The 103,631-nt window shown below is 32.7% G+C and overlaps 11 protein-coding genes and 1 pseudogene across 13 annotated transcripts; 7 read left to right on the forward strand and 5 right to left on the reverse strand.

Moving 5' to 3' along the window:
• Positions 1-1,385: 1,385 nt before the first annotated feature.
• On the reverse strand, positions 1,386-3,949 carry LOC123904193. Its single transcript, XM_045953882.1, has 2 exons — positions 3,769-3,949; positions 1,386-1,975 (listed from the first exon to the last, which is right to left on the reverse strand). Exons 1-2 carry the CDS (start codon positions 3,947-3,949, stop codon positions 1,386-1,388), a joined length of 771 nt encoding a protein of 256 aa, XP_045809838.1.
• A 4,570-nt stretch (positions 3,950-8,519) lies between these two features.
• LOC123910373 (AAA-ATPase At2g18193-like) lies at positions 8,520-10,516 on the forward strand. The gene is made up of 2 exons (XM_045961468.1): positions 8,520-9,609; positions 9,914-10,516. Exons 1-2 carry the CDS (start codon positions 8,632-8,634, stop codon positions 10,310-10,312), a joined length of 1,377 nt encoding a protein of 458 aa, XP_045817424.1. The 5' UTR covers positions 8,520-8,631; the 3' UTR covers positions 10,313-10,516.
• Positions 10,517-11,588: 1,072 nt separating this feature from the next.
• LOC123910372 (AAA-ATPase At3g50940-like) lies at positions 11,589-13,936 on the reverse strand. Its single transcript, XM_045961467.1, has 2 exons — positions 12,453-13,936; positions 11,589-12,265 (listed from the first exon to the last, which is right to left on the reverse strand). The coding sequence occupies exons 1-2, from the start codon at positions 13,473-13,475 to the stop codon at positions 11,726-11,728; spliced, it is 1,563 nt and encodes a 520-aa protein (XP_045817423.1). The 5' UTR covers positions 13,476-13,936; the 3' UTR covers positions 11,589-11,725.
• Positions 13,937-22,413: 8,477 nt separating this feature from the next.
• LOC123904194 lies at positions 22,414-24,169 on the forward strand (annotated as a pseudogene).
• A 1,369-nt stretch (positions 24,170-25,538) lies between these two features.
• On the forward strand, positions 25,539-28,002 carry LOC123904195 (AAA-ATPase At3g50940-like). The gene is made up of 5 exons (XM_045953883.1): positions 25,539-25,545; positions 25,886-26,413; positions 26,449-26,976; positions 27,248-27,341; positions 27,669-28,002. The coding sequence occupies exons 1-5, from the start codon at positions 25,539-25,541 to the stop codon at positions 28,000-28,002; spliced, it is 1,491 nt and encodes a 496-aa protein (XP_045809839.1).
• Positions 28,003-29,721: 1,719 nt separating this feature from the next.
• Positions 29,722-34,905, forward strand: LOC123910375 (phosphatidylinositol/phosphatidylcholine transfer protein SFH12-like). 3 transcript variants are annotated; one of them, XM_045961469.1, is made up of 15 exons: positions 29,722-29,785; positions 30,116-30,271; positions 30,361-30,547; positions 30,636-30,735; positions 31,009-31,275; positions 31,357-31,434; positions 31,550-31,651; positions 31,736-31,785; positions 31,903-32,002; positions 32,108-32,185; positions 32,269-32,376; positions 33,165-33,288; positions 33,480-33,637; positions 33,981-34,058; positions 34,324-34,905. In XM_045961469.1, exons 2-15 carry the CDS (start codon positions 30,238-30,240, stop codon positions 34,336-34,338), a joined length of 1,479 nt encoding a protein of 492 aa, XP_045817425.1. In that variant the 5' UTR covers positions 29,722-29,785; positions 30,116-30,237; the 3' UTR covers positions 34,339-34,905. The 3 variants fall into 3 exon arrangements, with proteins under 3 accessions (XP_045817425.1, XP_045817426.1, XP_045817427.1); XM_045961470.1 differs by lacking the exon at positions 29,722-29,785 and adding an exon at positions 29,805-29,885; XM_045961471.1 differs by lacking the exon at positions 29,722-29,785 and adding an exon at positions 29,813-29,899.
• A 1,704-nt stretch (positions 34,906-36,609) lies between these two features.
• On the forward strand, positions 36,610-38,751 carry LOC123910377 (peroxidase 72). Its single transcript, XM_045961474.1, has 4 exons — positions 36,610-37,148; positions 37,421-37,612; positions 37,701-37,866; positions 38,078-38,751. Exons 1-4 carry the CDS (start codon positions 36,924-36,926, stop codon positions 38,488-38,490), a joined length of 996 nt encoding a protein of 331 aa, XP_045817430.1. The 5' UTR covers positions 36,610-36,923; the 3' UTR covers positions 38,491-38,751.
• A 2,406-nt stretch (positions 38,752-41,157) lies between these two features.
• LOC123910376 (disease resistance RPP8-like protein 3) lies at positions 41,158-44,488 on the reverse strand. The gene is made up of 2 exons (XM_045961473.1): positions 41,553-44,488; positions 41,158-41,448 (listed from the first exon to the last, which is right to left on the reverse strand). The coding sequence occupies exons 1-2, from the start codon at positions 44,287-44,289 to the stop codon at positions 41,444-41,446; spliced, it is 2,742 nt and encodes a 913-aa protein (XP_045817429.1). The 5' UTR covers positions 44,290-44,488; the 3' UTR covers positions 41,158-41,443.
• A 1,876-nt stretch (positions 44,489-46,364) lies between these two features.
• On the forward strand, positions 46,365-51,824 carry LOC123910380 (glutaredoxin-C3). The gene is made up of 4 exons (XM_045961477.1): positions 46,365-46,699; positions 48,337-48,410; positions 49,516-49,614; positions 51,464-51,824. Exons 1-4 carry the CDS (start codon positions 46,521-46,523, stop codon positions 51,517-51,519), a joined length of 408 nt encoding a protein of 135 aa, XP_045817433.1. The 5' UTR covers positions 46,365-46,520; the 3' UTR covers positions 51,520-51,824.
• Positions 51,825-51,908: 84 nt separating this feature from the next.
• LOC123910378 (probable methyltransferase PMT27) lies at positions 51,909-56,145 on the reverse strand. The gene is made up of 8 exons (XM_045961475.1): positions 54,698-56,145; positions 54,453-54,602; positions 53,751-54,021; positions 53,560-53,670; positions 53,308-53,482; positions 52,937-53,203; positions 52,657-52,851; positions 51,909-52,572 (listed from the first exon to the last, which is right to left on the reverse strand). The coding sequence occupies exons 1-8, from the start codon at positions 55,868-55,870 to the stop codon at positions 52,362-52,364; spliced, it is 2,553 nt and encodes an 850-aa protein (XP_045817431.1). The 5' UTR covers positions 55,871-56,145; the 3' UTR covers positions 51,909-52,361.
• Positions 56,146-65,992: 9,847 nt separating this feature from the next.
• LOC123910379 (protein SHI RELATED SEQUENCE 1-like) lies at positions 65,993-68,459 on the forward strand. Its single transcript, XM_045961476.1, has 2 exons — positions 65,993-67,179; positions 67,947-68,459. The coding sequence occupies exons 1-2, from the start codon at positions 66,612-66,614 to the stop codon at positions 68,324-68,326; spliced, it is 948 nt and encodes a 315-aa protein (XP_045817432.1). The 5' UTR covers positions 65,993-66,611; the 3' UTR covers positions 68,327-68,459.
• Positions 68,460-85,220: 16,761 nt separating this feature from the next.
• On the reverse strand, positions 85,221-98,484 carry LOC123910381. Its single transcript, XM_045961478.1, has 13 exons — positions 97,099-98,484; positions 96,860-97,018; positions 96,310-96,558; positions 96,084-96,203; positions 95,614-95,694; positions 94,663-94,758; positions 89,601-89,696; positions 88,856-88,909; positions 88,560-88,763; positions 86,965-87,090; positions 86,634-86,699; positions 86,212-86,511; positions 85,221-86,024 (listed from the first exon to the last, which is right to left on the reverse strand). Exons 1-13 carry the CDS (start codon positions 97,159-97,161, stop codon positions 85,548-85,550), a joined length of 2,091 nt encoding a protein of 696 aa, XP_045817434.1. The 5' UTR covers positions 97,162-98,484; the 3' UTR covers positions 85,221-85,547.
• Between the last annotated feature and the right edge of the window lie 5,147 nt (positions 98,485-103,631).

Consider the following 103,631-nt stretch of genomic DNA (forward strand, 5'->3'; position numbering starts at 1 on the left):
CTTCCTTGAGCCAATTTTGCTCCCAAATACTTATGTTCTCTCCGGTACCAATGCTCCACTTACATCCTCCTTGGACAACTGACTTAGAACTCCATATACTCCTCCAAACATAACTTGGATTATGGCCAATGCTTGAGTCAAAAAAATCACATTTAGGGAAGTATCTAGCTTTGAGAAGTTTAGTGATTAAACTGCTTGGTTTTGTGACTAAATTCCAAGCATGTTTACCTAGCATGGCAATGTTGAATGCTTGAAGGTTTTTGAAGCCCATACCTCCATAATCTTTGCTTACCGAGAGGCGTTCCCAAGAGAGCCAGTGTAATCCGCGGCCATTGTTACCACTATGACCCCACCAAAACGAGTTGAGCATTTTTTCTATTTCATCAATAAGAGTACTTGGAAGAAGAAAGATGCTCATCACATAAGTCGGAATGGATTGTAAAATGGATTTAATCATAATTTTCCTGCCTGCTTGAGAGAGGTGTCGACTACTCCAAGAATTTATCTTCCTCCAAATTCTATCCTTGATAAATTTGAAAGTTGATTTTATACTCCTACCAATCATGGAAGGTAAACCAAGATACTTACCAGTACCAAGCACTTGAGTCACTCCGAGTTGATTAGCAATAGCTTCACGCACTTCAGCGAGGACATTTCTACTGCAATAGAATTCAGACTTCTGGAGGTTGATGGCTTGTCCAGATGCTGCTTCATAAACAGAGAGAATATTCTTTAAAACAGTTGCCTCATTGATAGTTGCTTTGAAGAATAGGAAACAATCATCCGCGAAGAGAAGATGAGATATAACAGGCGCATTTCTACAAATCTTGATACCATGTAAATCCCCTCTATTCTCAGCTTGTCGGATAAGCGCTGACAACCCTTCTGCGCAAATAATGAACAGATACGGCGATAAAGGGTCGCCTTGCCGTAAACCTCTGCCAGGTATAACAGGCCCCACCATGTGGCCATTAACAATGATTGAGTAGTCTACCGTTTCAACACATAGCATAATCCATCCAATCCATTTTTGAGAGAAACCCATCTTTGCCATCATATCTTTCAAGAAGTCCCAGTCGATGCGATCGTAAGCCTTGCTAATATATAATTGCCGCAAAGATCCCAGAAATGTTGGTAAAATCCAGGGTTAAATCCATCCGGACCAGGGCATTTATCCGCTTCCATTGAAAAGACGGCATCCTTAAACTCAGCAACAGTGAAAGGTGTAGTGAGATCATTGTTATTGTCCTCTGAAATGCTTGGACTGACTGCATTAAGAACAGACATGCGTTCTCCTTGTTGCTGCTGGAAGATGTCCATGAAATAATCTTTTGCTATAGCTTTCAGGCCTTCGGTAGAATTGCAAATGTTACCATGGCCGTCCTCTAATTGCACAATTTGGTTTTTTTCTTCCGGGAAGAAGCAGTTGCATGAAAATACCGAGTATTGAGATCACCATCGCGATACCAAAATGTTTTTGCTCTTTGTCTCCAGAAGATATCATCCTTAATAAGTAACAAATCCAGCTTTTTGCGTATCTCATTGAAATGGTGAATATTGGTTTCATCAACTTGGTGTCTTGCCATCTCCAATTTGCGCCTATATTTCTCAATTTCTTTCCGAGTCCTTTGACAGTTTGCTTCGCTCCAGTGAGTCAGCTCTTTTGCACAGTTGTTCATCTTCTGAGTTAATATAGGTTCAGTGAAAGAATTCCACTTTTGGTGCACAAATTGTGTGAAATTCGGTTCTACTAACCAAGAATTTTCAAACTTGAAATGTTTAGGGGGTTTGCTTTGAAATATTCTTTGTTCCCAGCTTAATAATAACGGATAGTGATCTGATGCGGTCGTTATGAGGCACTCTAGCTTGGCATGAACAAACAGATTGCACCATTCAACGTTTGCCAGTGCTCTGTCCAGCTTTTCCTCAATTGCTCTGTTAGTTCCGAGGCTTTTGAACCAAGTAAACGGATAGCCTTGCAGTGTTGGGAAAAACCGGCATAGAGAAAATAAATGAACGCAATCAACAACACAAGAATATAACGTGGAAACTCCAAAACCGGAGAAAAAACCACGGCCGTTGTCAAAACCGACAACCAGAGAATAAACACTATGTGAAAATTGTTACAACACATAGACTACCCTCAACCTTCCCTTGGCCCCCAATACACCCACACTTTCCAAAGCAAATACCTAACTACATCTCTCAACCCTCTAATACAAGAGTACAAGAGAAAAACCAAAAAGTCAGATATAAGCTTAAAGTGTTACTGACTGGTGCAATTACAAACAAAGAACTTAGGTCCATTATATAGCCTTGATTCCCTCCTTGCTTCACAATTCTAAGCGATGTGGGACTTTCAATAGCTATTTTTTAACCTCCTTCTTTTTCTTCATTAGCAATGTGGGACTTACATTGCAATCAATCCCAACAATCTCCACCTTGATTGTAATGGTCTTCAATCTTCATTGTCTATACCAACAATCATTGTCTTCACCGACAATCATAATTCTCATTGTCTATACCAACAAATTAAATTATCATACTCCACCATAAAGAGTACACTCCACTTGGAACTAAACCATCCCAAGAATTTTATTCACTTGGAACTAAACCATCCCAAGATTTTGCTTCACTTGGAACCAAGCCATCCCAAGAATTTCATCTCGAAACTTCGCTGAAAATTTATGGTGCAACTTCCATGTTGGCTTTCTCCGGAAGTTCATCAGCCATCGAGATAACCGCATACCTTGCATCAATGCCAACCAATGCCCGCACGCTATCATCACACACCTTGCATCCATGTCAACCGATGCCAATGTGTCACTTGAACAACTTCACACATCAATGAAACCACCTCAGGCCATTGTTAGGCTCCAACAATTCCAGTTTAGTTACATCACTTAGTAAACCTTGTTTCACTAGTTCAACTAAACTCATGTCACTATCAAGTACCCACCCGAAGATCCACAACTTAACCAAAACATGATAATCACCACTAGTAACAGATGCATAATCAATAATAGTAGAACTATCTAACAAGTATCTAACTAGCACATCCGCATCCTCATAATAAGTTGTTGTTTCTGATGTAACCCGAGTATTCTTAGCACCGCCTCTCCAGACTGTTGTTGAGTATTATTACCACCGCCTCTCCAGGCTGATGTTGAGTATTATTACCACCGCCTCTCCAAGCTGACCTTGTGTAACCCTGATTGCATCAACACATCCTTGACTTGATTTTCTACAAGCCAAACATCAATTTTCTCTAGCCTGAACTTCACAGCGGAACTCCCTCCTCCTGAATCAAACCAAGAGCTCTGATACCAGTTGTTGGGAAAAACCGGCATAGAGAAAATAAATGAACGCAATCAACAACACAAGAATATAACGTGGAAACTCCAAAACCGGAGAAAAAACCACGGCTGTTATCAAAACCGACAACCAGAGAATAAACACTATGTGAAAATTGTTACAACACATAGACTACCCTCAACCTTCCCTTGGCCCCCAATACACCCACACTTTCCAAAGCAAATACCTAACTACATCTCTCAACCCTCTAATACAAGAGTACAAGAGAAAAACCAAAAAGTCAGATATAAGTTTAAAGTGTTACTGACTGGTGCAATTACAAACAAAGAACTTAGGTCCATTATATAGCCTTGATTCCCTCCTTGCTTCACAATTCTAAGCGATGTGGGACTTTCAATAGCTATTTTTTAACCTCCTTCTTTTTCTTCATTAGCAATGTGAGACTTACATTACAATCAATCCCAACATGCAGCTCTATGTCAATTAATCCTGCATCTAAAACAGCTTCTTGAAAACCATGAATTAACCAATCTGGACGTTCATTACGTCCCCGCTTTTCATCTGATGAAAGAATGTCATTGAAGTCGCCGATTATGCACCAAGGTAGTTGAGATATTTGTGATAAATGGCGCATGAAATTCCAAAAGTCTCTTCTCCTACCTCCTTTAGGAAAACCGTAAAAACCGGTTATGACTTGAAAATGTTAGTATTTCAATGCAATGTTGTAAATACCGAATATTAAAATGGGCTTTGAATTAGGTGTTAATTTTGTATTAAATCGGTGGTAAAATTATTTTTGAGCAAAACTTGAATTCAAGTTTCTTGTGGGTATCACCTGTAAATCCACTTATGTAGCTTGTTCTTATTGGTTGATGAGTACATACCCTCAATTTATGAAAGGGTAGAGTAAGTCTCACCTAAAAATAATCATTAAAATATACTGTACTTTCCAAATATCAATAATATTTTAAATATTTTTTATGTGCTGATCCATCAAGAAGTAGTCTATATTAGAGTTTTCCTTATTATATGTAGTATGTAGTCATCATTCAAAAATAATAATGTGTGACCAATAGGTCAAGCTCAACATCTACCAAATTAAAGGTAAAGTTCCGCTATTATTTTTATTTTTTTTGGTAGAAGTTCCGCTATTATTTATTTGCACATAATGTGAAGCTTCTTCGAATTTACCTGCACTGCACACATTATTAAATTGCTAAATTGACTTTAGTTGAGAAAACTTTATAAATAAATAGAAACTTGACATGACTTCATAAAAATAAAAACAACTAGTCTTTCCGAACTTAAATTCAATTAGCAGAAACATCGTATTATATATGTTGGGATTTTAATCTCAAACATTCAATTTATTCGGTGAAATGTTTAGTTACTACACTCGGTGACGGATCCAAGAACCTGGGACAGAGGTGCAAACTTTTTTTACTTCAATAATAATAATAATAATTTTGTATTTTATGTTTTTTTCTTCTTATTTTATTGTTTATTTAAACCGCTAAATTTATATTTTTTGTTATTTGTTTATCGATCAAAGAACTGAAGTTTTTAAAGTAATAGAATAAAATTTTGAAAGATGTTTTCTCTCTCGACCCCCCGCCTTTCTTTTATACCCCCAAAAATCTCATTTTGTCCCTTGCGGTTTGAAAAATTTAGCCAACTTATTTCGGTTTATACAAACCGAAATTTTTAAACATGGAAATAATAATTCGGTTTATATAAACCGAAATAACATAAATGTTAAGAAAAGAAGAAAGATTTATGTAAAAATTCATGTAGAGTTACCTGTGGTAAATTTAGGATATCTCTCTGAATATAAGTCGTATGTTAATGATTTTTAATCTAGTGTAAAGAAGACACACTTTACTACAGGTTTGACACCGGAATTGTTAAATTTCGTTAAGTATAGTATGAGAAAATCTACCTACAAGTTTGAGAAAAGTTTCTGTACCAGTACCCATTATTTGGTCAAACTGAACCAATTAGATAGTTAACCCTCAAAATAAAAATTATATTTGTAATCTTCACACCCTAAGCTTTCCAACGAGTGGTCGTTTACTCAAATCGGACATCGTTTAGTATTTCAAATAAATTGTGGAAGTTGAGGGTCTGATGCTGAATTTATGCAGGAAATCTGGAAAAAAAATTGAAACACAAAATTTCGGTTTTTATTAACCGATTTTTTTTAGCATGAAAAAAAAACTCGGTTCATACAAACCGAAGTACCTCCAAGGGCAAAAACGGAAATTCATGGGATAGAAAAGAAAGACGGGTGGTCGGGAGAGAAAACATCATTTTGAAAAACCACCCCAAACTTTGAGACAAATTATAAATTTAGGTGTGTTGGATTCTGAGAGCTCAACCAGATTAGAACAACCCTTAAACTTCAAAAACCATTAACAATAAATCAATTTATTGAACTTAAGTGGTAAATAAACTCTTTAGTTCGATTAATATTTTTATATTTTTTTTAGAAATAATTTATTACATTAAAACCAACAATAAAAACAAATAATTTAATTTATATGCACAGTCGGTGTAAATTTATATTGTAGTTTTTTAGGCTTTCACAACGGTTTTTTGGCATTGCTATAGAATGAAAATGTTGTAGTGTCAACTTCTAATGTCATTCTTAGAAGGACACACATCAACCTCCAAACTATCAAAGAAGACATCAACCCGACCCATAAAAATATCAGTAACCTTAACTCTGGATCCAATGGATACAAGACTTAGTAGACCGCTGCACCATAGACATCGAAGTTTTTGCATATACCAAATCTATATCAATGATATTGAAATCATATTTGACAAACTAGGCATGTAGGTTATCATTGCACTTGAGACCAAATAATATAGTGTTAGTTGTCATTGAGATTTAAATATATAAAATATTTATATTGTCTTATCATATTGGTTCACTTGAAAATTTGGCATAAATGATAAAGGAGTTTGTATTTTTTAGATAACAAAAAGTGGTTTAAATAGTGTCATAGTTAGAATAATATTAATGTCAACCTGCATAGTTAATTAATGACAAAAGACTATATTATCCCTATTTTCAGTAATATGTTTAAATATAAAAGTAGGCTAATGAAAGATAGAAAAGAAGATACTTTTAACTCATTCTTTAACTTTTTTAAAAAAAATAAAAAAACTCATTCTTTAGAAACACAAAATTAGTTAAACTTTATTCTTTATGAACTTAATTTCTATGTACGGTCAAAATATATTGTCCCAACTAGATCAGGTTCTTTGTGAATGATGTGAAGCTTCTTCGAATGCGCACAATAATGATTAAATTGACTTAGATGACTTCATCATGAAGCTACTTCGGCAACAAGGCATAGATTTTTATTTTTACTTTACTGGAAACAAAAAAAGCATAGATTTTCTTTTGTAGATAGATTTTTTTAAAAGCAAAAGAATACATATAAGTAAAAATTAATTTTGTAGATTTATAAAAAATGAAGATATATTCTAGTTAAAAAAAACTAAAGTAAATTAATTTTTATTTGAAATACTTTATTTTTTTTAATAAATTTAATAAATTAATTTTTATTTATATATATATATAAGACCGAAGGAAACATATTAGTTGAGCAATGATGATCCAAGGTACAAGAAGATCATAGGAAATTTCAACAACAAAAAAGGAATAAATGGCTAAATAAGTCTAAAATAACTTTAATCCAAAAAAAAAGAGTCTAAGATAAGATAACTTGGACGGCCCAAATTGTCTCCGGCAATTTGTACCCGATCCAACTTAGTTCATACCAAAAAAATAATATTGGTTTTTTGAGGTAATAAAATATTGGTTTATGTGATAATTACATATAATGGACACATTAGTATCAATGTTAGGTTTTTATCAAATTTTTTTCTCCAACTTTCTAGCCACTTAAATTATCCCTTGATGGTGCGTAAAAAAAATAAATAAATAATTTATCCCTTGATGGCGGATGAACACTCTACAACATGTATGAGTACGAACAATGTGTTATTTATGAAAGAAATTATTTTTTTCAAGTGATTATAAGTTTGATATCTGATTCCCGTATATGATAAAAATTTGATCGGAGGAGAAAATCAGCTTTATATATTTCACATATTTTCAAAAGAGATTAGTCGTTGTTAAACTATAGTAAAAAATTCATACATATAACAAAAATAACCACATAAAAACTATAGTAGATAGTTGAGTCATATCTCGCAAGAACATGAGTTCAGATTACATTTGTGTGAAAAATCTGATGGTGGGCACACCCTAAACCTAATGAGTTCAAGCAATTTACCTCACTTAATTTTTTTCCATAAAAAAATAATTTTAATTGAATTTTTAACTTTCTATTTTTTTAAAATGGCATTTTTATCCCTTAATTTAAAAATCAATTTTTTCCCGCAATTTTACTATTTTAGTTCCTTTTTTTTTTGTGTCACATTATATATTTATTATTTTAATTTTGTTGTTAAAAGACTAGACTTAAACCAAGTTATTGGCTCAAGTGGTCAATGAGTTTCATCAAAAAGGACGAATTTCGGGAGAACCCGGGTTCGATTCCTGGGTGGAACAATTTATTGGTCAAACTTTACTTACCTCGCGGTCAAACTCTGGACTACTAGGGCCCCTTTCCCCGAGGAACCAGAGGGTTATAAAGAAAAAGAAAAGAAAAAGACTAGACTTACACGTTGTAATTGTATAAAAATGAGAATTCACACTCTTGTCCCACTACTTAAAAAGTTTCACGTTGCGAGATGACCTAAATATATGTTTATAAAGTAGAGATAATCTTCATCTTGTAAACCGATTTTGTAAGGTTGAGTTAGATCCAACTCTCTATTCTAAGATGGTATCAAAGTCTACTACACGATCTACTGGGCCGTCTGCTATCAGGTTTCTGATCGGGTCATCCAACATTTATATTCGTGTCTCAAGCCTAATAGCATTGGGCACGAGCGGGTTGTGTCAAAAGTCTCAGATTAGTTGCCACAGAATATGTGTTTATAAAATAGAGACAATCAGCACCTTACAAACTGATTTTGTATGGTTAAGTTAAATTCAATTTCCAATTTTAAGACCTCAATAAATAATATTCCTGGTAGCTATCAACTAAACTGAAATTCGATTATACACTTATTTTAATATGTGAACTAGTGAAGTAATTTACTCACTTGGTTTTCTAATGGAGGTCTAATAGAAATCAATCACTACATATATAAGAGTGTCAAGTTACAAAGCAAGCAACAAAACCATTCTCAATCTCACTCTTTCATAACACACTGTTCACACACCACCCCACCATGAGAACTCCCATGTTTGGTTCTTTTTCTTCCTCATTTACAAACATTGGTTCATCATCATCATGGTTCGAGCTATATGCTACCTTTTCCACTTTCATGATGCTTTTAAGAACTGCAATCAATGATCTCATACCCTTAAAACTTAGAACTTTCATCATCTCAAAGCTACAATCTTTCTTCACAAATTACCAACCCAACAATCAAGTTTCACTTCAAATTGATCAGTATTGGGATGGAACTACCAACAATCTTTTCTATGCAGCCAAAGAGTATCTCCCTACTAAAATCTCCACAACTTACAAATCCCTCAAAGTTGGAAAATTATCCAAACATAACAACATAGTTATAGCTTTTGATGGAAAACAAACAGTGGTGGATAAGTTTGAAAACATCAAAGTTAAATGGAACCTTGTTGAAAAATCAAACAATGATGAGGAAAATGGGTTTGTGTTAAGTTTTGATGAGAAGCATAGAGATAAAGTAATGGAAAAGTATCTTCCACATGTTTTAAGCACTTATGAAGCTATAAAAGATGGACATAAAACTCTTAAGATACATTCTATGCAAAGTGGGCCATGGAAACAAAGTGATTTAAATCATCCTGCTTCATTTGATTCACTTGCTTTGGAACCTGATTTAAAAAAAGCTATTATTGATGATTTAGATCGGTTTTTGAGAAGGAAAAACTTGTATAAGAAAGTTGGTAAACCTTGGAAACGTGGGTACCTATTGTATGGTCCACCAGGAACAGGAAAATCTAGTCTTATTGCTGCTATGGCAAAGTATTTGAAGTTTGATGTGTATGATTTGGATCTAAGTTCTGTGCATTCTAACTCACAACTTATGAGAGCTATGAGAGAGACATCTAACAGATCTATCATTGTATTTGAAGACATTGATTGCAATTCTGAGGTGCTTGATCGATCAAAACCAGACAAGTTTGCAAATTTGGATTCAGATTCTGACTTAATTGATAAGGTTTGTTGTGTTGCTTACTTTACTTTCAGTCTCACATAAATGTTCTGCTAAAATACATTTTTGTTTCTTATCTTATTTTGTTTGTTTGTTTTTGTCAAGTAGCCTAGTGGCTAGAAAATCAACCTTAAAAGTGAATAGGTGCAGTGTCCGGGGTTCGAACCTTGGCTCCTGTGCGATGTCCCTGGCATCTGAGCTAAGCTCACGAGGACATTTTGTTTGTTTTAATTAGTTTTTTAATCTTAATATGAGACCTTTTTATAAATAAGTAAGTAATTTAGTTTGCTTTCTTGAAATCATGGAATAGGTGACAATGCCTAAAAGGTTTACTCTATCTGGTTTGCTTAACTATATGGATGGATTGTGGTCAAGTTGTGGAGAAGAAAGAATTTTGATATTTACAACAAACCATAAAGACAAAGTAGATTCGGCATTGTTGCGCCCGGGACGTATGGACATGCATATTCACTTGTCTTTTCTTAAAGCCAAGGCATTCAGAATCTTAGCTTCTAATTATTTGGACATTGAAGAACATCATCAGCCTCTCTTAGAACAGATTGATGAGCTATTGGAAAAAGTTGAGGTCACCCCTGCAGTAGTAGCAGAGTATTTGTTGAGAAATGAGGATCCTGATGTTGCTCTTAAAGAAATTGTTAAATTTCTTCAAGAACTTGACATTCCAAAAGTTATTGTGGATGAAGAATGAAGTCAGAAAGTTTAGTGTTTTCTTGCTGGTGAAAAAATGACATTAGAAATGCTTATGTAATTGTAGTTTTTATTTAAGATATGATTTTGTTGCTACTGGTAAAAAGCAAGATTGCAAATTAACTATGGTATTGTAAATATTTGCACTTGTATTTTGAGTTGTCCTAAAACTTCAATGCTAAATGCTGGTAGAATCTAATATCCATTACAATTTCAACAATCTAAAATATGATAGTGTGACTAATCGTTAGTTGGTTCAGTGGTGATTGGCGCTGAATATGGTAGGGTACACCACAGTTCGATCCCTTGCAATTACGATCGGGAGGGACTGGAACCACTTGATACCAGAACTGAGATCCCCCCTGAACCACTTGAAAGCTTACATAGACAATATTTTGTTTCTAGACATAATTAGTAGCTCATCCAATCTTATTTGATCATGCCCAGCTTAATTACAATTACAAACTATAGTCAGTAGCAATGTTATGTTTCTATAGGCCTTCTTTGTGTAACACCAACATTGTTCTTGCTATTTCCACCACCATAAGACATGTGATGAAAGTGTGTGTTTGTGTGTGCATGCACATTCTTCCTGGCCTTAAAGGAGCTAGAACTAATCTTTCTTTGTGGTTGGTTGTAAATATGACAATCAATTCTCTTAGTCTCCACAACTTGACCACAATCCATGTATGAAGCTTAGCTTAGTAATTTAGACAATGTTAACTTCATTCATCCATCAGAATTCAGAACCACCATGAGCCTATCATCACTTTAGTATTCTAATTTAAACAGTAATAGTCTAACAATTGAATTATTTGCCTTCAATGACAAGCATGATTAAGACCAAGATTCCGACAACCATCAATGTCAAGGTCGCCTCCTCATTTGTTCTCACATTGATGGTCGTGACTTCGCGTCTAGGGCCAATGAATACTCATTTCATGCAAAAGGCTCATGTATATATTTTGTCATTCTTAATTCTCTTACTTCAAGTTCAAGCCCTCACTTACTTGAACGTCAGCCGGTATACTCTCCTCAAACAATTGAATGGACAGGGTGTTTCATACCAGCCAAAACCTCCTGATCAGGTAAGATCATCAAAATTCTTTCTTTTGTAAATCGGAGGGTTATGACCATAAAAATTATACATAGCAAATGCAGTTTTTTTAAATCTTTTAGAAGTATACATTTAGCCAATTTATGTGGTCTGAAACTGAAAGTATGCTTCCAAATTTTAGATTGTTGGAATTGTAATTAATATTAAAACCTACCAAGCATTTTGTATTCAAATTTCAAACATTTTGCATTCAACAAGTCCATATACAAGTAGTGCTTATCTTTTAACTAGATGACAAATGTTTTAAAAACTGATACGGACGATTCAGCCGCTCGAACTGTGAATGAATATTATCTATCATTTAGTTTTTTTAGCACTTCGATTGCGTTTTTGTTTTGATTCGAGTAGTTTAAAGCAGTTGAACCATAACTTAGAGGTCTTGCTAGTTCGATGTTCGATTTGGTTCTCAGAACATTGTTGCTGACTATAGTCTTCATCCATAACAACTCTTGAAACATCAATTTCTTGAAGAAATTTAATAACTTCTTCGAGAGCAACATTAGGATCTTCACTTCTCAACAAATGCTCTGCCACTACTGCAGGGGTAACCTCTACTCTTTCCAATAGCTCTTCAATTTGTTCAAGGAGTGGTTGATGATTTCCTTCAATGTCCAAATAATTAGAAGCTAAGATTTTGAATGCCTTGGCTTTAAGAAATGACAAATGAATATGCATGTCCATACGTCCTGGGCGCAACAACGCTGGATCGACTTTGTCTTTATGGTTTGTAGTAAATATCAAAATTCGTTCCTCTCCGCAACTTGACCACAGTCCATCCATATAGTTAAGCAAGCCGGATAGAGTAAACCGCCTAGGCTTGCTCTTAGTCTTAACCACCTATTCCATAATTAAGATTATTAAACTCATTCTACATAAAATACTGTACTACTCTGGTCTTAAATACGAGCAAAAGTCAAAGTATATTTGGTCAAATTAAGACCAAATACAGTTTGACTTTTATTTACATTTAAGAACGAACAGAGGAGTATTTAATACGAGACAATGAAGGAATAAGAAAACAAACCTTAGTGCCAGAGATAGAGTCTGAGTACTTGTCCGGTTTTGATCGATCAAGAACCTCTATGTTGCAGTCGATGTCTTCAATAACAATAATGGATTGGTTAGATGTCTCCCTCATGGCTCTCATGAGTTCTGAGTTAGAATACACAGAACTTAGATCTAAATCATAAACATCAAATTTCAAATACTTTGCCATAGCAGCAATAAGACTAGATTTTCCTGTTCCTGGTGGACCATACAATAAGTAACCACGTTTCCATGGCTTACCAACTTTTTTATACAATGTTTTCCTTTTCAAAAATCTATCTAAATCATCAATAATAGCTTTCTTTAGATCAGGTTCTAAAGCAAGTGAATCAAATGAAGCAGGGTGTGTTAAATCACTCTGTTTCCATGGCCCCGATTGCATCGAATGAATCTTGAGAGTTCTTTGTCCTGCTTTTATAACTTCATGAGTTCTTAAAACATGTGGAAGATACTTCTCCATTACTTTATCTCTATGCTTCTCATCAAAACTTAACACAAACCCATTTTCCTCATAATCTTTTGATGACTTATGCTTATATTCTTTTTTAGGATTGTCAAAAAGATCATCATTGTTAGAATTTTTAACAAGCTTCCATTTAACCTTGATGTCTTCAAATTCATCTACCACTGTTTGTTTTCCATCAAAAGCTAGAACTATGTTGTTATGTTTGGGTAATTTTCCAACTTTGAGGGATTTGTAAGTGTTGGATATTTTAGTAGGGAGATACTCTTTGGCTGCATAGAAAAGATTGTTGGTAGTTCCATCCCAATACTGATCAATTTGAAGTGAAACTTGATTGTTGGGTTGGTAATTTGTGAAGAAAGATTGTAGCTTTGAGATGATGAAAGTTCTAAGCCTTAAAGGTATGAGATCATTGATTGCGGTTCTTAAAAGCATCATGAAAGTGGAGAAGGAAGCATATAGCTCAAACCATGATGATGATGATGAACCAATGTTTGTAAATGAGGAAGAAAAAGAACCAAACATTGAGGATCTCATGGTGTGTGTGTGTGTGTGTGAAGAGTGAATGGAGAATCGTTTATTTGTAGAGTTTTCTATTTGGTTTTGAAACTAGATGTACCTGGATTTGGTTTTACGTTGTAATTTATCTTGGTCACTGATTTCACATCAGACAGTTTAGATTATATAGATTATAGTCATTATACAAACACTAAAATAATGTTGACTATTCATTTGAGATCGGACATTGATGTTGTAGCTGCGTTGACTAGTAAGAAATCTGTTTCTAAATTAGATGCGGTACTACTCTTAAAGAAGTGGTATCTAATTATTCTGCGGCGCAGGCACATTCGAAGAAGCTTCACAATCATTCATTTGGTAGCTTCCGCGCAAGAGATGGAGATTGGAGAACCTTGACAGTTTGACACCCTATTATTGGCAAGAGAAAAGAGATGGGAACATGACCTATTAGTTGGGATATTCCACACTTTCACAAAGTTGCTAAAATGTAGTTAAATACTAAAAATTTATATATGCACCAAAAAAAATTATATAAACTCACCTAAAAATATAGCAAGGTGCATTGCGCTAGACTAATTTCCTTGAGGTAACTAAGATCCATTTAAGGGGTTGACCTCTCCCAACAAATGTTTCTCCATGCACATCGGCCGGGGATCAAATCCGGGACCAAATGATTAAGGGACCCAAGTATAAGTTGCACCTTTTCACTTTGGACAAAGAAACTCATTCATATTTGATTTATGGGTGGAACAATTTCTTAGCCAAACTTTACTTACCTTAAAAAAAAAAACCATGGTGAGCACTCCGGTACACATCTTATGTGGACGTGTACCGGTACACTGTTAAGGTGTATAATTTTAATTGGTTCATATGTAATAATAATTTAACATGTCATTTCAAGACTTCTTTAAATAGAAATTTCCTAAATTACTCTTTTAATTTACAAAAATTTTAAAATGGAAATTAAAGAAATTTCCTAAATTGCCTTTTGTCAAAATAAATAGAGATGTTTTGTAAAAATAAAAATAAAATAAAAAGCGATGAGATGTTTTAGATGAGATTTTTAATTTACAAAAATTTCAAAATGGTTTTTTTTTTTTTTTTGTGAAATTGACAAAAGGGTTTTAATATGCGTGTGTTTTTGCTTTTCATCAATTTCTATTATTTTTTATACTTATAGCACCACCCGTTTTGAAGTATTTCTTTCAATTTATCGTAAAGTTCATATTTTTGTTTCATATATGCAATTTCGAGGTTTTTCAATTTACGGCGGTTTTTTTTTTTTTTTTCGTTTTAGGTTGTGGGTATCATTCTTCTCTTTCAATGTAAAGTTGATGTATCTAGACTATAATGTTATCAATATACATCAATTTTACAATAAATCTAAAAAATAAACTTTTTTTTATATATATGATCGGATGGAGTAACATTTTCCTTTAGGGTATGTTTGTTTCGAAGTAGATGGAGTGAAGGGGAGGTGGGGAAATATTTGTAATAAAGGATAATTTTGGTAGAAACTCTCAAATATCTCAAATGTTATATATTTTTTAAAAAACTCTCTTCAAGTATTATATATACGGTACCTTTTTTTTTTTGGAAAACTCTCAAATATATATATATATTTTTTTGTAGAAACTCTCAAATATATTTTTTTGTGCAATATTTGAGATATTTGAGAGTTTCTACCAAAATTACCCTTTACTAAAAATATTCCTTCAATTTTTTTTTTAATCAAACAAACTTAACGCATTTCATTAACTAGTAAATGTTCAATACATAAGAGAATAATCTCAAACCTACGGAAACTAGCCCAAGAATTGGCCGCCCGAGCAAGTGAATGAGCAACCATAGAAGCCCCCTAATAAGTTTGAGGGCTTTACTTACTTAAGCCGTCAACAAGTTTTATTAGAAAATTGAGGTTTTCATGTAGTGTGTGATTCTTAAAAAAAAAAAATAGAGTAATTCTACCAGCGTTTGATATGCTAAAACCTAAGGGACTTGACAGGACAACTTCAGTTGTATTGTACGTGTTTGATTTTAATTTTTTTCTCAAACAATTCAATACCACCTAATTGGAACGAGACCCATGACATTTAAATTTTTAGCAATATAATATTTCGATGTCAACTAATTGGATTACTTGTGAATCAAAAACCTAGTTATCAGAAAAGGATTATTAAGTTGCTATCAATTCTACCGATAAAAATCAAAGAAATAAATTGACCAAATTGAAATGTAAAACACTTAAGAATTTAAATGTCGACAATGTAACAGTTCAACATCAACTAGTTAGATTAACTATGACTCAAGACACGTAATTCATATGAAATGAGTGTTAAGTCTCAACTAATTTTCTCAATTGTGACATAGGGAATCAATTCATCTCAGTTAATCTGTTCAACTTGACCTAATTGAAATGATAAACACTTAAAAAGTTGAATTTCAACATTCTAGCTAACAGTTCAATCTCATATTGTTGGACGAACTATTACACCTGAAACCTAGTTATTATGAAAGGATTGTTAAGTCACAACCAATTAGACTGAAAGGAACTAAGGAGATCAAACATTCTCAATCTCACTATTCAACTTGACCAAATGAGAATGAGAAACACTTAAGAATTCAAATTATAAAATCAAACAATTCAACCTCAACTAGTTAGATTAACTATGACTTAAAAAAACATAGTTCAAATGAAATGACTATTAAGTCTCGACTAATAATGCCAATTGTGTCAACAGAAATAAAAAAAATTTAGATCAAACTCTTCAACTTGAAACATAGTTCATATGCAAACTTACCTAATTATACTTACTTTATTAAGGAATTCAATTTTTCTCAATCAAGTCGTTCAATATCACTTAATCGGACTAACAATAACTTATGAATTTAAATTTCGATAATTAAGCATGTCTAGAACAATATCAAAAGTTCATTTACAAAACTTTAGTATTTTTTAATATGAGACGAATTAAATATGAATTTTGTAAATTAAAATATCAAGATAAAAGTAACGAATATTTTGACCTAGAAATCAAATTTTGTACTCCTTACTTTTGGACAAACTTTTTATAATGCGCTATACATATTTGCAAAATCAATAGAAATATACATCAACTTTACAACATGACCAAAATTGCATGCATAAACAATTTGGGGGGATCAAAACATGACATTTTCATATGAAGATGAAAAATTAAATTTAGTAATTTTGTATCGATAACAAACTTATTTAACCCTGTAAAATATAACGAATCAGTAAAAATTAGCAATATTACAATAAATATATAAACATATTAAAAAAATTAAGTTTTTTTTACTAAAAATAAATATTTTTTAATAATTATATGCACTAATGATTAGGTGATAAATGAATATTAATCTTTATAAACTAATAATTTTAAAAAAAATTGAAAGGTAATAATATTGAAATATTAAAATCGTAGTTGGATCAATCATATTAATAATTTTAAAAGTTTTTTTTGTTTGAATAATTAAAAAAGTTATTAAAATCATATTTTAATTTTTAAGAAAATACAAAATACTAAAATAATATTATTTATAAGATATTAGAATAATATTAAAATATTTGAATTTGTTGAAAATCATATATAAGTTGAAAGATATGATGCATGGTTTGATTTATTGTGGAAAGATACATTTGCCAATATTAAAAAGTTGTATTTAATATAAAAAACTTAATTCATAAGTACAATTTCAAAATTCAACTAAACTAAGAAAATAGAAAATTAAACTAAAATAGTTCTAACCCTAGCCGTCACATTTTTTCTTCTTCTTACTTTATTAAAGAGGGGTGATTTCAGGTCAAATCTTGACCTAAAATCACCCCTCCAAATTGTTTTTTCTTTCTCGTTATTAAATAAGTGTGATTTTTCACATATTTGTTTGGTTTTGTGTTATTTGTTATCCCGTTCTTGTGCGGTGTATTCTGTTGTGCCGTCTTTGTGCGGTGTATTTTGTTTTCCCGTCTTTGTGCGGTGTTCATTTGTTTCAGGTTGAAGGATTAGATCCGATCAAGTACAAATCTATCCAATGTCGACTTTTGTGTCATCAACGCTGCAGATCTGGGGGCATGGATATTCCAGACACTTCAATATAGTCATATATGTAGGCTTATGTAATTTGCCGTTTCATGCTATTAACATGGATGCTGTGAGTTTGTTTGCAGATTCATCCTTTTTGTTTTTAGCAAATTTGAATTTGTATTACATCGATGTACTCTATCAATTTGAATGAATGAATATCCTTTATTTTTAGTCAAAAAAAAATATAAAAAACTTAATAAAGAAATAAAATCTGCAATAATTTTTTTTTGTTTGACAAATCTGCATTAATTACTATATTACTTGTTAACCACATCAGCGGTGTACTGGTACACATCCACATAATATGTGTACCGAAGAATTCACCAAAAACCATTCATATTTATTGTTTCACTGTGAAATGTGAATCACTTTCACATACTTAAGCTATTATGTTTCGATTGTGTTTGGATTGTATCAAATTTTCTTTTTTTTTTAATTTCCTAGATTGTTTATTTAGGTTGTATATATTTATAATTAAATAGGTGTTAATTAGCAAATGAATGCACAACATTTAATAAAATTTACTCAACCCTCAATTTTCTAGTGTAAAATAACTAAGTGGGTGTATTGGATTGAGATTTTATGAGAACATTTTTGCAAAAAAACTTGGTGTTGAGATTTTGTTGGACTATATTGATTTTGTGAGATTTTAAAGACTTTTTTACAATTAAGATTTTTAACACATGATTTGAATGGATTTAGAGAGATTTTTTCCAAAAGACTTTTTACAATCAAGATTTCATAATATTTTATATATTAGGAAACTTTTGTATATTAGGAAAATTTTAAAAGAATCAATAAATTTTAATAAAAGAAATTATATTTTTTTGGGAATCCAAATATTTTTTTTTAAAAAAAAAAACCTTACATTTTTTTTTACGTATATGTTTCTAATCACAAATAAAAACCACTACAACCATTGATGAGAAAAGAAGCAGATGAATGTAACGAAAAAAAATTTGCTATAAAAAGTTGTAATGATCTTCTCATGACTCGGTTACTTTGGATGCTAGTTATGATCTTATTTGGCACAAACAGGTACCCCTAAAGGTTTCTATTTTAGCTTGGCGTTTATTGAGGGATCGGTTTCCCAATAAAGCCAACCTGGTTACCCGAGGCATCTTATCATCTACAGCTATCTCTTGTGTTTCTAGATGTGGAAGGGTCGAGTCGGCTCATCACTTGTTCCTCTCCTGTAGTTTTTCTGGTTCTCTTTGGGCATTGGTTCGATCGTGGATTGGCGTTCCTATGGTGGACTACATTACTTTGTGTGATCATTTTGTCCAGTTCACTTCTTCAACAGGCGGTTCTCGCCCACGACAGCCTTTTATGCAGCACATTTAGCTGGCTTGTGTTTGGGTTATATGGACGGAAAGAAATCATAGATTATTCAGCGGCTCAACAAGTACTTCTCATCAATTGTTGGATAAGATCAAGTTGTTTTCCTATAGGTGGTTGAAGACGACGAGTGTGACTTTGGTCTCAAACTACCATAGCTGGTGGTCTGATCTTTTACTTTGTTTGAGTCTTGTATGATTGGTTTTATGCTTTTTTTTTCTTTGATCTTTTGTAAATATTTTTAGTCATTCTCGATACACCTTGTGCTGGGGAGACTGTTTAGTAATATTTATCTCATTTTGGCTTGTTAAAAAAAATTACTTTATTTCAAACCTGAATGACGTTAAATAGACTTACAATAGAAATCCTAGTTAAAATAGATTAATAACTAACTTATCATAAATTCATTATCATCTAAATTTAATAGATAATTATCCTAATAATAACAAACTTAAAAAAATATAATAACAAGTAATAATAACAACTTAAAAAAGATAATTATCATAAATTCTCTTTTTAAGTCACTTATATTGTGTTTTGTTCATTATAAAAATAAACTTTTTATTTTAAAAACTTTATCAAAATTGTGTTTGACTCTACTTCTCCTTAAAAGAAGTAGAGAAGTAAAAAATAAGTAAGGCCAAACAGGCACCAAACCTAGTGACTTTGAACAAATCTGATTTAGAATAAAACAGAATCCCACTTTGTTATTATAAAAATAGTTTAAACACTTGTGCATTTGCACGAGTCATTGATTTTTATTCGATATTTAAGTTTGTCATTATATTATGGTAGAAAATTTATTTATAATAAAATATTTACAAATTTGTTATATAATATTGTTAAAACATAAGTGAAACTATTGTGCTATTTTTTGTAAAACTTATTAAATGAATACATTTGATTATAATTATCAATGATAAATTATTCAATTTTTTATGTATCTATCATAAATAATAGTCTTGTATATATTTTTTAATAAAAAATTAGAAATTTGATTAGGAATATTTAGGATGATTTAGTAAATTTGATATTAATTAACTTTATTGTATTATTATTATAATAATAATATTGGTATTATTAATAGTTAATAGTATATTGTTTATTTATTTTTGATGAAAAATATTGTTTATGTTTCTATTTATATATTCCTAATTTTATGCATATTCATCTTATTTTTTCTATATTTTTTTATGGACTATTTTATTCTTTTTTATTTTATGTATAGATTACTCTGTTTTGTTTATTACTAATATATTAAAATCGATTACCACTAAAATTCCTAATTTATCCTTATTACTTTTAACCACTTTGCAAGATTTATATTCTTCATTGTAATTTTACTAAAATAAATATAAAAAAAAATATAGAAAGATGATTTGCTTAAAAATAGGAACAAAATAAATTATAGACAGGAACAAAACATAACAATTTATACATAAAAGTAGGAAAAAAAATTAATAATAATATAATAAAGTTAATTAGTATCAAATTTAATGAATTACCCTAAATATTCCTAATAAAGTTTCTAATTTTTTTATTAAAAATATACATGGGATCATTATTTGTCAATAAAACATAAAAAATTGAATAAATAAGTTTATAAGAAATAATTAACACAATAAATCCATTTATATTTTAACAATATTATATAACAAATTTTTAAATATTTAATTTAAAACAAATTCTCTACATTAATATAGTTGACAAACACAAATATCGAATAAAAATCAATTGACCCGTGCTAATGCACCGATCTTTAAACTAGTTCCAATATATAATCTGTTTTGTTTCTATTTTTAAGCATATAATTTTTTTTTGTATTTACCTTATATTATTTATATATATTTTTAGTGAAATTACAATGAATGATATACCACTTGCAACGCGGTTAAAAGTAATTAGGATAAATTAGTAACTTTGTTGGTACTCGATTTTAATATATTAGTAGTGGAAAACATTAAAAAAAAAATCTCACTTTGTTTGTTTTGAAGCTTATCTATACTTCTATATATTTGTACTATACATAAAGAGGATACAAAAAAAATTTGAGTGGACTTTTCATAATACTATCCTTTAGAGGCCGTTTGTTATAGCTTATTTTAGAAAAAAATTATTTTTTTTTATAAAAATATTCACTTTTAATTGTTTTGCATCTGTTTGTTATAGATTTTTAAAATAATCAGAAATTAAAAATAATCAGAAAACAGCTAAAAATGATAAGCTACTAAGAGTAGCTTATAAAATAATATATTTTTTTAGAGGAGAGAAAAAAAAAGTTAGAAGAAGAAAGTTATTTATAATTAAAGAAATCACTTTTATAAGTTCTATCCAAACAAACTAAAGATTATTTTATTTTAAAAAAGTGATTTTTATTATAATAAACAAACAAATTCAACTTTTCTAAAAATCTCTAAAAATTGATCTCTAAATTATTTTACATCAAAATCACTATTTTTTTTAATCCGTAACAAACGGCCTCTAATCTTTTTTTTTTCAGCAACAAAAATCTTTTATTATCAAATTCACCGTAATATAAGATATTTTGCAAAATAGACAGAGATAGCCGCTAGTGGAATATAAAAACAATCAGAATCTTGGTTTATTAATAAAATCATATAGAATCTTGAACAAAATATCCTCAAAATAACCTAATTTTAAAGCATATCTTCGCAACAGAAACCCTACAAATAGGAGTTTCGATTGGTTTAAAGAGCAAACAAAGCAAAACAACAATTCTCCATCCCTCTCACTTTCACATCACAGTTCACAATCACACACCAACATGAGATCTCCATCGATGAACCCTTTTTCTTCCTTGTTTACAACAAACATTGGTTCATCATCATCAGCAGCGGACCTAGGGGTGGGCTGAGGTGGGCCACGGCCCACCCCCACCTCCAAAAAATAATTTTTTTTATATATAGGGTATTAATTTAAATGTATTATTAATGATTTTAAGTCATCCGGTATATGTATATGTACAAATATTATTGTAAATATTAATTTAGAGTATATTATTGATGATTATAAGTAATTCGGTACACATATTAGTTCAAGTATTAGTGTAAATATTAGTTCATAATTAATTGAATTTATAATAATAGATAAAATTAGCAGTTGAACTAGCATATATAAATATGAAATAACATAAAAAAAATATGTTTAATTAATATTAAAATTTTCAAGTCCCATATTTTCACATTTGTTGCAATTTTAGTCCTATCTCAATATTTTTTTATTACTTTTTTGCTGTAAAATTAGCGAATTTTAATGGGAAAAAATTGTGAATTTTGGTCTCAAATTTGATATTTCATCTTTAGATTCAATATTGGAGACAGTAAATCACCTTTATAGCCAAAAATCACAATTTTTAGAGTAAAAATATAGTTTGTTGGTACCAAAATTATAACATGTGAAAATAGAGGAGCAAAAAATTCAATTTAAAAATAGATTGATTATTTTTCGGCCCACCCACGATATTTTTTCTCGTTCCGCCACTGATCATCATCATGGTTCACATATATGCTTCCTTCTCTTCATTTATGATGATTTTAAGAACCGCAATCAATGATCTCATACCCTTAAGGCTTAGAACTTTCATCATCTCAAAGCTACAATCTTTCTTCATAAATTACCAACCCTACAATCATCAAGTCTCACTTCAAGTCGATCAACTTTGGGATGGATATACCAACAATATTCTTTACAATGCAGCCAAAGAGTATCTTCCTACTAAAATATCCAAAACTTACAAATCCCTCAAAATTGGGAAACTATTCAATCAAAACAACATACTATTAGCTTTTGATGGAAAGCAACCAGTTGTTGATGAATTTGAAGGCATCAAGATTAAATGGATGCTTAATGAAAAAACCAATAATTCTCTAGAAAATCCCAATATTGAACATATGAATAAACCAAGAGAATCTCAGGGAAATGGATTTGTGTTAAGTTTTGATGAGAAACATAGAGATAAAATAATGGAGAAGTATCTTCCGCATGTTTTAAGTACTTATGAAGCTATAATCGCTGAGCGAAGGAGTCTAAAGATACATTTATCTCGAGATGGTGGCTGGAGATCAAGTGATTTTAATCATCCAGCTTCATTTGATTCACTTGCTTTGGATCCTGATCTAAAGAAAACTATCACAGATGATTTAGATAGATTTTTTAGGAGGAAAAAAATCTATAATAAAGTTGGTAAACCTTGGAAACGTGGTTATCTATTGTATGGTCCACCAGGAACAGGAAAATCTAGTCTTATTGTTGCTATAGCAAAATATTTGAAATTTGATGTCTATGACTTGGATCTAAGTTCTGTGCATTCTAACTTTGAACTCACTACAATGTTGAGAGGGACATCTAACCGATCCATCATCGTCATTGAAGACATTGACTGCAACAAAGAGGTGCTCGATCGATCAAAATTTACGGACATGTATCCAGAAGATATGGACATGTATCCATATATGGGGGCTAAGGTTTGTTGTTTTCAGATATATATATATATATATATATATATATATATATATATATATATATATATATATATATATATATATATATATATATATATACACTTGTGTCAAATTATTTTCCACATTATGATATATTAGGATGTATTGCACCGGATCCAGATTATGTGCAGTCGAAGAGAAGTGACTGCCATGTAGTCAGTATATATGGACTGTTTGATTAAGATCAGACTTCCATATGTCTTGACTACTTGCGGTGCGACTGCACATAATCCAATTCCGTATTGCACCTAAGTTCTAACTATTATTTCTGTACATGACCAGTTTAATCTCGCGGACCTGGCAGCTAAGGGTCGTAGAGGTAGATATGCCAATGCTGGAAAGTTTGCTGGAAAGTTTACTCTATCAGGACTTCTTAACTATATGGATGGTTTGTGGGCAAGTTGCGGAGAGGAACGGATTTTTATATTTACTACAAACCATAAGGACAAAGTAGATCCAGCGTTGTTGCGCCCAGGACGTATGGACATCCATATTGAGTTGTCTTATCTTAAAGCCAAGGCATTCAGAATCTTAGCTTCTAATTATTTGGACATTGAAGAACATCATCACCCTCTCTTAGAACAGGTTGATGAACTATTGGATAAAATGGATGTCACCCCTGCATTAGTGGCAGAGCATTTGTTGAGAGGTGAAGATGCTGATGTTGCTCTCAAAACACTTATTAAACTTCTTCAAGGAATGGACATTTCAAGAGGGAATGAATGAAGACTATAGTCAGCAAGTATAGAGTCAAGTCTTCTCATTAGGGTCCTTACTAGTGAAAAACTAACATTTAAATTTCATTATGTCATTTAAAATAAGGGCTAATGCTAAGGTGGATTCTAATATGCATGACAATTCCGATTATATAAAATATGTCATTTCTTTTTTTTTTTGGTAATAAAATATGACATTTCTAGCTATCATGTTGCCTTTATTTTGTTTATTTTATTTTATTTTGCGTGGGTTTCTTATATTTTATTCCATTTATCCCTTTAAATTGATCAAAATTTCTTTCATGTCCCCTCATTTATTGAGAGATATCATCCGGTAATATAAATCTTACCATAAAAATTCTTGAACAAACATTTATGATTTGGGGAAACTACCAAAGTTTTTTTTTTTAAAATAGAAAAATATAATATTATTGATAATAACTGGTCTCCATACAAGACGAACAGAGACCGGAAGGAACAAAATTACAAAAATAGAGGCGCCGTATATAAGTGGAACATCAATGAAGAAAACCAAAACCGACACTACCTAACAGAGGTCAACTTCTAATTCCATACTTAGAAAGACACTCCTCAATCTCCAGACCACAGACCACCAAAGCAGACATCAACTCGACCCATAGAAACGCAGTAGTTGCTATAGTGAGATTGTAACATGCCATGGCATTATCTTCTAACCTTGATTACTTTACTGTATAGGATTTGGTACAAGATTGCATTAAAGTGTTCCATATGTATTAATAGAACAAGAACAATGAGATAACCCAATTTTTAAGAAAAGTAACCCAATTTTCATAATTATCTCTACTATTAAAGATATAAGAGAACAATATAAATTGGTTTAATTCATATCTAAGTTATTCAGGTAAATTCTAAATATTTAGGAGTAGTTGTTGAAATCGTAAAAGATTTATATATTTGGAAAACTAAAGTTTGTTTTTTTTAAGCTTTCAAAAAAAAAATTGTTTTTTTTTTAAAAAAAAATTGGTACATAACATATTAAATTTATTGGAAAAAGTGTGTGCAAAATAAAAAAATATTTATTAGCGAATTAAAATAAGGGTATAATAGGAAAATAAGGTGCAAAAATACATTTTCTTAATTTCTAAAACGACAAGTAATTTGAAACACACGGAGTAGATGACTATTTTATTTTCTTTTTTCTTTTAATAGATTAATGAGTTGATCATATTAATCTGTTTTGTTACTGTTTTGTTTCAATCCATAATTTGTTTTATTTCTATTTTTAAGTGTATCATTTTTTATTTTTTTTATCTTATATTATTTCGATATTCTTTTTTAGTGAAGGATATAAAACTTACAACGTGGTTAATTTATGTCGAGTTTGTTAATAAATTTATGTACAAAAAAATGCCTTAAATTATGGCGAGTTTGTTAATAAAAGACTTTTGCTGCTAAAAAAACATGTCGTATGTTAAATAAGGGTATCGTTAGTATTATGAAAAGTCACATAAATTTTTTTGTATAATCTTTATATATACAGGTATAGAATAAGTATAGATGAACAAATTTGTTTTAAAACAATACAGAATCTCACTTTGTTAAGTTCTATAAAAAAATACATAAAAAAAATCTAACTTTGTTTATTATAAAAAACAAAAATCAATTTGTTTGTTTCGAAGCTTATGCAATTTTAAAACAAACTGAATCTCACAAATACGAGTATCAATCAGTTTAAAGAGCAACCAGTCTCCCTCTTCACATCACAGTTTCACATTCACACATCAACATGATATCTCCATCGATGAACCAGTTTTCTTCCTTGTTTACAACAAACATTGGTTCACCATCATCATGGTTTGCTATATATGCTTCCTTCTCCTCATTTATGATGATTTTAAGAACAGCAATCAATGATCTCGTACCCTTAAGGCTTAGAACTTTCATCATCTCAAAGCTACAATCTTTTTTCATAAATTACCAACCCTACAATCAACAAGTCTCACTTCAAGTCGATCAACTTTGGGATGGATATACCAACAATATTCTTTACAATGCAGCCAAAGAGTATCTTCCTACTAAAATATCCAACACTTACAAATCCCTCAAAATTGGGAAACTATTCGATCAAAACAACATACTAGTAGCTTTTGATGGAAAGCAAGCAGTGGTGGATGAATTTGAAGGTATCGAGATTAAATGGATAATTATCGAAAAAACCAAAAATCGTCCTTTAGAAGATCCCAGTAATGAACTATATTATGATGAAATGTATGAGAATATGCCAAGAGAATATGGTGAAAAATATGGAATGTATACGAATAAACAAGAGAATCTCAGGGGAATAGATTTGTGTTAAGTTTTGATGAGAAGCATAGAGATAAAGTAATGGAGAAGTATATTCCACATGTTTTAAGTACTTATGAAGCTATAATCTCTGAGCGTAGGAGTCTACAGATCCATTCAAGTCAAAGTGGTTGTTGGATGCGAAGTAATTTTAATCATCCAGCTTCATTTGATTCACTTGCTTTGGATCCTGATCTAAGGAAAACTGTAACAGATGATTTAGATAGATTTTTGAGGAGGAAAAAGATCTATAAGAAAGTTGGTAAACCTTGGAAACGTGGTTATCTATTGTATGGTCCACCAGGAACAGGAAAATCTAGTCTTATTGTTGCTATAGCAAAATATTTGAAATTTGATGTCTATGATTTGGATCTAAGTTCTGTGCATTCTAACTTTGAACTCACTACAATGTTGAGAGGGACATCTAACCGATCCATCATCGTCATTGAAGACATTGACTGCAACAAAGAGGTGCTCGATCGATCAAAATTTGCGGACATGTATCCAGACATGGGCATGTATCCAGATATGGGGGCTCAGGTTTGTTGTTTTCAGATATGTATTTAATTGTGTCAAATTATTTTCCACATTATGATACATTTGGTCGTATTGCACCAGATTGAAAAGAGGTGACTGCACTGCAGTCGATCGTATCTAGACCGTTTGATTAAGATCAGAGGTCTATATGTCCTGACTGCATGCAGTGTGACTGCACATAATCCAATCCAATTATAAATATTATTGCACCTAAGTTCTAAATATTATTTTTGTAAATGAGCAGGTTAATTTCCTGGACCGGGTAGCTAAGGGTGGCAACTCTGCCAATTCTGGAAAGTTTACTCTATCAGGACTTCTTAACTATATGGATGGTTTGTGGGCATGTTGTGTAACAGCCCCCGGGCCCCATCTTGGCGATCCCGAAGCTGCCACCTCACGACCTTCTCCACCCCCCTCTCTAGTGGAGTTTTTGCCTTCCGTGGGAATCGAACCACGTACCCTGGGGTTCAAATACGTGTTCAATCCATTCTCACTACCAATTGAGCTACGTAGCCCAATTGGTAGTGGGAATGGATTGAACACGTATTTTGAACCCCAGGGTACGTGGTTCGATTACCACGGAAGGCAAAAACTCCACTAGAGAGGGGGGTGGAGAAGGTCGTGAGGTAAAGCACCGGGATCGCCATGATGGGGCCCGGGGGCTGTTACATGTTGCGGGGAGGAACGAATTTTGATATTTACTACGAACCATAAAGACAAAATAGATCCAGCATTGTTGCGCCCTGGTCGCATGGACATGCATATTGAGTTGTCTTATCTTAAAGCCAAGCCATTCAGAATCTTAGCTTCTAATTATTTGGACATTGAAGAACATCACCACCCTCTCTTAGAACAAGTTGATGAACTATTGGATAAAATGGATGTCACCCCTGCATTAGTGGCAGAGCATTTGTTGAGAGGTGAAGATGCTGATGTTGCTCTCAAAACACTTATTAAACTTCTTCAAGGAATGGACATTGAAGACTATAGTCAGCAAGTATAGAGTCAAGTCTTCTTGAAATTTATGCATTCAATGTTTTAAAATTGTAGAAAATTATCTTCCCAATATAAATTTTCTTTTAATTTCCTTTTTTGTTACACTTAACAAGTTCCCCCACATTCTACTCCTAGAGAATGCCTAAAAATGCAGATTCACTTGCACAGTTAGTTAATTTTTGAACAAACCAACAACTTCACCTTTCTCAAACATGACTTTATCTAAATTTGTCCACTAACTTATAAGTATACATTGCATAAAAAAAACTTATAAGTATACATACACATCTAATTACAGTATAACATATTAATTAACTTTTATAATCAATTAAAATTACTACGCCTAATATGCTTAAGCTTTTGGCATCTTTGATACATTCAAAAAGGAAAAAATCAATAAAATTTGGAACCCTAAGCTATATATATATTGTAATAAATGCACTGATATTCATGATTATAACCGAAGAATATGAAAATCAAATCAAAATTCAATTACCTTAGTTGTTACGTGGCGTAGTAGCTAGCGATTGAGATCGAATCAGGATTGTAACATTGTGCATCAGGATTCAGAGATGAAACATTTTGTGAGGAAGCAATTATGAGATCAATGTGTGAGTAAACAGTGGAGCGATTCCGAGATGAAGCCATATGTGAGGAGTCAGGAAGCGATTCTGAGATTGATTGATTTGTAAGTAAAGAGTGTAGTGATTTATTTATTTTTTTACAGAAAAATGATTTATTAATTAATTAATTAATTAATTAATTAAGCATTAAATAAATGTTTCATAAAGGAGTGGATAAGGAGAAGCCTGATGAGGAGGATACAATGTGTAATTCTTAAATTAATGTGCATGATGATATGCACCGATGAATGAATTTTTATTTTATTTTATAAGAACAACGAATGAGATCCGCCCAATTGCGATCTAGATGAGGTTGAAACTATTTAATGCTAAAATTGATCTCGGATCAGAATAGACAGTTGAACGAGCCGAATACTAGTGATGAAAAAATAAAGGGTCATGCTAACCGGTGCCCTCGGGGCACTAGTTAAGAATACTAAAATAAGTAATTTTTGCATTGAAAAGAACATTTTTTATACTTATAAAAAGTATATTACACAATTTCCAATACATTCATACCTTATTTAGCTCCTTAACCAGTGCCCCAGGGCACTAGTTAGCATTTTCCAAAAATAAAAATAAGAACTATCAATGAAATACTTTTTTTAAGGGAATGAATAGAAAATGCTAAATAGTACCTTGAATTGAAGCATTAGTTAAACTTATTTATTAATAAAGAAACTCTTATTTATCTCTTCTTCTCTCTCGGTTTTGGATCTCGATCCGAGTTCCTCAACCAAGTGACCTCTCGAAAAACAAACTATTAATAAGAAAATTATGTGTTATAACTTGTTCATTCAATACTTAAAAATATAAAAAAAAATATTTTTAATATTAATTTTATCTTTTATTTCCTATTTTGATATGCTTAATAAATTTCTTGTCCAATCTCTTAACTTTTAGGATTAGGACATCAAACCAACATTTTTTTTTGTCTTATTTTGTTGTCAAATAGTGTTGTATAGTATTGTTATCATTGTGTTTGCTAATTATGAATTACAGAGAGATTGACGGCCTTGTTGAGACTTTGTCAATGGTTCTTCACTGTCTCTTACCTCATTTTTTTCTAAATATAGCTATTCTTAGTATAATGATGGTTTTATATAACCTTTTTTTCTTTAACCTCTCTCTCTTTCCTTTTCCCCGCTACCCATTCGCTTTCAAAAGGTAAATATTCTATTTTCATATCCCTTTCTTTTCATTTGGAAATAATCTTTTTCCTTTCATTCATCCTAATTTGCTTTCTTCTTTTTCCACACAATTTAATGTAAGATATCAAATGTATGTCATTTTTTTCCAAATTCTGCTGCAAATTTTGATAAATGTCATCCATGCATGTAGCCACAATTATGATCACAATGTCGTTGCAGAGACTTCTAAAACCTTTATATTGCATTCACAATTGTGGTTGCGTGCCCGGAATTTAAATATATAAACATGTTATGTGTCTGTGTCCGTGTCTGTGTCTCTGTCTAATGAAATATTGGTTTGTTGCAGGCAGGGCATTTGGGAGTGTTTGTAGTTTTTTGCCCTGCATGATATGAGTGCTTGATTCTTCTATTCTTAGCTTCAACTCCTCCACATAACAAGCAGCAAAATCAATCAACCGTAACGATCCCATGTCAGGAGGACCTCCTTCAGCTTCTGGGAATGGTAAATATATGTTTGTTTTAGTGTGATGTTAATTTGACGATTAAATCTATCTATAGTTTTTTTTTTTTAACAATGTGATGTTGTTGTAGGTTCTTTTAAACAAAAACTCAGGAGTTCTTTGTCAAGAAAAGGTAGGCGTAGTAGTAAGGTCATGTCTGTTGAAATCGAGGATGTTCACGATGCTGAGGAGTTGAAAGCCGTTGAAGAGTTTCGTCAAGTTCTTGTAGCGGAAGACCTCCTCCCTGCAAAACATGATGACTATCATATGATGCTTAGGTTACTTTTTCTTGTTGTGTGTTTAGTTTATCATACTATTTACAATGAAGCCGGTATGCTAATATTCGTGTATTTTCTTTTTGTATAGATTCCTAAAGGCTAGGAAATTTGAGATTGATAAATCAAAGCTGATGTGGTCTGATATGTTGAAATGGAGGAAAGAATTTGGTGCTGACACTATTGGGGAGGTAGGTACTTGGTTGTAACTAACAACGATGTTTGTGTCTATGAAGCACAGAAACAGACACCTGACACCAACACGTTAACCGTGATAATAGTTTGAGAAAATGGCATAGTTCAATGTAATCATATGTTGGTGTCGGACACCGCACGTGTCTGACACGGGGACAAGCCTCGTCTGAGGAGTGTGTGTGTTTCATAGGTTTGTGTGAAGCTTGAGGGGATTTAATTTGAACATTTAACTTATAATTTGTATTCTTTTGTGACCTTTATTATACTAGGAATTTGAATTCAATGAAATTGATGAAGTAATGCAATATTATCCACATGGACATCATGGAGTAGACAAAGATGGACGACCTGTGTACATAGAAAGATTAGGACTAGTCGATGCGACTAAGATGATGCAAGTCACAACCATGGATCGCTATATAAAATACCATGTAAAGGAGTTTGAGAGGACATTCGATGTAAAGTTTGCTGCTTGTTCAATTGCTGCCAAGAAGCACATCGATCAAAGTACGACTATCCTGGATGTGGAGGGAGTGGTATGCATGAGAAATAGTTAATAATTAGTTATATATGAAAAAGTTGCTATAACTGAGATAACTATTGTTTAATTGCCATAGGGGCTTAAAAGCTTCAGCAAACATGCTAGGGAACTTGTTACTCGCATTCAAAAGGTCGACGGAGACAACTATCCAGAGGTATTATTATTATTATTTATCTACTTTTGGTCAGAATTACAGGAGGAAAAGTTTTGCTGTGAATAAATATGATGGATTGGTGAGTAATATCATGAAATTGGTTGGTTCACTGCAGACCTTGAATCGCATGTTCATCATCAATGCAGGTTCTGGATTTAGAATATTGTGGAACACTGTAAAATCCTTCCTTGATCCAAAGACCACAGCAAAAATCAATGTGAGCCGATAAACTTTATCCTAATTCTGCTTCTTGTGTTCGGAAAATTGTGTCATTGAAACTTATTAATTTATATATGAGCAGGTTCTTGGCAACAAGTATGATACTAAGTTGCTTGAAATAATTGATGCAAGGTAAGTTCATAAATACATTGAATATCTTAGTATTTGGAATCAATTCTTTATTTTTACATTCCTCGTATTTCTTTGTCCGTCTTAAAGTCTTCATATCCATTTTGTTTTCTTTTTCAGTGAGTTACCCGAGTTTTTAGGAGGTACATGTAAATGTGCTGATGAAGGAGGATGTATGCGTTCGGATAAGGGACCATGGAAAGATGCCGAAATAATGAAGGTCAGGCCTGCCACTATTTTCTTTTACCTCTATTTTCTTCTTACAAGTTACATCTCTATTTTTAATTTCAACTAATAATTTTAAGTCGCGTTTATGGAGTTGCAGTTGGTTCAGATTGGTGCTCACAAATGTTCAAAAAAATCTGCGTCTCAGATTGAGGAAGAAGAGAAAACAAATTCTGAGGTGAGAAAGCTCAATCTAGAAACTTAGTGTCTTTTCGCATCTGTGAACTTCTTAACTGATCGATTGATAAGGATGTACTCTAGGACCCAAAGACTCCAAAGACTCCCAAGACTCCAAAGACTCCAAAGACTCCCAAGACTCCCAAGTTGGAGGCAAATGTCACCGCAGAAGCTTCTCCAGTTTGCGAAGAGGTATGTTAATATCTATTTTTAATCTTGTTAAGAATAGACATATTCCAAACTACATTCGAACAATTCTAATATAGATACAAATGATCAATTCTTATTCCAAACTACATGCGACCGATTCTTATATATCAATTCATCTTTGGCTTGCTTCATAAGCTACATGTTATATTTTGCTATGTGACAAGATTTTGGATATGGCCTTCTTCCTTTGCAAATTCACCGACCATAGGTTTAGACAGATAACATCAGATGGGCTCCCCTCCTAATTCATTGTAGGCTCCCCGCCTCAAAATCAACAATAGGCTCCCCGTCTATAAATAAGTCACGGGCACTAAGGCTAACTCCTACTGTTGTTAGCCGCAGTGTTCTGATTTAGTTCCCCCTAAAACAGTTCAAAAGCCCAAAACCATCAACTGGTGGCATTTATAGAAAATCTATCCATCAACAAGTAAAATATAATATACATATAGTTCCATAGTATTATTCAAATTAAAATAATCAATTTAACCCTCGATTGCTTGTGTGTTTACCGTTCCTATCCCCTCTGTCATATAGTAATGTTAAATTTTTGTGATGCCCCTTTTATATACCAAGAGACTATGTAAAATTCTATTAACCTTTTATTAACTTCATAAGCTAACTTACTTGGATTTTAAAATTATAGTTAAAATTTTGAGGCTATTACATAGTAGGTCTATTGACCTCATCCATTATTATCCTCTTGCTTTTTAGTTTTCTCAATTTCCATTGTTTCTTTAGTTCTAACTGTCTGAAAAATATAAGCCTCACAGGTCCCTGCTGCTAAAGCTTCTAAGCAAGAGGATGTAACCCCGGCGGTGGTTGATAAAAAACCTTCTCATAAAAAAGTTGAGGATAAAAAAGTTGAGGAGAGTGACCCAATGGCAACATCAAAAGGTACATTATGGTCGACAAAATTATACATATCTTTGAAGTTTTGACTTAGTTTGTGTTAAATTGTAGCCGCAATCACAGTCATACCACGATTGTACTTGCAGACTACAATTTAAAACCATGATCCTGTGAACATTTTCATATCTTTGTGAATGGCTTAACATTATTAATCCGAACTTATTTCCATCCTGCAGAGTTTGTGACTGTCATGAAACGCATGGCTGAGTTGGAAGATAAAATGTCAAACATTAATCATCAGCCTGCATTAATGCCACCTGAGAAGGAGGAAATGCTAAATAATACTATCAGTCGAGCTGATTTATTGGAAAAAGAACTCCAGGCCACGAAGAAGGTATTCAATCTGTTAGAACGGCATATTTGGTTGTAAAGAAAACAAATGAAAAAGATGCACACAAGAACACAAATGATCGATCACATATTCACATAGTTTAACTAATTGTGCATACACGTTTCCGACAGCAAAGTGATTGCTATAGTTTTTTTATTATGCAATTCTTAGGATTGCGCAATATAACACAATGTTTAATGACTATGCTCGAGCGACTGACTACTTACCAGTAGTGAATATGAGTCATACTCGACATAATCATTAATCATTGTCTTGTTTTAAAACTTAGGCTCTATTTCTCTCCTTTTTCTTCTGATGTTTCTTGTTCACAATTTTACTTTGTCAGGCTTTAGAGGATTCACTGGCTAAACAAGAGGAGATTTCGGCTTATGTTGAGAATAAAAAGCAGAATAAAAGAACGTGTGTATGTAGACAACCAATACAACATACCTACCCTTTCACTTTACCACTCGTTGGAGTTTAATGGACATGTACTGACAGTGTAAAATAGTTTTACACACTTATCCAATAAGAAACCATCAATCTGTCATGTCATACAACTAATTTCAAAATATCCATGTGATTTGGCGGAATACAAGTTGCTCATTGGATGTTGTAAAACTATTTTACACTATTGGTGCATATCCTATTTTCTCATAATGATAACGCAATTTACTTTCTTAATGCAGTTTTGTCTATGGTAAGTTAAAAATGTGGATGCTCAACAAAGCATATGATGTCCAGAGATTAGCAAGGGATTGACTTCCACATTCTGCCTTTCATGAGACTTCCCAAATGCCCTTTTACATAAATATTCCAACCAACAACATGTTAACTTGTAAACTTACAAAACTTTGACAAGAAGAAAAGGATATGCTCAATATATGATTTATGCAAATCAGAATTTTTGTGTTTATTAGGGTAAGATTAATTGATTTCTATGTAGTATATATAGGAGCTATGCACATTATGCAAAGCAGTTCTATATTATGTACACAGGAATCAATATCTTGTGTACAAAATTAGAGAGTATGTTTTTATTTATGTGAAAATTTTACTCACACAAAAGAGCTATCCTTTTTGTCAAAGAAAAAAAAAGGCATCAGTACTATATGGAGGAATAGTTGAAAAAGACATCATGGTGAACTATTCTCTTGCCCTCTTAATAATGAAAATATAATATTTTAACAACAAAAAAATGTATTTTTAGAATTAATTTTTCTCTTTTTAGTTTTTTTATTAGAATGTTATGGAGATACAAAATAGATGAATAGTTTTATTTCAATTTTTTTTTTGTGCAATTATTTCAATATAGATATAAACATAGTTTGAATGTGGCTTATTTTTAATTCCAAATGTATACAGTAAATTGAAAAGTACTTTTTAAAATATAAGAGTGTGGTTAAAAGATGTGGGGTGATTATGATAACATCCTCTTAAACAATTCATTAATAGCCAAAGATTTTCATGTGATGGTGTGATCTTGTCTTGAGAAAGGGTATACTTGTGGTCCTAGAATATGGAACTTGGTAGACTTTGTACATGTTTGATATTATTGCGAGTTTGTCGAAATTACGGTCGACGTGCTGTGATACTAAACATACACTTAATTGTAAAGTAAAAGTCCCTTGAGTGCATTGAGAATAAAGACTAAGCATTCACTTGTCAAATAAAAGGCTAAGGCTAAGCATGCAACTTTACTTTATAGGTTCTGATTTGAAAAATGTTAGCATGGAATTTTATGCAGTAATCTTTGGTGATCTTTTATACTACTAAAGTTACTTGCCACGTTCCTGTACTCATCATAGTTTATCTTAAAAAAAATTCCTATAAAAGAAATGATTCCACCTAATTCCTCACTTATTTTTAGTATCTTCAATTAACTATAATCAAAGGTTGTCGTTTTCCCCTTACTCAAAGCTAAGCATATCCTATTATATGGATTTAACTCATGTGCTAAATAATGTAAAGATTGTTTACATTTTCAGTCAATTATAACCATCTGATTGTAAAAACGATTTGATTTTAATTATAACTACGTGTATAATCATATATATGGATGATTATAATTTATTGACCGTGTATGACTTTTTACACCGCCAATGTATGAAAATTAAACTCATACTATATATACTTGAATAATATATTCCAAAAAAACAAAATGAAAAGAAGTAAGCCTAAGAATTATAATATGCTTAAAAACCTAGAGAAGACACCTAGAATTTAGTAGGTATCCATTAATACCTGTTCCTCAAGTAAACAAATTCATGAGCTACAATCAAATAAATTGAGCAGGTGAGTCTAGCTTAACTTTGTAGACTCCCTCTAATAAGACATACAGAACAATAACTGCAGAGTAACTGCCCCCTCTATTTTGATATCTTCATAGTTGACCGGAAGCTTTCTAAACTAACAACTTAATCGTAGCATATGTAGCACCGACACTTCACATCAAAGATATGTTTGGTGTCTAACACTTGTCGTTGTTCGATACTGACACATGTAATTACATTCAAATATTTTATATTTTAGAATTATTTTAGGTGTCGACTTATCAGAATCGTGTTTGGTGTCTGTATTAGTGTAGTTGTAGTATAAACATGTAAATGATGAAAACTGCAATTAGGTTGGTTGATTGAAGAATAACTAGTCAAGTTCTTAAGCATTTATAAAAAAAAGTGCATATCAATAATGCAATTAAGCACTGTTTTGTCTAATGATAAAGCAAAAGTAATATACCATTTAAGTAATAACAAAAGAAAAGAATTGATTCAGACGTTTTTTAATCAAACAAATAAAAAGACCAATTGGTATCTTACAATGCAAGCAAGAATACGTTAAAAATGCTTTAGGCCATTTTCTTATATTTAATTAATGCGTAAGAAACTTTGTCCAATAATTAATTAAGGCTTTTACTATATAACTATTTTTACTTTAAACCAAATTAAAAGAATGTTTCACTACATTTAGAATTTGACTTAGACCCTTAAGCTACTACCTTACAACAATATAGGTGATTTTACATGACATAGTAATAGCTTAACAACTCTTATCTTCATCTTTTATATGTATTTGAAAATTATTTAGGTACCAACTCCAACTTTTTTCCATCACATTGACACTTTTTCCTTTTGGTTTTCTGTCATGCAATACTTTTTTGCTACATTGATTATTATCTATAAATACTATCATTTCCATCATGGTCTTCATCCAATCCATTTGAAAACGTCTCTTTAACTAATCTTTCTTAAGAACTTTTGTTCTGTGAAGTTATCTTGAAAGAGAAATAATGGTCAATTTTATAAACTTTTTTCTGCTTTTTTCTTTACTAGTCTTTGTTCCTTTCTGTCACTGTGAAAATAAAGTAGGAGATTACCTATACCCTCAATTTTACGATAAGTCGTGTCCCAATGTTGAAGAGATTGTCAAGTCCGTTGTTGCGAAGGCTGTCGCTAAAGAGCCTCGCATGGCTGCTTCCTTGCTGAGACTACATTTCCATGACTGTTTTGTTAAGGTTGATGCATAAGTGATTTTGTAAACAATGTTTAAATTTGCGGTCATGGTATTCGTATTTTATATATTGCAGAAAATGACTCCTGATGTGGCGGCAATTGTAGTTGAAGGGTGGTTGTAGACACGTCAAAAACCTTAACACTACAGCCACAATTGCGGTCACAAACTGTTTTTTGAAAATTTTGAAGACAGATAGGAAATTTATAGTAGCATCGTAAATATCTGAGCTATGAGTTGTATTGTTCAAATGCATGACAAAAGTTGATTTTGCAGGGTTGTGACGCATCGATTTTGTTAGACAGCAGCGGAACTATCATCAGCGAAAAGAGGTCAAATCCGAACCGTAATTCAGCTAGAGGATTTGAAGTCATTGAAGAAATTAAATCTGCAATAGAGAAAGAGTGTCCTAATACAGTCTCTTGTGCTGATATTTTGACACTAGCTGCTAGAGATTCAACTGTCCTTGTAAATATTTCCTAATGTTTTGCATTCTACTACCCTTATCTTTGACCATAAAAAACTAAATATCAAATCTAATATTCAATCCTTTCAGACTGGTGGACCAGGCTGGGATGTACCTTTGGGAAGAAGGGATTCCCTTGGTGCAAGCATCAGTGGCTCAAATAACAACATTCCTGCTCCTAACAATACATTCCAAACCATCTTAACTAAATTCAAGCTTAAGGGACTTAACATTGTCGATCTAGTTGCTCTATCCGGTAAACTCCTAGTACTTACTATTTCATGTTCATTATTTTCAAAACATACTTGATGTAGCCTCAATAGCGATTGTGTTACGGTCGCAATTGTCTCATGCATCAACTCATCGGATCTCAATTTTCTTCAATCGAGTATTGGATTCATTTTTCTCGATTGGAGTTTTATAGCTGCATTATTAGTGGCATAAACATTTTACTTGTAATGTTATAGGTAGCCACACCATAGGAGATTCTCGGTGCACTAGCTTTCGGCAAAGACTCTACAACCAAACTGGAAATGGCAAGTCAGATTTCACTCTTGACCAAAACTATGCAGCTCAATTGCGCACTCGGTGTCCAAGATCTGGAGGGGACCAAAATCTGTTTGTCCTAGACTTTGTCACTCCAGTGAAATTCGACAACAACTACTACAAGAATTTATTGGCCAACAAGGGTCTGTTAAGTTCTGATGAAATTCTGTTGACAAAGAATCAAGTATCTGCAGCTTTAGTGAAAACTTATGCCGAAAGAAATGATCTTTTCTTTGAACAATTTGCTACGTCCATGGTTAAGATGGGAAACATTACTCCATTAACAGGATCAAGGGGTGAAATCAGAAAACGCTGCAGAAAGATTAACTCTTGATGAAGTACTATCATTGTCATGTTGCACATGTGAAGAAAATTGAATCTGCATTTTGTTGATCTTTTATTTGTTTAGCCATTGGCATAGTAGCTATGTCCTGAGTATAAATTTGGACTTTTGGTAACATTGTTTTGTGTGTTTGAAGGAATTCTATGTAATAAGATGTTTTAAAAATAGGTTAATAAAGTGTGAAGTTGTTGGAATTAAGGGTCTTGAAGTTTAAATGAAATTTGTTTCCTAAAGTGATATTGGAAAACTTAATGATACTTGCCAAGTATGCATCTAATAGACATGCACCCAAAGGCACATTGTTCTAACCTCAAGTCCGGCACACACCTTTCAAGGTATTGTTTGCTTTGAGTGTAAGGCCTTGACGGTCTTGTCTTTTATAAAAGACATCTCGTTTGAGTGAAGAATGTGAGTGTTGTTGCAATGTGAAACTAAGTGTACCGAAAAAGTAGCCCCCTAATCGAGGCTAAAGGAGGAAAGATTTTGTCATACATCATGTATGGCTTAGACCTCATTTCCACAAACGGCACCAATGTTCCGACCTCAAATTCATCACACCACCTTATGAGGTATTGTCTGTTTTGAGTGCAAGTCCTTTATAAAAGGTGTCTCATTAGGTTGATGAGACTATGTTATTTATAAACAACCACTCATAACCTCAATTCCAAAGCAATGTGAGACTTTTTAAGTGTACCGAAATACACATAAATTATAGTTTCGTGGGCTGCAATAATATGAAGATGATTGCTTTCTTTTATGACCAAAATTGGGAACACACTTGTGTATATAAAATTGTGAGGCAGCGAGATGAATCATGTCGCATTGTTAGCTGTCTCTGTCTCAATTAAAATATTTTCTTAAATACTACAATCATATGCACGAGAATTTTCTTCAAAGAGTTATAATGTGCATGGCAATTAATCTGGTTTTTATTTTAGTTGTATGTTAGCAAATATGTATTTCATCAAATTTCTTCAATGCAAATTGGAGACATTAAGTGAAGTCATGTAGTTTTGTTAACATTGTTGCTCCATTTCTTGAATACAATCATTTGTAAAAAGGTTTTTTTTTTTTTCTTAACTCCTGTTTGAGTAAAAGCTCCACATTTTCTGTTAAATACCAATCTATATACCAGGTTTTTGTGTCACCTCGTCTTTATATTCCTTGCCACATTTGCACAAGCTTATTTTTCTGACTGATTCTGCTTGTAGCTTAAAAAACACATGCATATTTTGGTTGGCTTTTTAATTGCTAGAATAGATGTCAAGCCAGGACATTGCTAAAAATAAGGCTTTGATGAAAATAAATATTCTTACAATGCAAGGACTTGAGAGCAGTAAAAAAACATTTATCAGGTCGCTCTATTATGCAGAAATGCACAGCGAGATGAAATTCTTGCAATGCACAAAGTTACATGACACTTTAGTCGGATGATCTTATTCAAAACCAGTGGAATAAGAAGACAAACAATCAATGCATGGCTAAGATTAAGACTCATGAAAGAGCAAGTGGGAGGCTGAAAAATTAGGCCAGTGAGAGTACTTGCTTGATATTGTATTCAACCTATTATTGTTAGTATGTACCTGTACTTTATATTTGTATATTGTTTCAACTTATTCAGCACATTCTACTTATATTGCCTTGCTTTTTCCCCTTTCCTTTATCAATACTTCAATTTGGACAAAAGAAAATTTTCTAAGTATGTAGTGCACATAAAAAATGAAAACCAACAGCACTTTATGAAGACTGAAAATTAATAGTATAAATCTCTATTAATGTTTGCAACACAGCACTTCCAGTTCTTTGCACTTTAAGTGCCTGTGCACAGGGCAAAATGTTATAGCCATTAGCCAACAATCAGGTGATCTATTTAGTAGTGTTAAGCATATTTTCATCATGGTTTACGGTCTACTTAACTGATATATAGAAGTAGACGGTGCTTAATTTCTATGCATTGGATATATGTTAAGACAATGCAAATATCAAGTGCAGTGTACATAATGATAGGATGCGACAATAACAAATAATAGGAATGAAAACATGTGAAGCTGTGTTGCCTTGCAAAGTGAAGGTGAGAAAAGAAATGGTGTAAAAGAAAGTAAATTGAATGAGTTTCTTAACTATCTTCTCTTACTCTTAATAAACTAACCAATTGAATGTTTCTTTCCAGTCTGTTATAACATATCTAAAGAAATATCGGGTTGGTTAGTTTGTTAACTTTTGTGGCATCATTGCTAGTTGAGGATGCTAGTGGCAGAAACGACGCAGAGAAATGCATAAAGTATGGGGAAAGGGGATGAATTTTATAAGTTCTTAATCATGCAAGTAACATAAATGTGCATCCATTACTATTTGCATTTAATGAATGCTATTTTGAAAATTGGGATAGCTCAGTGAAATCAAAATAGATCAATAGTAAGACAAGTAATGTTAATGTTGTTATCATGGGATCGATTTGTTATGCATTAATTGCAATTGTAACTTCATAGAATTGGCACGTAAGCAATAGCAATTGCAACAGTTAAAGTTGATGCCAAAGCAAAATGCAAAGGCAGGGGTTGCCACTATCACAATTATGCTACCCTTATCTGGACGTGTTGAAAACTTAAACTAGAAATAGAAAATGACACACAAATTCAAAGAGTATGAGGAAAGGACTGAATTTTAATGGCTTTTAAATATGGAAGTAATATAATTGTGCACTCATTGCCCTTTTATTGCAAGTCATTCCCAATTAATAAAAGGGAGTAAAACCCTTTGATCATAGGAGAAGTGGAAAGACTCGTAAGTATTTGACAATGCATTGCCAAAATAAAAAATGAAGATTGCATGCTGTACAGTGGAATGCCAGAACTTGAAAATGCTTCCATTCCTTCATGAAAGTTCCTATCACCCATCAACACTGCGCTGGCAACTTCAAAAAAAGCACACACTGTGCCGGCAATCAATCTGCAGTATGATATGCAATTTTGGAAGTAAGTTTCCTAAATTATTGGCTCCGCATACAATGTATTTTGTACAGTCAAATTTTGTATTAAGATGAAATGGCTTACCGATTGATAAAATGTCTGTTGTCGATTCTATAATTGGAGTATTTTTGAACTCAAACAAATCTTTAGTTCGAAGTCTATGTTCAAAATCTACCGGCATGCCTGTAATTTTAATTTTCTTCAAAGAAGTGATATCCTTCAGTCCTTCTGGAATCTTTCTTAGCTTCTCACACCGATCAATAACAATATACTCCAGCATTGGCATTGCCTTTTCCTCAACTTTCCATTCCTCCAGTTCTTTCAAAAGAGTGAGCCGCAAAACGTGCAATTGTGAAAACCCTTCAGCACTGAAGCTCAACTCTGTCCAATTGTATGCCTTTTTACCCAAAATGAGCATTTTAAGTTTTGGCAATCTCTCAAGTTTGGCAATAGACTCCTTCTGTAGGTGGGAATTATGTAAAGTTAATTTCAACAGATTCGGCGGGAACTCATGCGGATCAGGTAGCTTCTTGATCTTTCCATTCAAAGACAGCTTCTGAAGTTGTGTGCACTGAGACAGCTGCATAAAGATTGGAAATTCATCCTCTTCAGATTGAAGAGATAGTGACAGTGAATGAAGGTTGCGTAATCCTTGTATAGTAGAAAGAACAGAGTTCACCGTTGGTCCTGATAATCCATTTATCCCCAGCTGCCTAAGATTGGTCATATTTGCTAAACCACCATCTGATATCCAGTTTCCAGCCTCAATATACGGTAGGCTTTGTAGATTGGTTAATGTATCCAACCGTAGATGACCGCTATCTGGAGAATCAAACGGTGTATACAACAGCAAATGTCTCAAGTTTACCAACTTCCAAATTACATTTGGTATTTTCTTAATAAAACAACAATACCTTAAATCAAGTGTTTGTAGGTTTAGTAAGTTTCCAATGGAAAGTGGAAGTTTTCCCTCGAGATTAGTCTTCCTCAATCCCAGATACCTTAATTGAATCAGGTCCCCTATAGTACTTGGCAAACTAACTAACCGAACACCATCTAATTCTAACACCCTGAGGAGCTTAAATTCTGTGTAGATGAAATCCAATTTCCTTTCTTGCATAAAACTCCTACGAATCCAGATGTTCTTGTCTAGAAATGTATTATATTCCCTATTGAAGAAGAACAGCGAACGCGAATAATCTGCAATGTGTTTTAAGAAATCATACCGTTCCTGGCAAGAATGTATAGAATGCCGCCGGGATTTAGTTAGCTGAGATGTTGACGATGATGAGCCTGCCATATCACCAAAATACTCCTCTATTCCTTTGGACACCGAAAGATCTCTAAGAAGATCATGAATGCGAATCGTCTTAACTCTCCCCAATGAACTCACCGTTCCCACTTGAATCATACACCTACCAATCAACTCATTCAAGTATCTCTGAGCTACATCTTCTGCAGTTTCCCCACCTTCTTGAGGTAAAAAACCTTCAGCAACCCATAATCGGATCAATTTTTTCGTCTGAATGTTCATACCCTTTGGGAAAAGACCCAAATAAAGAAAACATGATTTCAACGGTGAAGGCAAATCATTGTAACTCAAAGCCAAAATTCGTGTTATCTTCCCTTGATCCTCAAGCAAACCCCCTCTAATATTTTGCAACTCTCTAGCCCATTCCCCACTTGACTTCAACTTTCTAGACAACAAACCACCAATCACAACAACAGCAAGTGGCAAACCTTCACATTTCACCACAATTTCCTTAGCAAGATCCTCAAACTCAGACGGTATCAAGCTTGCTCCAGGAAACGCTTTACTACGAAGCAATGCAAAACTCTCATCCTGATTCAACGGCCTTAACTGATGAGGATGACTATGTCCATCAGCATGTAAAGCAACCTCCCAAATCCTAGTTGTTAACAATATCTTACTCCCTAATTTCCTCTTAGGAAAAGCATATTTCAAACTATCCCAAACTTCCATACCCCAAATATCATCAAGAACAACCAAATACCTTTTCTCAGCCAACACATTATGAAGCTTATTAACCAACTCTTCCACAGGAAACTTATCCATTTCATCTCTTGCAAGAGCATCAACACCTCTAAGAATCCCTTGCAAAACATCTTTCCTCTTATACTCTTCAGAAACATAAACCCAAGCTTTACATTCAAAATGATTCGCGATTCTACTATCGTTATAAAGCTTCTTCGCCAACGTTGTTTTCCCCAAACCACCCATACCAACAATCGAAACAACATGCCTTGTCGGTTCCAAAGTAACCAACTGAGCAAGAATTGAACCAAAATCCTCTTTAACTTCAACAACATACTCCTCTTCAGAATAATAAGGTGATGGCTGTCTCCAAAGTCTTAACCTTTCATTATCACCGTCACCACCGTCATTAGGATTAGGGTTAGGGTTTTTGACAACAACACCGTACATTTCACGTCTGTCGGAAATATCTTTGATTTTTTTGAGGATTCTATCAATTTTTGTACCGAGTTTGTAGAGATGAAAAAGTGTGGAGATTTTGTTGTGGAAATTGGTTTGGATTGTTGAATTGTAGATGTGGGTTTCAATGATTTCTTCAGCTTCGAAAGCTACGTTTCGGATCTCAGAAACCCACATTCGAACACGTTCGTTGGATTGTTGTTTAGCATCAGCATCTTTTAAGAAACATTGCATCCATGATAATTGGTTTTTGAGAGATTCGACTTGGTCTCTTACTGTTGATATGTGTGAGATTGTTGATGTTGCTTGTTCTACGAGTAGTTCTGTTAGTTTTGTTACAACTGTTGATACTGCTACCTCGGCCATCTTAGGTTTGATCTTGTGCTGTAACTGTAAGATATATGGTGGTTAGTTTGGGATTTTGGTTGGACTGTTTCTTCAATGAACTCTGTTTCTTTCTTCTTTTTCTTAACTCCCTTGACTGTTTCTTCTCTTTTCTTTGCATTTTGATTATAGAAAAACTAAGTGCTGTAAGTAAATTGCAACGCGTTTCTCAATTTTCTTTGTTTTGTCGGCAGTTAATTAACTAATTAATTAATTAAACATCTATTTCTTTGATTTAGTGGTGTTTGACACAGAATTTGATAAGGAATGTCATGATTCGATGCACCATGTACCATGTACACAGGCCATGGTAAGCTCCTCGCATTACATGAACAAGTGTTTTTGTTGTTGCTTGATGTGCCTCTAGAAACGTCTCAAAAAGTCACTTGTATGACTTTTCTGTTTTGTCGTACAATAATGTAGCCCTAAAGATCACCACTTTTCGATGGTAAAATTCCGAGAATACTACTAGTGGTCTATGTGAACTATTTGTGCAATATGTTGAATCAAGAGAACCCACGTTACCAAAATATCCATAATCAAATAGCATTCTTGCATCTGCCCCATTTACTAAACTTATTTGCCTTTAAATTAACTCATTTGTTGAAGATCGGCATCATCTGCTGGATCAATTTGTTGACGGTAAATTTCTGAAACTTTTTGTTGAGATGACATCATTTGAGTTGTTTCTTGTGTGGGTAGCATATGATTATGTTCCACCATAAAATCTTGAACCATCCAATTTTCACTCATATTCTTATAACCTATCCTTGCTTGACAATTAGTTATCATCTTTGATCTTGGCTTGATTTTTTTAAAATCTCGTTTATTCGGTTTACGTAAGCCTTCTGTGCAACACACGAACTGCAAGAAGTAGCTAAACCTTAGTGGTCATTGCTTTTGTGTGTATATTGTTTTCTCACTCTAAACACATTTTTTCCCCAATAATCAATCCAAAACTTCCTAGCATCATTAATGTTATAAAAAAACATTCTCTTTTTTTTGGCATATTGTATAAATAATCCTACATTTTTCAAAAGAATAAATATATAGTATTATTTACTGATGAATAATAAACCAATAAGTTCATTCAATCCATTTGGTAACAAGAAAACATGGAAGCAATAAGAAAAATTACAAATCAAATGCATAAAACCACTAAGCATATAAACACACATAGATTCATTTGAAATAATGGTTTAATTTAAATAATTTGAATGCTCTGTTTGGTAGTGTACTAGTTTAGTAATTTCGTACACAGTTATCAATTTATAAATGCTTTATATGATTAAGATTAAGATATTATGGATCAACAGGTTGAGCATATAGTGAAATACTAAGGATTAATAGAGTTTTTTTTTCCTTCAATTATCTTATCTCTTAGCATGGAACTAATATTAAAAGTTAGAAATGAAGTATGACATCAAAATTATTGACTAATTTACTATTTGATATCACATTAAATTAAATACAATTTTTATATTTCACATAAATGTAAAAAAAAATAAAAAATAAAATATGTCTTGCCATTTGTTCGTCTTCATGACCACATATCCCTGGATTCAAGTCCTAAAGAAGTAGAAATACATGATAGTCATCATACTATGCCTTCAAAGACAAATCATCTGTTCAATTCTCCAAGTCCCGGTTTTATAATTGATGGTCCTACTTTCTTGCACATTAAGAACATCTCTATAAAGTCAATGAAAAAATTTCATATTTAAACAGGGGGAGATAAATTCAATAAAAAAACATATGGGGGCGAAATACTAAGATTAAGATATTAAGATAAGTATAACTATAAATACATATCAAACATATTCCTAAATAGCAATGACAATAAAATCAATACTCAGATGTACCTGTCCAAACCTTACGTATCCACTTTAATGAAAAAAACTTAAGTTGACTGAATTTGAATTCGAATTTAGATTTTCCCCAATTTAAAAAAAAAACAGGTTTAAGGTGATAATGGTGAGATTGATATCCACCTCAAACTCATCATCGCCAAAGATAGTAAAATATAATAAGATAGATTAATCCTTTATTTTAATTTTCCACATAAAAGACTGTAAAAAGAGTAAAGACACCACGAAGGAGGTTGCGTTTTACAAAATCCTGTCGTAACCAAATTGGGAAATGAATCCATCCATCCATATATAGATTATTAATCAAACGTGGAAGTAACGTAGTGAGACAGTGCCGACAGAAGAATGAAGAATTCACGGTGGTGTATGGCGGTGACTCTAACGATGTTATCCGTTTTACCGTTTTTGGTTGAGAATGGAAATGGACCGGTACAAGTAGTAGAAGCCTCAAATTCAGTTTCTGCCTTCGTTCAAAACGCAATCTACTCCAACAGAATCACCATCTTCTCCAAATCATATTGCCCGTATGTATTAATTATAACTCAATTCAATTCCAATTATTATTACTTTTTTACGGTATAATATAATATAATATGATTGTTAGAATTAGAGATACACAAATAGGAAAAGAGAAAGACGGCTAGGGTTTCAATAGAATACCAATAGCTTAACGTTACAAAAAGGTTACTGAGAGAATATATAATAAAACCTAATGGACTCTAAACTAATAGGCCCAATAACATAGACTATTATTTTATTATCTAACACCTACTCTCAAACTCATGATGCATCAACAAGAAGCATTATGAGTTTGTCAAACAAAATACGAAAATAAAATAAACTACCAAATAAAATAAACTTCTAACATCACCCCTCAAGCTAAAGCTTACTAAGCTTTAAGCTTGTTACAAATTAGCCCTGACAACAAATCAACCAAATTAAGATCACGATCAACGCAGCAATTTACCATCAAAGAGGGGAGAACTAAATCAAATTAAGCCAACATCCAATCCAATGCAGTCCAAGCTAACCATAAACCAAATCAATCGAACAAACTCAAACTAAACCAATCATAAGAATCAATAGGGAGAAGTGCAATAGGGAGAAGTGCAATGCAATCAGAAGAGAAGTGCAATAGGGGGAGAAGTGCAATGCAATCAGAAGAGAAGTGCAATAGGGGGAGAAGTGCAATGCGATCAAAAAAAGTGCAATAGGGGGAGAAGTGCAATACAATCAGAAAAGAAGTGCAATAGGGGGAGAAGTGCAATACAATCAGAAGAAGTGCAATAGGGGGAGAAGTGCAATGCAATCAGAAGAGAAGTGCAATAGAGGGAGAAGTGCAATGCAATCAGAAGAAGTGCAATGGGAGAAGTTCAATGCAATCAGAAGTGCAATGCAATCAGAAAAAATGCAATAGGGGGAGAAGTGCAATGCAATCAGTGCAATAGGGAGAAGTACAATACAATCGGAAGTGCAATGTAATTAGAACCAATTCAAATCAAACATAACTAAACCAATACCAAATCAAATATTCCAACTTTTTTTTTTTGACGTTCATTCATCTCTTAGCAATTTGAACCACAAATTGAAACTCCAGTAAAATATCAGTAAATATCACTAATTCCAAAGTAGCTAACAAACCCATGAAGAACAAACATGTTCATGCTTTGACCAACTAGTAGAGATGTATGAATAAACAATTGTGTTTCCCCGAACCGAATGCAAAATAACCAAAATTGTCAGCCAACAAAACATGTTGTCAGCAACAAAGCAAAGACGCCACCCAATTCACAAAGGCCACAAAGGTAATACCCTCCTCAAAACTTTACCAACATATAGAGATTGCAAACTATACACACAGTATTCCCAAATTTTTTTTTTTTGGGAACTCGGCAGCGGAACTACAACATACCATCTAAGGAGGATCGAAATAAGCTCTCGATACCATGTTAGAATTAGAGATACACAAATAGGAAAAGAGAAAGACGGCTAGGGTTTCAATAGAATACCAATAGCTTAACGTTACAAAAAGGTTACTGAGAGAATATATAATAAAACCTAATGGACTCTAAACTAATAGGCCCAATAACATAGACTATTATTTTATTATCTAACAATGATCACATCACAATGTTTCTCTTTTCCAATCTTTCGTTGGTAGGTATTGTTTGCGCGCTAAACGTGTTTTTGTTGAACTAAATGAGCAACCGTTTGTTGTTGAGCTGGATTTGCGAGGTATTCATCAATCATAACTCTGTCCGATTTCTTCTTCTGTGCCGCTGTTTCATAAACAACTTAATTTGTAGCTTATAGCATAAGTGCTTATCATGTTAAGTGCTTATGTATAATCTATAGGCCCGTTTGAATTCACTTATTTTTGAGCTTAAGATGCAAATAAATAAGTTTTTATGTATTACTCCCTCTGCTTTCTTAAGTGTCCAATTCTATCATATTTAGGGTTTCTAATGAACTATGCAGTTTGTGTTTTAAGATACCATTTGTCAATTATTATTATCTTTTTCGATATATATTTTTTATATATATTTGAAAAACTAGAGTTTTTTTTTTTAAAAAAAATAAAAATAAAGTTTGTTCTTTTTTTTCCGATAGGAAAGTTTGTTGCTTTTGACATTGAGTTCTCTAGCACCTGAGTCTGTTACGGTGAGTGAGGAAGCCTTTAAATTGAAAGCAGGCCTTTCTTTTATTCAAGTAGGAATTATAGGCAAGCTAGCAATTCTTCAAGTGAGAGTTTACATCCGGTGCTACATTTTTTATATTCATATTTAAACAGAATTTGTTACCTATAATAATGGTTCATCGAAGATTTAAATAAGATGAGTACTAGGTGCAAAAAATAGGAATTTATTGGTGAATTAAGATGAGGGTATAATAGGAAGATATGGTGCAAAAATCTACTTTCTTAATTTGGTGTTATCATTCTAACTGGACACTTTTAAGAAAACTGATGGAGTATAAGTTTTTCAATGTAGTTTATGAAAAAACAGCTTATAAAGATACAATTTTTGTAAGTGAAAACTTATGAATTAACATAAAAATTTATTTATTTGCATAAGCTATTTTGATAAGCTCAAAAATAAGTCAAATCCAAACGGGCTATAACAAAAGTTAAATTGTTTTCGCACAAACTATAAGTTAAGTTGTTTTCATAATCTCAAGAACTTATGAAAATAAGTTGAAAACTGTTTTGGTAAGTTGTCTCAATCAGTCTCACAAGTGGTTATGACGTAGATAAACTCAAATAAGGCAATCCAAACAGGCAATGATTATCATTATTCAAACTTATCTAATGTCGGTCTTAAATTTTTTTGTGCTTGTGCAGATGATGGGTATGAAATTCAGAGTGTTCTTCTGGATTTGATAGGTAGAAGGACGGTTCCGCAAGTATTTGTCTATGGCAAGCATATTGGTGGATCAGATGGTTAGTTTTTGCTTCTTAGCTTTTTGCTTTTCTGGGTTATTATTATCTAAGACTAAACTGTCAATTTAGTCCTCAAATATCACACTCTCTCTTAGGTCTTGTTTAAATAAGCAACTTATTTTGAAGCTTATGTACAATTTATTTCTATAACAAACGATTAAAAAAAATTAAAATGGTTTCATATAAGGTACATGTTGTTTTCATAAGCTATCTTGAAGGACTTGTGAAAATAAGCTGAAAACAACTTATGAATATGTCATAAGTTGTTTTCATAATTTCTTCCAAACAGTCTCACAAGTGCTTATGCTGGTAGGTAAGCTGAAATAAGTCAATCCAAACAGGTCCATAGTCCTCAAGTATCACACTCTTTCCTACTTAGTCTTTAAACTATATAATATGATAATAAATAAATAGGCATTTGGATTCTCTCTCCAACATGCATCCCTCTATATCCAGAAAAGTAAGGAATAATAAGGGTGGACTGTGAGAAAGATAGGGATTAAATGGAGAGAGCTGGAGAGAAATTTTGCTGGAAAGGATCTACATCCTAAACTATGTGAAAATTTATCTCTTTAGGTCCCCAAGGCATATATGAAAACTAGATTGAGACCTGCGCAATACGCAGGTGAATTTTTTTGTTTGTATTTTATTAGAATTGAAAATGGTATTTCTATTCAGAGAATACTTTTCAACATTATCACATACACATTCGTTAGTGATTTAAAACAATTTATAAGGATTTGGAGGCAAAAGCTAAGAGCCCTTTCCTACAAGCTAGTAGTACTTGCCTATGAAAATCCAGTGTGCTGAAAAGCCACTAGGCTCAAACATGAACTATTCAACATCAAGTTAGTGGAAGCTAAGTTGAGACTCATGTCAAGTTAGTGGAAGTTAAATTGTGACTCATGCCATGTTAGTGAAACATGAAGAACTAAATCACAATAGAATTACATATTCAGGTCCCTTACTTTTTGTCCTTAAACTCTCAACTCAACAAATATGCACGGCAACTGGTTTTTTATAACAAATTTTAATTATGTGAGACGTAGGTCTCTCACATACATAGTTGTAGATTAGTTAAAGCATGGTTGTTCAATAATACATTTTTTAGCAATGAACCTCTATACTGTTCATTGTTTGTAACCAATATTATAGAGCTGGTAACATGAACACAAGATCACCTTCCAATCTTATATATCTTCAATGAAGCAACAATTTTTGAAATTATAGATACACAAGCAAGAGTGAAAAAAGAAAGAATGTGGCAATGTTGAACAACACAACATTGGGTCATAGAGGTGGAGTGGGACAGTTTTGTGTAACACATGTGTGTAACATAAGTCTCATGACTCATATGTATTATTGAATTAATTAATGATCAATTATAGAATTAATTAGAGGACAAAAGGATGAATCATAAACTGAAATGCAAGAATACGAAATGGAAGTGTTTATTTGGGTAGTAGGCACAAGATAGAAGATAGAACATGTTGTGGCTGTGTTTTAGATGCTGCCGCATCATAATTTGTATGATGTAGCATATTTTGTATTACATGACATATGAAAAGATGAACTATCACAGTAAGATTTGAGACTCTGTTTTAGTATATTATAAATAGATTTGTCCCGTTCGTCCCTAGCATCTTAAGTACCAATGAGGCAGATTATAAATTAATTTAGGGACTAATTATTTTCATATACTAACGGCTAAACAGAGAGAATGATAATTAAGGGATTAAATTGAAGGTTTACTGTATTACTATTATCCATATGCTATTACCAAATGTTAAGCTTTCTCTTTGTGTTTCAATATTCATTCTTAAGAAGTTTTGCTGTTTTTGCAATTTAGATCTCAGTGCTGCAGTCCAGAGTGGTGAATTGCAGAAGCTTCTAAAAGCAAGTTGATTGTATACTAGAGACCGGGGAGCACTAGCATAGTAGCATCTATAATTTGTATGTATGCGGGGAACTCGCATTTTCTTGGATAATGAAAGTTTCAAGCTTCTAGCAGAAAAATACCTTTTCATGTTTTTTGGTATTTACTAGGTGATAAACATGTACTTCTAGCTTGATCTGGTTTTGTTTAGAATCTGTAAGAGTTCATGTTTTCATTTTGTTCCATAGAAAAGTATAATCATGAGTGGCGGAGCTCTAATTGTTGGAATTGATTTTGTTCGCATCATTGTTAATTATAAAATTGTTAATTTCAATTTTCTGGCTCTTGATCTTGCCAATATTTTAAAAAGATGGCAGTTTCTGCTATGAAACTTGAATGTGAGTTCAACAATATTTCTACAAAGGAGCCAATGTCGAATTGTCTTGTCTTATAAACTACGTCTATTCAATAGAATAATTATGCTTTTGCACCAAAAAATTAATAGAACGGTTCTGTTTTGAGTAACCTAATGAATTAGAAATTTACTAGTGCTTAATGTAAACAACTAAACATATATAACAGAACCAGACATGTTATATTGACAACTAAAATCTAAATCTGCATGTAGGTGTTCGCTGTATGACGACTGTCGTGTGTGATCTGAATCTCTCTGTATCTCGGGACAATTAAACTGAAAACTGAGATACATATGCAATGAAAATAAAATTAAAAAAATTAAGTGCGACTGTTTTCTGGACAACTGATGGGGCATAGAAGGTTGATGACATGAGAGATCAAATGCACATTACTGCCTCTTCACAGCTTTTCCCGAGAAGGAGCCTTAAGTTAAATTGGGAATGTCAACCAATTATCAGGAGGAAGAAGCTACAGACTTAGGCCGCCAAGTTCCTTTCTTTGCACAGAGCAAACTCTCTTGTTCTTTAGAGTAAACTATCTCCCAATGTAGAGATTTTAACAAAGTTTCAACTTCGCTAAGGGTGCTAGATTCATCGCGGACAATCAACGTCCCTCCCGGTCTCATTATTCTATCCACCTCTGCAATAACAGGAACAATTTTGCACCTGGGAGAACCAAAACAACATAACAGAATCAGTTTGGTGCAATTTCTCTAGAATGGTGAGTGAAAAAGGTGCTTCCATCCATACCTCTCTTTTATCTTTGAGAAAAGTTTATCTGCATGTAGTAGATCGTAAGTTCGTGGATATGTGCTGAAAGATTCACACCAGTCATGGTATATCCCAAAAAGACCCCTCTCATAGATTATTGGTAGTGTGTCAGGAGCATCTATGTTCACAATATTGAACACCCAAATTGGAAGTTCCCTCAAAGCTGCTGCAAACCTGCACCATGACTATATGTTAAGGCTAGTTATCACATTATCAAATATAAAAAATTTAGTAGTTTTAATTCAGGTTAAATCAATACCCTCCATAGACAGCTCTCATATCCATGGCATTTCTCACATTAGACCAAGTTACACCAATGTTGCTCAACTCGTCGATAGTGTTCTTCCAACGTTCAGTGTCTTCTACAAAATCTTTGGAAGCTGGTTTTCCATAGATCCCCACCTGTGAGTTGTTTAACCAATATGGGGCTTTTTGCAGCCGTTTAGGCCAAACTTCAGGCCATTTGGCTCCTCTCTCAACCTTGTTTACGGGCACCTTATGCAAGCATGCCTGCAGAGGTACATACCTGTAACATAATAATATATTTCATAACTTTGCCGATCTAGATTAGAACTATATTTACTGATCAAATCCTATATTTTTGTCTGTGTAACAGTGGTAGAGATTTACCAGGCAGCATTTGGATCATCATCATCCTTGCATAGTGGAGGTTCGTTTTTCTCTCTTTGCTCGTAACATTCGTTGGAAGTGGGTTTGCGATAAATGGCGGCACCAACATGGTTCAGTTCATCCTTGTTGATAGTCACAAGCTCCCAACACATGGCCTTAGTTAGTGCGGTCATATCTAAAAGAAAACGCATATTAAAATTGTTGAGTTATTATCTTTTCAATAACAGTTATAGATATGATATGTAATCTTACCCTTCCATATCTGGACATCTTCTGCAAGCTTTTGGTATACAGGAGTAGCAGACCAAGCAAAATAACCACCTGGTCTCAAAACTCGATTCAATTCCAAAAGCAGCTTGCCACCTAAAAACAAAGTTTCGCATTTCTCATTAACCATGCTCAACCAAATGAAAAATCTAAGCTCAAGCATTAGCAAAACCAACCTTCTACATGCCAAGGTACTCGGCAACGTGCACAATGAACGAGATCAAAAACGCCGTTGGGGAATGGCAGCCTTTGAGAACCCATGACAGCAGATATGGCAGGAATCCCTCTCTCAAGGGCAAATTGAACCTGTGCTTCATGCTCATCTTTCGGTGCTAAAGACATTGCAATAACATCTCTATCGAATAAGTAGCCGCCAAAACTTCCAACCCCACACCCAACATCCAAAATCACCCTGGTGTGCTTTCCCCATGCAATTCCAGCTTCAGCCTGCAAGGTTAGAAATTATGATTGGTATTATATGCATAGTTTGTTGATAACCTTTTCGCCATATCATTCATTAGTTATTGATAAGTTAGTTTAGTTAATTATATTTCTGTTGTAGTTTTCGCCATAAAATTCATAAATTATTCATCCTATATACAATCCCTTAGTTGTAATATTTCATTCAGTCGTCAATTGGTCAGTGATATGAGTTTTTTCAGAAAGTTTATTCTTCATTCATCAAGTAATAATTAGCAAGATATTCTTTCTTGGCACACCTTGTGCTAGCAAGGATTGACCGTTGGTGTTAATATATTCCATTTTTGCTTGTTCAAAAAAAAAATAGCAAGATATAAATTCACATTCTAAGCTATGTATCGATCCTAAATATTAAGTACTAGCAAATGGTTCTGGTTAGAAACTGAAGTTGCATCTACCTGTTGCAGAAAATCAATGTAGTGTAGAGCTCCATGAATGAATTGAGTTCCACCTCCTGGGAATGTCAAGAATTCACCTGTCAGCTTCACCCAATTTTGATGCCCCTTTACCTCCGCCAGCTTCGCGTGTGGTACATTGTGGTACCATATCTAATTTCATACACAATAACAATGTTTTCAATTTTGAAGATAACATTATCAAAGTCTCCATAAATGTATTAGATGTACCTTTGAATCAAAATTACCTTATCTCTGCTGTTAGGCCATTTGATGGATGTTTTGTAACCTTTAGGAAGTGACACAAGGCAAGTAGGCCCTTCCTCAGGACAATGCCTTTCTCTATGTTCAAAGTGTTTTGTGGAACGTAACTTTTTTATGGCTTTTTCGTTGTCCAAACAAGGAATATAATCAGCACCTGCAGTAACATTGCACAGACTCCATTTCTGGTCTTGTACTTTCTCCTCACTTCCTCCTGATGATTCTTCACCTTTCTTTCTCTTTTTTTCTTTTTGCGACTGATCTGCTTGCGTTGACCACGCCTTCTTTGCCTTTCCTCCTTTCTTCTCTGCTTTCGGCTTCACAGTTTCTTCACCTTCATTTTGCTTTTCATTTTTTTTCTCTGATGCTTCCTTAGAGACTTGTGAGCTTTGTTGCTCTTCAGTCTCGCCTTTGTCTTCTCGTAATTGTTCTTTATTTGCTTCATCTTCGTCGTTTTTAGACCCTTCTGTGTTGAAACTTGGAACATCTTGTTGTTGTTGTCCCGTGTTTTGTTCTTGATTTTCAGCGGCACTTACGTCCTTAGATTCCCTAACGTCTTGAGGCTTGGTAATCTCTTCTTCGGCCTTTTTGTTTTCTTCGGAGGCTTCAATGGTACTTTGTTGGACTTTCTCAGGCTCGGAAACTTTCTCAACATTGTCTACACTAGCTTCTTGTATTGCGGAGACTTGTTCTTTTTGTGTTATCGAGCTTTCCTCCGATATCTGAGAGTCACTAACAGCACTCTGTTGTTTGTTTGCATCGTTGTTTACATTTTTGTCATCAGATTTGATAGCATCCTCGGGTAGATGACCAGGATTATCTCCGTAGACGGCCGTCGGAGTCTCCTTTCGCTCTTCGGTTTTGGGGACGACGGTGGTGATTTCTACCGGCTCTTCAGTGGTTTTGGTGGTGGTGGTGGTGGTGGTTTCCGTGGAATCATCGGTGGTAGAGAAATCATTATTCGTGTTTTCAGATGTATCAATGGCCGTTCGTGTGGCGATGCTCTCTTCGTCACTTTGTGTTTGAGATGAAAACATAGAGTTGGAGTTTAGCATCCATACACCAAAAACACATAGTGCTATAAATCCTAATGTTACCAAGGTTGATACATATGATGGTGATGATGATCTCCTATTGTTACGTGTCTTAAACAATGCCATAAGAGTTTTTGCATTCAAAAGGGACTATGATTATGATTATGGTTATGATATGTATGAAAAATTGTTAATGTGATGATGTTGATGCAAGTGAGACTGCATAGACGAATGCAGAAAGTGTGTGTGAGGTGTGTTTGAGTGAGATGTTTGTGGAGAGAGATGCGGGGTGAAGATGGCAAGAAAAGATTAAGAAATATTCTTAAGTTTGAAGATGGAATGTCTTGATGATCCAAAAGAGTAGGAGTAGGGAATTTGTGTGACAATAATAAGGTTTTACAATCAAGAAATTACGTGAGATTGTCTCTGTTTTTTTTTTTTTTTTTTTTCAAAGATTGTCTCTTTTTCTTACTCTATAGCCGAGTGATTTTTTTTTTTTTTCCAATTAACCTAGTGGTTAGAAATTTCACTTTTAAGGTAGATAAATGGGGTGTCCGGGGTTCGAACCCTGGCCCCTGCATATAATATGCGATGTCCCTCATCAACCGAGTTAAACTCATGGACTAGCCGAGTGATATTTTATTAAGAGAAAACTAATATATATTTTTACAAGAGAAAACTAATTAAATGAAGAATCAAACATATGACACTAAATCTCATCCATCCCTAATCTCTTAGGTGATTGGAAAAAAAAAACACTAAATCTCATCCATTCATTTTATTTAATTAAAAGGCTTAAAACAATCATTTAAACTAATTAATGTGTTTAAATATTTTGTGATTTATTTTCCTTAAATAGCAGTATTTTTACTCACCTACAAAAAAAAAACGTGATAAATATTATATTTGACGAAAACTTCATAATTATTTTTTAAAAAAAAAAAACATCATAAATTTATAATCATTAATATCGAGAATGAATTCTCTCCATTTATTTTTTCTCATGTTCCTCAATTTGTTTAATCACCTTCAATTCACCTTTTTCTTTTCTCTTTCCACCCAAATCAATGACTCAAAAAAAAAATTACTCTAAATTAACATGAGAGAATCCTCTCTTCATTGTCATAGTTCCTTCATTTGGTTAACAAAAAAGGTCGTGTTTAAATTAAAACTTTACCATTCCCGGCCGGAGTTCGAATCCCAATCATTCTACTTATCCATCTTAAAGGGTGGAATTTTTACATTAATCGATGTAACCAAATAATTTATAAAAAACAAAAAATGCAATTAACCAAATAAAATAAAAATGAAGAGAATTGGTCACCTGGGATCAAGGTAAAGTAAAATAAAGCATACTTTTTTTTAAAGATAAATAGTGGCAATTGGAAAAGATATTTAGTGCCTAAATATTATTATTTTATTTTTTTGTCGAGTAATCTAGTTGCCAAATGATGGTTTTAAGCCTTTATATTAAACAAAATGAATAGATGAAATTTGATGTCAAATTAAACGTTGACATCTTGGTGTCATTTGATCCTCTCCCATAATATATTAGTTATGTTAATTAAGGAAAATAAAAAAAAGGATTATCCAAGGTGAGAAAATAAATAATATAAAGTAAAAAAAAATCATATAAAATATATAGTGTTGATGATCCTGTCAAAATAAGTATAGTGTTGATATTTATTTTTTTTGACAAGAATATAGTGTTTTTTTTTTTTTTTTTTTTTTTTTTTTTTATAAGAGACAAGAATATAGTGTTGATGTTGAATGCGTAAAACAGTTTTCTCATAATATATTTATTAAAGAGAATTTTTTTTAACAAGAAAAAAAATAGATATCAATACTCATAAAGCAATATTAACTCAAAAGTTAAATTTACTTGCACGTTAATTAAAAAGGTGATGTTGGGCCAAATAATTGAGTGTTGTGTACGTTTTTTTTTTTACAATAAGTGTTGTGTACTATATATCCAACAAAATTAGAGGGTAGAGAAGTTTCACACCATTAGGAGTTGTCATGCTTGAATGTGAAACAGAATTTTCAGCAGTAATTGCAGTTTGATTAAAATAAAAGGTTGAGATTATCTTGATGTAAAAAATGAGGTTAAAATATGAAGGAAAATGCTATTCAAATGCAATTCTTTAACAAAAATATAATAAATATACATTTTTATTTTAATATTGTTTGCATGCATTGAATTCCGTGTTGTGAATAGAGAGAAAATATGTCGTATTTTTGTCCCACACAAGATGAAATTGATATAACACACCTCAAATATGAATTGTCTTAGAGTCTTGCTAACGAATGCCTCCCGGACACTCTTTAAGTATTTCATTTAAAGAAATTATTTATTCAAAAGGTAAACATTACAGTCGACTTGACACATTTTCATAAATATTTCACAAAGTCTTACTATTCAATGCGCTTAAAGAGTAGTCTGAGACACTATTTAGCATTTTCAATTATCTTAATTTAAATCATAGCATTTTGATCGCTACTTTACCGGTGGACTTCGCGAATAGGTCTATGAGTAAGAAGAGAAGTTTTCCCTATTGTTAAAATTTTATTTGAGATTTTTTTTTTCTTAATAAAGGGACAAACCCTATATGTAATAAATTGAAAATAAGAGTGGGGATATTACCCAAAACCTTCAATGTTAACAAAATCTAAAATATGAAAGAACTAATCTATTACCAAATGGCATACTCTTGATCGAGCATTCAAGTGCAAATTGTTAAACCACCTAGTTAGTATTTATTAAAGTCCAGGCAACAATGGAGAGAGACTTAAACTCCAAGGAAACCTAACTTAGAATCAATTTATAATCATAGATGATTCCAACCTTTATCATGTGCAATTTTTATTGCATTCATTGCACTAATGAGGTTTGCTTTCAAAGCTGAGGTTATATCTTAGGTTGACTGCGAAACAACCAAAAGAAGTTGCATTAAAAATTGTTTGAGATCTATTATGTCACAAGATAGATGAAATACTTTTGTTTAGTTTTTATCGTGGTTCGAATTCTAACTCCTATATAATGTAATATCACTGTCAAATAAACTAAGTTATGGAATTTACAGGAGTCTTTAATGTTCTATAAATTATTAACAATTTTACAATAAAAAATTAAAACTAAAAAAAAAAAGAGTATTTAAATAAATAACTTTAAAGGCTTTTAAAAAAATTTACAAGATCACCTTTTCTTAATTCATCTATAATATTTAATTTAACCAATCGTTATTTGGTCAAGTGGTAACTGACACCGAACTAGTATGGAAAACCACTTTCAATCCTCCACAATTGCAATTAGAATGAGGTTGAAATCCCTTGATTTTAGACTAACCTCCAAACCTAATTAGATGGTTCAGTGGATCGAATAATGTGGTGATAAAACAAATCTAATTTAAACCGTTTAAAACCACTAAGCTATGGCTGATAGTTTATGGTTATGGCTGATGACTGATAGCTTCTAGCTGATAAGCTGATTGAAGTGTTTGGTAAAATTAGCGGTTCAACTGACTGATAAATGTAAAATGATATAAAAGGACATCTTTAATTCAATAATTTTTTTTATCAAATTAATATTATTTAAGATACTTAGGATTTAATATTTGAAGTTTATTTTATTTTTTTTACAATATTTTAAGTTTATTAATTCAATAAATATATCTTTCAAATATTATTATAAAACTAATTTTTATATGTTGAATTTTTTTTAAAAAAAAAAATATTTTCCTTTCAGTTGATATACTTTATGAAAAATAACAACAAAATATATTCACAATATAGTATAATGGTTAATTATAGTAAGATTCATTGCTTAAAAAAAAAGTATAGTAAAGTACGTAACTATGAATTGATAAATATATATATATATAGAGGATGTATATTATGAGAATGGTAAAGATATATGAGAATATGAGAATGAAATATTAGCCATTGGATAAAAAATGGATGGGTAAGATTAAAAAACCTCATTATGTGTCTCTCTTACTCTATTACTATTACTTTTATACTCATTTTCCCTTTCATCTTCTTCTAGTAGCCGCGTTTCTTCTTCTTCTTCCCATTGTCTTTCCCGTTCCTTCTCCTTTCCGGCCGACAACTGCTTTCCGGCCGCCGCCTTCTTCTTCTCAATTCCGGCGGACGTTTTTCTTGCTCTATCTCCAGCGTTCGTCTTGTTTCCGGCCGCCAAATTTCTCTCCCTCTCTCTCTCTCTCTCCTCTCTCTCTCTCTCTCTCTCTCGCTACATTCCCTGCTCTCTCTCCCGCACTTCTTCTTCATTATATGGGTTGCAATTTCAAATTTCAATCTAATTCACATAAAAAACTAATTTCATTCACATAATCTTTCATATCAATTTTACACCACCCTCATAAATTATAATCAAAGAATTCCTAGATCCAGAAAATTTTAAATTGAAAAAAAGAAAGAAAAACAAAAGAAGAAAGAATACGTGGAAGAAGAAATCATTTTGTACATCTTCCATCCTTTGCCAAAATCATCATCTTAAGTAGATTTGTCCAAAACTATTTTATTTTAAGATCTAGAACTATTGAAATAGAAACACATAAAAAAGGGAATTTTTGGCAGAGAAATCAAAAGAGGAATAGGAGAATATGCACATCTTGCGTAGAGAGTGAGAGACGGCCGCCGGAGAGAGATGAGTCGCCGGGAGTGAGATGGTTGCCGGTGAGAGATGGCAACAAAGGAGAAGGAGGAACCGTTCTGTGTTTTGCTGTGGAGAAAGAAGGATTGGATTACATACAATGAGTCATTTAAGTCATATTTTAATCTAAGCCCTTCATTTTTAATCCAACGACTCCTATTCATTCTCATCATTCTCATATAACTTTGTCATTCTCATATGATACATCCTCTCTATATATATATATATATATATATATATATATATATATATATATATATATATATATATATATATATATCAAACGATTTTAGATTTTTATACAATTCAACATGGATGATCTATACGATATAAGCTTTCAATCCAACGGTGAATTTTGTAAAATATGTATTTGTTAAAGCGTTATTGAGCGGTGTAACATTACTCAAATGTTACACTGGTGTAATTTGATCCCTCCCCATATATATATATTAGCATTCATATTTGAAAATAGATATTAAGACAACGTTAAAACATACTATATATATGTGATTTTAAAAGAAGCAACGTTAAAACGTGCATTTACTTATTTTATTTTAAATTCTAATGATAATAAATTATAAAGGGTAAATATGAATTTTAGTTAAAATAATAAGGGTAAAAGAGGAAAAAAAATGAAAAGGTAGAAGTTATAAGCTCAGAAGCTACTTGAAATAGCTTATGAAAAAGAATTTATAAGTTAGTAAAATAAGCTAAAAGTTTTTTTTTAAAAGACTATTATCAAACAAGTCTTTTAGTTTATAAGTCATCAGACAAAAGCTAAAAGTTAGCTTTTTTGACTTACCAAACAGAATCTAAACTAAAAATACAAAACTAAAAAATTGTACGATTAGGACGTGGTGACTACTGGCTGGTGGCGCTGTTGTGTTCCCTCCATCGCCACATATTCTTCGATCAAAGTCATCTCTTTTTCACCATCCCAATTCTCTCTACGTCAATAAAATAATCGTACAAAATTGATTTAATTTGTTTGTTTTGTTGCTTCGTTCAACCCAAAAATTATCAACATGTGTTTTCATTTTTGAAAAAATGTTATAAACATGTGGCTAACTATAATTTTATCGATACAAATTACTCTCAATTTTTTTTGTCGGATAGTTTAGTAGTTAGAAATTTTACTCTTAAAATAAATAAATGAAGTGTTCGAAATTTGAACTTTGACCATGCATATAAAATGTGATATTCCTTACAACCGAGTTAAGCCTTTATGGGGACACTCCGATCTTTATTATATGAAAGAAAAATAAAAATAGTTTTCATGAATATGTAAACAAAAAAAAAAAGTTTTCATGAACATAATCTGTAAGGATATTTCATAATATGAATGATTCTTAGTTCCAACGCAAAAAATTCAATTATTTATTTAAATTTTGACTAATGAACGGTTTATATGTTTTTATTGAATATTGTTAATCTTAATAGATTTTAATAACATAACCATCAATTTAACACCCACGCACAAAATAAAATAAGCTTGATTTATTCAAATGCTAAAATAGCGTGTTTCGTGACTTGAGCTTTGAATAGGTGCCTCCTCGTGATATTTTATGTATTTTTTAGAGTTTCTTGGGTACGGGTAAGAGGAGGAAAGGAAAGGTAGATTAAGATGATTATTAATCTAACATGTTATTTTGTGGTCGATTTAAAACTTTAAGAACGATCTAATCTTTCTTGAAACTCTTTCACATATGATCAAATGTCAATAATAATTTGAGATTATAGTATCTAACGTATGTCATCCAACACGGCTCTCCCACTTGAGTGACCTTATAGTAGGCCATGCTATTAAATGATATTGGAAATATGGCAACGTAACATAACAATATTGAAAGTCGGACGTCTTTTTAGGAGAAAGTAATCTATGAAAGTTGCACTTGACTGCAATGTTTTTTTTTTGTAAAGATACAAATAGTAAAACATTATTAATTGTACTTTGTTTTTAAAATAAAAAAAAATCAAATTTTTGATTAAAAAAAAAAACTAAAATGACCAAAAATTAAGGACGGTGGTAGTATGTTTTGTACTTATATACTTCATTTGTCTCAATTTATAAGCAACTTGTAATTGCATTTAATTTACTTTCTCTTTTATTTTCCATATAATGAATTTACTTTTACTTATTTTCATGAAATTTAATTGTAATTGCATTTAATTTACTTTCTCTTTTATTTTCCATATAATGAATAAATTTTAATTTTTTAAATTTTCCCATGACACTTATTTCAAGAAAATACAAAACATTATACTTCAAATTATTATATTTCTCTTAATCAGTGTGTTTTTTTTTTGGCATATAATATGCGACAAAGAGAGTATTTCCTTTAATACTGCACCATCCTTTTTGTATTGTGAGATTTTTTAATAAAATTTAAGGGTATTAAGAAACAAAAGCAAATACTAATAAGTGTCACAGAAGTATCAGATGAAAATGAATTTTTATTTAATTTTCATATTCAATATTTTAAAAATTTAAATTTTTTTAAAATAAAACTTTTATTTTGTTTTTATATTTCTTAACAAGTACCCTAAAACACTTTTTAACAAAACCTGAAAAATAAAAATACTTGTAATAAACTAATAGTAAATTTATCAAAAATATGTTACTTTTATACATATTTATTTTTTATAATTATTAATATCAAAGAATAGATAGAAAAATTAAGTTTTTAATTATTTTCTTTTGAGTATATGTGTAAATTTTATCGGAAATGCTCTGCTCATTGTTACTGAATAAGGTAAACAAGAAACACACGATCTATAGTAGACATTGATTTTCATCCAAGCTATAGTTAAAAGTTTACATTTTTATTATTTTTAAAACAACACAAATGTTATTCTTGCCTTTCTTGTGTGAATTGCTTCGTACTACTTAGCAGTGCTCAAATTTTATTAATATCACTAAGCTCAATAACATGCGTAAACTTTCTAATTTCTTCCCGCACCTTCTATGAATGGATGAAGAAGAAGTGCTAACAACATTTTTTTTGACAAAAATAGTTTTTTAGATAAAACAAAGTTTTATTATAAACATTCTTCCCGCACCTTCTATGAATGCCTTGATTTTTAGATAAAAAAAAAATAGACCAAAATTAAGTTCACTGAATTTGTCTAACTATAGTTTAGCACTTTAGCTCCCACATAAAAAACAAAAATGGATTCCTAACAAAAGATAATTTATCTATGTATCAAGACTAAAAGTGACCATTAGATAATTTTCACAACATCCAACCAATTTTTGGTCTATCTTTCTTCCCCTATGAGTTGAGTAATTTATGAAATTCCAAAACTATTCATCTTTGTCAAAATATAACACTTCGAACTCACGAAAGAGCGATAGTAATGCATTGTTGGTTCAAAACTCAATGGTTCCTCCAATTTGAATAGTCACCACAACTCAATAGCTTGTCATGAACCATTCCATCTTTTGCCCATTATTAGTTCCTTACTATTTTTCGAGGATTGTGCATTCAACATCTTAATTTTCTTTTCTTCACATAAAACTTACTATCACTTTAATTTTATGATTTCTTAGCAATGATATTTGTTCACTTGTTAGTATGACTCGTGGGAAAATGTGGTTTACTTAATCAATTTACTTAATACACAAAATAAATAAAAAATAGAAAAATGTTTATATCCCTAGCATTGTTTAAAAATTTAAAAGGTAATTTTTCCATAGAAATTATATTATATTTTTATTATTTTTTATCGTCTGGATTAACTTAGTTTCAAGCATATGAATAACAATTTATGCAAATAAATAACATTTTATGTTAAGTCATAAGTTTTTACTAGCATAATTCGTATGTTCGTATTTTTTATTTATTTATAAACTATTGTATAATTTTAAAAATAAATCAATACGAAAAATTTAAATTTTTTAAACAATATCCTTTAGAACACTTGTTAGCTTAACAAAAATCTTAGAATTGAGAATTGAGTCTAACTCAACCTTACAAAATCGGTTTGTAAAGTGATGATTGCCCTCACTTATAAACACATATTCAGGCCATCTCGCAAGCGATGTGAGACTTCTTTAAGACACCCCCTCGCACTCAACATTGTTGTGCTTGTTGCGTGAATATAAATGGTGAGGGCCAGGGGCGGACCTATGTAAGACATGGTGTGGCTATAGTCACAGCCCAACCCAGCCCAGCCCAGCCCAAATATATATATTTAGATATTCTATATAAAATAAATATGTTTTACAAATAATTTTTAGATATTCTATATACATATTTGTACAAATATTAATATAAATATTAGTTTAGAATTTATTATTAATGACTATAGGTATCTCGGTGGCCATATTAGTTTAATTATTAGTGCAAATATTAATTCATAGTCTATTATCGATGATTTTAACTCTTTGGTTATACATAGAGTATTATTTTAAGTTGTATGGTTTAATTTTATAATAATCAACTTTGACCTGGTTGTAAAAAAATAGTGGATAATTAATTGAATTTGTAGTATATGGTAAAATTAGTAATTGAACTAGTATATAAATATGGAATAACATAAAAAAAATATGTTTAGTTGATATTTAATTTTTTCAGGTAAGATAATACGGGTTAAATTGGATTAACTTATCCAAATAAACTATAAGCTAGTATAATTTTGGGTTATATATATTTTGGTCCAAGGTAGGATCTTGTGAAACATTAAACTAGCGATGTGCATTATTTAACAGATAATCAATAAGTTGTAGTCCTTTTTTTTTTTTTCAGAATAGAAAATTTGTGTTTTTTTAGATATATTTTGTTGATTTCTTTTTTTGAATAGAAATTTTTTGGGTTATTGTTGTTCTTTTTTATGGATATACATGCTGTATTAGTAATCTCTTATAATGTTTGTTGTTTAACTGAATTATTATAATAGAGAATTTTTTTCAATAGTGTATAATTTTTTTAGCCCCACCGATAATTTATACCTTGGGTCCGTCCCTGTGGAGGGCCCAATCATAAACCTGATTGCAGGCGGTCCGATGAAGTGACCCAACGAATCGTGGATAAGCTCTGATATCATCTCAAATAATCGATTATCACAAAAACTTAAGCTGTTAGGATAGAGCCACATCAATGATTTTATATTTTTAAAAATAAAATTAGTTAGTGATATTTAAAAAAGGGTCTTTCTAACCAGTGCCCCCGGGGCACTAGTTAAGGAACCAAAAGAAGAAATAAAATAAAAGTTGTGCATGGAAAACATTAAAATATAGACTTTTGTTGTATTGACTACACAATTTCCAAGTAAAACTTTCTAAATTTGAATCCTTAACAAGTGCCCCTGAGACACTATTTAGCATTTACCTTTAAAAAATTGAAAATGTGAAAATATTGAAAAATTATAAGTGACAAAACTAGAGATCAAATCAAAATCACACTAATAATAACGAAGATAAAAGAGACAAGGTGTCACGAAAAGCAGCGGGTTTTCCGGTAGAAAAGGACGAAGGGTGCATAAAGTCATTTCTTCAAACACGTGTAATAATCTCCACCTTACGATAAGAATATGAAACTCTACTCACCGTTAAGATTAGATGAATAACATCCATTCCATTAGAATGTTTTGAGTGGGAGAGTAATAACTTACAGTACTGTGTGTGTGTGTGAGATTGGTTTCGGCGATGGTGCCAACCAACAAACAACATAACCACAGAAAAACAAAAGACACAAAAGGGGCAATTGCTCAGAACTCAAAAAAAAAAGAAGCTCAATTAATCACTTTCTCTCTCTCTGCAACAAGAAAGAAAGAAAGACTTAAATTAGAAGTGGGCGTGGCGGCGTTTGCAGTTCTACTAGTACCTCTGTACAACCGTGCTGCTTTTCTTTATTAATTGCTTCTTTCTTGTCTAGCTACAAACACTAACGAGTTCAATGCGTGATTTATCACTGTTCCTCAACCAACAAACCAATCCTTCAATTCTACCCTAACACTTAGTTAATGCAATACACAGACACAGACATACGAGTAACTATTATTTACACTTGTACACATGTATATGTATAGAGAGAGAGAGTTCTATTTACTAGTAAGTAATTGAGGTGGATTTGGGGTTAAATTTGATTGGTTGTTATTTATTTTTTTGTCACTATACAATAAAAACAACTCGGATCGAGGTTTTCTTGATATGGATTTTTGTTCAGGTTTAGCAGTAGTGTTACAATTACAACAATGGCAGGTTTATTTTCATTAGGAAGAAGCGAAGAACAAAATCAACAGAATAACAATAACAATAATCCAGTAACAGAATTCTGGTATAATAATAACAAAAATAATCAAGATTCAGTTTCTGCATACCGTGGTGGTTTTGAGATTTGGAACGAACAGCCACCTCAGCATCAACAACAGTTTTTTCCTCCACAGCAAGATCTTTACGCCGCCGCCTCTGCTGGTGTTGTGTTAGGAGTTGGGTCAAGTAGGGTTTGTTCTTCAGATGAGAATAGATCTGCGGTTTTTGTGGCGTCAGGAAGTGGTGGAGGAGGAATAAGTTGTCAAGATTGTGGGAATCAAGCTAAGAAAGATTGTCCTCATATTAGATGTAGGACTTGTTGCAAGAGTAGAGGTTTTGATTGTCAAACTCATGTTAAAAGTACTTGGGTTCCGGCGGCGAGACGCCGCGAACGACAGCAACAACAACCACAACAACAACCACATGGAGATGGAGAAAGAGATCTTAATAATTCTTCTTTAGCTTGCACTCGTTTACCTATAAACCCTTCACTCACTGTCTCTGCAACAGGTACTATATGATACTATATGTAATTGTCAATTGTACACCAATTATTATACATCTCCATGTTCATGTTCATGTTCATGTTGTTGTCTTTTGTGTTGTGTTGTCACTGTCTTACTGTTACTATGCATATTTCATGAGCTTGCAGCATATAAGTATACTGAAAAAACTTCTGTGCTGGATTGACTTGAGAGAAAAAAGAATATTGCAGAGATGCATTGAGAGAAATTTTCTGAAAAAGATAACTGGAAGATGCCAATAAAAGTTTTGGAAGAGTCTCTTCACTACAGTATAATGGTTGCGTGTGAAGAGTCTCTTACTATTACACTGTTGTTCAGTATTCCTGACGAATGAATGGGATCAGAGAAGAAGCTGTTACTATTGTTTTGTTCTCTTCCTAACACTCACTTCACTTTCACAGTTGTTTTAGACTACATACATCAATTTTTTTTTTCTTTGATCTACATTTCTTTAACCTATTTATGCTTACTCCCTCCGGTGTCCTAGAGATTTCACTTTTTAGATTAATTGAAAATTTAATGTATCTAGATTATAATATGGACTAGATATATTATATTTTTAATACATCTAAAAAATGAAATTTCTCTGACAAAGGAGGAAATAATATCAAATCATATTGTGTGTCATGTTTGATCACAGTTATATGCATTATGATTTTCCCTATAAAGCTGTTTTATTCCATTTTGTTTGGTTGTAACTCTCAAATCATCTATACCTAACTAATAGTTTTTTTTGGGCTCTAAAATAAAAAGGGTTACTGGATGAGGTGAATTTTCCGGCAGTGGTGAGTACTCCGGCAGAATTCAGGTGTGTTCGAGTTTGTTCGGTTGATGAGTCTGAAGAAGAGTATGCATATTCAACTGCTGTGAACATTGGAGGACATGTTTTCAGAGGAATTTTGTATGATTATGGTCCAGATCATGGGAGTAGTAGTTATAACATGCCTGCCGGAAATGCCTCGTCTAGTCGTGGTGGTGGAGTGCCGGTTCAGCCGTTAGAGCTTATATCTGGTGTCCCCGCTGGTGTTGGTGTTGGGGCAATTGTTGATCCTTCTTCTTTGTATCCAGCTCCACTTAACACCTTCATGCCTCCTAGTGGTACGCAATTCTTCCCCCACCCAAGATCATCTTGAACAAACTATTCATCAAAGGACAAATAATTCAGGAAAAAAAATCAAAAACATATTTTTATTTTATTGTATTTTACTGTTTTATGATTTTAGTGTAGCCCCTTTAATTATTATTATTATTATTATTATTAATATTGATTGAGTCCATGTAATCCATACAGCTTTTTTCTAACCATTTCATGAGAAATAGTACTTAATTATTTGGTACATACAAAAATATAAAATTAAAGAGAACAGAATTTAACGAATTTATTAAATATTTTATTCATTTATCTATATGCTTAAATATTTTTAAGGGTTAAATAAATTTTTAGTTCCTATAAATATTTTAAATTTTGTTTTTAGTCCTATAAAAAATTTCAACAAGTTTTGGTTCCTTCAAAATTTTTAGTCACGACTTTTGATCCCTATTTTTAATCAACTCATGTATATCATTTAGAATTTTAGATTTTTTAATACATTATAGAAACTTCACTTATAAAACTTAAAATTTTATAAAAGGATGAATTAAATACGTATTTTTAAGTTTTTGATGTTTAAAAATCTATATTTAATACATCTCATGTTGAAAATTGTAAATATTTATGGAAGAAATTCTTATAATATAAGAAGCATGAATGGAAAAACTCATTAAAAAAATGTGAAAGTATGCATCAGTTGACTTGAAAATATAAATCAAAAGTTGTGATAAAAAAATTTTAAAAGATAAAAATGGCTAAATTTTATTATAGAAATCAAAAACAAAATTTAAAATATTTCTAGAAACTAAAAATTTATTTAGACAGAGTTATATATCCTAGTAAAACATACTCTCCTTTCATAGTCATGTGTACGGCAGAGTGGTACTATAGTAAAGTTAATATTTGATGGTTAAGAACTGTAGAATATATGGGTTAAAGTCCACATATATTAACTAATAGGTAAAAATATTAAAATTGTTTGGTTGGACGCTATGATTGAAATTCGAATTTCGATCATTTCATTTTAAGTGTGAGAGTTTTTATCATTTGTCATTTTATCTATTTATTAAAAAAATATATAAAAGTTAAAAGGTTTTATGATTTGATCATTTGTCATTTTGTCTATTTATTAAAAAAATATATAAAGGTTAAAAGTTTTATGATTTTAACTTTTCCACCAACAAACTACTAGTAACAAAATAAATCAATAAATAATAATTACTAGTAACAATTATTATATTTTTCCATAAATACAAGACCTATTGAGTTAGTTTTTTCCCTTTGTATAAGATGTTTTTTAAAGTGAGAAGGAACACACTTCATATTAAGGGTCCATTTGTATATATTGACATATCTTTGATCTAATGAAAAATAACTTATAAAAATAAATAAGTTTTTATGTTAATTCATAAGTTTTTTTTTCAATTGTTAATTCATAACTTATCATTAACAAAAATTGTATATTCATAAGCTGTTTTTTCATACCATTTTTTTTATAAGTTTTTTTTTTATAGACTACTTAAAAAGTTTATAATAAGCTTATAATAATACATAAGATCTTATTTATTTTGTTCTGTACTAATAAGCTAATAAATAGGTTAATTTAAACAAACCCGGAGTTGTTTTTAATTCGAGAGTTAAAATTTTCTCATTTTTTTTATAAAACATAGAAAACTCTATTTATAAAAGATAGACGTAACTATATATAAAAAAAAGACGTAAGTGAATGATTTGTTCGACTGATTTTTAAATACATATTAATATATTTTTACTAACAAGTAACAACGAATCGGTCCAATAATAATTAGGGTGAAATTTTTAAGTAGGTGTTCACGATTCAATTATGAAAAACAACTCTGTTGAATGAGGGAAACATATATTATGTGTTCTACATGACCTCTGGTTGAGATTAAAAATCACTAACAATAACAGCAGTAAACACTTCGTATCACGATAACAAAAAATTGGGTATGGGACAATATTTTGCCCTATTTAGTGTCCAGTCGAAATTAAAATTAGAGGTCTTTCCTTTATAATCCGGATAGATAAAGCGAGAAATAAAATATATAATTAATTCAATTATATCCATAAAAAATATTTCAATTAAAAATTTAAAAGAAAAATCTCAAATAAGAACCACAAAAAAAGGAAAATTTCCCAAGGAGGGAGATACAGTATTTCTTCTCCTTAATTTCTTCATGAAAATAAGGATGACTATTTTGATTATTTATTTATCTGTACGGTATAGTGGACAATGGACATGATCTGGCTCTAGCTACTATTGTTGCGTATTTTATATTATTATTGTGTTTGTTTTTCTTTTTCCTTTTGATCATGTTGAATTTCGGTCACATTTTTTGGTTAATTTTCAAGTTCAAAGCTCCTTTTTCCCGTTTATCCGTGTGATTGCCTGCTAGAAATTGTAATGAAAATATAATTTTTTTGGGTATTTAACCTCTGAAAATATAATTTTTTTTTGTAAAAAAAAAAAAAAACCCTCTGATTTCTATGGAATGGACCTGATAATTTAGAGTTCGGCCGTAAAATAAGTAAACTCTAATAAAAAAATAAAAATTATTTTTACCAAAAATCAAATTTAAATTCTCCCGAATAATTTATTCTAGAAAAGTTATTTAATGACTTGAGTTTAATATCTTGATTGAAATGAAAATATAAGTGTTTATTTTTTTTAATTTTATTTTCATACATGGCGATGGCGTAATAGGCAATCCAACTATGCAGCATGAATGAATGAGCATTAAAGTTTCTAATTTATAATAATTTATAATTTTATATAGGGTCTTGTTAACATGTGCCCGGGCACATGTTAAGATATACCAAAATAGAAATTCAACATTTAATGATACAAGAAATTTAATGCTTTAAAAGTCAAAATGCACAAATTAACATTTAATAATTTTTATTTTTGCTTTCTTAACATGTGCCTTAAGGGCACAAGTTAACATTCTCCTTTTATATAAGGTGAAAAATCTCTCTCCTTCTTCCCCCATGTGATGCTGAAATTCTATTAGTACTATCTTATTCAATTTAACTTTGCATAGATGTGACGTTGATTACTGAGGGGAATGTTGCTCTATGTCCTCATATTTAATGCACATGCAAGAAAACTATAGGGAACACTCCATTTTTTATTTTGTTGTTGTTGTTGCTGCATGAACACTATAACAAGTAAAACAAAAAGAAATGGCAATAAGACGTGTCATCGTTTCCCTTATCTTTGTGATGCAACATGTTTCTCCTCTTGAGTGGACGCCATTGTACTCGTTGTAAACCGAAAAAAATCGAATCTAAAATTTCTAGCAAGTTATTAATTTGTACAATTAGGCTTAAATATAATGATAGTTTATGCAAATATAATATTTTTTTGTTTAATTTCTAAAAGTTTTTTTTGTTTGTTTTTTTTGTTTGTTTTGGAATTTGTTTATGCAATTTTAAAAATAGTTACTTTAGTACCTAACACAATCCGGTTAAATCACAAGACATGATTATATTAGAACACATATGACATCAGGGAAAGCCATTAGATTTGATCTAGTGATGAGAGGTTTGGGTAGTAGTCTGTTATCGCCTATGGGTTTGATTTCCAGCTCATTGTAAACCAAAAAAAATATGACATCAGGTATTAAAAACCATCGTTTTTAAAATTGTAGGAACTGAAATCAAACGATAAAAAAATTTTACATAACTAAAACCAAAACTGTTATATAGTGCATGAGCTAATATCATATTTAAGCCTACAAGATCAAAATTACATAACATTTACATTTTTAATTTACACCATATCTTTTGAAGAAAATTTTTACACCATATCTATATACTGACTTTTAGAAACAACACATTATTCATATAGAGTATGGACGTTCATGACTTCTGACTATGATAATGGATGTAGCTATACATTTATAGAAAGCCACTTATTATGTGTTTAGGAAGAAAATGCATGAATATTTAGGAATTAAGAAAAATGATTGACATAAAATTCCGAGCTATTCTTTTCATTTGCTTCTGTTTTTTGGGAAGTTACCCAGCTGGGATTTGACTGGTTATAACTATTATTTAAGAAAATTGCTTATTAGTACTATAATGTCTTAGGTATTTCTTTTTTAGAGGCAAATATTAATAAGTCACAATAATAAAAAGTAAGTAGGGGTACTAAAAGCACTCATAACCTGATATCAAAAACTAAGAAAGCAACATAACAAACACCTAAAAACCAAGAAAAAAAACCATAACTACAAACAACAAGAAATTCCTCATAAAACACTCATATAGGACAAAAGAACCACCACAGTTCAACCACAAAAGGTACGATTCCTAAAGAGAAAAAGAAAAGAAACAACCACCAGCTAGGAAAGAAAAAACAACAAATTGGCCACCAATCAACTAGAAATATTGAGACCCAACTGCACACCTCAACAAATTTTAACGAATTCATCATAAATTAGGATGCATCTCCTACTTATAGAACGAACAGAGATTGCTGAGATTTTTATCCATACATGTACCATTTAAGATGAAAGTTTCACTTTATCTACCAGATATTTCATAGATGAGGTTTTCTCAGAAAATATTAACTTATTTCAGGAGTTCCAAATAGACCATACAATAACATGTCAGATAGACAACTACCCTGAGCCATCTTTTCTACCCTCACACCATGCCTAAACAACTCTCAAAGGGCTAGAATCCCACCGTGAATCACTAACTCAAAACCCAACAACCTAAAAATATCGTACCATACCGGAGAAATATGTCTACAAGAAACAAACAAATGGTCCACCGATTCAGAATCAAGCCAACAGAACACACACAAGGAATCATCTCCAACCTTAATCACTCCACGTCTACAAATATTTTGTCAAGTTGGCAACTTATCTTGAAGAAGTTGCCAAGAAAACACCACTAGTTTTGAGAGGCCCCAAGATTTTTAACACCTCTGGCAACAACCTCAATTCCTCCAGAGAGAAAACCACGTCATTTTGTTAACATTAATTACCGACCTTGTTCGTTAAAAAAAATGTTATATCTAGCTTGCAAAATATTTCGTTGCTGAAAATAAGTACCTTACGTACTTGTCAGCAATAACCTTTTTTTTTGTTTATGATAGAGTTGATAATCGAACTCAAGATCACCAACATACTACTCAAATTTTTCATCACTGAACCAATTAAACTTAATGACTCTACTTTCTGCGGATCTTTATCTTTTTTTTTGTAACACTTTGTTTATTTATTATTTTTTGTAACACGTTGGTCCTTTATCCTTTTTTATTTGTAACACTTTAGTTCTTTTTTTTTGTAACACTTTGGTCTCTTATCTCATTTATTTATAAAAAATAAAGGATCTATATGTTACAAATAAAAAAAATTAGGCAAAATTACACTAGATGTCTTTTATCTTATTTATTCGTAACACTTTAGTCCTTTATCTTTTATTTATAACATATATGTCTTTTATTTTGTATATTTGTAACACTTCAGTCATTTTTCCCATTTTTTATTAAAAAAATACCGATGTTGCTTGCCACATCATATAATTTTATTTTTTAAAACATATTTTTATTGAAGATAAAAAAAATCCAGAAAAATGAAGAACATCATCATCATCTTCATCATTTTTCTTGAATCTTCATCATCATCATCATTGAATAACAAAAAATGACTACCCAAATATAGCTCCAAATATGAAAAATCTATGTTATGTTCACCTCAATCTGCTTCTAAAAACAAAAATCAAAACTCACAAATCCTCAATAAACCCTAAACATGAAACAAAAAGGGGTTTAATTCAATCTTCCTAAAACTACCCTGTTTGATTTTCCAAAGGGAACATGAACTAAGGCATTAGCTCGTAGACACAACTCTTGAACTCAAAACAATGAAAAACATGAAGATTAAACCATTTTTGTCTCATGTTTTGGGTTTATTGAGAATTTGAGGGTTTTGATTTTTGTATTTAAAAGAAGTTTGATGCGACCATAACATAGATTCATCATATTTGGAGCTATGTTTGAGGAGGAAAATTTTTTATTCAAGAAAGATGAAGATTCAAGAAAAATTATGAAGATGATCGATGATAATAATGTTCTTCATTTTTCCGGATTTTTTTTTTATTTTTAATAAAAATATATTTCAAAAAAATAAAATTATATGATGTGGCAAGCCACATCAGTATTTTCTTTAATAAAAAAAATGAGAAAAAAGGCTGAAGTGTTACAAATATACAAGATAAAGGATTAAAGTGTTACAAATAAATAAGATAAAGGATCTCTAGTGTAATTTTGCCAAAAAAACTAAAAGACCAAAGTGGTACAAAAAAAATAAAGGACCTTTTTTTAATTCTTTATTTTGGAAAGTTTTTTTTTTTAGGTTACCATGATATTAATACGAAGTTTTCACTGTCATTAGCGATGATTAATCTCGTCGGGGAACCTGTGGGCACACAAGGTGGGTTCTCCCCTCCCAAATCAAATTTTCTCGATAGGCATGAGCTATAAATTAAACCCCACCACATGTTTAAGCGAACCAAAATTCTTATCACTTGAATTAATTATTGTTGGTGAATGAAATTTTTTTTTTTTTAATTCTTGATAATAATAGTATAACTATAAGGTTTTTTTTTGAACAGCAAAAAGTGTATATATATATATAGAGAAGACTCCAATGGAGAAAGTACAATTGGTACTAAACCCACGCTCGGGATTAAGTACAAGGGGTACTTGACCCAAGGCCAAAAAAAAGGAGAGCAAAAAATCACACACTACCTACGAATACAATCCATCGGATATGTCATCCATTCATAAAGAGAGCACCCACTACCCATCTTCTTATCTACAAGCCACTTCCATGAGGTATAGGTGATACGACTTAGAACATCCTCCATTACCGACACTTGTGCGTTGAAAATCAAATCATTTCTAGCTTTCCAAATAGCCCACACCACTATAAGGTCAGGAGTAAACTCTAGAAAATTAAAATCGCAATCCTTACCGTGGACGCAAAAGGAGCAGAGCACCTTATAAAGTTATGAAAAATGTTATTTAAATATATTTATTTGACAAAAATATAACAAATATACTTTTTTTTTATTTTTGTAATATTTTTTATATATATCATTTTTCGTGCTTGTGATTGAAAACAGTGTTGATATCAATTTTGTATTTTGATGTTTGAATACCTCTAAAGTTATAGTTCTCTAAAGTTATAGTTATGCATACCTGAGGTGTAAGCTCTATATCCCCATGAAAAGGTGCTTCTGCAGTCCTACTCCTATATGTAACATGTTGGAGATAATACTAGGCCTTAACACCACCAAAACATTAAAATATAATATATGCGACGAATGGCTTTAATTTAACAGAAATGATATATAGTATAAACACAATTTTTAGACAAATATACACCTTTTTATTTTTTAAATAATATAATATATATTATAGATTTGTGTGCACATTTATTCTCTCTTGTATTAATACAATATCAAATACGTGTCAATCAAATTTGTGTTTAAATAACACAGCTCTTAATTTAAATATGAAGAAGGTTAATACATGTCTTAAGCGTACATGTTAAAAAGTAAATATGATAATATTTTATTAAAATATTAAATGTTTTATATTATTAAATGTTAAATTTTTACTTTTTGATAGCTTTAGGGCATAGCCCTTTAAATATTTCTTTGGATTTTTGTTCTTCCTTGTTCATTGAATAAAAAGTACTATATTCTGCCAGCTACCACTATGAAGGCAATTAAATTAATTTCAGCCCGGCTATTGATAAATTCTGGAGCCTATATTTACCTTTTAAACCCTATTCATTAAAGCTTTACATAATATTTCAAACCAATTATTTCCCCCATTTTGAATAGTACTCCTAACTTTTGATTCAAACCTAGCTAGAAAGTACTACCAATTAGTTCGATTATTCTAAAAATATCCCAAGCAAAGCAACCTGCAGCTTTCAATTCTTTTATTTTTTCAAACAAAGCCTATAACTTGTGTCCTCAAGTACAGCTGAGATTGTACAATTACAATGTGTTAATGCGTATGTTTAAATTCTTAATTCTCCGTACTTAGAGTATGTCTGAATCTCCACTAGATTTTTTTTTTTAATCGGTATGATTTCCAATAGTCATGGGTTCATGTATTCAGTTGTCGTTCAATCAAAATCAGACTTTTCAAATTCAAAAATTAGTATTCAAATTCCACGAATATATATGGTCACAAATGGCCTGAATGCGTTAAAGCATGAAAATGTTGATAATAGGGGATTCGATTAATGTTAGTGTCTTGTGGAGATGGATTTGGTGCAGTAACTGTCTAGACCATCAGATCTAGGATTGATGGACATGATAGTTTTTACTTGATTTTGATGATGTGTAATTTTAACCATCTAATTGATGATCAACAACTTAAATCAACTATTGCAAAAAATTGTGGCAAATAATTACCGTAGAGAATCCAGGTTTGTGTCTCGTTGATGATATGAATGTGAACTATTGACCTCTTTATCACTTTATTAATTGTACTCTTCCACAACAACCAAACCATCATTAAATCTCTGCCTCTAGACTCTTTAATTTGAAATAAAAAAAAAAATAAAAAAAAAACTCTAGTTATTTCTATCACTTGTATTGCATTCAAAGTTTGAATTCTAAAAGCTAAAAAGGCATAAAAGAGTGAGTACTCACCTTGACTTCATAGTTCATAGTCTTCATTTTCTTTACTGGACCCTGGCTTAGGAATCTCTAATCTCCACCGAACATCCACGCAACTAAAAAGCAACGTAACATTGTTGGTTCCTTCCAAGCCCTATTCTTTTGTCATGGTTGTGATTTTTGGTTTTCCACAACTATACATATACTGTATTTTACTCTATATAAAAGCTCATAGGGTTTGTAGAAGTAGACCCCCACTTGTAATGCATGCTTTGGAATTGACTTCACACTTCACGTGTCCTTGATAATTAATTAATAGCATACCATAATTGAAGGAATTATGAAATAAATATCCTTATATTTCAACTGTAATTTTTTGTCAATCTTTTTAAAATATTTATTTTTATTAATTCAAGGTACACCGATAGTCATTTTTACAATTGTCTTTGATGGATCCGACTTAGCAATTTAAGGTTATAATGTTAAACTCTTACCACTGAGTTAACACCTCAAAATTGCGACGATTTTAGTTGGAAATTTGTCCGACAACTATGTGACTAACCTAATTAGGAAACACCGGCTGAGAACAGTGGCAGAGCCAATATTATTATAGAATCTGAGAAAAATTTCACATGTGACATAATATATAAATAGTCCAATAAAAAATCTCAATTTTGCACACTAATCCTTAAAAATACCAAAAATTTTGGCAGATCTCGAGCAACTGCCCAGGATTGTTGGGCCTTAGAACCGCCCCTGGCTGAGAATGGTCTTCTACAATCACTTATGGATAACATATATACAACATAACTGCTATAAATCACGCTCTAATCACATAGTCATAATTCATCCACCAACAAATTTATGTTCTTGTCTCTTTAGAAATCAAGGACATGGTAATTAATGTGAGCCTATAAAACAGATCTTGTTCACGTTAGGTCGTTCGATGATTTCGTTCAAACTTACCGTGAAGTCATACATGTACTTAACTAATTCCTTTCTAAGGGCTAAGCAGCACTAAAGAGAAATTTAAGGGACAGGACAGTGTTAGGGCTTGTTGTAGAATAATGTGTTTTGGTACAGTAATAGTGTTGCAGCTGAATAAGTGAAGCATATAGGGTGAGCCCCGTTTGATATATAGGAGCCTAGGTAGTTCACCATTATGGAATGGTGGTCTCACTCAAAACTCTGCCATTATTGTTCTGGTTTATGGTGGTCCCTATTGGAATGCTTGGAGATTACTCTGCCAGACCCTTGCTAGCTCCTTCTTCAAAATCTCTATTTTTTTGTGTGCAGTGGTAGAGATTGATATCTTCAAGACTTTGTCTGTGAATGTCTGTCTGACTGAGTATTAAGCAATCTTGAGCATGCCTTAATTATCAATGATAGATATTCATATTGTATTCAAGTGGACATAATTATCTGAATGCACCATTTAAACAAGTTCACAATAAATTAACATATCATTTAATTATGGCTAAATGTATTCAAATGTCCTTCAAGTTTCACGTTGTAATAGTTAGATCATTTAAGTTGTTTAAATAACAAATAAGTCATTTAAGTTTTTAGCTTCTTGCGTCGTTATTCTTTCGGTTAATCTCCTCCATGTCTTTTTCATCAAAATATTCACTATGGTGAAAGTCAACGTTAATGGCCATTGGCCAAGGTGCAACAAGGTAACTAGAAGGGTAACGGTGCAACAAATTTTTATAACGAAGGATGACCGTAAGGATAACAATGCAACAAGTTAGAAACTTAAATCAATGACCTATTTATTACCTAAAAAACTTAAAGACTTAACTGTTACCGAAAAAACTTAAAGACCTAACTATTACAAATGCAAAACTTAAAGGATCCCTTGATGTATTTGGCCTTTAATTATATTAAAAATATATATATTATTTAATTTATTTCTCTTTTTTTTTTTCTTCTGATATGTGAGTGTAATTTGATCAAATATTTGGGATAATGCAATAGTTTTTATTTTATATATTATAGGAAATACTAATGAGTGCTCCCGCAACACTCTTTAAGCATATAAATTGTAAGTTTTTGTAAAAAAATTATGAAAATATGAGAAGTCAACACATTAAGAATTGAAATATTTCACTTTTTGAATAAATAATTTCAGTTAACCTATATTACCTTGTTGTCGCATGACAATTACCGTTAACTTTCATCATGGTGAGTATTTTGATGAAAAAGATACATATGTTGGAGGAGATTAATTGGAAGGATAATAGTGCAATAAATTTTTGTAACAAAGGATAACTGGAAGGACAATAAATTAAAACTGAAAGAACCTATTTGACATCTAAAAAATTTAAAGGACATGAAACTTAAAAAACTTTCAGAATCATTTAATCTTCTATATATATATATATAATTGTTTTCAAATAATTTAAAATTTGAAATTAATTTCCTCTAAAACGGATTATTACTCAACAAAACTTCAGCATGGAGTTTAGTTGAATATTGATGGTATCTTACGACTTACATGCGGGGAAAGGTAGCATAAGGAAATCAAGTTTATATATAATTGGCTTGTAGTTAGTTTTGTTCAACTTCAAGAAGTAATTATTCCACATTTCTTGCGACATGGAGCACTAAAAACAGGTAACGATGCAAGAAATTTTAGTTCTTGGTGTGGGTGCCACAATTTGGTGTCTTTTGTTAACTCGAAATCAGATAATCGTTAACGGTAAATTGATTCATATAACTAGTTTGGTGTCTCAAGTTGGAGCCTGCCCAAAGGCCAAATAAGGACTTTAGAACTTTAAAATTTTGGGCAAAAAATATATTTTAAAAGATTCAATTGCTTAACTCAATCGATCAACTCAGGGCCTCATGAGTCATATCTTCATTCATCAAGATTCAATAATTGAATCTTAATTTATTTTTATAAATCTTATACTCTTTTCTGTCTTATATAAGAAAAAATTTACTCTTTAGATTAATTGTAAAATTGATTTATTTAGAGTCTAAAATCTAAATACGTCAATTTTATGCTGAATCTATATATATATATATATATATATATATATATATATATATATATATATATATATATATAAAATCGGAGGGAGTGTCTCACTAAATTTTTTACTTTAAACCTCAACATTTGTTGCATTGATTTTGTCTCAAGTCAAAATGATATACTAGTATTGGGAATGGTTGGTTTTTTTTTTCTTTTTGAATGGTTTTTTTTTCTTCTCAAGTCTGAAGGGTTTGCCATAGTTAAAAAAAATATGTCGTCTATTGAAGATGGATTGGAATGTGAAAATTGTTCATGAGTACCCGCGAGACAAACAAGTGTGCGGATGCATTGGCAAATATTGGATGCAATTTGGAACGTGCAGTGATTTATTATGAAGACGGTCGTCTGGAGGACATTAGAGACATCTTAGTAGGTGATGATGGATTGGGGATTACTACGCCTAGATCGATTGTTGCTTAGTTATTTTTCTTTCTTTTCTTTGGACTATTAACCTCTCTTGTATAAAAAAAAAAAAAAAAAAAAAAGAGAGAGAAGTATTAATTAGTACATAGAGAAAAACCAAAAACAAAGACCAAATAAGGAAGTCTAATGCCACAAAAGACAACAATAAGTGTTTAAACCTAAACCAAGCAAGACTAGTGGAGAAGAGATACTTAGAGGAGTAGACAGACTTGGAATAGGCCACCCACCAATAAGAGACAACGAGAGTCATCACCAAACTCAGCAATCGTTATCGACTTGATTAACACAAGATGGGTTGCAGCTCTCACTCATAAAAGGAATAAGGGTCACCAGGAATTAATGGAAATATAGAGGGTGCCAATCACTCTAATTGGTGTGTAAGTTCAATGGACTATTTGTAAGTATATGTATCATGCTAACTACTCCATCCGTTTTTTTTAAGTGTTTAGTTAGAATAGTAACACCAAATTAAGAAAGTGTATTTTTGCATCTTATCTTTCTATTATACCTAATGTTAATCCACCAATAAATTCCTATTTTTTGCACGCACTTTTTCTTTCCAATAAAATTAATATATTATGTAAAAAATAAAATAAAAAAATATAATATGTTATATACCAAAAAAAATAATTTAAAAAAAGATTTATTTTTTCAAATATATAACATCAATTAGTTTTATTGAATTAGATAAGAGTAATTGACAAATGGTGCAATTGACAAATCGTATCCTTAAAACACTAAATGAACAGTTATTTAGAAACGCTAAATCTGACGAAACTACGGAGGGAGTAGCATCTTTGGAGCATTAGTTAAGAAGATAAAAAAATTGTACTGAAATGACCATTTGTACACTAGTTAGCATTTTTCTTTAATACTCCCTCCGTCTTTTTTTTTTTTAATTATCCGGTTAGAATAGTGTTGAAGTACAAAAGTAAGTATATTTTTATCGTCTCCACAGGGACTGATGCGATATCGATGCCGTTCAACAATTAATATAACTTCAAGTAAAGTGGTTGACGGAGTTTGTTTATGAGAAAGTACGAAAATATAGTGATGTTAAAGAAATGATTGGAATCACAGAAAGATAAGTTTGCTGGGATTTAGACATCGCTAACTCATTCATATGTATTCTCCAAATTAGTTATATAGATTTTAGACATCCCTCAATATTATCACGTACCGCTCGTCGTACGTTTCCGTGTCCAGATAACGCCGAGATATCTATTATACCTATTAACATCAGATGTCTCGGATCGTCAATCGATATAATAGCATTAAGCTTCGATACTCTAAGTGAATATTAAACCTAAATCTATATCTAGAATTTAGAATTTAATAGATATTATCCTAATTCTTTGGGTTCAAAAAGTATATGTCTATAACAAGTTAAACCCTATAATTAAAACATAAAAATCAAGAACAACACCAATATTAATGGATAATCTAAAATCATATATAATACCATGATCATAAAATATACATATTACTAGAGTTAGTTACATCTAAATTCTAATCCCAATAAAAGAGAGATTAGCTATTCATTTTCATGATAGCTTTACAAAAGATAAAGAAGAAAAGAGATGAACAAACATATCAATGATGATGTCTCAACTATTATTGTGTATCCGTCTTCAAATCTCCTTCAATCTGCCTCCTTCTCTCTGTTTCTCTTATGTTCTGTTCTCTGTTTCTAGTGTTGCCAAGAATGGAATGAATTATTTGGAATGGCCTTGCGTCCTTTTATAGGCTTGGAACTAACTAGGCAGTGCTTCCACAACTGGAACAAGGCGGTTCTTAGTTACTTATGATAATATATTCTTCATAGTTAAGTAACTTTAAGTCAAAAAGGTGCTGCATAATCTTGTTTTGGTCCAATAAAAACTATCTTATCTCTTAAACAATAAGGACAAAAGTTGCCTCTTGATTCAATAATAATTTCTTAGTCTTGAAGTATGTGATTCTACTTGGTTCCATTTGTCCATTAAGCTCACAAAACCTACAAAAATGAGGGAAAATAGCTAAAATACTAATTTGCTAGTAGAGATTAATATTTAAAATTAATTGGGGTTTTTATCTAAAATGACTTATAAAACAAGTCAATAAGTGCTTAAAATAAATAGGTAAAATCACTGTTTTTGAGCACTTATCAAATAGTAACATCGAATTAAGAAAGTGTAGAATAGTAACATTAAATTAAGAAAGTGTATTTTTTCACATTATCTTCCTATTATACCTTAATGTTATTCCACCAATAAATTCTTTTTTTTTCACGCACTTTCTATTTACAATAAAATTAATATATTATGTAAAAACAAAAAAACAAAATTTAATATGTTATGTACCCAAAAAAAAAATTAAAAAAAGATTTAGTTTTCCAAATATACAGCATCAATTAATTTTATTGAAACAGATAAGAGTAATTGACAAATGGAACAATTGAAAAATCGTATCATTAAAACACCAAATAAACAGTTATTTAAAAATGCTAAATCTAACAAAACTGGACAATTAAAAATAAAATAAAAGAGGGAGTAATGTAATTTTTTATGTTCTTATTTAAGGTTGTAGTATACCGAATATATACACCATTAAAAAAAAAAAAACCGAATATATACCTTTTAAATTAAATAATCTAGAAGTAGGGTTAGCAAGAATGCAACAATTGAAGGGAATACTTGTTATTTTTCTTTCTATATTATAAGTACGAAATTTTTACTGTTGTTTAGTGTAAAGATAGTTATCAATCTCTTAAGAGCATCCACAATAGAGCTCTCTATTTTTTGGTACCTAAATGCGTCTCACGTGTACACATCACTTATTTATTATTTTTTAATAGTAGTACCTAATAAGCAATCAATTCCTCCCCAACCCAACACCTCTTAAAAAGTTCTAAAGGGGTCTCATCAATAACACATCTCATCAATAACTATATATTTTTATAAATGGATCCCACCAAAATAGGATAGATATCAATGTTTATTTGAGAACTAGTACCTATTAGGTACTCATTTGCATTTTGCTCCAATTAAAGTACCTATTAAATACCAATTCTTAAAAAATAGGTACTCACTATTAGAAATGGTCTAAATGTTTAACGAGTTGAAATTCGTTATCACTTGAACATATTTATTGTCGATAAATTATAAATATATTTTTCCCTCCTTCTATGTGACTTGGAAAGATAAGTGGAGAAAATTTCCATATGAATGGAAAATTAAAAATAAAAATGGGCAAATGCATCATCTGCATGCAGATTGAGTTTATGTGATGGAAATTGAAAGGACGTAAGAGAGAATTAAGGATAAAAATACAAAAATATGTGGGCCTGTATGCGTTTGTAACGATGATTTTGAAATGAATGGAAACTGTCAGGTCCAATCGTTGTCTCTCTAGTGCATTGCATTGCATTGCATGCATAACTGATTGTTTGTTGGCCTCTTTACAAACAGAATCACCTAAGAGATTTGGTGACAAGGCTCTTTTTTCAAACAAATTCTAAAACCCCTTCTTTGAAACAATTTTTAGAAATAGTTGACCATTTATTTATGTGACTAATTTTTAGAAATTAATACTATAGTTATGTAAAAAAAAATTAATAAATAGTAAAAGAATTATAATAGTAAAAATTATATAAGAAGTTGGGTTCACAATTTAGCAAACTAAAATTCAAATCATAGTATTCCCGTGAGCTTAGATCAGTTGGCAGGGACATCGCACTATGTGTGCAGAAGCCGGGGTTCGAACTCCGAACACTCCACCACTTATTCAATTTTAAAGTGGATTTTCTAGCCACTAGGTTACTTGACTAAAAACAATTCAAATCATAGTTGAAAGATATGTCCATATTTAATAATTAATATTTGATACTCATTACTTCTTGTAGAGAGTCTATAAAAACAAAACAAAATCGTAAAAGCACCACAAAAATCAGGACATAGATTCATTTATAAATTATATAAACAATAGAAACAAGTTCATGGAGTCATATACTCATATGCATTGGCGGTTGTCTCGTCCAATCAAAATCAGATAGTTCTGATTTAATTTTAGTATTTGAGAATTATAACTTGAAAATTAAATATGTTTTTCTTGAACCGTCTGATCAAGATTTGATGACTAAATAAACGAGTTTGAAGAAACAACAAAATACAAAATTTGTATCTGCGGATATTTATAAATGAAATCCATCATAGACACGGGATAAATAGTTTAATAGGTATTTACAAATAAAATAAATAGATATTTTAACTATCTATAAATTAATGTATATAGAAGCGGAGATAATTCTATTTATACTCGTTAGTAATTTAGTAAAATATTGCTTATTTAAATGCAAAACTAATTACCTTCATAAAAGAAACCTATCTTTTTAATTTTGTTGTCAAAGTTAAAATGTATTTATATGTAGGGATCAGGGTTTAAACATCAATACTTTCACTTATTCACCTTAAAAAGTAAAATTCTAACCACTATAGGGCACAACCATTTCTGGGTCATCATTATTATATGATGAAACCATTTATTCAATCAAGTGGTCATTTGAAACATTTCTTGAAGCACATGGAAAAGCAATCGCTAAAGCACTTGTTGAGGTGATGCCAGATACTTAAAAATGGATTATGTAAATAGCACTTGATGCAGAATAAGATCAAACACCTTGGTAACTTAATGAAAAGAGGAAATCATTTCTTAATTGATTTTAAGTCTATGTATGAAAACGACCAAGAAAAACAAATCAAGCAATGATCAAATTTTCAAGAACTGTGTAACAACTAAAGAAAATCCTTTTCTGAGAAAAGAGTAACAACTGAGGTGAATTCTATTATGCTTATGCATCAACTATGTGTACAGTATAACTTCTAAACAACAGCCAGATCACATATGCAAAGAGTATAAGTTCCTTATAATAATAGTGTTATAACATCAAATTTCCCTCATGAAGGACATTCTGTCACTCCTGTCTAAAATTTTTACAATCATCCGTCCTAGACAGTCCAGCACCACCTCAATATCTCCTTGAAATTCTATGCACTTTGAACAATCTTGATGCTAGCGCACACCGAATTGTTTTATACTTCCTCATAAGCACCTGCAAAGTTCATCTGGTATAAATTTCAGGTCCTGCATTTCACCTAGGACCAGATGATGGACGAGGCTTCCCCTTCATGGAATTCATGTGCTGTGTAACAAATATAACTCCCATCACGACTATGAGACAACCAATCAGGACACTGAAGAAGAGAGCACCGGGTTGTCGAGTCTGGACAAATCCGTACACTCCGGAAGACGTGACAAGAATAAGGTCAGTGAGTCCATCATTTGAGAAGTCCTCACGGATCAAGACATGTGTTGGTGGACCAGGTAGTTCAATTGTAGCCAATATACTACCTCCGGGTGATATTACCACAGCCTCTTGTTCTCCAGCTGCAAGGATCACCTCCTGATTGTCGTGCACCCGCAAGGGAAAAGGCTTTAGTGTGGGAATCACCAAACCACCTTCCATCATCCCTGCTGGGGAAGGTAGATTTGACCATGTGACACCAGTTGATTGTTGCCACTGCCAAAGAGCATCATGACCATGCAAACCAGGAGTGTACGAAGTTATCTGCAAAGAACAATTTTTACAAAGTCAGTACGCAAGTACAGAATATCTCACAAATACCACCAAAATATATTGTTCATGACTTGAAATAATTTGTTAAACAAAAATGAAGAACTAGGTTCGATTGGTGCTAAAAAAAAACTATTGAATGTTACATAACCAGATTTAGTCAAACAAAACACGAGCATACCTCTCCACGATTTGTCAAGAAGATAACGTCCCCGTGGCTTCCCTTCCGGTGCTTGTGACCATCACTTCTAGGAATGAGAATGGGTGTCGCTACCTCCAAAGAAGCCATTTCTGAACCTCGGCTGAAGCTTCTATAAAGTTCTCCATGTTGGAACAAGTTAAAATGGCTATAATGACAAATAGATACATTGAACAGTTGTTCCCGTACTGGTACACCAGACGTTGCAACAGCCCAACAAGGACGGAGAACATCCATGGACCCACTAACTACAGTCTGCTCAGCACCATTTCCTCCAACAGCCTGATAGATAAATCTTTCAGACATCAGGCAGAAGAAAATCCCCCATTCTAAACTATCATGTTAAATTAATAAGATATGGCTTGTTTGTTTATCAAAAAATTGTGAAGGGAAGAAACATGAACCTGCACATGATCCAGAACTCCGTCGCCATTAATATCAGCATGTAGACCACCTTCTTGAAGGTGAAGCTGAGAGAAACAAAATTGTCATTTCACAGGATACAATAAAAAAGATTACAAAAGAATAATGTGACAGCTAAATAAGATTTTGGCTGAAACCAGGCCAGTTTAAATACTAGAAATCTACAACCACAGGAGCAAATATTTGGGAGAACAACATTGTGTTGTACAACTACTTATAGTCTCGTATATATTTTTTGTATTTTGACTTGATCAATATATGTATGGTGAAGCAATAATCAACTTTGAAGCTAATCAGTGGTCTTATATTTACCTTGCATAGTGTTCGACCAGATGCCAGATGAAGGGCTTCTATCCCCTCCTTTAAATGAGCCACGACAACATTAGGAACCCACCAAACCTTAGTGTAGTTGGTTATGGTGGGAACATAAGGTGGATGCTGCATCCCAAAAGAAAAAATATCAAGACAAATAGTGTAATCCCCACACCCCCACCCTGGCCAAAAAAACAAAAAGGCTTTCTCAGAATCCCATAAAATGCCATTCATTTTATAAAACCCCTTTCCGAATTCCGATTAAGCAATAACATGAGGACAAAAAATGTAAACAGATAAATTTAATGACAAAAACCTTCAATAAGTATATTTAACAAGCTTAGACATGTTATGATTTCCACAGTAGAAATCTACAACTACTCTTTATCTAATTTCAAAAGGGAAAAAAACTGTTTTCCACCAAGTTATTGCTTTGGCACATGCCATGTTTCATAAAGTACCTTAACCTAAGAACAAGATAATCCTCAAATTGTTTTATATGCATTCTAATCTTTGGAAGCACTAAAACTATTAGAAGAGTGAATTCAAAATTCATTTAAACAAAATTGTGTCCATATTAATTAGGTAGTTTAACGATCAGACTCCTCAGGCATGAAGCACTTCATCTATAGGAAGACAGCTTGTTCTTGAACACACTAACACTTCTACCAGTTTAACCCATACATTTTCCAGTGAAGGGTGAAAAAAGCAAATCCTAGTCAATTTAAAGCAATAGAGTATTATTAGACAGGTATTAAAAGAGTAATTGGTACTGTGGCATGACCTCCTAACCCCAGCACATATATATCCAGTAAGACCTCACAAGTGCCAATATGCAGAAGCACACCACATATTTACCCAGCACACCACATATTTACCCAATGTCTGCACCATATGACCATCCCCATAACATACATTATCAGTATCTGTTGAACCACTTCAGTATCTCTTCCTCTTCCCCATACAAATCATTCCCACGTGCTACCCTTCATACACCCTCCGAATAATGGGTCTCTCGTTACTTGAGCCCACTAACACACCCTCAGCCCTACTAGGTGTCATAACAGATCTATCTATCAAATTAACATGAAAATGGGGAAAACTGCGTATTTATTATTAATCAACATTTTTATAACATCAAATATCTTTGGCTCCCTAAATTCAGCATTCAAATTTTTTTGAGGAGAAATAAAAATGTAGCAATAGACTTGAATCTTTAAGAATAAATATAGCAAGTGAGATGGGATATCTAACCAGTACATGGTTAAAAAAAATAAACCAAATACTGAGCAATGGTTATCATCACAAATTCAAAATAGGTTTAATCAAAATGAATTAAAATCAATAGATGCTGTGACTATCACCAACATAAAGATTGAGATCACATTACAAAAAATTGAACATACAATAGTTAGAAAGTAAACAGGAAGCTCTATTACTGGATAAAGCAAGCAAAGCTTCTAGCTGAAAACATGTTTGGATTTTGGAAAAGAATTTGAGTTGTCCAGTTATAGCTACCTTAAAACTAATTATCATTATGTCAACAATTGAATGAATTGTTAGCAATCAAGTTGCAAGACATGGTTTCTAACTACCTTCTTGGATTTTGCTGAACCAGCAAAATTTGCTGCTTTCCCAATTATGTTCGAAATTTTTTTGGTCGAGTCCTTCCCTGGTGGATGGTTTTCCTCAGGCTTGTCAAAAGGGTAATTCGTAGTCTTTCCAGTTATTTTCTTTGATGTTTTCCTCTTGTGCCGCCTGAAGTGGGCCAGCTTCAATACAGTATCTTCTCTCCTATCCTGATGAGTGCATGCATATAATGTCGGTTAACTAGGGTATTGGGACTATGCTTTAGTACCAAATGTTAATCAAGGTTAAAAATATAGTGTACCCAGTGATGTGGCATAACTCCCAGGATCGATTCTCTGAATTCCCTGCATTCAAACTATAATTTCACATGTCACAGGAAGCTATCTTTTGGGTATATATGGATAATCATAAAGAAATATTTCACAATAATATTACATTTGAATGAAACACTCCACTATGTGCACATGCTGCTATTTCGACACACAAAGAAAGGAGTTGACTAAGTCACTCAAGTAGATTTGGATGAGTACTGCTGTACTAGAGTTCTATACTAAACTCCATATAAACAAACAACAATTTTTGAACAAACAACAATTTGTTTTAATGGTTGGTCATTTTAAGAGAAAAGGTGGATAACATAAAATATATGACTAGAAATCCAGTCTCTAGTCTATAGGAAATTAGGACTACGTTGACAACAAGCACTGCAACATTTTTAAACAAACTAAGGTCATGGTATTTCTTTCATTTGGAAGTTGTTTATAAGATTAATGAGGAAAGGAATGGAAAAAGTAATAAATCTGAAATTACAGTATTACTTACGTATAACAAAACCAGAAAACTGGGCTAAAGCAGAGAACATTTTATCAAAAAAAACATGTATATCTCTAGATTAGAATAAAATGGATGTATGAAAAAGAAAACAATGATTCCCCTGCTTACAAAGGATGGAATGGTATTTTTATGCCACTCCATTTCACCATATTCCATCAATTCAACATGCCATTATGAAGTTGGGATTAAATTGAACAGCTATAGCTTAGTACCTCTCCAGGTTGACGTCTATTCAAAGCATGAACATCAAGTTTGTAGTTATGCTGTGGAATTAACTGTGATGCATCTGAAGAAGCTTCTTCGATGTTCTAAACAATTAAATGACAATACTAGCAGTTAGAAAGGATAAGGCTGCACAAGATCATTTAACAAAATAAATGTTGGACTAGCATAAATCACACATTCAATCAAACTCGACCACTATGTTGGCTGTAAAACATCTATCTAGTACCACTGCCAAAGACAGAAAAGACTAAAGTTTATGCTGGTTGGGAGGTGGTTCCATTGGTTTTGATGGAATTTCTTTAAAAAAAATACATATTTGTGCACCAGTGCGTTAAAATCCAAGTGCAGATGCTTACAACAAGGCTCCAATATCTTCAAGGGTATAATTTATTATTGACATTTAGGCTCTAACTCATTATGTTCTGAATTTTGTGAGCTTAACTATATAATAACTTTTCTTCAGCTTTCATGTTTGTTGCAGGACATATACATACTGTCTAGAACTAAGTTGCTACCCCCTGAATAAAGTTTCACATAAAACAGGGAGAGAGGATAGAGAAAGTTCACATAATCACCTATTGAATTTACAGATAAAGAAGATAACTCTTTCCAAAACCAAGAAAGATGCAGTTTAAATTAAAAAAATTGTTGGAAAATATTTAGTTTCCTAGTTTGTTATTTCTAGGAGATTCTAAGCCTATCTATTATTTCCTTTTATGTTTGTACTCTTCCTATTTAAACCAGCCTTGAGCTGAGGAATAACATAGAACAGTATTCACTTATTATTTTTCTACATGGTATCGAGAGCTCCCGATTTTGGGGGTCTCGCTTCCGCAAAACCCTAGCCGCCGTCGTGTTTACAATCTGACACGACAACTGATTTTGTGTGCGGCACTGTTCACCCGTGACACTGTTCACGCGCACTGTTCACGTGGTTACTGTTCACGCGCACTGTTCAAGCTGTTCACCGGTGTTTATTTTTCTTTGCTGCTTCCGGTACTACTTGGCTAAGATTATTAATTATGACGTTTTTTTATTCTCGACGACGATATTCCACTTTCAAATACCGTCGTGAATGCAAATATTGTCATCGTTTGGGACATACTATTTTTCAATGTTGGAAATTACATGGTCTTCCGCGACCTTCAAATCAGAAGAACAAAGGTGGAGGTGAGGGTCATACATTCCAAGCCAGTAATTCTGATCAAGAGCATCAGTCTTCTTCAATTCAGCTTTCATTCACGATGGAACAACTAGACAGACTGTACAAAATTCTTGAATCTAATACTCTTTCTGGCTCTGTTGCCCCCAAAGGTACTTCTGCCCTTTTTAGTGTCAGTCCCAGTCGTGCTTGGATAGTAGATTCGGGTGCAAGTGATCACATGACAGGTGATTCTACTCTGTTTTCTTCTTATAGTCCATGTGCAGGTAACCATAAAATAAAAATTGCGGATGGATCCTTTTCAGCCATTGCGGGTAAAGGTTCGGTTGTGTTGTCTCCAAGTCTAACCCTTAAAGATGTTCTTCATGTCCCAAATCTATCTTGTAGTCTCATGTCTGTCAGTAAATTAGCCCAAGATAGAAATTGTCAAACTAATTTTTTTCGTACTCATTGTGTTTTTCAGGATTTGAACTCGGGGAAGATGATTGGTAGTGCTAAGGAGAGTGGAGGACTCTACTACTTCGACATTGAACCTGAATCACAACTACCTTCCAAACCAATAAGTTCATGCTTTGAATCTTTTTTAGTTCTGAATAATAATAATGATGATGTTATGTTATGGCATTCACGATTAGGTCATCCTAGTTTTCCTTATTTAAAACACTTATTTCCTGAGTTATTTCGTAATAAGGATTTATCTTTGTTTAAATGTGAAGCATGTGAATTTGCAAAACATCATCGTTCTCATTTTCCATTACAGCCCTACAAACCATCAAAACCTTTTTCTGTTATTCACAGTGATGTTTGGGGCCCTAACCGAACGAGTACAATTTCTCATAAAAAATGGTTTATCACATTTATAGATGATCACTCAAGAGTTTGTTGGGTGTACTTGTTAAAGGGGAAATCTGACGTTTGTCAGGCCGTAAAAGATTTTGTTAAAATGGTGCAAAATCAATTTCAAACAAATATTCAAGTATTTAGAAGTGATAACGGCAAAGAATATTTTAACACAATGTTGAGTGATTTTTTTCGTGAAAATGGAATTGTGCATCAAAGTTCATGCCCTAACACTCCCCAACAAAATGGAGTTGCAGAAAGAAAAAATAGGCACTTGTTGGAGGTGGCTAGAGCTTTACTTTTCGCAAGTAAAGTACCAAATTATTTGTGGGGTGAAGCAGTTTTAACTGCTGCATACTTAATTAACAGAGTGCCCTCCAAAGTTCTTAATTTTAAAACTCCAATTCATATTTTCAAAGAATGTTTTCCTAATGATCGTGTTTCAAACGATTTGACCTTAAAAATCTTTGGTTGCACTGCATTTGTTCATGAACATAAGAATATTAGCAAACTTGAACCGCGTGCTATAAAATGTGTTTTTGTTGGGTATTCTCCAACCCAGAAAGGATATAAATGTTTTGATCCAAAAAATCAGAAAATGTTTGTCACCATGGATGTTACATTCTTTGAAAACAAACCTTTTTTTGACACGCATCTTCAGGGGGGAAATTTAAATGAAGATTCGTCTCAAACTGAGGACATGAGTTTTTTTAACTCGTTTCAAACTGAGGACATGAGTTTTTTTAATAATTTATCTTTGCCGGTATCACAAAGTTCTAAGACTTATACTTCTGCACCAACGAAAAATGGCCATGATTCTTTATCTAATCCTACTCCTGTTATGAGTAGTGAGCTTGGTGAATCCGAGCCTACATTTTCTCATGAAGAAAACAATGAGAATCTTGAAAACAATGATAATGATGATCTAATTGAAATGCCACAAAATAATGAGTCATATAAAGATAATAGGTTTGAAGCAGGAAACAAGACTTGGAAAGGAAAGGTTTTTGTGAGAAAGAATCACAAAGAAAGTGATGAGTCCACATCTCAACACTGTCATGAATCTGAACCGGGGGATGATCAACTTCCTAAAAAAAGAAAAGGTAAGTCTATCTCTGTTTCTGAGAGTCGTATTTTGTATCCCGATATCGATGATCCTGTGGCTGTTAGAAAACCTGTTAGATCTTGCACTAAATACCCATTGTCCAATTTTATATCATATTCAAATTTGTCTTCGTCTTTTTCTGCCTTTACCTCAAAATTGTCTAGTGTAGAGATTCCAAAAAATGTACAGGTTGCTCTAGAAGTTCCAAAGTGGAGGGAAGCTGTACTTGAGGAGATGAAAGCTCTTGAAAAGAACAAAACCTGGAGTGTTATGACACTACCGGATGGCAAGAAGACGGTTGGATGCAAATGGGTGTTTACTGTGAAGTATAATTCAGATGGGTCAATCGAAAGGTACAAGGCTCGATTGGTGGCTAAGGGTTTTACCCAAACTTATGGTATAGACTACTCAGAGACTTTTGCTCCTGTTGCAAAATTGAACACTGTCAGAATTCTCTTGTCTCTTGCTGCTAACTTAGATTGGCCCCTACATCAGTTGGATGTTAAGAATGCTTTTCTCAATGGTGATTTAGAAGAAGAAGTATATATGGACATTCCTCCTGGCTTTGAAGACAAGTTTGGATCAAATGTATGCAAACTAAATAAGTCTTTGTATGGATTAAAGCAGTCTCCTAGAGCTTGGTTTGAAAAGTTCACTTATTCCATGAAGAAACAAGGGTACATTCAAGGACAAGCTGACCACACCTTGTTCACAAAGCTCTCCCAAGATGGAAAAATTGCTGTCCTAATTGTTTATGTTGATGATATCGTCCTTACTGGAGATGATATAGTTGAAATGGCAAGAGTAAAAGAGAAATTAGCATTAGACTTTGAAATCAAGGACTTGGGATCCATGAGATATTTTCTTGGTATGGAGGTTGCTCGATCAAAAGATGGTATTGTAGTTTCCCAGCAAAAATACATTCTAGATTTATTGAAAGAAACAGGAATGAGTGGATGTCGACCAGCAGATACTCCCATGGATCCTAATGCAAAACTTTGGGAAGAAGGTAGTGTTCCTGTTGATACTGGAAGGTACCAGAGATTGGTTGGGAAACTGATTTATTTGGCACACACTAGACCTGACATTGCTTTCTCGGTTAGTGTAGTAAGTCAGTTTATGCATTCTCCTTTTGAGGAACATCTTGAGGCAGTCTATAGGATACTGCGATATTTGAAAGCAAATCCTGGAAAGGGATTATTTTTTAAGAAGACTAATGAAAGAAATGTGTCTATCTTTACCGATGCTGATTGGGCAGGTTCAGTCACTGACAGAAGATCAACCTCCGGATATTGTACCTATGTTTGGGGTAATCTTGTGACATGGAGGAGCAAGAAACAAGGAGTTGTAGCAAGAAGTAGTGCAGAAGCTGAGTTTAGAGCTATGGCTCAAGGTATTTGTGAAGGATTATGGATCCACAAAGTCCTAGAAGAGCTTAAGATGAAAATTGAGCTTCCATTGAAATTATACTCTGACAGTAAAGCCGCTATTAGCATAGCTCATAACCCAGTTCAACATGACAGAACCAAGCATATTGAGATCGATCGGCATTTCATAAAAGAGAAGTTAGATGCCGGAATCATATGTCTACCTTTTGTAACTTCGAGTCAGCAAACTGCAGATATCTTGACCAAAAGCTTAGCAAGACCCACCTTTGAGCATTTCATCGGCAAGTTGGGCATGATAGATATCTATGCACCAACTTGAGGGGGGGTGTTGGAAAATATTTAGTTTCCTAGTTTGTTATTTCTAGGAGATTCTAAGCCTATCTATTATTTCCTTTTATGTTTGTACTCTTCCTATTTAAACCAGCCTTGAGCTGAGGAATAACATAGAACAGTATTCACTTATTATTTTTCTACAAAAAATTAGGGTGGTATTTGCATGATGACAACACCCAAACAATAGAGTGCACTAAAGACCAAAGAAGAAAGAATACCACCTCATTTTTTCTGCTCCACCGTTCTACACCAGATCGACCAGCAAATGCATAAAATGCAAAATGGCGTAAATCCACAGTTCCGGTGTTTTCAGAAGCCTATCCAGGAAAAGGAACAGAATAAACTGTTAAAGTCTTCAACCTTAAAATGGGAAGAAAACTAAAATCACATGATACATTTTTTTGTAAAAAGAAAAATCTAAACAAAACGAGTGAAACTGTCTCCCATTTAATTAGCTAACTGATCATGAAGGTCCAGATTTATAGACTACTTTGATAGGGACTTGGGGATTATGGGGTGCTCAAGTCCCATGTGGAGTAGTATGAGATGTTTGGTGGAGTATTTAAGTGGTTTGGTTCTTCCCCCTTGATAGCTAGCGTTTAAGGGTGGGTTCCCTAAGTGCTTAGATACTTATCAATTGGTACCAGAGCTGATTGTCGGTGACTCGAAATGGCTACATACAAAGGGTCTGACCAGAAAATGCCGAGTGAAGTGTCATAGAGTGCAGCTGCTGAGGATGTCGGCTCTCAAGGGCAGTGCTATGATAGGGACTTGGGTATTATGGGGTGCTCAAGTCCCAGACTGAGTAGTATGGGATGCTTGGTGGAGTATTTAAGTGGCTTGTTTATTCCCCTTGATAGCTAGCTTTTAAGAGTGGTTACCCCAAGTGCTTGGATACTTATCATACTTACTGCGAGGTGCACAGAGTTTGTTTATTGGCTTTAACAATGCCAAGACTTGGTGAACTTTTATATTATCTATTTATGTCAGAACAGGAATTTGAATTGATTGGTTAAGAGCATAAAATAAGCTCAGCCTTGAAGATCCAAAATTAAAGTGAAGTTAATAAAATAAATAGAATGGACTCAAAGTTTAACCCAAAATTAGTATGCTACACGATAGTAAGACAAAATGAGCACAAAATTTAGCATCAACTCGCAACGTGTCTATACCTCCTTTTCAGTAGCACTTCTTCGATGCTGCTCAGCAAATCTGGCTCCCATTCCAATTTCTTCAAAAGGATCCATAAAAATCTGAAATTGGAAAGCAATAAACATAAGCTACACCGGAATCATCAAATTAGAAGATAATACCAATAATTCCAAAGGTAAACAAGAGATAAAAATTCAAAAATCATTACCATTAAAAAAATTAAATAACAAATAGAAATTTCTGAGACTCAAGAAGCCACACATACTATCATACTTTATCAAATAAAATTGCTGAGGAACTCTCATCTCTTCCAAGAAAACAAGATAGCTACGACCTTATGCTGCTCATAAATTTAAGAGTTCAGTTTTATGAAAGATGAAGAACACCATCCACATTAAATTATGAGTTTTTCCATTCGCATATAGAAAGCTGACACACATACTTGGCAAAAATAGAATTATAATCGGGAAACAAGGAAAGTGACACATACATGTGGTTGCATTTCCATCCTCCCACCAACAATGATCAATCCTGTATCTCCATGCTTCAAAGTATAATTGCTTACAGAGATTGAAACTTCCCTATGGTGAGCATTATGGGGAAAATCCTCCTGTTAAAAGCCCACTAAAACCGTTCATAAACTCAACATAACAAAATAATCAAAACTTTAACTGAAAATTCTATAATTGAAATATATCACAACATAAACACCATACCTGCAAATTATTTTCCCACAACTTTTGTAGGTTGGAATCAAAACACATTACAAACCAACCCGACGTTACCACAACCAAAACCTGTTTATGCGGTTGCCCAATTTTATATCGGTCAATATAGCCAGTAGCCATAGCAACAGGACGTCTCCCAGACATGACACGCACTTTGTCAGGCAACAGAGATACCTCGGCCAACACACGTGCCTCGCTGAATCCTTCATCAACACGCCTACTATGTGGCTCCAAAATCTAAAACACCCAAAATATACACAAAATCCAGTTACTACCATGACAGTATTCCTTCTACCATTCCTGACAAACTAATTATTTTTCTGAAAACTCGGTATCCAGCCCAATGACTAACTAATCAGAGAGACACCAATTCCACCGTCCACGGTGCAATTGAGCTAAATTGTGCTACCAATTGACCAAAAAAATAGTTTTTTTTTCTTTTGTGGCAATGCATAATTTGCATAAATTAATGTTTAATTACCAAATGAAGTATGCAATTTTACAATGGAAGTAAAAATTGGGGGAAAAAAAAAAGAACCTGAATTTTGGCATCGTGAGTAGCTACGAGAACTTCTTTTTTACCGTCGCCGTTGAGATCGGCGACAAGGGGAGGAGGAAGGCGTTCGGTTTCGTATTTGATTGGATATTCATCGGTTAGATGCATCCATGCGTCTTTGAAGGAAACACCACCATCTTGCTGAATGAATTGAAATTGAGAAATGAGGGGTTAGGGTTTTAGGAGTGAAAAATTGGAGTGGAGTGAAGAAGGGTACTTACGTGAAGAGAGAAGAAAATAGCGAAAGCTGAAAGCATGAGAATGGCCAAATCACGCTTCCTCATGATGAATGCAATTTTGGTTATTTCTTCTTCAACATTCAACGGAATAGAGCCACTACTTGACCTTGGCGGTGTCTTTCTTCTTCAACTCTAGTGGTAATGGTAACGATGATGGCTTGTTTCAAATTTTTAATTTTTAATTTTTTTGTGGACATTCACGCCATCAAAAAACTCATTTGTTGGTCGTAGAAAATATAATTAGACATCACATGATGCCGTGGAAAATTGATTTTATGTTGGTAAGGTAAGGAATATTGACTCTCCATTTTACATTATCATAGTATCATGTAAAAAAAAAATAAAAAAAATAAAAAAAATATTTTTAAGATTCAATATCTCGTTCAAGGACAGACTAATTTCAGAGACATTAATTTCACTGCTCATTCGTTGGAGTGTCCATATAAGGTAATTGTCCTTCCATATATTGATCAAATGACCGGTTTCCACTATCCGGGTGAAACCGTGTTTTATAACCCAAACCCACAAAACTTTATGAACACTTCTTTAGCTGTAATTACGAAAGCAACTCAGTCGGGATATTCCCCTAGCCCCTAAGACTAGGGGAGTGGTGGGATTTCAAGCATTTAGGAGGTAATTAATTAGGGTTTGATAAAACATGTCATCTAAACCCCATTCAAACTCATGTCTTTGGTTGACAACATTTGTTTCGGTGGATCAAATCCATTTTATTATTCTCTCATTGAAACCCCACCAAAATTTCTTTATCATGGCTTCAATATGATCACATAAACGTGTTGAAGTAAGAAGTACCCTATAATGTAATTGTGAATAGAGTGGTCCATGAGTTTGACAAGAACATTTCGTTCTCTAAAGAAAGAAAATTATCCTTTCAATCCTTCAACTTCTTCCAAAGATTGTTGCTTCGATCATCCAATAAAGGAGGAAAATCTTGAGTATTTAGATAGCGTCTCTACTCTTGTCAAAAAAAAAAAAAAGATAGTGTCTTTACTAGTTGGAACATTTCGAATGAAAAATCTCTCAAACATGAACAAAAAATTGACCTGAAGCATCTTTATAACATTAGAAATAATTCTCAAACTAGGGTGTCAAAGTGTTATATAGTGCACAATCTTTATTTCTCATGAGATTCGATATATTTTCCTTCTCACCCATAGATAAGCTAGGTCTCCTTTGCCATCACGCTACGCTCATTACACTCGTTTGTGGTTTGCCCCATTTAGAACCTCAAATCTTGGAGCATGTGATCAGGGCAGAGGAAGACTTTGTCTAACATATCGATTTGTCCGATATCGGTTATTCAGATAAACATAATTGTTGATTCTCAAATAAGCGTGCTCTAATTTCGTATAATATATCGATCTCTAAATTTTAAATCTTACATAACAAATTTAATATTAAGGACACTGCCACACTAGTGTTATCCCATATTTTAGCTCAAGGTAAAATATGTGATAATCTCCAGTTCCAAAGACATTTATTGTTATAAAAACCTGTTGAAATGGCTTTAAATAGCCTTAGTCTTTAATGTCTTCAAGAACAAGAGAGATTATCTCTCTTGTCGTTTAAATGAAGGTTAAGGGTAATGTCTTTAAGAACAAGAGAATTCTAATGGAAAAAACTTCACAGCTCGAGACTGAAGAATATTTCGATAGAAGCCAGCGAATCGAAGTAGTCAGGAATTGTGGACTTAAGAGCATTTTTCATCATTTAAGTGTGACTCGACTTCGACGGTTACAACGGTTTAAAGGCCTTGGTTCATTTCAAATGCAAAAGGACGCGTGGCTGAAGTTTAGTAGTTTAACGTTAGGGTAGACGTTACTTAGTTTTCTATAAATAGAAGTATGTATAGTCGAAATAGGGGTCACAATTCATTTACACAAAATCTCAAACACTCAAAGTATCCATGTTAAGGCGAGAAACGAGTTACTCGAGAAAGATGTATGAATCGGTGAACCTTTACATTTTCTTTGTAACTTTTACATTCTTAATGCAAATTTACTTTCCATAAGTCTTTACTTCCTAAAGCATTTACAAATTTTGCATTTTATTAGTTCCCTCGTTCGAGTGAACTTACTTTAATTATATTTAACATATGTTTCAGAAATCAAACATATTGTTCTTTTGCAAAATAAGGATGTCTTTAAAGATAAACTTCCAAATTTCTTTTAACAAAATGCATGAACAATTGTCCCGAGATTTACTAGTTGATCTCTCAAGTAATTAATTTAAACTAGCGGTTGTTTACCAAAAATCAGTGTAAACAAATTGGCACGCCCAGTGGGACGGGTTGTTTTGTGCAATTTACATTTTTGAAAGAAGTTTATTTTCTAAAAATCCTTTTACAAATACTAAGACAGTTAGTGTTTATAGTTTGTGTTTTGATTTTGTATGCATTTGAGAAGTGGTAAATCTTTACCAAATTTAACTAGTGTTAAATCTAGATCAAAAATGGTTAGACCACCAAATAATAATCAAAACAATAACAACAATGTCCCAAATCCTGAAGGACAGCCAACACAAGCGTCGATTAGTAACGCTACTGTCATGGCCCAAGGCTCTGGAACATCTGCTTCGAGCGTTCCTGCAGTCAGTTTTGGGAATATAGGGTTAACAATGCCCTCAACGAGTTCGACTGTATCTGGGTCGATATCTTCGTTAGCATCACATGGTATAGGGGGCAGTCAGCCTGGTGCTGAAGATGTAAGGAGCCCCATTCGATCGTTTTTGTTGAACCAATCAGGATTAGGAATGCCAGAATCTTTAATGGCAGGCTTACATAATTCTAACCCAAATCCTGACAGGAGTACCATGCCTTCCCCAGCAGCCTCTGTTGTGGGAAATAGGACCAGAGACATTGCCTTACAAAATTTAACCAATGTAACTATGATGTCCTTTCGACAACAAATGGACGAGAGTAATCATGAAATGGTTAATACTCTGACTTCACAATTGGGGACTATTTTGAATCCTTTAATCAACAATACAAATAATAATTATCAGTTGTTAGCCCATCAGATGGGGCGGATTGCAGATTTCTTTGGTACTCCTGCAATGCCTAACCAAAACCTTCAGCCCATTCGAAACCAAACACAGGTTCAGAACCAAGGGTTTCATGTGAACAATGAAGTTCCAAATAATCAAGTACCACAAGTGGTACAAGAGGAACCACCAGCTCCAGTAGTGCACCATGTGCCAGAGCCTGAAGTAATTTTGGTTAATCGAAATCAGAATGCTGACGAAGTAATTAGAAATGTGCAAAGAAATAATTTCGCGCAACAAGATAACTTGGCAAATTTAGTCGAAACTATCTTAACTCAAAACGGTTTCAATGTTGGCCTACATAGGCCTAACTTTATTTCCCCATTATCTGAATATATATTACAAACTGAATTGCCAAGGGGATGGAAAATCCCCAAATTCACAAAGTTTGCTGGGGACACAACTGAGTCAACAGTGGAACATGTGGCAAGATTTTTTGCCGAAGCAGGAAATTTGGCAGATAATGAAAATTTAAGGTTAAAATATTTCCCAAATTCCCTTACAAAAAATGCTTTCACTTGGTTCACAACTCTTCCCCCCCGTTCGATTCAGCATTGGACTCAATTAGAAAGGGCTTTCCATGAACAGTTTTATATGGGCCAATCTAAGATCAGTTTGAAGGAATTGGCCAGTGTGAGGAGAAAGACACCAGAGTCCATAGATGATTATTTGAATCGATTTAGGCTACTCAAGGCCAGATGTTTTACTCAAGTGCCTGAACATGAGTTAGTTGAAATGGCTGCTGGAGGCCTAGATTATTCAATTCGAAAGAAATTAGATACACAACATCTAAGAGACATGGCACAATTAGCGGATAGGGTAAGACAGGTCGAACGCCTTAAGGCTGAAAAGGCTAGATCATCGAAGTTTCAAAAGAGAGAAAAGATTGCTTATGTCGAAACTATAGATGATGATGATGAGGAATATGTAATAAACTATGGAGACATAGAGGATAATGAAATTATTGTGGCCGAACTAAAACCTGGCCCTCCTTATGTCTGCAAATTACTAAAACCTTCGAATGGAAAAAATCCTGTCGAACCCAAGAATGATAAATTTGTTGCTAAAACTTATTCGTTTGATATAACTAAATGTGATGAAATATTTGATTTATTGGTTACTGATGGCCAAATTGTTGTTCCAAAGGGATTGAAAGTGCCTCCCCTTGAACAACAAAAGAAAAGAGGTTTTTGCAAATTTCATAATTTTTTGGGTCATAAAACCTCATAATGCGTTCTTTTCAGGGATCTGGTTCAAAAGGCTTTGAAAGATGGAAGGTTGAAGTTTGGAGAGAAATCCAGACAACAGATGAAAATTGACGAAGATCCACTACAAATATCAGATGCTTCCTATGTGGAACCGGTCGAATGCTTGATGATCGATGCCATGGACTTATCAGGAGGCGCTCAATTGGTTTCTATTCCAGAGAATGAATACTACGAGAAGATGAAAGTAGTGTATCCTGGGGCTGAAGAGGAACTGGTTGATTTTCTGCAAAGGTGTAAGCTTAACAAGTCTGAAGTTATGCTTTGTCCAAGGTGCAGTGTCGTATTCGACAAGAAGGCTACTGAGGGCCTTAACAAGTTCATACCATTCAGAAGAAACAAAGAGAATTGGCCAAAGTCAAGGCCAATGAAAAGACAGAACATGGCGCATGCTAAACCAATACATCAAAGGTTGGGCAACCCAAATACTTTTGTGCCATCCAACAACTCACCAATGAACAAATGGGTTCATGGTCATGCATCAAACTTTGTCAGAAATTCTGTTGACAAGGGAAGTTCGATTCATTCTGTTGATTCGAAGAAGTATGCTTACAGAAACAATTACAAGGGAAAGAATCTCATGACCCGCACACAATGGCGTAGGCATCAGCGCCAACAAAGACTCTCCCTTCAAGAGGCTCAAAAGACTGAAGACAACAAAGGAAAACAGGTTGTCGAAGTGACCAAAAGGCCTCTGAAAGAAAGATTGACTCTCAACCAGAGGATGTTCGAAAGGTTGAGAATGAGTTTGAAGGAGAGAACATGGAAGATGAGGATCTCCTTGATTCAGATCCCGAGTTTGATGTGCTGGTGAACGTAGTTTCGATCCTCCCTGCTGAATATGACGTGTGGTCAGAAGTGACTGAAGGGGAGGATGAGTTCGATGAGTCTGAATTGGCTTTGCACAAGCCAATGTGTTATTATGTAATGAATAATGGCTGTTTAGAGGAACAGATGGCCAATTTTGAGAGGCCAACTGAGGGAATGAAGAATCATTTGAAACCCCTCTTTATTCAGGCCAAAGTAAATAACGTGGGGGTCAACAAAGTGTTGATTGATGGAGGAGCAGCAGTAAACCTGATGCCAGAATTCATGATTACCAAGATTGGTAAATTTTCTACTGACTTGCACCCTCACAACATCGTTCTTTCGAATTACGAAGGTGAGACTGGTTTCTCGCTGGGGGCAATTCAAGTCGATGTGGCAGTTGGCAGCACTGTTAGGCCAACTCTGTTTTTGGTTGTGGCATCGAAGGCCAATTATAATCTGCTTCTAGGAAGGGAGTGGATACATGGCGTTGGAGCAGTGCCTTCGACTCTCCATCAGAGGGTAAGTATTTGGAGAGATGATGGTGTGGTAGAGAATATCGAAGCCGATCAAAGTTATTTTAGGGCTGAGACACACCACATAACTAAGCATTCATTTGATAAGAAGTTGGCGAACATATCGCCATGCACTGAACAGGGATATGCCTATGCCCCTGCTGATAATGTCTACCATTATGTCAAATTGGATCCAACTCATGGATTCATTTGGGAGAAAGAGGAGATAGATGATGGTCCACATGTGGATGAAGGCAAAGTCCGCCCAACTGGGTGGGACCTTGAAGAATACTACGATGACTAAGCCCAACGCTTGGGCCAAGATTTCGGCTTATATGGCCGAAAACAAGATAAAGATGGCTTTAGAAGCCACAATGCTGCAAGAAAATATGGCTGTCGAAGCCAATAACTGTGAAAATGGCAAATTATTGCCAATGACTCAAAAATTGGACTGCATCTATGATGAAGAACCATTAGGATTTGAGAAAGATCCTTCCAGTTCCAGTCAAAAGATGCAGGCCCAAGACCCTTTGGAGGAAGTAGATATTGGAGATGGCTCGATCAAAAGGCCAACGTACATAAGTGCTAATATCCCAAAGGACTTGCGTGAGAAACTGGTTGAACTCCTTAAAGAGTTCAAAGATTGTTTTGCTTGGGACTATGATGAAATGCCAGGTTTAAACAGAAATTTGGTCGAACACAGATTACCCATTCGACCAGACAAGAAACCAGTTAAACAATCACCAAGAAGATTTGCACCAGAAATCCTATCTAAGATCAAGGAGGAAATTGAAAGGCTGCTGAGAAGCAAGTTCATCCGGACCGCCAGGTATGTCGAATGGTTAGCAAATATAGTTCCTGTCAT

The sequence above is a fragment of the Trifolium pratense genome, linkage group LG2 (assembly GCF_020283565.1).
Source record: "Trifolium pratense cultivar HEN17-A07 linkage group LG2, ARS_RC_1.1, whole genome shotgun sequence".
NCBI classification, from domain to species: Eukaryota; Viridiplantae; Streptophyta; class Magnoliopsida; order Fabales; family Fabaceae; genus Trifolium; species Trifolium pratense.

Coding starts and splice junctions, on each gene's coding strand:
- LOC123910373 (XM_045961468.1), top strand. CDS start 8,632: ATGAGAACTCCCATGTTTGGTTCTTTTTCTTCCTCATTTACAAACATT. Junction 9,610..9,913: donor ATTCTGACTTAATTGATAAG/GTTTGTTGTGTT, acceptor ATCATGGAATAG/GTGACAATGCCTAAAAGGTT.
- LOC123904193 (XM_045953882.1), bottom strand. CDS start 3,949: ATGCGCCATTTATCACAAATATCTCAACTACCTTGGTGCATAATCGGC. Junction 1,976..3,768: donor GCTGCATGTTGGGATTGATT/GTAATGTAAGTC, acceptor CAACACTGCAAG/GCTATCCGTTTACTTGGTTC.
- LOC123910380 (XM_045961477.1), top strand. CDS start 46,521: ATGAAGAATTCACGGTGGTGTATGGCGGTGACTCTAACGATGTTATCC. Junction 46,700..48,336: donor TTCTCCAAATCATATTGCCC/GTATGTATTAAT, acceptor TTTCGTTGGTAG/GTATTGTTTGCGCGCTAAAC. Junction 49,615..51,463: donor GCATATTGGTGGATCAGATG/GTTAGTTTTTGC, acceptor TTTGCAATTTAG/ATCTCAGTGCTGCAGTCCAG.
- LOC123910372 (XM_045961467.1), bottom strand. CDS start 13,475: ATGAGATCCTCAATGTTTGGTTCTTTTTCTTCCTCATTTACAAACATT. Junction 12,266..12,452: donor ACTCTATCTCTGGCACTAAG/GTTTGTTTTCTT, acceptor ATTATGGAATAG/GTGGTTAAGACTAAGAGCAA.
- LOC123904195 (XM_045953883.1), top strand. Junction 26,414..26,448: donor GAATATGCCAAGAGAATATG/GTGAAAAATATG, acceptor AATAAACAAGAG/AATCTCAGGGGAATAGATTT. Junction 26,977..27,247: donor GGACATGTATCCAGACATGG/GCATGTATCCAG, acceptor ATGAGCAGGTTA/ATTTCCTGGACCGGGTAGCT.
- LOC123910378 (XM_045961475.1), bottom strand. CDS start 55,870: ATGGCATTGTTTAAGACACGTAACAATAGGAGATCATCATCACCATCA. Junction 53,671..53,750: donor AGTACCTTGGCATGTAGAAG/GTTGGTTTTGCT, acceptor CTTTGTTTTTAG/GTGGCAAGCTGCTTTTGGAA. Junction 53,204..53,307: donor GATGATCCAAATGCTGCCTG/GTAAATCTCTAC, acceptor ATTATGTTACAG/GTATGTACCTCTGCAGGCAT.
- LOC123910376 (XM_045961473.1), bottom strand. CDS start 44,289: ATGGCCGAGGTAGCAGTATCAACAGTTGTAACAAAACTAACAGAACTA.
- LOC123910381 (XM_045961478.1), bottom strand. CDS start 97,161: ATGAGGAAGCGTGATTTGGCCATTCTCATGCTTTCAGCTTTCGCTATT. Junction 97,019..97,098: donor CTATTTTCTTCTCTCTTCAC/GTAAGTACCCTT, acceptor CAATTCATTCAG/CAAGATGGTGGTGTTTCCTT. Junction 94,759..95,613: donor GAAGTGCTACTGAAAAGGAG/GTATAGACACGT, acceptor TTTCCTGGATAG/GCTTCTGAAAACACCGGAAC.
- LOC123910375 (XM_045961469.1), top strand. CDS start 30,238: ATGTCAGGAGGACCTCCTTCAGCTTCTGGGAATG. Junction 30,272..30,360: donor TCCTTCAGCTTCTGGGAATG/GTAAATATATGT, acceptor ATGTTGTTGTAG/GTTCTTTTAAACAAAAACTC. Junction 30,736..31,008: donor GTGCTGACACTATTGGGGAG/GTAGGTACTTGG, acceptor TTATTATACTAG/GAATTTGAATTCAATGAAAT.
- LOC123910377 (XM_045961474.1), top strand. CDS start 36,924: ATGGTCAATTTTATAAACTTTTTTCTGCTTTTTTCTTTACTAGTCTTT. Junction 37,613..37,700: donor CTAGAGATTCAACTGTCCTT/GTAAATATTTCC, acceptor CAATCCTTTCAG/ACTGGTGGACCAGGCTGGGA. Junction 37,867..38,077: donor CGATCTAGTTGCTCTATCCG/GTAAACTCCTAG, acceptor GTAATGTTATAG/GTAGCCACACCATAGGAGAT.
- LOC123910379 (XM_045961476.1), top strand. CDS start 66,612: ATGGCAGGTTTATTTTCATTAGGAAGAAGCGAAGAACAAAATCAACAG. Junction 67,180..67,946: donor ACTCACTGTCTCTGCAACAG/GTACTATATGAT, acceptor TAAAATAAAAAG/GGTTACTGGATGAGGTGAAT.